The sequence below is a fragment of the Vigna angularis genome, chromosome 1 (genome assembly GCF_016808095.1).
Source record: "Vigna angularis cultivar LongXiaoDou No.4 chromosome 1, ASM1680809v1, whole genome shotgun sequence".
In the NCBI taxonomy this organism is placed as follows: domain Eukaryota; kingdom Viridiplantae; phylum Streptophyta; class Magnoliopsida; order Fabales; family Fabaceae; genus Vigna; species Vigna angularis.
Genome location: NC_068970.1, coordinates 60,180,204 through 60,306,373, shown reverse-complemented (window position 1 = coordinate 60,306,373; position 126,170 = coordinate 60,180,204). Strand labels below are relative to the sequence as shown.

Below are 126,170 nucleotides of genomic sequence, written 5' to 3'. Positions count from 1 at the left end.
GCTGAAAATCAGAGAGTGGAAAATAGGTGGCAGCAAGAGGTTGGCTGTTCGCTAATAACGGTAGGAGTAAAATTCTGGGTTTTCAAAAGTTCACGCCACTTCTGCATGCACTCTTCTTCCCCAAAGTTCTGAACTTTCATTTTCTCCTCCTTCTCTCTAAGATTTCTTCATCCTCCCTTTACAAAATCTTACTTTTTTCTTCCTCCGATCATCAAACAAACCACACCTGAGTACTCTCGGCGTCGAGGGCGTTCGTTTGAACCGATCAATTTTTGATTCCGAGCTGGTAAGTTCATCTCTCCCTCAGCCGTGTGTTTTATGTCGCATGCAAACCCAGATTTTTGGTTGCATGAGTTGATCCTCTCATTCTGAGTATTTCTGGTCTTGTGTTTGATTTAGTTTCTTAAGGCGTGACTGTAGAACGCTAAGGTCTCTAATAGAGGCGAACCATATGCTGCATTTGTGAACGTTCGATCACGCTTAGAGGTAAGGGAAGCTTATATAATTTGATTTAGATTTTTGCTTTGTATGGATGCATGTTCGTTGATTTTTGAATGAATATGAAAAATGGTTGTTATTGCATTGTTGACGGTATGAAGAACTGAAATGATATTGTGTTTGATGATTTGGTTGATGATGAAATATGGTATGTCGTTTAAAAGTATCAATGATTAATGAAAGCCATGAAATGGGTAGGGATGTTGTCGAGAGTCAGTATTGATCATTCAATTATACCAACGTTCGTTCTCAGTAGCGTTCGTTCTTAATAAGTGTTTGGTATTAAACCATGTTGTCGAGAGTCAATATTGACCATTCAATTATACAAGCGTTCGTTCTCAGTAGCGTTCGTTCTTAATAAGTGTTTGGTATTAGACCAGCGCTCGTTCGATATAGTGTTTGGTTTTCTTGTGGACTCGGTTGGAACTGGATCCTTTCATTTGGAGAGAGTTCTAGTTGAAGACTAGCGTCTTCGTTTCGTTTTGTAATATTTGTACTTAAGCGTTCAACCAAGGATATTCGTTCCTTGGTATTTGATTATAAACTTCAGTATATCTATATGTATTTGTATATTTCGTTCGTTCTTGAACATTAGTTAAATGATATCTTATATTTATCAAGCCTTTATTCTATAAATTAAGTAGTGCTCGGTCTTACACCAAGCGCTCGTACTAAGTAGTGCTCGGTCTTACACCAAACGCTCGTATTAAGTAGTACTCAGTCTTACACCAAGTACTCGTACTAAGTAGTGTTCGGTCTTAAACCAAACGCTCGACCTTGATTCAATAATATGATTTTTAAAATAAGAGCATTCGGCCAAACTCAATAGCGTTCGGTCTCTACAGTGCTCGGTCTTTGACTAGCACTCGTTCTCCTTGATGTTAAACTCATTAATAAAGCTAAGTATTTATATCGTTCGGTTTCTTCATATAATTACGTCCGTTATTATTATTTGATGTCCTACAGTATCAGTTTCTAATGGTGTTCGGCCTAGAGTGTTAGTACTCGGCCTAGGCTTTACGGTGTTTGGTTTGAACTATCAAGAGTCAGTTCATTAAATTGGCTCACTTGGTAAATAATGTTCGATTCTTTTAGCCTATGAGAACTATTATTGTATTCGGTTCCTTTCACAATAAGTGAGTAACTCTCTCAATTTGATCTGTTTTGAGTTGGAGACATCTCGGTCTCACTCCAAGTTTTCAGTCTCGTTCTGGGTTAAAAACTAACGTTCGGTATTTGGTATCCTACGGGATCTTTATTCAAATTGGTTAAGTTGAAGTTTTAATGATGAAAGATGATGGAATATGATATGGATGAAATGACTTTGATTATGAAAGAGTATTCCGGGGAGGAATATCTCATGAATGGATATTGGAATTGGTAAAGTATGAATGTGGGCACACTAAGCTTGCGGTTCATCCTGATATTCCGTGATTACTCGTTCTCACATAGAGAAGGGTAAGTCATGTGTGGGAATGGCAGGAGGTCCTAGTCCTTATGGTTAATTTGGACAGATAGGACTAACCTCGGGTGGCAGCTGTTGAGGGTATCTCAGTTACTACATCACCCGGGTGCACGAACGTCGTAGCTACACAGAACTCATACAGTCCGGACAATCAGAGTCTAGTATTAGGCTTTGCATGAAAGAATTAATGATTTATCTTGTTTAGTTGATTGTGTGAAATATATGTTGATACTTGAATTAAATTACATAAGCTTACCCTATTTCCTGTCTTGTCATGTATTCCCGTTCGTTTGTCCTTGTCATTGCGATGATCACCCTGTGGGTAGGAGCAGAAGAAGAAGAGTTGCTGGAAGAAGCATTGGAAGAGACGGACGTGAAGGTCGAACCTTAGGACGCTCGGTCAGTTGTTGGCCTACTCTTTTGTAGGAGCATTCGGTCATGCGTTTACTTTATCTTTTGATTTGACCGTTCAGCATAGGAAGGGTTATAAGTTGTTCGTCTATATTTGTAGCCATTTGTGCAGTTTTAACTCCCTGCTATTTTTGTAAGGTCGTTCGGTCATAACCGTACATCTTATCTTTTGTAACAACTGAACTGTAATATTATTATATGTGATCATTCTATTATATGGTTTTACGCTGTATTTTTAGGATGTTACAGTATTATTATAGAATTAATGAAAATAAATAGTGTAATATAAAAATGTGAAAAATAATGGCACTAATAAAAGAAAAACAAAAATAGTACTATTTCTATATATATATATATATATATATATATATATATATAAAAGGTAAAATGAAAAACTTTGTATTCTAGAAGTGCTTACGAAAATGAGTTCTCAAGTTATTTTAAAATATTTACTCCTCGTTCTCATGTATTTTTTTTTTTACAATATAGATATTTTCACAAGTATTTAAATTACAAGAAAATATATAATGAGAATATGAAGTAACCTTTTTTTCATTTCTCTTTAAAACGAGACATGATTATTAAAACAATCATAACGATTGTTTGGAAAATAAAAATTCAGGAATTACCAAACGTGAGAGAATCATTATTCCTACAAATAAGGGTTTGGATTGTTATAAATATTCACATATAATGGCTAAATTCTCAATTTGATTGTGTGAGGTAATGTGAAATTGGCTTTGAAAAAAATATGTTTATTTTAATTTATAAACATATAAACAATATCTTGTTGTTAAATTTAATAAGACTGTTTTTGTTTTTAAAATGTATTTTTAATTAATTTGATAATAAATCAGAAATTATTTGTTATTATGGTACAATATTAGTTAGATATGAATTTGAATTTGTTACATGTTTAAAGATTGAATTCGATTTTTCATTCTTTCTGGAATTGCCCTCATTCATTCAAAGACCGTATCATTTATCTAAATATTTATAAAGTTTATGAGAATTTAAACACAATATTATATTTTTACTATACATTTTCAACTATTTATTACATTAAATAATTTAATAATAATTCTTTAAAATCGTGGAACGCGATGGAGTCATTATTCCTATAATAAAGGCTTGGTTTGTTCTAAATCTTCTTGAGAATATTTGTACTAGTTTTTTCAAAGTTAAAAAGGTACATTAAATCATTATTTAATCCACTAAATAATTTAATTAAAGTAACGGAATATTGTTATAACAGTAAAATGTCTTTTATTTCATGAAATTTAAATTTTCATTATCAATAAAAAAATATTTCTTCCAATTTCCTATTTTCTAGAAAGTAAGTATTTTGGTAGCAAATTTTTCCTAAAAGAAATCAACTGTGTAGAGTAAAAGTAATATTTTTAGTCATTTAATTTTTTTATTCATATATTGTGATGCTTGTATTTTTATAATCGAGAGTTCCCATAATAAAAAAACTATTGCACTAATAGATTTGTTAAAATAAAATATCACCATTTTATATTAAAATATATTTTCAAATAAAATATCACTATTAATTTTAACGTCTTAATGACATTTCAAAATCTATTAATTATTTATTATTAAATGAAAAATTATTCAAATAATAAAATAAAAATATATAAAACATGAGAAACCACGTTCATAATAAAAATTACATTTAAAAAAAATATTTATATTTATTATAAAAATATCTAAATAAATAAATAAACATAAAATATTAAATTAATTATATTATTCTCTGTAAATCAAAATCAACACAATGATTTTATTTCCATAAAAAATCATATTCATTCGTCGTAACAAAATAAAATATTTAATCTTTCCACTGTATCATATTATAATCATTAATCTGTGTGTTTTTTTTAAAAAGAATCAATTAGTTGTATCTCATCCATCTCTATCTCTAAACCAAATTTCAATAATATTTACAAAGAGAAATCAATAATTAAAAATAATCATTTACACTAATATCTTTAATATAAATTAATAGTATGATTTATATAATATATTTTATTAGATATCTATAGATTTTATATTTGATTTCAGAATTAGAAATGCTCCTAAAATGTACATTCACCTTGTACGAAGTAGTTAAAAGGAAACTGGTAATAGAGACAGGTTGAGAGGAATATCCACATAATAATAACATAATATCCCTTTTTTCTGTTCATTTTGTTTTGATGAAATATAATATCCTCTTTTCCTCTCTACCTGCTTAACAAAGAAGGAAAGCGCAACTAAATCAGAAACAGAAATTGATTGATTTGCTTATCAGACAAGTACCCTCTCTCACTCACACTGTGCAGAACCTCTCTTCGTTAATACTCATTCAGTTTCCACAAAACACTGCATAATATCACATTCCTTCCCTTATTTATATATATTATATATAGTCGTGTATATATATATATATATATTGCTGCTTAATTAAAAAACTGTCCTCGCCAATTGCAATTTTTTCAGGTAACTTCTTCTTCTTCTTCGTTATTCTTCTTCCTGTTATCTTTTGCACCATCACAGTGCACACTCTGCTTAGTCCAATTAGCTTCAGGTGATTCTCTTTTGTAACTTTCTTCTCTCCTTTGACCCATCCCCTTCAATTTTATCGCTGGTTTTATTTTTCCAGTTGGTGGTTTACGACTTTTGAATTTCGAGATTTTGACCCTTCCAACCCCACGTAACCGCTACGCAGATCTGAGGCCAAAGATAGCATCTTTCGGTCCTTCAAAATTCAAATGCCCCATTGGGTATTTCTAATTTTCCGAGTTTTTGAGATTCTTAGCGAAAGAGCATGTCCGGGGCAGGCCAAGCCATAGACATGGAGAAGGTGGGGTTTTCGAAAGCGAAAGCCGATCATGGCCGTGGCAAGAAAACGGGCCCGGTTTCGATGGATCACGTGCTTCTTGCCTTGCGTGAGACCAAAGACGAGAGGGATCTTCGAATTCGGAGTCTCTTCGATTTCTTCGATGCTGCCAATGATGGGTACTTGGACTATGCTCACATTGAGTCTGGTTTGTCTGCACTGCAGATTCCCCCTGAGTATAAGTATGCCAAGGAGCTTTTCAAGGTGTGTGATGCTGATAGGGATGGTAGGATTGATTACCATGATTTCAGGCGTTACATGGATGACAAGGAGTTGGAGCTTTATCGCATATTTCAGGCCATTGATGTGGAGCACAATGGCTGCATTCTCCCTGAAGAGCTTTGGGATGCACTTGTCAGGGCTGGTAGGTATTCTTTTACCTCCTTCAAAGTTTAATACCACTCATTTAGCTCATTGTGTATTGTGCCTCATGGATTTTAATTACTGCATGCCAAAAAATTTAAATTGTCTTTCAATTACATGTTAACATAATTGAACATGTTATAATATATGGTAAGGCCGTTGACTTTTGTAATAATTATTTTGAAGGTTATGGCTAAGATGGTTTTTGAATAATTGACATGCCTAAGATGGTTTCTCATTGATTCATGATGCAAAAATCTTTACGTTCACGATGCATGGAAGTTAAATTATTATTTAATTGGAGTTGCAGTTATTTGCTCTGTCCTCTTCACCATTATGTCCTCGTAGTGTTTTTAGTATGTTGTTGGCTGTTCATTTTTTCTGTGAGTGGGCCAAGACATGTTGACATTCGATGTTGTTTCTGAAACTTGAATTGTATCCGGTGGTTGTGATCGGGTGAGCTTATTTGTAGATTCTATAATTCCGACTATAAAGGTTTGGTTTACAAAGGACATATGTGGTTGTAATCATAACAGTTATTTGGGAGAAAAGGTTAAGCCCTACCTCTTGAGAGACTGCAGGGTTTTTACATTTGTTCACCAATGTGCCCAATCCTTGTGATTTTTGAACGTGCTTCTTTTGAAGACGTTCTAGTGTTGTTTATGAATTAAAAAAAGAAAGAAATAACTTTTTGAATAATTCTACTAATATGAATGGTTCTTTAGATTTGTGAAATCTGCTTCAACTTCAATCTTTGAAGGTAAATTCTATTGTGTTTGTTACTTATTTTCTTCGTCACTATTTTCATTTCTTGTATGTGGTGATCTGATCATATATTTGTAATTCTTATAGACTTTTCTAGATGATATTCCTTGGTACCTTTGTGTAAGTTTTTCTGTTGTATTTATTGTAAGCATATTCAGCTTTTATGTTGCAGGGATTGAAATTGATGAGGAGGAGCTTGCTCGCTTTGTGGAGCATGTTGATAAGGATAATAACGGAATTATCACTTTTGAAGAGTGGAGAGATTTTCTTCTACTTTATCCTCATGAAGCAACTATTGAAAATATATATCAGCATTGGGAGAGGGTGTGCCTTGTTGACATTGGGGAACAAGCTGTCATTCCTGAAGGCATCAGCAAACATGTGCACAGGAGCAGATATTTTATTGCTGGGGCAATAGCAGGAGCTGCTTCTCGTACAGCAACTGCTCCTCTTGATCGTTTAAAGGTGGTCTTACAAGTTCAGACTGGAAGAGCTTCTATTATGCCGGCAGTGATGAAGATATGGCAACGAGATGGTTTATTAGGGTTTTTCCGAGGTAATGGATTGAATGTGATCAAGGTAGCTCCAGAGAGTGCCATCAAGTTCTATGCTTATGAAATGCTGAAAAATGTAATTGGAGATGCTCAACAGGGAAAGTCAGATATCGGTACTGCAGGAAGACTTTTTGCAGGTGGTATGGCTGGTGCGGTTGCACAGATTGCTATCTATCCAATGGATCTTGTCAAAACTAGGTTACAGACTTGTGCTTCTGATGGTGGAAGGGTTCCTAAAATTAGTACTCTTACAAAGGATATATGGGTCCATGAGGGACCTCGGGCTTTCTACAGAGGGCTTGTTCCATCTCTTCTGGGTATAATTCCCTATGCAGGGATTGATCTAACTGTATATGACACCTTGAAAGATATATCCAAGAGATATATTCTTCATGACAGTGGTATGATATTACTGCAACCATATTATCTCTTGAACATAATGATTTTATTTTACCAGTTTGTATTTTTTTAATTAAAAATCAACAGTTCTAAAGTATTGAAACTTAAAAAGTTCTATTATTTTTTCTCCTTCACAGAACCTGGTCCTCTAGTACAACTTGGATGTGGGACAATTTCAGGTGCTCTTGGAGCCACTTGTGTCTATCCGCTGCAGGTTATTAGGACAAGGTATAAAGTTGTGTCAGTAGTAATGTTATTTCTCTGCTCTCTTTCGACCAAATGGAAATATGGATTGTGGGGGAGGGAGGTATCAGTTTTGTTCTTTTACTCTAGGTTTCTTATTGATCCTTTCTCTGGGCTCTTTGTTGACATATCTTTTATCATGATTCTTAGGCTGCAGGCACAACCTATCAACAATAACCGTGCTTACAAGGGAATGTTTGATGCATTCCGGAAAACTTTTAGGGATGAAAGCTTTAGAGGTTTCTACAAGGGGCTCATTCCTAATCTCCTCAAAGTTGTGCCAGCTGCAAGCATTACTTATATGGTTTATGAATACATGAAGAAGAATCTAGATGTTGAGTAGAGTGTCATAGTTAAACTGGCTAATTTCAAATATTATAAAGCCTGGAATTGTTGATGGTGACGAAGAACAGAGAGTACTAGTCCTGTAGGTACTATTACAGATAGTCATTCTTCTGAGGATATCTTAAAACACGATTTTGTAGTCAGAAAGTTTTTCCCCTTGCTTATCTGAACTAAAATATTGAGAAACTAGGTTGTACTCTAGACGTACTAAGGTAATAGGTTATATCCACTCAATCTGTACTTTTTCAACTATTTCATATAGTCAAAAGCGAAAGCACATAATTGTGGTTCTCCTCTATTTTCATGTCACTAGAAATTCCATTCACCTGGAAAAGTGACGTATGGATTTTTAAGTGAATAGAATTGATAGTGAATTCTTTTGAGATCTTGTTGAATATACAATGTAACTAACTCTACATGTAAGTGCAAGGAACATGGATTGGAAACGAAATAGGGATTATTATCATACTTGGGTTTTTAGTACAGAGAACAGCTTTAGAGGAAACCTCGGACTCTTGTATTTTGGAATTCCTGGTGAATAAAGTAATAGCTGTCTATTGATCATTTTGCTCTGCTACAGGATAAGAAGATCTCTTTCCTGTTCAGCCATGTGGATTTTCATATGCCTAACTTTTGCACTGTCTTGTTTGTGTGGTGTTTGGGCAGAAACCCGTAGACATATCTAAGAATCTTTTCAGACTGATGAGATCACTTTCTCATACGTGTCGAATAAATGATCACTTTTCTTGTAATATCGAAATACATGAACCACTTTCTAAGGTCATTTTATCTGATATCGACCTTGTCATGGGCATTTAGTTTGTGGAAGCATGCAATGTGCAATTCATAATGCATTCATTTCTGTTTATGACATCACATCAAGTTTTGGTTGTTGGGTTAGGTGTAATATCATGGTGTTAGGATGCACATGAACCATACATTGCATAAAACTTCCCATGTGATATGCACCGTAATCGTTCATAAAACTACCTGTCACTAGCTTGGCACACTCAAGATGTCCTTCTGTATTCTTACTTCTACGCGTAAATTGCATACTTAAAGTTTGCATATTCGAAAAATTGACATGTCATCTCAGCACAAATGTGAAAAACAGTAATTGACAGCAGAAAGTAGATATTGACAATACCAATTATTCTTTCATGATAGCAGCAAACAGTACACTTTATTCATGGCTTCCAATTCCAACAAAACATGGGAAAATGTTACATTTCCTATATGGCTATATCTCAAATCACTCACTGCCTCCCTACCTGACTCCAAGTTTCAAACTGACTATAATAGGTGAAAGAAAAACACAGTAAATGAACTCAACATAAACATTACTTTAAGATGAAACTGCAGTCTGTGTCTGTGTTAACTAGCTGCAAGGTTTTAAATTGCAGTTGTGTCACAATTTCATCAAATGATGCGCTACTGTAGGCAAATATGAACTATGTGATTACAATTGTGATCATGTTGCAGACTATTTTTTAAAATCTTATGAAGCTGAATAACCAGTGTGCAGGTATGTGAATTGAACCTGGAAGAAAGGCTTTGCCTTCCCTAAACCTTCATGAATTGCCTTTTGACACTCTCGCTTTAGAAGGAGAGTAGCATAATACTCAAGAGCCAAACTTCGTTTCCATCTTCCTTTTCACTTTCTTCTTTCTCCATTACTTGGCTTAGACAGCAGTTGAAATGAATCACTTAAAAGGCACAGACACGTGGAAGGATTACTTTCAATTCCAACGTATAAGCAAGGAGTAGAAAATAATGTTCATTCAAGCATTGCCAAGTCATACATAATTATAAATTTCATTGAGAAAGGATATTTGAAACACCTCTTACATGTTTCGCCCAAATTTCCCCCTCAATGAACCCACAGATAAATTTATGACATTGGTTCTTCAATTTGTTTTTTTCTTATTTGCCATCATTTGCATTGTTATTTGCTATCATTGGAGATGCAAGTGACGTTTTTCTAAATTCAAGACTATTTGTGAAGTCCTTCTTTTTTATGTTTTTTTATTTACATTGTTATAATAAATATCTTAAAATTTCAAATATTGATCATAATTTGGCATCTCAAAACAAAATTTAAAAAGAAATAAAATTATAATATAACATAATCACACGGAATTATAGAGCTAAATATTATGAGCTAAATGCCAAAAACATCACAAATGTGGACGTGCCGGAGTGGTTATCGGGCATGACTAGAAATCATGTGGGCTCTGCCCGCGCAGGTTCGAATCCTGCCGTTCACGTCTTTACGTTTTGGATCTTTTTGATTTTCTGCTGTTACTTTTAGTTAAAATAGTTAACAATGGAGTGAATGCTTGATTGATCTGTCTAAGATGGATTGGTGATGTGGATTTTTTGTTTATTATTAGGACAATTTAATAAACGAAAAGAGAGTTTAGACGAAAGCGAGATATGAGGTTTATGCGAGTGATTTTGTTGGAAATGTAATATTGCCTAAGAAGAATTATCAATTTTTTTAATTGGAGCATTTAGCTTGGATTATCGAAGATGTGAAAATGAGTTTTATTGCTTATTATCGAGTTGAGAGTTACTCTCTCCATCATCACACAGGGCTGACCTTCCCATTTCTTTTTTACCCTTCATATATGTCTTAAACGAATGTCAACATCCGTGCACGGATATCGACATCCGTTTAAAGGACAAACGCATGTCCCACATTTTTGTATCAAAGGCTTCACAATGTTTGTCTGCTAGCACAACATCACCACCCCATTTGCATAGCTTTTGCACTACAATGTTTTGATTTTAGACATTTATGATGTTATCATTGACAAATATGCTGATGGATCATCTACAAAGGTGTTCTTTGGCACTGACAATATCATACTAGGTAGGTAGTTCAAATGGGAAGGAAGAAAAACTGAATAATTTGACAGTTGGGTGCACAAAAGAAATGCTAGATGGGATAAACTTCAACGAGGAAACTGGTGGCATATTGAGGCTGGGCTATTTAAGGACTAATTCATTGATAAAGCCAATAGCAAATAAGATAGTGAGGAGGTATAAGATATTTTTGGAATAAAAAAATTAATGGAGAGGTGTAGGGAGTTCTTGGGGTGGTGGAGAGAGCAACACCCTATCGAGTTTCGTGCGCAACTTATGGATTGTTTCATTGTTTGTTGTTTGATAAGGTCCAATATGCATTTAAAGTCTATCAGTTGTGGTCTCCCATTTTAAATTTTGTGTTTGACTATTTTGGAGTATGAGTTGTAATATGTATTGTTTTCGCAGTTATAGGTCCAATAATAATGAGTTGTACTAGTGTCTATCTACGATCTGATTGTTAACAAAAAAAATTGACATATTGTTTCATTATCGGTAAAATATTAAAATATTATTATAAAAAAGGATACCTTCAAATATTTTAAAAATATAATATATACATTTTAAAATGAAATCTAAATAAAATTACAAAATAAATATAAAATAATGTTAATTAAATTAAATTTTATTTTTAATTAAATTTAACCTAATAAAATATAAATTATATTCTAATTTTAATTAAATTTAACCTAAAAAAAAATTAAATCAATTTTAATTTTTTATTTGCAATAGATACTCGTAGGTACGTATGGGTAGTATGATATCTGTATCAAATTTGTTTATATACGAGTATTAAATCATTTATTATTCATTATCTATCGTATTCATTTACTATCCTTAGATTTTATCACAAATACTTGCGACATGACTATTTGACAAGGTAATTCTTATATATTTATATATAGATTTAGATGTTTGAGGATTTTTTTGAAGTGGTGGTCATTCAGGGTGAAAAATTCATAAATAATGGGACAATGAAATATAGTAGAGAAGGATACTTAAGAATATGAGTTATGTTGAAAAGAAGGAATTGTGGTATTTTATAAGAAGAGGTTTTGTGTTGGAAAAAAGAGTGTAGTTGTTGAGTGACAATGGTGTAATTCACACTGTAAATATTGTTAAGGGAAAGGGTCAAGGTGCAATTGTTTGTGACTGATAAAGTTATTTTCTACTTAAGTTTTGTAAATAAAATCAACTCTTTCGTAATTTTATCTTGTTTAATTTTTAAATTTATCTTATTTTTATATTGTTTTATGTTTTAGTTATTTTGTGCTTATTTTGAGTTGTAAATTTTATTTTAAATGTGTGAAATAAATAAATAAAAGATAATTATAGTAAAAAAAAGCAAGATAAAGCTGAAGAAAGTAGAGCAAAAGATAAATTTTAAGACAAATATCCGCAACTATTCTTTCGTAACAGCAGCAAACAGTTCAACACCTATTCTTTCATGATAACAGCAAACAGTTCACTTTATTCATGGCTTCCAATAAAGCACGGGAAAATATTACATTTCCTACATGGCTATATCTCAAATTACTCACTACCTCCCTACCTGAATCCACCATTAAAAGTTTCAAACGGACTATAATAGGTGAAAGAAAAACACAGTAAATGAGCTCAACATAAGCATTACTTCAAGATGAAACTGCAGTCTGTGTCTGTGTTAACTAGCTGCAAGGTTTTAAATCGCAGCTGCGTCACAATTTCATCAAATGATGTTTAGGCAAATATGAACGATGTGATCATGTTGCAGACTGTTTTTTAAAACCTTACGAAGCTGAATAACCAGTGTGCAGGTATGTGAATTGAACCTGGAAGAAAGGCTTTGCCTTCCCTAAGCCTTCATGAATTGCCTTTTGACACTCTCGCTTTAGAAGGAGAGTAGCATAATACTCAATAACCAAACTTCTTTTTCATCTTCCTCTTCACTTTCTTCTTTCTCCATTACCAGCAGTTGGAATGAATCACATTCTTGCAAACATTCAAGCATATATAAACACTTCAAAGGCACAGACACGTGGAAGCATTACTTTCAATTCCAACTTATAAGCAAGGAACAGAGAAAACCGACAAAAAAAACACATAAGCATAGGCATTAAAAAAAAGAATCAAATCACATTTCCATCCATAAAAAAATATTCTATTAAGCATATTATTGTTCTTCTGCTTTAAACAAATTCTCTCACAAATTCCGTTGAGGCTGCCCATTTCAAAGAGATTAACGATGAAAAAGAGGGTTGAAAAAGAGGTAAGAAAAAAAGTGAAAAAATGGTTATAATAATAAAAGGTGGTAGGTTAAAGTGGTGATAGAGACAAAAGAGGCAAGTGTAAAGAGAGAATAGGGTTGTGGATGAGCACTTGCATTTAAGAAATGTAGCAGAGTGGGTTGGCACCATTGAATAGGGGCGCGTGCATGAGAAGATAAGTGCTAATAAAATAGCCATTAATGGTTCAGTGGGCTTACCAAATTCGGCCATGAGTGTACTATAACTAAAGAAAAACCAATACTCTACTTTTTCTTATTCTTCTTTCTCATTATATAACCTCAATTTAGGCTATGCCATCTTTCCGTACCAAGAGGAATACCGATTATTCAAACCCCTCCTTATAAAATAAATCACCTTATTAGGTCCAGGTAGCTATGAAGAACCTATCCAATTCTTATTTATTTTTTAACTTTATTTTACTGGATTTCTGAATTTTAAATGTAATTTAATTAATTAAATTTAGGCCGAATATAGATTAGAGATGTTTTACCTTTTACAAAATTAATTTGATTTGATTCAAGTTTTTTTTTTCATATTGAAAGAGTCAAACCACATTTCAAAGACATCTACTCAAAACAATTTTTTATTAGTTTCTTTTAGCATTATCTGAATAATCTTGAGTCATCCCATTAAAATAAGTTCTGTTCATCATATAATTAATCCACTGTTTATTTTTTGAAAATTATATTAAAATTGTAGATACTCATATTGTCAGAAGATAAAAGATGGGAAAAGGTTTATAAATACAATTAATTAAAAGATGGAAAAGAAAGTAATTAGAATCATCCATACTCTCCATTAGTAACCTATGGAGTAGGAAGCTCATGCAGAGAATTATAATTTTACAACATTATACAATATAATTTATTTAATATAATATTATAAATTATTTCTTGGTAAGCATAATATCAAAGTGGACGTGCCGGAGTGGTTATCGGGCATGACTAGAAATCATGTGGGCTCTGCCCGCGCAGGTTCGAATCCTGCCGTTCACGATTTTAGGTTTTTTTAGTTAACTCCAACATTCAAATTACTTGTATTGTGTGTTTTGGTTCTTTCTATTTTGCTTGCTCCACTGTGGGCAACATATGAATCTCCAATGCGTCAAAACACTCTGCAACTACTAAGTCAATGCAAATCCATTTCCCAACTGTGCCAAATCCACGGCCACATCGTCACCACCGGTGTGTTACCTCCCCACACACCCCCCATCTTCAACAACATCCTCTTCACCCTCACCACCCTACTCTCCGCCCCCAACACCGCCACAACCCAGTATTCCAACTCCATAATAACCTACTATGCACTCTCCCTCTTCCATTCCCTCCCAAACCCCACCACATTCTCCTTCAACACCCTCATCAGAATCCATACCCTCCTCCTCTCCCCTCTCCCTGCCCTCCGCCTCTTCTCCACCCTCCGCCGCCTCTCCCTTCCCCCTGACTTTCACACCTTCCCTTTTGTCCTCAAAGCCTGCTCTCAACTCTCTTCCATCTCCCTCGCCCAATCCCTTCACTCTCAACTCCTCAAGTTCGGCCTTTTACCCCATTTGTACGCCTTCAACTCTCTCATACGTGTTTACTCCATCCTCGATAGAGTCAACGATGCCTACAAGCTCTTCTACGAATGTCCCCACAGAGACGTTGTCTCCAACAACGCCTTGATTAACGGACTCGTAAAAACCCGCCAGATTTCCCGCGCGCGGCAACTGTTCGACGAAATGCCCGTGCGAGATGAAGTATCCTGGGGGACCATGATCGCGGGGTATACTCACTCGAAACTTTGGAACCAAGCCATTGAACTCTTTACTGACATGATGGCTTTGGAGGTTAAGCCGGATAATATAGCGCTGGTGTCGGTTCTCTCCGCTTGTGCTCGGTTGGGGGAGTTGAAACAAGGTAGCATCGTTCATGATTACATTAAACGTAATAGGATACGAGTTGATTCGTATTTGGCAACGGGGTTGGTCGACTTGTATGCGAAATGTGGGTGTGTTGAGACTGCGAGGGATGTGTTTGAGTCTTGCGAGGAGAAGGAAGTGTTCACGTGGAATGCCATGCTTGTTGGGTTTGCGATTCACGGAGAAGGATCGATGGTGTTGGAGTATTTTTCTAGAATGGTTGCGGAGGGAGTGAAGCCTGATGGGGTGAGCTTGTTGGGGGTGTTGGTGGGGTGTAGCCATGGGGGTCTAGTTCGTGAAGCGCGAAAGGTTTTTCAGGAGATGGAAACTGTGTATGGGGTTGCTCGGGAGGAGAAGCATTATGGATGCATGGCTGATATGTTTGCCAGGGCTGGGTTGATTGAGGAAGCGGTGGAGATGATAAGAGGGATGCCAAGTGGGGGTGATGTGTTTGCGTGGGGAGGGTTGCTTGGAGGGTGTAGGATTCATGGGAATGTTGAGGTTGCAATGAAAGCAGCGAAGCAAGTAATGGAGATTAAGCCTGAAGATGGTGGGGTGTATTCTGTTTTGGCTAATATTTATGCTAACAGAGGACAATGGGATGATTTAGTCAAGGTAAGGAGATCATTGAGTGCCAACAAAAGGGCCAAGAAGATTACTGGTCGTAGTTTGATCAGACTGAATGACGATACCTAGGCTAAGATTCGGATGATAGATTATGGGGGGAGGGATGTGTATAGATTATTTGCATGTTACGTTAGGATCTTTATTATTGTTTTTGTTTGTAACTAAATATTATTCTTTGTTTTTTGGTGTCCTCCAGCCAGCTCAAGAGCTTTGTGAGGCCTTCAAAGACCTTCTTTTGGTTCGTGGCTATGCATCACAGGAAATACGTCGCCTATTACATTTTTGAGTAAAGTCGTTCTTTTTGTTCTTGAAATAAGAGCGAGAAAATCCCAACTAAAGAACTTTCAAGAATACATAATGAAGCACTATCAACATCAGTCGTATTTAAATCTCTGCCCTAAAACAATATCATTTCGTGACTTTGCAATCAATATCAGTCGTATTTTGAATAAAAAACAAACACAAAATCCATTCTTGTGCGGTCCATATATAAAAATTACAAAAAGGTTGAGTTGAAAAAGTGTCCTAAGCACAGGAAGGTTCAGGCAAAGAATTTACATGACTATATTAGATTTATTTTGAAATTTATTTCCATGATTCTTCACCATACATTTTGTGTCACATTATAAATTCATTAAACTTCTTTTTCTGAAATGAAATCTATACTTATCCTGAAGGAATTCAGAAATCCAATGCAATATCTTATTACATTATGTTTTAGGCAGTGAGAAGTATGATTCGAGTCCTTACTATAAACTATAAAAAAAGCGTGACGCTTCCGGAGCCTTCTAAGGTTGACGTGTCAAAAGCATAAAGTGACATGTGTCCTGTGCATTCCACATCATGCAACGTGGCTCCAGAACTTTCTTTCTCTGCCTAGACTCACTTCGTCAATCATATCCACCAAACTATATATAAGCGCGCCACTAGAATCAGCGACGACAGCATACAAATAACGAACACAAACTGATCTCAGTTTTCGCAGCTGCAAGAAACAACGACAACAAGTGAATCGGAATCATGGTAGGATTTTGTTGTTTCTTCAAGTAATTATATATGTGTACGATGCATTTATGTTAATATGTAGCAGTGTTATTGACAATGAAGTTGTGATGTGGTGCAGAGGGGAAATTGGTTAGCGGTGTTGAAAAGCGGCGTCGGAGGTAAGGCAGCGTACGCAACCGCAACAGCACCGAAGATGAAAGCGTACGCAGCTTCGGCTGATTACGGGCGTCTCAACCAGCAAAAGAGGAACTCAACGAAAAAGGACTTTGTGGCGGTGTACGTGGCGATTGGGATGATGACGACGGCGATGGGGCTGGGTCTCCACACTGCGTGGCAGCAACTGAGGAATTCCCCAACGGTGCGCGTGAAGAAGCAGAGAAGAGAGACTCTCCCCGAAGTGGTGGATCCCGACCACGTGGCGGAGGAGGCTGACAAGTTCATCAAGCACTCCTTCTTCCGGAAAGTTGCGCACGTGCAAGACCGCAGCTACCCCGACCACCACCACATCGCTAACCCCGTTAGCAAAGATGCCTATGCCCACACACCCCGTCTCGAAACTCTGAAATCCGTCGGCGTTGATCCTTCCCACGTCTGAGTATTCTAAATCTAACAAACCTTCACTTCCATTGTAAATACAGCTCAACCACCTCTCTGTAACTCTATGTAGTGGCTTTTGCTACTTTGCTTCTTCAACTTAAAGAGACCAAGCTTCAATAACTATTTATTTATACAACAGCACGACTAAAATTAATAGAATGATATGAACAAGATAAAAACAAAAGCGATTTCACTCCTTTCGTCGTGATAGTATTTTTATTTTTCATATATTACTTATTTTAAATGTAATAAAATTTAAATACTTTTTAGTTAAATTACATTCATGCATTTCAAAATGTAAAAATCTCTAATTTATATAAAAAAATAATTGATTTAAGTACTTGTCAAGAGTTAGATAACGAAACTTATTCCTATTATGTATGTATGAAAATATATCCAAACTTTTGTTGTGTTTTAATTATACATAATAATCTTTAAAAGGAATTAAAATTTCCATACGATAATATTTATATTTTCTTACACATTTTTATGTTTATATTTTAATATTAAATTTTGTATGTTTTCATTTTTTTGTCAATGTTCTTTTTTAGGTATTGTCTGAATTACTTTCTAATTTTTATCACAATTAATTTAAGTGTCGAAGAGTTGAATTCTTTCTAATTTTGACGAACAGTTAACTTGAGTACAAAATGTCTAAAAGTATATCCACATTTTTTGTCTTCTAATTATACACAATAAATTTAAAATTTTGGGAAATATAAAAGGAATTAAAATTTCTACTCTATATTTATATTTTCTTACACATTTTTTTTGTTTATATTTAACGATTAAATTAAAAATTAGAGTTAGTTATTTTTTTAAACTTTAGTCCAATTTACGTGAATTTAATTTTTCTGATTTAATTAAGTATATTTTGAATTTTTATATTGCATTTTGATTAATGTTTATATTGAGTTTGAATATAGAAATGAATAATATTTGTTTTTTTAATTAAATATTAAATGTTTTAAATGATAATATTGAGTTTGATAATGAATTAAATTAGATATTAAATATAAGACCATAATTGATATTATGTATTAACTTCTATTTCAATGTCCATCTCATATTTATCCGTCCTCATATGTACTCTTATTTAGTTCTCATATTTATTATATTTATTGCTATTTAATGAACGTTATTACATATTTTATTTAAGTAAGCAAGTTGATAAACTACATTTTAATGACTTAGATATATATTTACATATTCCTATTCCTTTCGCTTAAGTCATCATTCCTCCGGACAAACACAACTCCAAATGTCATTTTTCTTTTAATACAAATTTTCACATTTCCATTCAGAATAATTAATTTATAAAGTAAGATAACTAAACTTTATTTATAGTATCATAAATAAAACTTTCAAAAATGTAAGAATTATATTACACGGTTTCCTAGTGGACCAGTTGTGATGAAATAAGAACACGTGTCAATGTGCTATTGGGTAATGTCACGTGGCCAGTAAAACCATTGGTTGAAACAGCACAGGCAAAGTGTGAGAGAGATCTATATATACGGCAATAGACTTCTAAGAGCACTGAGATTTAAACACTTTCTAGAGATCGAAAATTTCTCTTCGGTGTCAGGGTTAGGGTTTGACAGTTATAGTGGAACATGGGAGAACGGAAGCGAGTCCCTCTCGGGATCTTTGCGGTGCTCCTTTTGATTTCTGCCTCTTCTTTTCAGCTTCTCCTCGCTTCTGACGATGCAGATGATGCGGTAATTCTTCTTCTTCATCTCCTTTTCATTTCTTTCAAATCTTGTTTTCTGTTGATGATTGGATCTCCATTTTCACCAGATTCTCACTAATCAACTGTCACTTGTTCATTTGTTTTAGATCTTCTACGAGTCATTCGACGAGGATTTTGAAGACCGGTGGATCACTTCTCAGAAAGACGAATACAGTGGTAATTAACACAAACTCGGTTCATTGTATGTGATTTCAAATTATTCAATTGCTTCTCTGGTGATGGTTGTCGAATGTACCCTGTTTTGTAAAGTTGTTCTTTCCCATATTTGTTTAATGTTGTTAGTTTCAATTTCTTATAACTCTACTCACTCGCGATAAAAATGTATGTGACTCACGACGAACCTTCAATCTAAAGCTTATTTACTGCTGTTAGCTTCAGTCGAATATTTGGTTTATGTGTTAGCTTCAATGTCACACAAATATGTCCGAGATCTAAATTTATTGACATGATTGGACGAAATTCGATGACTATCTTTCTACACTTTTGATTATAGACCAGCAAAAACAAAGTCTGTAAAACATAGTGGCAGGAGGGGTCTGCTAAAGGAGTGCTAAATCTGTAGTGGTTAAGGTGTTAAATTCTTTCAATTATTAGTAACGAATTTTTTCATTTTTGTATAATATGTATTTTTTATTCTATTGAACATATATTCACTGTAAGCAGTGTACCTTAAGAGGTACTAGTGGTGTTAATCGCTTATTTTAGTGATTGACTATGTATGTTAGATAATAGTTTATTTTTTTAACATATTAAAATCTCCTTTTATCTCACAACATAATTTACTCTACAGAAAGTGTACCAGTGTATATATAGTTATTAAAAATTAGTTTTTATATTAAATTTTCTCTTTGTTTATTTTTGCCATCTTTCTCTTTAACCAAACACAATACGTTAATCTATTCTCAGCTATTTCCCTTCTTTCTTACCTGCCCACTTTCTCTCCCTCTAAATCTTATTATCCCTTTACCAAACAAGGTATAATTTAAGGGTCATTAATGTGTGTATGTATTTATAAGGGAGTCAATGTATCAAGTGAAAGGGACATTTATTTGTGAGAGTATGAGGAACATTGATCATAGAACCACAAAATGCTTATATTATGCGCTACTTATATCCACTTTACCTTTGATAAAGGTGACCTGATCTTTGTGTTCTAATGGTTATAATTTGTTCTGAGATAAGATTTAATGATCAAAATTGTGTGCAATGATAAAAATTATAATTGCTAGAGTATTCGATGTAAAACGTATCGTTAGACATATTGTATCTCTTTTTCAGTATATTTAATACCACAATTATTTTAAATATCGTATTGCTTATTTTAAAGTTTAGTTGTTAGCTGTAGTCTTATTTATTTATGTCAAATTAAAGTTTGTGCATATTAGTAATGTAGTTTGTAACATCTGCAGAAGATTACATATTTTAATGTTTACTTGTGTAGTGAAAACATGGAGGTTTGAGTCATACACCTATGAATGTTATCCCACTCCACTTGTAACTTTACTTCATTGATGTTATATTGCTAAATCTAATATACTTACTATCTGATATATGGTCTGGGTTCTAGGTGTCTGGAAACATGCCAAGAGTGAGGGACACGATGATTATGGTCTTCTTGTCAGTGAGAAAGCGAGGAAATACGCCATAGTGAAGGAACTTGAAGAGGCAGTGGGTCTCAAGGACGGAACTGTTGTTCTCCAGTTTGAAACTCGGCTTCAGAATGGCCTTGAATGCGGTGGAGCTTATCTAAAATATCTGCGACCACAGGATGCTGGATGGAAATCTAAGGAATTTGACAACGAATCTCCGTATTCTATCATGTTTGGTCCTGATAAGTGTGGGGCCACAAACAAAGTACACTTCATTTTCAAACACAAGAATCCCAAGAGTGGGGAGTATGTTGAGCACCATCTTAAGCATCCCCCTTCTGTCCCTTCTGATAAATTGTCTCATGTTTACACGGCTATTTTGACGGCTGACAATGAGGTGCAAGTTTTGATAGATGGGGAACAGAAGAAGAAGGCAAACTTCTTAAGTGCTGATGATTTTGAACCTCCTCTTATCCCTTCCAAGACAATCCCAGATCCTGAAGATAAGAAGCCGGAGGACTGGGATGAGAGAGAGAAAATTCCAGACCCAAGTGCGGTAAAGCCAGAGGACTGGGATGAGGATGCACCCTTGGAAATTGTTGATGAAGAAGCTGAAAAACCTGAAGGATGGTTAGACGATGAACCTGAGGAGATAGATGATCCAGAGGCAACAAAACCGGAAGATTGGGACGATGAGGAGGATGGTGAATGGGAAGCCCCAAAGATTGAGAACCCAAAATGCGAAGCCGGCCCAGGCTGTGGTGAGTGGAAGAGGCCAATGAAGAGGAATCCTGCTTATAAGGGAAAATGGCATGCCCCACTTATTGAAAATCCTGCTTATAAGGGTATATGGAAGCCTAGGGATATTCCAAACCCTGCTTACTTTGAACTAAAAAAACCTGATTTTGAGCCAATCGCTGCTATTGGTATTGAGATTTGGACAATGCAAGATGGCATTTTGTTTGACAACATCTTGATAGCTAAAGATGATAAAATTGCTGAGTCGTATCGGGAGACTACTTGGAAACCCAAGTTTTCAGTTGAAAAGGAAAAACAGAAAGCAGAGGAAGCTGCAGCTGCAGCTGCAGCTGGATCGAGTGGTCTTGCTGGATTCCAGGTAACGTCGTTTTTCATTTTTAGTTTACTCTAGTTTTCATCTTTTTTTTATTTTACTTTCAATCATTATGTCCTCATATGCAAATATTACGTTTTGTCCTTGCAGAAGAATGTATTTGACCTCTTATATAAGATCGCAGACATTCCCTTCCTGAGTGCCTATAAGCCTAAAATCCATGTAAGTAACATACATATATTTGTCTTCTTTCTGAATAGCTTCTTCTTGGAAAATGACTTAAATTCTATCTTTTATCTACAGGATCTCATCGAGAAAGGTGAAGAGCAACCCAATCTCACTGTTGGCATTCTTGTAGCCATTTTGGTTGTCTTCGTGTCAATTTTCTTCAGGATCATATTTGGTGGGAAGAAGCAGCCCGTAAGTAGTTAAACAGTGCTCATTTTTATTCTTCTGTGTTCATTTTTGCTGAGAATTTTTTTGATACTGGCTATAACTTTCGGACCCTGTGCAGACAAAGGTGGAGAAGACAAATGTAGACTCCTCAGCCACGAACCAAAGTGGTGAGAACGGCGAGAACGAGGAAAACAAAGAGAAGGAAGAATCATCTTCTGCCCCTCCACGTCGGAGGTCGACAAGGAGAGAGAATTAAAATATGATTGAATAGTTTGTGTCACATGGTTACCTTTGGAGATCGAGTAGTTTTATTTGAAGTTAATTGGAGAGATGTACAATTATTTTATTTTTCTTTATATTTTTAGTGATGTAGCAAAGAAATTAATCTCTGTTATAAATTTTGAATTTTCCCTCACTTCCATAATTCTATTTTTTTTCTTTATTAGCATAATACACGTATTTTTCTTATAACGAAAACAAGAAATTTAATATGTTATTATTATTTTATTATTATTATGAAGAAGAAACATAATTATCCAAATTTAAAAAATTAAAATTGTAATATAAACGTATTATAGGTAGTTTATTTTTTCATTAATTATTACGATTATGTAGTAAAAATGTTTTTATTCTGTCCTCATAATTCCTCGTTATATAGGTATGTTCTTATTATTAACAAAAATTATATCTTCTTATATTAATGTATTAATACGAAAGTTAACTCCTATTTATTTTACTATATTTATGTTTTTATTAATTAAAATATATATAGCTTTATAGTTTTATTATTTTTATGAATAATTAATTAAAAATAATATATATATATATATATATATATATATATATATATATATATATAATTTTATAAAAATAGTATAAAAAAATTATACGTGTTATAAAAATAATTTATTCTTATTTTGAAATAAAAAGAAGTTATTTAATAATTTATTTTTGAATAAAAATAAATTATTTTTTGTTTATTATAATGAAATTATTTAATTAAAAGAAATTATTAGAAAGGGTATTAGATAAAATATAATAATTTTTAATAATTATAAAAATTAATAAAAATATTTGTTTTAATTATTTTATTAATTTTTTAACACTCCAATATAAATTTTATAAATAATATTGTTATAACATATTATATATATATATATATATATTTATGTGTGTGTGTGTTTCATTATCATTTAAAAAATTAAGTACACATGTATCTAAAGAGGTTGATTACATATATTAAAATACTAACAAAATTAAAAATTGAATTAATAAATATTATGATAAAAAAGATAAACAATAAAAGAAATATATAATAAACAAGATGCTTGGTTGGGTTGGGAGATCCAATCATCTCTCTTGTGTTTGTATGAGTCATGTCTACAAGAAGATTTCTTGTTATATCATTCAAGAAACTTGTGTTATATATTTGTTTTTTCAGAGTTCAACTGTAAATGTAAAAATGCTGTAATATTTTGAGTCAGTGAAAAAGTCAATCTGAGTAATTAAAAGTGAACTAGTATAAAAATTCGTGTGTATTAATTTAATTTTGTGCATTTCATTGTTATAAGTTAATATCATCAAGAAAACCAATTTGCTTGATCTTTTACAGAAATTTTGACATGTTTGTATAATCAATTGATAAAATGGTGTATATGCTATTATTTGTAATTGGTCTTGATTGGTTAAATTGATCAAATTGAAATTTAATTGTTAAGTAATTTTAACTACACTAATTTTCTCATCTTCTTCGATCTCCTAATTTTCTCCTCTCCTTCTATTTAATAATTACAGAAAAAATCATTCTACAATCAAAACCAACATAACATTAATCAAAACCATCGTAATAAAATTGAATACTAATAATACAATTCATTACATACTTTCCCCTTCCTGCATCTCCAGAACAATCTTCCATTGTTTTTGCAGTGTTTGCTTTCAAAAGCATTACTTTGTCTCCACATCCACATAATTTACCTCTTAAACCCCAATCTGATGGTGATGCACTTCTAGTCTTCGCTTTAGAATTTCCACGAACAAATCTAGAGCTGTCGCATTTGGATTTCAACACCAAATTCTTGCAAATGGTTTATGAAAAATTCCAAAATCAAAGTCCATAAAAACATTAAATTTCTCATATCAAACACACTTACCATATTTTCAGTACCAACCACTTAACACCACCAATGTCAGAAACACAAAATACAACACCACCCACTATATAGAAAAACCTTTGCATATGTTTCTAACTAACAATGACCAAACTTCAATACTTTCAAGAAAACAATTAAAAATCCAAGTCATTTTGTTTTCTTTTTAAATAATCACACCTGCCAAAAAAAAATTGACCACGTCATCTCTCTGCCAAATAAAAAATAAACTTAACTTAACACTATTTAAAGGGATGTTTTCCAATCATTAAAATATAAAGATCATGGACGAATCTCAATTTTACATATAAATACAAGGATTAAAGTAAACTTAATTTTTATTATTATTATAATTAGAAAAGTAAATTTAAATAATTTGTACAATTTTATTGTAGGTAATTTTTAATATTTTTAGATAATTTTTCTATTATAAATAGTTGTTTTACTTTAAAAGAATAATTAAATTTTAGAGAGAAAAAACGTTAAATCAAAAAAATAGTTATATTTAAAAAAATAAAATAACAAACTGTTAAATTTAAAAAAAAAAATCACTTAAAACATAAAATTGGTAAAAATATATTTTAATTTTAAAAAATAAAATTAAAACAAAATATGTACTCTCTACATAATATAGATAGTATAGATAATGAAACTAAAATTAGATTTTTTCTTCTTCTCATTTACCCTTTAATAACAATCTCTTAAGAATAAAATTGATAGTTTTCTAACAATTTTATTTTTTACTATATTTTTTTTTGTTCTAATTGCTTAAATATTATCATTTAATATTCATATATTTATTAAAAACTTACAAAATAATTTGTTAAAATAAAAACTAAATATAAAATTATAAAAATTTCTTCACAAAACATTACACAAAATATATATATATATATATATATATATATATATATATATATATGTGTGTGTGTTTGTGTATATTCAAATTTGAATACTAGGTCACCACTAGTTATGATTAATATAATTTTTTTTATTTCTAAATCAAAATATTATAACATATAAAAATATTTACTTTTAAATACTAACAACTTTTTATTTTAGTGTAATAATTAAAAAAAAATATACCCACCAATTACACTTAAAAATAAAAAAATATATTAATTTATATATAATTATTTTATTTGACAATAAAAAATTACAATGATTTACACAATAATATTCATCATCAATTAACATACTTTAGTCTAAAAATTAGTTATATACAAAAAGCATTTAGAAAACAGTCTATGCAAACATTATTTATAATATTTATAAATAAAAATATATCCAAACGTTTATTGTTTTCTATTTTTTCTTATTACTTTTTATTTTATTTTTTATTCTTATGAAAAATGTAACCACAAAAACATGCAGGAATTTAGAATACAAATTAAAAAATTTAATTAAATATTAATTGTTGTGGTACGTTTATTACATGGTTTCCTTGTAAAACGATGAATCATGGTGTGACGAAAGAACACAACGTGTCAATATACTATTGGGTAGTGTCACGTGGCCCATGACACCATTGGTTGAAACAGCACAAGGGGAGTGTGAGAGAGATCTATATATAATGCCATAGACTTAACACAGCACTGACATTTAACCACTTTCTAGAGATCCCTAAGTTCTCTTCTGTTTCAGGTTAGGGTTTCACAGTCACAGTGAAACATGGGAGAACGGAAGCGAATTCCTCTCGCGATCTTTGCTGTGCTCTTCTTGGTTTCTGCCTCTTCTTTTCCGCTTCTCCGCGCTTCGGACGACGCAGATGATGCTGTAATTTGTCATATTCTCCTTTCCATTTCTTTCAATTATTGTGCTCTGAATGTTTGATAATTGGATCTTTGTTTTCATCATATTCTAATTAATCAATTATCACTTATTTGTGTGTTTTAGATCTTCTACGAGTCATTCGATGAGGATTTTGAAGACCGTTGGATCGTGTCTCAGAAAGATGAATACAGTGGTAATTAACACAAACTCAGTTTATTCTTTGTGATTTCATATTGTTTCTCCAGTGATGATTGGAAAATTTATACTGTTTTGTAAATTTGTTTTTTTTATCCAATCTTTGGTTAAGGCTGTTAGTTTCATCTTTTTTTATCAAGCTACTCACTCACAGATGCGAATGTCACTCAAGACAATATTTCAATTCAATGTTGGATTATTATTGTAAGGTTCAATCCAATGCTTGTCTAATGCTGTTAGTTTCAATCTCAGGCAAATATGTCCAAATCTAAATGTATTGACGTGATTGAACGAAATTCAAGGCTATCTTTTCTATATACCTATGATTATAGTCTAGCAAATCAAATTCTGTAAAACATAGTAGTACAAGGGGTCTGCTAATGAGGGCCCAAATATGCCCTGATTATGGTGTTGAATTATTTCAGTTATTATTATTATTTCAAAAATGTTGTGTATTTTAACTCCCTTTGATTGAATTGCGGTATTAAGCACCTCTTGTATAAGATATGTTTTTTCTCATTTTGTACATTTCCTTTATTCCATTAAACAGTGTCATCATACAGTATACCCTTGAAGTACTAGTTGTCATTTGCATGGAAATAATGATGTTTTGCTTGTAACATTAATATGGTAGAAGGCGACTGATGTTTAGCTAGTTAACATAATGGAATATCCTTTTATTTCGCAGCACAATTTACCGTTCTCAATCGTATCGACTGATGTTAGCTAATTAACATAATGGAATATCCTTTTATTTCGCAGCACAATTTACCGTTCTCAATCGTATATATATGTATGTATATATATAAATTATTATTAAAATTTTCTCTTTTTCATTTTCACTCTATTTTTCTCTAACCGAATACGTATTCTCACACGTATATGCATATATGTACAAGGGATGCAATGTATATAGTGAGAGGGATATTTGATTGGAGAGTGTGAGAAAGATTGATCATACAACCGTAATTCTTAATCTTAAAAGCTACTTATAGCCACATGACCATTAACCATGGTGCAATGGTCTAATTCTTATCATTTGTGGTAAGATTTAACGATCGATATTATGTGCAATGTTAAGGAATGTAATTGGTAGAATATTTGATATAAAAGGCATCATTAAATATATTGATTTGCTTTTCAATATATTTAATACTATATTTTATTTTAAATCTTCTCTTGCTTATCTGCGTTAAAGTCTATTACATCTACAGTAGATTTGATATTTTAGATTTTAATTTTTTGCTAGTGTAGTGTTGACTTGAACGATCATATCTTGCAAAATCTGATGTAATATCTGTTATATGGTCTGGGTTCTAGGTGTCTGGAAACATGCCAAGAGTGAGGGACATGAGGATTATGGTCTTCTTGTCAGTGAGAAAGCAAGGAAATACGCCATAGTGAAGGAACTTGAAGAGGCAGTGGGTCTCAAGGACGGAACTGTTGTTCTCCAGTTTGAAACTCGGCTTCAGAATGGCCTTGAATGCGGTGGAGCTTATCTAAAATATCTGCGACCACAGGATGCTGGATGGAAATCTAAGGAATTTGACAACGAATCTCCGTATTCTATCATGTTTGGTCCTGATAAGTGTGGGGCCACAAACAAAGTACACTTCATTTTCAAACACAAGAATCCCAAGAGTGGGGAGTATGTTGAGCACCACCTTAAGCATCCCCCTTCTGTCCCTTCTGATAAATTGTCTCATGTTTACACGGCTATTTTGACGGCTGACAATGAGGTGCAAGTTTTGATAGATGGGGAACAGAAGAAGAAGGCAAACTTCTTAAGTGCTGATGATTTTGAACCTCCTCTTATCCCTTCCAAGACAATCCCAGATCCTGAAGATAAGAAGCCGGAGGACTGGGATGAGAGAGAGAAAATTCCAGACCCAAGTGCGGTAAAGCCAGAGGACTGGGATGAGGATGCACCCTTGGAAATTGTTGATGAAGAAGCTGAAAAACCTGAAGGATGGTTAGACGATGAACCTGAGGAGATAGATGATCCAGAGGCAACAAAACCGGAAGATTGGGACGATGAGGAGGATGGTGAATGGGAAGCCCCAAAGATTGAGAACCCAAAATGCGAAGCCGGCCCAGGCTGTGGTGAGTGGAAGAGGCCAATGAAGAGGAATCCTGCTTATAAGGGAAAATGGCATGCCCCACTTATTGAAAATCCTGCTTATAAGGGTATATGGAAGCCTAGGGATATTCCAAACCCTGCTTACTTTGAACTAAAAAAACCTGATTTTGAGCCAATCGCTGCTATTGGTATTGAGATTTGGACAATGCAAGATGGCATTTTGTTTGACAACATCTTGATAGCTAAAGATGATAAAATTGCTGAGTCGTATCGGGAGACTACTTGGAAACCCAAGTTTTCAGTTGAAAAAGAAAAACAGAAGGCAGAGGAAGCTGCAGCTGGATCGAGTGGTCTTGCAGGATTCCAGGTAACGTCGTTTTTCATTTTTAGTTTACTCTAGTTTTCATCTTTTTTTTATTTGACTTTCAATCATTATGTCCTCATATGCAAAACATTACATTTTGTCCTTGCAGAAGAAGGTGTTTGACCTCTTATATAAGATCGCAGACATTCCTTTCCTGAGTGCCTATAAGCCTAAAATCCTTGTAAGTAACATACAAATATTTGTCTTCTTTCCGAATAGCGTGTTCTTGGAAAATGACTTAAATTCTATCTATCTTTTTTCTACAGGATCTCATCGAGAAAGGTGAAGAGCAACCCAATCTCACTGTTGGCATTCTGGTAGCCATTTTGGTTGTCTTCGTGTCAATTTTCTTCAGGATTATATTTGGTGGGAAGAAGAAGCCCGTAAGTTGTTAATTAACTTTTATCTTTTTATGTTATATTATCTAGTTTGTTTGGCACTGACTATATGTTGGTCTCTGCACTGTGTTCTGTTTGGGCCATGTGTTCTGTTGTGCAGACAAGGGTGGAGAAGACAAACTTAGAACCCGCGGAAAGTGCTTCTAACCAAAAAAGTGGTGAGAATGAAGAAAACAAAGAGAAGGAGGAATCGTCTGCTCCTCCACGTCGTAGGTCAACAAGGAGAGAGAATTGAAATATGATTGAATCGCTTGACAGGGGCGGCCATTGAAGAACACTACCGCACTTAAATTTTGAGCTTAGTTGAGCATTAGGCACGAAGGAGTGTAGATCATTTTTGTGTTGTCTTGGAGACTTCAAAGTAGTATTTTGTATGTTTTTGTATCATGGGTTGGTCCCTTTGTGTTGTGTTGGTCACCTCTTTTTAAGCTAATTCAGGATGCTGGAACCATTACAATTATTTTCTATTTTTGTTTTTAAGCCAGAAGCCCTTTTGGAATTTTTAGAAATTATATAATTTTTTGGACAAAATATTTTTTGAAACTTCTTTTTTTTTTTCCATAAAATGTGAATGTTTTTAATTTCAACTGCACTAAGTCCTCGTAGTAATGATTAACAATCTAAACTTCCCTCAGGAAAGATACGGAAAATCCTCTCTTGAAGACCTTGATGTTGGTCGTGTCGTTATAATATTTTTAACATGTCAATAATAACAAACCTATTTAGGATCAATTTAATCATGGTTCCACGAGCTGCTGTCTACCTCTTCGTGAAAAATTTAGATCATTTCCAGGTAGTTTTTGGGAAAGGTATGGCCTAAAGAAGTAAGAAATGTCGAAATGCATAAAAATCTTAAATTAAATGAAGAATCGAGTTTAAGTCCAATGAAGCTTAAGAACATAAAACTCATTAATACTTTGTAGTAATTTTTTAAAGTTGAAATGCATAATAATGTCAACTTTTGTTTATTAATTCCTTTGCAAATTAACTTGCAATCTGGTGCTGTATAGATTATTTGTGCACTACCATGTGTTTGCATTTATGAGAGTAATTTATGGAAAGTAGTCGTTCACTTAATTTAATAGTTATTATGGGATGGCACGAACTTAATCATGAGATGTAACAATTTAGGTTGTGGTAAGATATCTAAAACATCAACTCCAACCAGATTTTATTTGAGGTGGTCCTTTGCAATGAAAACGTCGGAGGATTAGGTGTAAAAGTTTGTGTTGGTACCTTTGGCACACTATTGAGAGGTAAGTTGGTTCTTATATCTTAAATTATATTTATTATACCGTACATGTTGATTCATAGGAGAGAATTCACTATATATCCAACCCTAAGAGATAGTGTTGGTTATTTGAAAATATGAAAAACTAGAAAGAGTGGAACTCTTAAATATGAACTCTACAATCCAATTTTATTGAGCAATAGTGTAGGTTTTGTACAACAAATAACTGAGAAAATATTGGAATAACAACTAGCATACTAGTGCTTAGAAAATAGCATATAAATCCTATCCACCAACATGATTTTTATTTTTCCAAAAAATAGCATATATCTTATTTTTAGTTTGTTAATCTCCGACAGTCACTGAATGTATGATATCTGGTCTAATGATAGTTAAATACATCAAACATCCTATTAAGCTTATAAACAACATTTCATCAACCGTTTTAGCTCTATCTTCTGTACAAAACTTTTCTTTTTGGTTCATTAGAGTTGCAACTAACTTGCACTCTTCCATGTTGAACTTCATAAGAAGTTCCTTTGCATACTTTTCTTCGCACACATATTTCATTTTGCTTTTGTTGCACTTGCATACCAAGAAAGAATGTCATCTTTCCAAGGTCTCATTTCAAAGACATTTTCCATTTCTTCTTTAATATTGTGAATCATCTCCTTACAACTTCCTGTAACAAATAAGCTATCAACATATAGAGATATTACTTACAAGTATATCTTCATCCACCTTTTTAATGTATGAAGTAGACTCACTTAGACTTTTCACAAAGTCTAGGCTCATAAAATGTGCATCAATTCTACTGTACCAAGACTTGGTGCTTGTTTTAAACCATATAATGCCTTTTTTAGTTGATAAACCTTGTCTTCTTGTCCTTGATGAGCAAATCCTTCTAGCTGTTCTACAAAAATTTCTTCCTCCAAAGATCCATTCGAAAGAGTTGATTTGACATCTAATTGATGTATAACCCAACCTTTTTTTGCCGCTAGTGCTAGCAATAACCTTATTGTGTCTAGTCTTGCAATTGCGACAAATGTTTCATAGAAATCTACCCCAAAACATATGGACATATCCCTTGACAACAAATATTGCCTTTTACTAGTTCACAGAACCATCAAGATTATACTTGGTTCTATAAACCCACATTACTCCAATGACTTTTGATTAGGTCTGTCCACCAACTCCCACATTTGATTATTTTTTCAATCATTCTAAGCTCCTCTTTCATAGCATTTACCCACCTTTTGTCAGTTGCCTCTTCATATCGAGCAGGTTCCATGACAGTAACATTACACCTTTGATAGATGTCTAAAAGTAATCACATTCCTCTGACAGATTCAAACTCCAAGAATTTTACATCCCTGCCAACATTTTTGTTGTTGTGTGGGAGATAGATCCTAGAGGCCTTTAAAGTTAAGCTATGCCTACAAAAATTCCAGTTTTTGCTTTCTTGTCCAATTTGTCTCTCTTAATATGAGAAATACAATAGAAACACAAGCAACCAAATGTCCTTAAATTAAAGAGCTCAGGTTTGTAACCATGCCATGCTTCAAAAGGCATTCTTTGTTGTCAAGCTTTCGACGGGTAGCCTATTGAGTAAAAATGTTGTTGTATTTACTGCTTATGTCCACAATTCTTTTGGCAACTCTTTGTCATGAAGTAAGCACCTAACCATCTCTATAATCGTTCGATGTTTCATGCCATTGTCAAATCTAGTCACCTGCAATTTGCACTGGTTTTGATTTTCCACCCAAGTTTAAACTTCAAAACAATTTCATCAACTTCAGATTTAAGCTTCATAAAATAAGTTCAGCAGATTCTTGTCTTGTCATCAATGAAAAGAATATAGTACTTAGTGTCATTCAACGATGGTGTGCTCATAGGACCTCCAACATCTGTGTGTATCAATTGTAGCTTTTGTATAGGCCTCCAAGTCTTATTTTTGTGGAAATGGGAGTCTTGTTTGCTTTATATACTGACAAACAATGCATGTAGGGAGTGATTCTTCTATACTGGGCAAGCCTTTTTCACCACCATATTATTCTTCTTCGTGAATATTAGAACACTATCATGAAAATGGCCCAATATTTTATGCCAAAGTATTGTACTGTTGACATCTTTTTGCTTTGTAGCTTGTTCTTCGCTCATGAAGTCCAAGGCAAAGTTTTTTCCTTTCATTCTAACTTCAAACACTTATCTGCCTTCTGAATCTTTAATCATGCAATTTTTGTCCTCAAATAACACCTTATAACCTTTTTCAAGCAACTGAGGAACGCTCAGGTTTTGGTTAATTTCAAGAACATATAAAACATATCAAATAAATTTCAGATTTGTTTGACCTTCAATTGCCATTGTTCATTTCCCTTTTACTGCAATATATGCTCCATTACCAACTCTGAATTTAGAAAGTAAAGTTTTGTGAAGTTCTTTGAATAGTTTTATATCATAACTCATGTGGTTTGTGCAACCTATGTAGAACAAATAATAGAAAGAAAATGCTGACACAACAACTAATAGACTAGTGCCTGAAAAATAGCATATAAATGCAGAAAACATGACTTTTATTTTCCTTGAAAATAGCATAAAATCTGATTTTTAGTTTGTTAATTTCCAATAGTCATCAATCAACAAATAGTAATGATTTTTTATTACTAGAACTGAAACCTACTTGTATTTTCACATTATAGAAGCCACTTCTTTTAGCTCCATGGATGAACTTAACATGCAAACTCCTCATTTCAGTCATGCAGAAAGGATAGGAATCGAACGACACCAAAAAATTGGATAAAAAAATGTACAAGCCTCAATTTGCTTCTATCTATTATGTTCATGATTTCATTCGAATCAAAGGCATCTGACCTGTTACCAATAAGGAGTATTGGTAAATCTTGAAGAAATTTGTTTTGATGATGCTGCAGGAAGTTTTAGTTGAAGAAGATATTAGAATTAGTTAAAAGCAATTTGTAGAAATTAAATGTAGTAGGAAATTCTTGTAAACTTTGTAAACTTGCATTTTTAACTGCAATAATCTATTATGGAATGACAATAATCGATTATCACAGAGTCATACAGGAATAATCGATTATTACATCATATAATCGATTATTACATTTTGAAAACCCTGTAACGGACTTTAATAATCGATTATCACTTTTGATAATCGATTATCTGTGACAGTTATAATTCATCTTTGCGAATTCAGAATAGTGAGCTATATAAGGTTCTTCCAAAACTATAAGAAGAACACTGAGCTTTTTGAGAATACAGTTTGTCTGAGGAAGTTCTAAAAAGCTAGTTCAAGTGCTTTGCCTGGTCTCGTGAATAGGAGAAGCTCGCGTTTCGTGTGTCGATAGTCGGAGTGGTTCTCTTCGAGTTGGCAAGGTGGTCATCTTCCGGTTCGTTCGTCGAAGGAAGGTTTTATCTCTCTTTTTTTTTTTATTCACTCTTATTGTAATTGGTGAAACTGATTTTAGTGAAAACGTTAATCACTTTTTATAGTGATTAACAACTGGACGTAGATTCTTTTGAATCGAACCAGGATAAAAATCCAGTGTATCAATTTTTCTACTCCCTACTCTTTTTATTGTTTTATGCACATCAACTGTTTGATAAATTTTCTCTAAGAAAATTGTTTTTCTAAAACGGACCATCGAAACTTGATTTGTGACCGTAACACGCTTTCAAAATATTTTATTCCGCTGCGCGACTCTATAACGGTACCGATTGTTCCAACAATTGGTATCAGAGCTTGCTTTGATAGTTTTTCAAATTTTTCGAAAATGGGCGGTCATAACCAAGTTTATGCTGAGGGTGCTTCTATTGATAGACCTCCTTTGTTTACGGGGGAAAATTATGCGTTTTGGAAAATAAGAATGCAAATATTTTTGGAGTCTATTGACAGGGGTATTTGGGAAGTTGTTATGAATGGACCAATTGTTCCCACTATTTTTGTAAATGATATGCAGGTAGAAAAACCATTTTTACAGTGGACTATGGATGAAAATAGAATGGCACAATATGATGTTAGGGCTAGGAACATAATTTTATCTGCACTAACCCTTGATGATTTTTTCAAAGTTTCTGTTTATGAAAGTGCTCAGGAAATGTGGGAATTTTTAAGAGTCACTCATGATAAAGTCATAGATGTTGTTAAGTTGACGTTGTCTGATTCAAGCTCCTCAAGCTCAAACAATTCAAATGAACAAGAAAATCTATGCTTAATGGCCAGAAATGAATCATCTAAAAGCCAACTCTTGAAGAAAAAGAAGGACAATCAAGGCTCCTCATCAAGCTTTAAATGTTATGGATGTGGTGAAAGAGGCCATATAAAAGTCGTTTGTCCAATTATCAAGAAATTTCACAAAAAGAAGAAGGTTCACATTGCTTGGGTTGATAATGACTCAAGTAGTTCAAGTGATTCTGTTGAAGAAACAAACTTATGTTTGACAGCTAATGTTGATGACACTGCAAGCCAAGTAAGTTGTTCTAATTCTGAATCTAGTGAATTTGATGTACAAAAGGATTTTCTTGAATTGCTTGATGAATCTGAAAAATTGAATGCTGCTCATAAAAATTTGAAAAAGGAATTTAAAGAATTGCGAATTAAATATGAGAAGGCATTAGATGAGGAAGTAAGTTTGAGAAATAAAATTTGCAACTTGGAAATGAAAGAGTCTTCAAATGTTGAACATCCTGTTGAATGTCTTTCATGTAAGAGTCATATGCTTGATATTGATATTCTTGAAAATCTTCTTGAAGTTGCAACTGGAAATAATAATGTTGAAATGCCTATAACTGTTAAAAAGGTTTATAAAAACAAAAGTGTTTTTAAAAGTAAGAACCAAATTAAAAGAACCCGTAGGGTATGGGTTGAAAAAGGAACTATGTCTTATAGAAACCCAAATGTTGTCACATGCTTTTATTGTATGAAAAAGGGGCACACTTCTAACAAATGTAGAATTAAACATTTTGATGTTCCAAATGGAAAATATGCTTGGATTCCTGTTATAAAGTAAATTGTCTCTAACCTCAAAGGACCCAAATAAGATTATGGGGACCAAAACTCTATTGTTTTGTTTTGCAGGTTAATTTTTCAAAAGGAAAAGAAGACCCTTTGGTATCCTGGTATTTTTTAAAGAGCTTTGAAATAATTTATGAATGTTCGATGTGTCTTAAGTTGAAAATTTGGCCCAAATTTGTGTTTTTCGAAAATTAACGTAAATAATCGATTACCAAGGGTAATAATCGATTATCTCGTCCTCAAAATTTGGATTTTGGCAATTTGGCTCGCAAATAATCGATTATTTAAAGTAATAATCGATTATCTTAAGTCACAGCGTAAAAAAAAAAAAATTTAAAAAAAAAAAAAACTTTTTTGAGTCTGTTTTTAAAAGGGGATTATTACATTCAAGGGAAGATATATGAGTTTGTTAGATATCTTGTTTTTATCTCTATTATGGATTAATTAATATTGTTTGTACTTCTTAATTAGAGTTGAATTTTTGTTTTTCTTATATTCCATGAGGAATTCTGTTCTTTCATGTTATGAAATTTCAATTTTATTTCTGTTTTGAAATGCATCAATTCTTTTGTTGAGGGGGAGAAAAATTTGAGGGGGAGAAAAATTTGAGGGGGAGAAAAATTTGAGGGGGAGTTTTTCCACTTTTTTACTTTTTGCTTATGATCAAAAAGGGGGAGAAAACTTCTAATTTTAGTAGTGCAATTATTACTAACATGTTTGTAAGTATGGAATCTGTGCAGGAAATTAGAAATGCTTTTAACAAATTGAATTTTTGATCATCATCAAAAAGGGGGAGATTGTTACCAATAAGGAGTATTGGTAAATCTTGAAGAAATTTGTTTTGATGATGCTGCAAGAAGTTTTAGTTGAAGAAGATATTAGAATTAGTTAAAAGCAATTTGTAGAAATTAAATGTAGTAGGAAATTCTTGTAAACTTTGTAAACTTGCATTTTTAACTGCAATAATCTATTATGGAATGACAATAATCGATTATCACAGAGTCATACAGGAATAATCGATTATCACATCATATAATCGATTATTACATTTTGAAAACCCTGTAACGGACTTTAATAATCGATTATCACTTTTGATAATCGATTATCTGTGACAGTTATAATTCATCTTTGCGAATTCAGAATAGTGAGCTATATAAGGTTCTTCCAAAACTATAAGAAGAACACTGAGCTTTTTGAGAATACAGTTTGTCTGAGGAAGTTCTAAAAAGCTAGTTCAAGTGCTTTGCCTGGTCTCGTGAATAGGAGAAGCTCGCGTTTCGTGTGTCGATAGTCGGAGCGGTTCTCTTCGAGTTGGCAAGGTGGTCATCTTCCGGTTCGTTCGTCGAAGGAAGGTTTTATCTCTCTTTTTTTTTTATTCACTCTTATTGTAATTGGTGAAACTGATTTTAGTGAAAACGTTAATCACTTTTTATAGTGATTAACAACTGGACGTAGATTCTTTTGAATCGAACCAGGATAAAAATCCAGTGTATCAATTTTTCTACTCCCTACTCTTTTTATTGTTTTATGCACATCAACTGTTTGATAAATTTTCTCTAAGAAAATTGTTTTTCTAAAACGGACCATCGAAACTTGATTTGTGACCGTAACACGCTTTCAAAATATTTTATTCCGCTGCGCGACTCTATAACGGTACCGATTGTTCCAACATGACCTTGTCTTCCACACATAGAAACATTCACAATTGTATTCACTAAATATTACCGGTCTTCATAATGATATCTCAAGTTTAGAGATGTTGCTAACATCAACCTCAAGAAAGAGGAGATACATGAATTGGCATAAAGCCTCGCTCTTAGGCTCAACAACATCCCAAAACCATGCTTTTTAACTCTAACAGATTAGCATAATCAACACCCTGAGTTATAATTATGTCATATACTCAACTATCTCATTAATAAGGTGCAATGACCCTTTGTAAATTTCTAACTCGCAGGGTTTGAACCTCTTTTGAGTGGGTTCTCAAGTCGAACACAACTTTTTTTTTTCAGACATCCACTTAACAAAAATAATTGCATACACAACTCTTTAGTTTTTAGGATGTGAAACTGATGATTTATGGATAATTAGAAGCTTCTCATAAATAGCTCAAATATTTAGTTCACTTATTCTACTCAATTTTTAAAATGTAGTCTCAAAAGTCAATTTTCTAACAAACCCCATAAAACGGTATGCTTAGGGTTTAAGTTGTAGAATAATCTCTTTACAAATTTTCGGTCTTTAATTATTTAAAAATTGGTGCTTTGAATAAATTGAGAAACGCTATTTGTTGTTTAACATGTAAGAAAGCGATATATCTACATATATATACACATACATATACATGCAAACTACACATTCATATTTTGACAAATTAATGGAGAAATAGGGTGTGATTTTTGCAGCGTAATCTTTTCTTGGTTCACCGAGTCAACTCTTACGTTGCCTTCATTCCCTACACACGTGAGAATTTTCCACTAGAACAATCAACAATACTAGTATTATTAGCCTGAACCCCCTTTGCCTGCTTAAAGATCATTACTATTTGCCACAGCTTTTTTATAGGCTCAAGATATAAGGACTCGCTAATCAACACTACTACCGATTGCTACTAGATTGGGTGAGAGAAAACAAAAAAAAAACAAAGGAAATTTATGCAAAACATGGCTTACGGCAATTCGGTGGAGGTGTTGAGAAATGTAGCAAAAAATGATTGAGAGGATTATAAATAGCAGGCATAAAGTGAGTCCTTTTCATATTTCCTCTTCAATCTCTTAGACCCTTCAGTTTAAACTGCTGGCGCATTATACTTACTGATATTCTACACCAAACTACCAATTGGAGCATGTCTTATTCAATTCGGAATGATCTAGCATGGTAAAATCGTTCGATGTAATAAGCCTTCTAAGATACCCAACCATGAGTGCTAAAACTTGAACTTATGAGATATCAGCCCAGACAATTTGAAAATACTTTTTTTTTTGGATTTTAAATGATAGGAAACTTTTATGAATAAAGTGTTTAGAAGATCGCATATTAACTAAAGAAATAAAAGCTTTTATGAAAGTTCGAATAAAATATCGTAAACAATTTCAGGAAAACCAAAAAACATAGTTATCCCTTTACATTATCATAAAATCATGATTACCATTGAAGAGTTTGCCCATAAAAACTGTTAATGTCGGAAGAAGACATGATAATGATTATGTGATGAGAATTATTCGGACAACGAACTTGCATGTTTGTAACAAGACAACAAAAGATCTGAACCGCGATTAACTATAAAACAACACCTTTGTGCTGTCCCATCGATATGAAACAACTGCCATATGCATCTTTTATTACAACACTTGTTTAAAAAATTGTCTTCTCAGCCTACCGACAAAATTTAAAACAAGAAAAAGAAAACAAAACTTACTAAGGATTACACATGGCATTCTTCTCCTCTAGCTTGAAATAAAATGTTCATGTCTATAAGTTGCTCATTTTCTCTGAAGGTGTCTATAACTCTATAACTTACCTTCCCTTTTAAAAGTACACACTCACTTCCGGCCACCAGCCTTCCTAGCAGGAGGAGCAGTGTCCTCATCATCCGACTGGATATCTCCATACTGCCACATCCCACGCCGATTGGTCCGAGCTTCTCCCTGGAATATCTCCAGATTATCAAAGGCCTGCTGTTTTTCTTTTCTGTCCCACCTGTTCCTTTTTTCTAGCCTACCAAGTCCTTCCTGCAAAATTTCAGATACTTTTGATTATTAGGTATCACTGAATATATGCATTTCAAAACAATTCAAGTAAAGAAGTAGTGCCTGTAGCATGGCAGCATTAACACTGATCTCAGAATCCACAGCAACTAGAGTTACGGCAAGCACTGTTCCGGTACCCTGCCCTTTGGCTTTTCCTCCCGATGTATCTCTCTCCTCGACCTTAGCCCTGAACTCTTTGCCACTGTTTAAAGTGAGTTCACTCAAATATTCAGCTGCTTCTTGGCCAAAATCCTCTTCCAAGTTTGGAACCTTCACATATGCAAGGCTGCACAGTTGTGCAAGACCAGGGGCAGCGGACACAGATGGATCAAGAGGCCGTAGCTGAGAGTAAGGTACCACTTCTTGATTTCCATAATCAATATAAAATACTTCAAACGTGTCATTTGGAGATTCAACAGGTCCTCGAGGTCCATTGACTATCTACACAATCCATAACATTTCACAGATTAAGTTTGAGTGAATACACTACGTGATACTAGTGTTCTAACCATTTTGCATCTAATCAAACCCTATCCATGATACTGAAAATTGTAAAACGTGATGACAAATGTGCACAAAGCGCTGACCATTTAGAAATATCTGACTAAATAAAGTCACCTCAGATCCATCCGGTAAAAAAAATTGTCTCAAGGATTGTTGTTCAAGATGAAATATTGCTTAATGAGATGAAACCGCTCAATAGAAATACCATGGGTTTAAAAATAAGATGAAATATTGATGAATGGAGGAAAGAGGTTTCCATAACTTAGAAAACGAGATGTTTCTCATCAATTTTTTCATCACAGAATGACAATTTCTCCTAGATAGTATAGTACGGAACAAAAATTAAGAACTAACCATTGCCCGATACCAAGATTTGTCAGCACCAAAAAGACAAAGGACTATGTCTCCTTTCTTAGGATTGAAAGCTCCAATCAGAGGAGCTTCTTGAAGGTTCAGAAAAGAAAGCTGTTGCTGAATGGATGCTATCTTTTGATCCCCAACAGGATGGACGTAGAATTTACCCCCACCCAAGACTTCTGTTACCGTCACCTAAGAACAGATAAAATGGAGCAAATCATTCAGCATTTTTCAATACAAAAAGAAAGGCTGTTTATTACACAAGAGTATACTACAAACCTTGAGCACTTCTTGCTGTTTGTTCTCAACAGGTGCACCATTAGATACTTCCTCCCCTTCGACATAATTCTCCCAAATCTGCATTACAAATCACTTTAGAACAGTAAAAAGGAAAATTACAGATATAACACAAGCACGGGACCTCCTTCTTACTTTCAGCTTTTGGCTCCTGGCAGATTGTTCAGCTCGCTCCAGAAGATTAAGATCAGGAATCCTATCACTGCCAAAGGAAGTTTGAAGCTTTGCAAAACCAGCTTCAAGTAGTGTAATCGCCATATTGGTCCTTGACTCCCATAATGAACCCAAGAAAGTGCCAGTTCTATCAACGGTCTCAACCTCAATCTGAAAATTATGAAAATTACATTTAATTTAGAAAAATAAAAAGTAAATGGAGAATTTTATGTTTGTAAAAGAAGACCTAATTACCTCAACGTCTCTCTGCATTATTTTCCGCCTCATAAGAGCGATGGCTTCATCAGAATATGGCTCATTGCGACCGGGACATCTGACACCAGAAAATGCAAATGCAATACTGCATGTTTCTTTTGGAATTAACAATTTAAAGCGATGACCACTGAGGACATATTCCACAACTGCAGGAATTTTTCTACTGCGGTGAAGAAAGGGCAAGAAATCTTTGGCTTTCTTCGCTGATGCCTAAAATAAATCAAAATGGGAGGAAAGTTTAAGTATACTTCAGACTAAAAGAAAAATTTGGTGCAATAATATATTTCTCACTGTGGTCAAGTCAGTTATATGCATGACTGGAGAATCCTTGGCAGAATGGATCCCTTTCCTTCCAGAAATAGCACGTGATTCAGCAGTAAGAAGGGCATCATAATAATTTGATCTTTCTTCAAAGTCACGATGTCTGATGACAGTTCCAAAACCTCGGCCAACAATCAACTCAGCAACATTCACCCCATTCTGCTGACTTCCAGCAGGTGTGGCAGATGAAGGGACATCATCACCATCAGCCTTACCAGCGCTGGGTAGGAATACTGATCCAAAATCCATTGCTCTGCCTTCAGGAACTCCTGGTGGAACAGAAGTTCCATCAGCTGGAACAACCTTTCTAGAATACTCCATTTGAACATTTACCTGAAAATCAGGATAAATGATTAATTATAAGTGTAGTCACCAATGATATAGACCCTAATAGAATATATTATATTTTCATACTTGACGACCAATGAGGCGTGTTCTCAAGAACTCCTTTGCCTCACGAGCATATGGAGCTGGTTTTTCATCTCTACGAGGATTTCCCATTTTTGGGCACCTAATACTTGAAAGGTTGACTCGCCGCTCTGCTAGTGGACTGCCATATGGAATTGAATCATCGGCAACAATGATACAATCTCCACTAACAACCTCAACCACCTAGAAAAAAAAAATTCAAAATTAAAGACTTAAATGAATGAGGATTGAATATTGAGATAAATTAATACAACAACAATAGTCTTGTACAACAATGTGAGGTCAATTAATTATATGGATCACATTTCATTGGGCTAGGCTAAAAACAAAATTCTGAGGGACACCATGAGATCCCTTTTAATTTGGGTTAAATCAATAATTATAGAAATACTACCTTTCCTGTAAAATTCTGGTCATGTATCGCTTTTGAATTTGTTGCTGGTGGTACATAATTTGTCCACATTCTTAACCTGTTTTTCTTTGCCTGAAGTTCAGCAGTCTTCAGCTTCCTCTTTGCTTCTTCTTCCATCATATTGGCACTCCATTCAACATATTTGGCAAAACCCTGTATGATTGTGAAATTCAAATGATAAGAGATTTTCAGAATACTGTTAAGTGATATATCATCAGATCAAGAGACAAGAAGAATCATTCAAATCTCCCTACACAACTATAATGCATATCCTTTCGGCAAATTATCAAAGCTACAGCTAGGAAACAATTCCAACTAAAATATCAGGAATAGAGATTGTACAAGTGCTATTGAATTATAGCTTTAACAAGCATAAAATAGCTAAAATTCACAACTACTAAAACATGTATACTCTTCTAAATCGTAGTTTCTTGTACAAGAACAAATTAGTCAATCTTTGGAGACAATATTCTACTCATAGAAATAGCCATGATGCTTTCTTATACCAGCCACTCAGTACTATGAACCCAAAAGTGTGCATGCATAGCAAGCACAATGTTTCCATGTAAAACTCTTGGTTGTTGTCAATCACAGATAGATCTTAATGATGAACACCTACACAAATTAAGTATTCAAGTGGCTACAAGTTTGTTGCTAACTCACATAAGCGAATGCAGTCATGCAAAAGTGGAAAATTATAGCGGCAGAAAATATTAGAAGTCCAACAATAAAATTAAACAAGCTAAACCACTTTGTACAAGTGAAGAACTCACATTTTCCACAAGCTCCAACGCCAAATCTTTTGCTGAGTCACCATCAGGATAATAGACTGATCCAATCAAATTGCTGAACTTATCAACGCCTTCCAGGACAATTCGCACCTACATGCCCACTTGGAATTTACAAAACATTCAAAAATGAAACAAGCAATATAAATTACAAAATCAGATTACCCACATCTCGATTCAATACTCTCGTCTCAGTGAAGAATTTAGCTTCAGGTGCAAAGGGATCAGCAGAAGTTTCAGCAGATGATGCTGAGGCTGCAAGTCTTTGGGCAGATGTGAGTGGGGCTCGAGGTTCCCCAGGAACGTCTCCATTAGTCTCATCAGCTGGCACCTCTGGTTCAATAACACTTTCGGAGACAGCTCTCCTTCCCATTTGTGGAGCCTAACTTAAAGAAAAATCAATTATTCGTATGCTTAGAAAAGGGTAAGAGAAAAGAACTATGATATATGTACCTGAATTCCAGCAACAAAAACTTGGACAAACTGAAAATCTGGGAGCAAATAGACACGCAGGGTACTTCCATCGCGAACCTGCTCAACAGTTCCTTCCATGGGCCTGCCCTTGTTAGCAGCTAATAAAGCCATAGCATCTAAGTTGCTAGAGTCACCAAGTGCTGATGGTGGTAAATTTCTGATGGATGCCTCAGCAGCACCAGGAACCTGCAATCCGCCACAAAATCATATATGGTTCACTCAGGATAGATTTATATAGCATGTCCAAAATGTCAGAATGGGAAAGTAATTATACTTTTCCATTTTTTGTCACATTACAAAATCATCATGTTTGATGGTTTTGAATGGAACTACATGAACTTTATTTATAAAATATTGGACGAAACTGAGATAAACATAACCACATTCTATAATTAAAACTTATTTTATAAGGTGACAAAAAATTATCATAACATGTGCAGGTAAAGAAACACTTTACATCAGAAAAGATGCCAGACGGAATCCACAATGGTTTCAAGTTTGTGAAGAAGCCAAAAATGCAACAGGCAATGCACACCTTATTTATTACAAGTAAGGGACGCCCTGATTGCTAATGAGAGTAAGCATCGGGGTTTGCATGTAATTTTTGAAATAGCATAACAGGCACCGCAAATAGCAAACACCTTGTTTGCTACCTTCAGAACTTTTGAAATAGCCTGTTATGCTATCTAACAGTCCAACACTAAAAAGTCAGACACAAACCTTACTCCAACGACCAAAGCCTTCTTGTTTAGCTTGTTCTTCCAATCTTAACAATTCAGCTAGGTAAGGACTTGCTTCTCCCTTCTGTTGCCCCTGCTCTCTTACCTGCACGAACAAAACCCCGATAACACAGTTCAGCTATGCAAAAATAATCTAAACATGGTACATCCGGACAAAAAAACAGAAAGCGTTCAACCTTTGCCCATCCTGCAGAAACAACGAGCACTGCAACATTCTTATCCCCTATAAAAACTGTGCCAAAGTCACGGCTTATCGCTGGCACAGTGTAATCAACTCTGAAGGCCACTTCCTGTTCCAATCATATAACATATGTCAGAGACTTAAAATGCTTCATCTTAAGAAAAAAAAAAACGACAGCCATAGACCAAAGTAACAAAAATGAAAACTTCATTTAACCTACCTTCCCTATGCAGAGCTTCCGTAGAAACTCTCTACTTTCCCAAGCAAACGGCTCATCCACACCACCTCTACGCGCCTAGCAATTTTTTAAAACAAATATCTTTAATCAGTTGGCTGTAAGCACCTCATCAGTTGCACAGAAGAAAAAAAGCATTTTCAATTTCGAAACTAGAACACAGAAAACACAATAACCTCAACATTGATACAACAAAATTTGGAAGAAAAAAATTGTAATTCAAAATTGGAACAAGATATCCATGAATCTAGTAAAATTACAAGTCTTGGAGCCATTAGAGATGACAGCGTGATGGACTTTTCAGGCAAAGGACCAGGCTTGCCGGATGGCATGGCCATGATGACCACGCAATCCCCGGACGGAACCGCCTTCACCTTTCCTCGGTACCATCCCGTCGCTCCAGCCGCTGTAGACGCCATTTATGATCTGCCATATCCACACACAAAGATTCAAATTCATAGTGAAACTTTTCCTTTGCATCCATGACACATTAACAGATCCAGAAGTAAAAAATCGGCATGCATTAACAGATACATGAAAATCAGAAGATATAAATGCATTGGCAGCAATTAAAATTGAGATCCGAAAACAGACGAAGAGAAAATGCAATCCAGCACATAGAGCAAATAATTGAATAGAGAAAATCGAGATCTAAGAGAAGTGACGATCGACAGAGAGATGAAAACCTGTTTGAGAAACGGAGGATTTGGACGGCGGATCAGAAGACAGAGAGAAAAATGTAGAGAGAGATGGTTGTGTTGTGTTTATTATATAGAAGAATAGATATATCGATGGCATGTTGGACAACACTTCAATTCTACAATTCAGAGACAACTGAGTCATCACTGTGTGACCCCTTTTTTTAACAAAATTACACAAACTGCCACACTCAAATCCAAAACCAAATCTTCATACTTCTCTCTCCTCCTTAATCACCTTCTTAATTATGCTTTTCTTTTTCTCTTTCCTCCATTTTAATTTTAAATAAATCATGTATATATATATATATATATATATATTAAAAGAAAATACTTAAATACACTCAATTTTATTAGCTTTTTTTCTAAAAATGTTTTATTTTCATTTTGTAACAAAAAACTTGAAAGTTATTAACCAAAACCAATTGTATTATTTAAGTTAAGATATTTTAGAAAAAAAAATATTATTAAATGAAATAAAAATAGTTACAATGTATTTATGTTTAAAAGTAAGTTCTTTTTTTTGTACAAATAAATCAAATTAAAAGTTTCAGTAAATAAAATAACTATATTTTTTTGTCTACCATTGTTTGATTCATAGAACATAAGTGACTTAATATATTAGTAAATGAACTTTTTAATTTTGTACAATAAATTTGGAAAAATAATTTATTACTGCATAATAAATCAATTATAACGTAATAAAGTTTGACTACATTAAAATCAAATTATAACAATTGAATTACTTCAATTCTAAATAAAATGAATTTTTAATTAAGTTTTTATAAATTTTGATACTCCTAATTAAGTCTTTATTAAATATTTTTTATACATTGAATTTTTTTCTTTTAATTTTTAATTGAATTTCTACAGTTTTAATTTATTTATCTTTTGGATTATAATTGTTATTTTTTTTGTATCATCATATATATATATATATATATATATATATATATATATATATATATATATATATATATATATATCAGTTTATATATGTTAAAAAGATATAAAGTTGTGTAGTTAATATAAAGGATATTATGGTTGATGTAAAATAACAAATCACTTTTAAAATTTTTATTCTAAACAAATTGAATAGATAAAAATCATTAGAAGAATGGTTAGTCATTATTTAATACGTTTCCAATAAAAAATAATAAAGCACATGAAACAATAATAAAATAATAAGATAAAATAATAATTACATCATTTTCTTCCTGAAACAACTAAAATAAGTCAGTTAAAATATATAAAAAAGTTATAATACTTAATAAAAAAATAGAAACTCATTAAAAAAATATCTAAATTTATAAAAAGATTTTAAACTTAATTCATTTTTAAAAGAATTGAAAAACTATCCCTAATTGTCGGGTAAGAATGAGACTTGCGTCATTCTAAACTTTTAGAAGTTTACATTAAATGTTTATTTAATAACATAAATACTTTTATTTTTAGCATTAAATGTTTATTTATTATTTACACTAAACGCTTTGACCTTTTTATTAATTAATATTTTCTGATTTAATATGGAAAATAGTAAAATAATTTATTAATGTTTCTTATCTAACATTTATTTTTGCAAATATGATGCCTAGATATCGTTAGTTGACGTTTTTTTTAAATATCTAAAAATATAAATTTTTAAAACGTACTTCAATTTTGAGGAATGGTATAAATTTCTATTCATTATCTCATTAAAGTTTGAAGGGTGAAAGACTAGTTTTCAATTTCTCATTATTATAAACTCTACATTAAATTTTCGGAGAAAGAAAATGGTGGTTTTCAATTTTCAAAAGATGTAAAATGTCCTCCCAAAATATATTCTGCTTATGTGACTATACCTCATGATCAGCATATATTTAAAAAAAAATCTAAAAATATTTAATTGCTATACAAATTTCATAAACCTGTTTTATTGTTTTATATTTGATTAGTGTTATCTCATTAAATTTTTATTTGTATGTTTAAAATTTGAAACTCAATCTTTTATTTACAAAGATGCTTGCTATTTTCAGATTTACTTTTTCTGACGTGACTATGTTAACATGTTTTCATTTAATATATATATATATATTATTGTTGTCAATTTTAAAAAATCTATTTCATTCTTTTTTAGAAAGGGTGAGCAATCTTATTAGTTTTCACATTCAATTTTAAGGTAAGTTAAAATTTTAGTTGTGTTTCTATCTATAGATAATTCATCATTAAATAAATACAGTAACTGTTTATATTTCTAATAAAAGATTGAAACTCATCGTTGTCATCTTCTTACATGCTTCACATGTTTTCTTTTAATTGTTTTGTTTATGACATTAGAGATTGTTGATTAACATGTCAGAGAAAAGTCAAAGAGGAAGGTGGACAACATTTTTTGCAAACAACATCATAAAGTCTATCTTTCTCAATTAATTTTAATGTTTGTTTCAATGACTTATAATATGTTTTTATTTCAACATATTTATATTCGTTCCAAACTCTTTACAATGATTATGCGTTTGCATAAAAAAAACTCAATTTAACTGATTTATCAGGTAAATTATAAATGTTCGTAAATACCCTAACATCTTTCAAGTTAATTTGTCAATTTCAGGTGAACATTATGTTTTATAATTTATTGTTTCCTAAATAAGTATATTTTTTTCATAAATAAATTGTATCATTTTTTATATGATGCATATACTTCTCATGAATCTAAATTAATAAATTTTCTGTGTCAATTGAATTCATGTAAAAATTATTTAACCAACAAACGTTATTCAATCGATTTCTTATCCATATCTTGATTAACAAAAGTTACAAAAACGACATTAATAAATATTATATATATATATATATATATATTGAATATGTCATATGTAAATTTAATAAATTATTTAATAAACTTTTAATTTATTATATTTGCTAAGAAAGTGCTTGAGTTTCAGCTCCATGGTGCCAAGCTAATGTTTATCATAATATCTTACTTCTTCTTCATGATTTGTATTTTTTTTAAGAAAAATTGTATAGTTGGTTTATATTATATGTCCTCGCATATATTTATCTGAAGATCCTTAATTTTGAACTCAAATTTAAAATTTTCTATCAAAGAACATTTATGTGACAAACAAATTTGGAGTAAAAGATTTAAGTTTCAAATATTTTATATTTATCTGATCTTTAATTTTGAACTCAAATTTAAAATTTTCTATCGAGGAACATTGATGTAACAAACAAATTTGGAGTAAAAGATTTAAGTTTCAAATATTTTTAAGTAAAATAAAAAGAAAATATAATTTCTCCTATGTATTCAAATAAGTAATGTTGTCAAATGAAATCAATATTATGTATTCAAATAAGTAATGTTGTCAAATGGAATCAGTATTATGATTGATACATTAACCAAATATAATAAAGATTATTCTTAAAATTCAAAACTTAATAAAGTCTTTTTTTCTAAGTTGTTTAATATGAAATTTTTTAAATACATGCCATCATAATAAATCACATAATAGAGGAAGTTCTTTTAAGAAAAATCTCTTATGATTTCTATTTTCTTTTTCAACAACTCACTCAAATCTATTTCTTTTAGAAAAATCTCTTATATGATTTATATATTTTTTTCAAGGCTTAATACCTCTTTTGCTCCCTCAAAAATGGGAAAATGTTCAAGTGCGTCCTACTTTTTTAAAAAGTTAAATGTGGTCCTTGGTCACGGTGTTAATTTTTTAACAGTCCAACTGCCAGCGTGAACTGAACTATGCAACGTGTCTGTTAAGGGTGAATACGTGACTGTCTGAGGGTATAAATACAGATAACGTGGTTGTCTGACTCCACTATCAACCACCGCAACCCTGGCGGCTCCACCGCGCAACCACCAACAGCCACCACAACCCTAAACGAACAAAAACACCCTCCAACGTGAAACCCAGAAAACTCAAAACGTGAAAACAGAACCACCCCAAATAAAAAATGAAAACTCCATCATCGCTAAACTCAAAAACAGAACATGATTAGAAATCCCAATTTCAATTATTTTGAAATTCCAATTACATCAGAGAATCTTAATTTCCCACCCTAAAACACAAGAATCAGAATCCCCAAAATTTCCAATTTCAAAACCCAAATATGCCAAATCGGAAGATTAACTCCGCTGCCGCGTCGGTCTTCCTCAGCACGCGTCACCACCATCTTCACCTATCATCATCGTTCGCACCCAGACCTGCGTGCGAAAAAAATAGGAAACCCCTAAACTCAAACGAAAACAAGAGAAGGAGAAGGAAGCTTAAACCCCTAGAAATTGATCTTTTTGGTTAGTTCCCAAATCGGATGAGGAAGGGCTTAAGCATGCTTACTTTGCTGCCGCCACTTTCAAAGGGTCTTCAAAATTAAAAGAACACCCCTGGGAAGAAGCCATTCCTATCTCGCCCTAAACACTTTCCTCACCTCAGAGACCAAGTGACAGGAATCGAAACCCTAACCCCTCAGATTTTTTAACCACTGCCACGTTATCTGACACGTTGCACAGTTCAGTTCAAGTTGTCAGCTGGACCGTTAAAAAATTAACGCCGTGACCAAAAAAGATTTAATTGCACACTTTTTTCACAAGTTGGGACCACATTTAACTTTTTAAAAAACGTAGGACGCACTTGAACATTCCCTCCCTTTCGAGGACCAAAAGAGGTATTAAGCCTTTTTTCAATAACTCACTCAAATTTTACTTTCTCTTTGAACAGAGCCTACTTTTAAATTCACTATGAAAAGCTATACAAAACATATTGTCAAAGTCAAGAAGAGAATAAGTTTTCTTCTCCTCGATTTATAGAAGTCTAGTCTTTATTTTCTCTTTTTCTCGTGACCTTTTTATGAGTTGCTTGTGAAGTTCTTTTACTACCACGATCTCATTGTGTGTTAGTGAGTCTAACCATGATTTCATATTATCAATCAGGCTTGTCGATGACATCTTAATTGATAACTATGTCATTGTATTAATGCACGACCTTCCTTTTCATTCTTCAGATCACAAAAATAAATAAACATCAATCCCATCTCCACTTGTAGTTGCTCTAATGGCTTGCCTTGTCCAAACCATTATTGGTAACAATCATCGTTTATGTCATCTTCATTGTAGGTCATATAGCAATCGTGGCATCACGTTTATTCTTTTTTCTTCTTCTTCTCTTTCCCTTACTTTACGTTTTCATTAATGTGTGAAGAATGATTAAGGATTGACAAATATTATTGGAAGTGAAAAATAATGAATTTTGAAAATGATTAAAGGCCTAGTTGATAATGAAAATAAAAAAAGTGATATTAATCATTAAAAAAGAAAAATAATATAAATATGTTTGTGAAATAATGTACAAAACCAAAGGGATAACCTAGAGAATTAAAATTAGGGTTTCTAACAGCTTTCTTAAAATTTAAGTGGAATGTGAGTGAGCTCATCATAACTATTAGAAACTAATAATTCATTAGTTAAATGAATTAAACCTATTCTAATTCATAATTTAACAAAATCATCATTTTTTAACCGAATTTGACTCGAACTTATAATTAGGGTTGGGCAAAATAAACTAATCCATACTTAACTATAGTTAACTGTACTATATAATACTAAAAAATACTAATCCATTTTTACTAAAAACTTAAATATACTGTTTTATAGTTTAATTTTTAAAACTGAACTGTTTACAATTTTAGTTCAGTTAACTGTAGGAGAACTAGAACTGTATCCCTCTCTCTTTTCCAATTATTTCTGAAACTGTGACTTTGCCTGCTTTTCTATCCCTCTCTCCTTTCTAGGGGTGGGCAAACTGCACTATTTTCACTGTACTATAAATCTATTACAATTAACTATAAAATAGTTTAAAAAAACTGAACTGAACTAAAAAATAGTTCAAAAAAACTGAACTAAACTATTTTTTAGTTCAGTTAACTACAACACATTTTTCTTCTTTCATAAGATAAGTTTTTCATTTTTTATTATTTAAGAGACACTGGAGAGAGTGGATCACTGACCCAATAGAACATATCCCAGATTTCAGAAATTGTTGAATTTCCTCTTACTTGTTCTTCGGTTCTAATTGTTTGATACTGAGAGAAATTAATCAGAGGCACAACAGAACAAGGGGATGCAGCAACAGAACCTCATTCTTCCTTTGGCTTTCGGTAGGAAGGAAAGCAGAGATTGGATGGTTGAATAAAGAGAGATTATATTAAATCTGTTAGTTGATCATGCAGGGGTGACGACGCAACAAATGCAGTTTATATATGTATGGTTCAGGTACTATAAGGAACAAAAGTTTAAGGTTGGGTGTACTTTGATTAATGCTTTGTTTATATTTCTGTCTAGAAAAATATAAATCAGTTAACCTCACCCAACTGCTAACTGCTATTTGATTGTTTTTCTATCAGTGTGTGTAAAACATATGATGCCCATGCTTAATATGCTATGTTTCAGTTCCTCTCTCACTGGATACAATTATCGCAGAGGTGAAGACTGATACAGGACTGATACAATTAATCTGGTGGCTAATCACCAATGTTAGTCAACTGCATTTTAAATAGGATTTAGCTTGTTCCAACTGAAGAAAAAAAAACATGGTGGGCAACGCCGCATCCAGCCAGGGCAGGGTCCCAATTTCAGAAACTTTGATGGTTTTTAGTCCTCATAGTTTTTAAACTCTTACTATTAGTCCTTAAAATTGGACGGCGTTAACTTTTAGCAGACGTGGCAAACGACGATGTTACGTTTTATGTTGTTTAAGTTTTAAAATGAGATTAAGTATGTTAAGTGTGCATTTGGTTCGTCATCTATTATTTGGGTTCTTCTTCGTCAACGCAGTTCGGGGCAACGAAAACTGAGGAGGTAGATCTGAAGGTTGGAGTTCGTCTTCGAGAAGGTAAGTTGATATGTTTTGTTATTCCTCATGTACATCACCTCCCCATCACCTCCATCGCTATTATTACTCACTGGCAAAACACCTGCACCCATTGAAATTGGCTCCACGACCTTCAGGATTTCCCAGTCTTTCGCTCCACATTCTCTTCTGGTGGCAAAGCCACACTTTTTGCCGTTGCAGTAGGTCCTCCACACGGACTCCTGAAGCAACCTCAAACTCTTCTTCTCTGACTCTTTGTCCTTGTCGCATTCCAGCGCGATTCAAACCAGTCTAGAAGCTATTTCCCGAACCAAACCGATTATGGGTGTTGCAAGCTCGTTGAGGAAAGCGGGTTGGGAACTTGGGTCCTTCTGGAAGGCGAAGTGGACATGGTCGCGATGGTAGGATTCCACAATCTTATTCATTATGATAGTTGCACAGTTGGTCATTGTTGCAGTAAAAAGATTATTGAAGCTTGGGTTCATATCAGAGTATTCAAACAAGTGTTTGCCATGGGCCCTGTTGAATGGAATACCTCCTTCCAGAATTGCATCTTTCAGTTGGTACCTGGAATCACGACCACAAAACATTTTGCTTTACTTTAAATGTTCTATAAATGCATTCTGATTATAGAAGTACGTTTATAGAAAAGTTTATGTTCCAGTTCTAGTTAATGAGTGTAAGAAAAGAAAAATTGACCAGCTGCGAAGCGAGGCCTTGTCATGAGCCAGTGTCATGAAAGGGCCTAAAGAGCCAGGTGTTTTGCCAGTGAGTAATAATAGCGATGGAGGTGATGGGGAGGTGATGTACATGAGGGCTAACAAAACGTATTAACTTACCTTCTCGAAGACGAACTCCAACCTTCAGATCTACCTCCTCAGTTTTCTTTGCCCCGAACTGTGTTGACGAAGAAGAACCCAAATAATAGATGACGAACCAAATGCACACTTAACATACTTAATTTCATTTTAAAACTTAAACAACATAAAACGTAACATCGCCGTTTGCCACGTCTGCTAAAAGTTAACGCCGTCCAATTTTAAGGGCTAATAGTAAGAGTTTCAAAACTATGAGGACTAAAAACCATCAAAGTTTCGAATAGGGACTAAAACCAAAATCGTGTGATACTTAAGGGACGAAAAACATATTTAACCCTAAAAGTAATTAATTCAATTTGTTTTAAAAAATAAGAATATATCATATTTATCTTCACTATTAATGTTTTCTTAAATTTTTTTCTTATTATCTATTAATTAAAATCACATATCCATATTATTTAATAAGAATAAAATAAGATCACCACTTTATTCTAAACTATATCAGGAAGAAGTATTTTATTTATTATTTAATATTTTCTTTTTCTAATACTCCTTGGAAGCTTTAGAATTGTACAAAATCAAAACATTAATCTTCTCCGTCTTTAATGACGTATTAAAAAAATTATCTCTAATTTGTTTTTAAAATTAATTGCTCTATGTACTTCAGTAAAAGTAATAAATTTATTGGGAAAGTGATATTAAATTTGTTTCAGAATGATGTATTTATTAATAGGGTCACTTCTGCATCTCCTCACTATTTTCTTTTATTCCAAAAAATATTCTATATTTTCTTTTATTCCAAAAATACCATATTCATATGGCTTAAGATTTAAACTTGTGATATATTGCAAAATATAAAATTCAGAGGAAACTTCAATATTAGTGTTTCTACTACTTCCATTTTATAAACTTAAAAGTTAGATGCAAATACAAAATAATAATATTAATAATAAATAATATATTATTATTATTATATACTAACTTTATAATGACGAAAGAATTAAATAAATTTCAAATCTTTAACAAATAACTTTCATTTTATTTAATAATATTTTTATATTATTTATCTAATAAATTAAATATTTTATTCAAGTTGTTTGAGTCATGTCGATAAGTTAAAACATAATATAATGTTAAAAATTATAGATATTAAATGTAAAGAGAAATATATATATAAAAAATTTTCTAGAAATTTAGAACAAAATTTTATCATTTATTAAGTAATTTGAAGAAGAAGAAAAATATTGAACAGTGAAAATAAGATTGAATCAAACTTATTTAAGGAAAAGTGTAAATAAAATTTTGTAATATATCACAAGTTTAAATCTGAGTCATGTGAATACTCCATTAATGTGAAGAAAAAAAAATTGTTGAATATAGTAGGAAGGTGTAGGGTATTTTTGGGATAAAAAAAATAGTAGAGAAATGTAGAGTATTTTTGAAATAAAAGAAAATAGTGGAAAGATGATTGAGGTGGTGGAGGGAGCAACACCCTCGTTACTATGTCTAAAACTTTAAACTTTAAATTGTACTGTGTGAGATGAATAGATTATGTTAAGAAAAGGAATCAATAATTTCTTAAGACTATATAATATTACTTTTAGGATCAAATATATTTTTATCAATAAGATATTTCAAAATAAATTTAGATCCTAATATTTACACAGACTAAATTAGAAGCCCACTACACATGTAAACACTATATCATACGTTAAAACATTGAAACAATTAGATAATTAAGAATATTAAATATACAAATAAAGATAAGAAAATAATTTAAAATGATCAGAAGAAAATGTACGAAGTGTATCTTTAAAGGAAATAAAAGAAAATGTTTTATGTTCCTGATTGAGAAATAGTGAGAGTCTCACCTTGAAATTGTATATTTTAAAATATAAGATTTAAGAATTAATAGGAAGAAAAATAGTTTCTTCTTATAACTCCGTTATGTTTTTTCAAGTCTCCGTGGAAGTGATACATACAGGTTAATTACAGTGATGAAGCCGTTTAACAAGTAGATAAAGGAGCCATGCCCAAAACCCTCGGAGGGTAGGTACTACCAGAAACTAGGTCAGGTATCTTATCATTTGGCCCGAGATCATTGATAGGTGGCCGCTGTTTATGGTGATCGGTGACAGCTTGGTAAGCCATTGCCAACGCCAGAGCCTGAAAAAAAAGAGTGGGTAAAAAGCTTGGTATAGAATTACAAATTGAGTACAAAGTCATAAAGTTGTAGTAGTGTAAAAAATGTAGATGATACTGAACACATTGCAGCCTCAAACATACAATGTGGTCTCGGTTAGGGGGAGCATAAATGCCAGTGGTGATTGTAGTTCTTCTTCTACTTCCACCTGGGGGTGGATGAGAGATATTTTTAAATCCTGTTGGCACTACTATGACTGGTAAACCAACAAGATTTCCAATACAAACTCTCTCCCACTCAGTTGCATTGCCAATGAATGCATCAACAGTGAAGGACTCTCTTATTTCCTTTATTAGCCTTCCCCGTGCTCTTTGTGCCTGTATACAATTAATTGCATCATGTCTCAAAAAATAGAATTATTGGTTTAAATGAAATTCTTCATATAAAAGATGTTTGATTTTGATTTAACTATTATAAGTGAACCAAATAAATGGTTGACCTGCATATAGTCCACTGCTGGAATTATGCGACTTCGGCGTAGTTCCGTGGGCCACTGGTCTTGGGCTTCATAAACATTATCATCACCTGATCGTTGCCACTCATCAAAGTGGGCTAGCATGTCAACGTCCATTGTGAAATTTAAGATACCTTGAACAGAATCAACTGTGTAATTCAGTTTGAAAGGGACCATCTTGACACCTTTTGATGCAAGAACATGAACAACCTGAGTTTCATAGCAGAAGAAGTTTGTCTCATGAATAATGTCTTATCCTAACAACATTGAAGAAGTGCACATGTCTTCATGGAAATTGGCATTATGTAAGGTCAAAGCTTGAACCACTTGTCCCAGTGAAATTACTTGAATGACTAACCTCCATATCCGCATCATCGAGATATCCAACGGTCAATTTAGAAATGTCAACCAGGAATGGATCATCAAGGGAGCTATCTTTTGACGAGGGATCATCGATATCTCTTCCCCGAACAATATCGAGAATAATAGCACAATCAGTAGCAGATCTACAGAAAGGGCCGAGCTTATCCTAGAGGAATGGTTACATGTAAGGTTAACATTCACATCATCCTATAAAAAACATTGGATAGTTTGGTTTTACCAAGCTTTCTGAAATGCTCATTACACCACTTCGACCAATAGTTCCAAAAGTTGGGCGCAATGCTGTCACCCCACATCGAGCTGCTGGATAAGTAATAGATCCAGCTGTTTCTGTACCAAACGCGAACGGAACCATACCTGTAATGCAATAAGCAAAATCCCTAATCCATAGCTGAATAAAATAGATAAATCTAAAATTAAGAGTATTATCTTCTTTGGTTTACAATAAGTGATAAAATAAACCAAACAACGGAAAAACCTATAAACACAGATTAGAAAATAAAACAAATAAGTCGAAAAAGTGCAGGCATTCATAGAAAAACTACCAGCTGAGGTGCTTGCTGCAGGTCCAGCAGATGACCCAGTAGAAAATTCCTCAATATTCCATGGATTCCTAGTTCTGCCACCAAACCAGATGTCATCATATGCCAATGATCCAGAAACGAGCTTTGCAACTAGAACAGCCCCGGCAGACTTCAATCTGTACGGAACAATATCATCAACTATACACATAATTGCAGCCATAAATATAACTTCTGGTTGTAGATTTACGTTTGTCAAAGATAATACCTTTTATAGACCCAAGCTTCGGTGTTAATAATTTGATTTTTGAATGATTTTGATCCCCAGGTCGTTTTGTATTTGGGCACTGATATTATGTCCTTCAATCCATAAGGAATCCCATGAAGAGGCCCTTCAATGAAGATCGATATTCAATTTAAAATTCTGTCTCAACTTATAAAGGTCATCCGAAACTTAGTACGTGTCAACTTCCCATCCTAAAATACAGCTCTGTGACTCTGTTAAACGATTGAGGTCTATTACAAGGTACGGAATAGGCATACCTAAACTCTAGCTAATCACGTAATCGTTCATAAAACTGTGGTTTATACTCTAAAGTTTTTTTTGCTCATACACCTTGTTCAGGATATGTAGGAATTTTATATTTATGATGCTGGGATGGATAGGTTCAAGAATAATGAATTAATCCACATTGGTCCTTCTAAAAGTAGAAGCATTAAAAACAAATATTTTTTTTAACGAGCAGATGCTTGGAGAAAAATGTAACTACCCAGATAGACTCCCTGGCTGAGCAACTTATCTGCTTCTTTGGCTTGCTCCTGTGCTAACTCTTCGGTACAAGTGACTACAGCTTCAAGCGTAGGATTATACCTGGTGTTAATTCCAGAATCCACACGACATAGTTAATCAGGAAAGTATGTACTCAAGTCACCAAAACAAGAATACAACACACAACACAAAGCATGTTAAAACAACTGCTACCAAATTAGCATTCCAAAATTAGTACTACTTTTTCAATCTCCGCAAGAATATTTGTGTAAGCTGCTGAGAAGTAATTTGCTTTGTTTTGATGAGTTCACCTAACTCGAGAACCTGGTTTGATACAAGGGAGAAAAAGTCATTCATGAAATAGAAACACGTGCTAAAATGTTTATGTAAAATATATAATCAAAGTCAAATTAGTGGTCCGTCAGGTATGATGGAACACTTACACTCATAAAGGCAATATCATCTTCAGATTCAGGTCTCTGTACTCCAGAGATGGAAGGATAATTGAAACCTTTGTTTTCATAATGAACTGGGTCATAGTTCCAATCAGCATTGAAAACTAAAGGAGAAGGATAATGCAGCCCGCCATTCTCATAAGCTACAAGTTTTCTATTGGCTTTTATGATTGGAATATTGAATTCCTTTGCACCCTCAGCAATCTTCCCAATCTAAGGGAAACAGAATTAGTTACCTCACAAGCATCACAGTACCAACAAACTAACAAGTCAAGGAAAATACCTGTTTATCGTCAAAGAAGTTGGCGTCAAGTAATCCAAAGAAACATCCTAAGCTGGAAATATTACATTTCATCTCTGATAATTGACATTGATTTTTACTTCCCTGGTTGGTTGCAAAACAAAATAAAGCGACATAAATGAAAATAACAAATTATAAAGAAATACTCACAAGCCACAACTTTGGGTACCAAACCAACTTTACATTTAATCACATTAAACTTTTGTAAGAGCGTGATGGTTGTTGACTTAGTTACAGGAAAAATGCCAAAAACACATTCAGTACAACCCTCCTTTCTCTATCATGAGATGAAGTCCACTCGGCCATTCCATGTTTAGTGGGTTCTGAGATAACTTCTCCCAAAAGCTGTAAAATCTGTGCTAAAATGTAGCATCAGATTTGAGAGCGTGTAGATAAAATTTCGTACTAGTTAAATATTTGCCAGTTTTGGTAAGAATTTTGGCGCCGATTAATTTGTGTTTAGATAATTATTTCCATACCTAGAACTAAAAAAAAGAAATAAAATTCTCCCGTAAACTAAAATCATTTACAAACCAATTTGGATAAGTTTTCTCATTTTAATTTTCAGATAAAATAATTTTAACACTGGAGAAGAATTCATTTCATTTTTTCTCTTATACCTTGTAACAATTGTTTCGAAACTTATCGAAATAGCCTAACTATACGTATTCACACACACAGGTCATAAGCTATCAGATACTAACCTGCATTTTCTGGCAGAATATTTTCCATATTCTGTTAACCGTTCTCACCTGTTTTACATTATGTCAGAGAGAGCAGCGTATTTGTTTTCGTATAATTCAAAAGAAAAAAAAATCAGAGAAACTATATATCTTCAGTTTTCGCTATCCTACTGTACATACAGTAATCGAAAAAATGCAGTGGATTCGTTGACCGCATAAATGCTGGTAAATCATAGGAGTATATAAAAACGCTAGATCGAAAGTAACTGTGATACAAAAGTGAGGAGGAACGTACCATTGGTGTTAGGTTTGGTTTTGAACAAAAGGAGGATTGAGAAGAGTGAACGAAAGGCAGAAGCAGAAGAAATACAACAGTTGTTGAGAAGTGGAAGGTGAGAGTGCCACCGCTACCACGTGTGCCATCTGTAACTGCTTCTCGGTGACACTTGTTCTTCCGCATGCCGTTCTTTCTCCTCTCTGTTCCTCCCGATCACTTTATCTGCAAATAGAGTTGACCATGGTAGCTTCAATCTTCAACCCTTTTTTCACTATCTTGGTGTTTCTCTAACCAAGATATTTTTTAATGTGTTAAACTTGTGTAACTCTACTGTTATTATTTTTTATAGCTTATTTTTCATATATTTTTAAAAATATTTATAATTAATTTAATCATCCAACACTATCTTTACTTATTTGAATTAATATAATATCCTTATTCCTTCGTCCATTCAGACACATAAAATATAAAACTCTGATGTGATCATGAAAAGAAGAAAACAAAATTAACTATAAAAAAAACATAAATTTATATTTTATACTGATTTACACAAAATTGCTTCTTCTTTTTTTATGTATGACTCACAAAAAAGAGACTAAACCATTAATCCAACATCTTCATCTATTATTCTTCAGACGAACCACTGTGGTATCCGATTAAAAAGAGATTAATTTAATGTTAAATAAATTAAAATACAATATAGTTATAATTATTTCAAAATTTAAAAATATATATTTGAGATAAAGAGATAAAAAATTACATTTATTTTAATATTAATATTTGAATATTGAATTGAATTTGACATCAAAACTTCTGCCTGTGTTCTTCAAAAGGTATAAAAAGAGACTTGAGTTAAAAAGTAATGTTATTTAAATTCTTACCTATACATTTAACATTCACCTTGATCTTACGTCCCAGGACATTTATCAATATAACCTAATTGTAAAACAAATGACCAATCTACTAAGAATGTTAAAGAAAATGGTCTTCTAGAGATAAAAAAAATTATTTTTTAAAAATAAATAAGAATTCTTTTTAAACATATTTATAGCTTTTTATCCTTCATTTAACTTAATTATTTGTCTTAGAAAAATTGTATCTTACTGTTTTTATTATTTATTTTATTACACTTGTATATGTTTTTATGTTTAATATTGAAAAAAAATGAAATAAGCTTCAGTTTGTAATTATAAAATTTAGAATACCATTGAGATTAGATTTTTAACTTAATGTGATATTTAATTATGAAATAAGCTTCAATTTGTAATTATGAAATAAGTTTAAAAAAGTTTTCCATTTTATGTTCTTAGTAATATTATAAATAGATAGATAGATAGAAAAAGATGTCATCTTAGTTGTATAATATGGAAGTCCGTTCTGAATCTAAGAGTCTATTTTAAATTACACAATTCAAACTTTTATAAAAAAATATTTTCAAATTGTCATAATACAGTTTTGTGTTCTAAATTACTATTCTCAATTGTGTAATCCAATACACATTCTTAAAAGATTTTTAAATCATATAATCTATAAAGAATGTTAAACCGAAAGATAAATTGAAAATTTAATATTTATAAAAGCGCAGAAGAAAAACACGAGAAATAATGTAAAAGGAAATTCCAAAGCATGATTACCACAATTTTAGGTTCTTTTACTTCGCCGAGCTTTGCATATGTTATGCTAAATTTCAAAGCATTACGCAAATATTTTTCATTCCAATGGCTGAATATATATATATATATATTTAAGATGTTATTGTTCGTCACTTTGAAGATCCTTTCTAAGACTTTATCCAAATCGAATCTAACTGTTTATGATTTTCTCTTTCTCATTTTGTGTGAAATTAAACCTATAAAGAAAACGAACAACTAATGATCTTATCTACAATATTTTTGGAAACGTAAAAGATAATTTTCAAAGTTGCAGCCTTTGAAACGTAACAGTTTTTCTAATCATTAATAAAGTTGGTACATATCAATACAGAATGATGTTAAATTGATTATATTATAAAAACGAAAACGTAGATATCACCCATGAAAAATTCTCCTCTTATTTTTTTTATTCACTCGTAGTTGGTTGAGACTAGTTTAGAAATGCCTTAGCAATAGATTTATGAGTTGGTCTAAAAATAAGATTAGGTTTGATACGTTGAACAATTATGTTTTTTTTTTATAATTCATATACATTTTAGTAAGGGTTGAATAAAGTGTTAGATATGACATAAACAATTTTTTTAATTAAACTTCAAAAGCTTGTTCAAATAAATGTGGATTAGAAATGCTAAAAGAAATAATTGTGGTCTAAAATGTTTCCAAGGTATTCCAGGTATAAATATATAAGCATAGGAAATGAACAAACAAAAACCCAATTGTTTATTATTCGATGAACTAGTAAAATATTTCTAATCTTTACAAACTGTAAAGAATTTTACTATTAAAATGGATTACAGATAAATTTTTAAGGTATTTTTATAATAAATGTTATTTATGTCACTTCTTAAACTTAAGTTCTTTATGAATTTAAGATTTCAAGTTTTTTTACTAAGTTATTCTTAACTTTCATAAATAAACAATTGATAAAAGTGTTCTCAATATTAAGAAAGTCCATTTATAATATAGCTTTGGGTATGAAATAAGAACAATTAGTATTAACACTTAACTATATAAACATATATATGAACAAGTCATGCAATAGTTTAGTTGAAGTTCAATATTTTAGAATGCTTATTATTGTTGACTTAGTACTTCCTCGTATTTATAAGTGATTAAGGAACATATCACCATTTAGATTAATTAATATGTTTGAAATATGATCATTCTTTTGAGATTAAGTCAATTATTTAAGAGATAATGAGAGTATATATATATATATATATATATATATATATATATATATATATATATATATATATATATATATATATATATATATATATATATATATATATATATATATATATATATATATATATATATATATATATATATATATATATATATATATTACTTTTGATGTTGTTGGGAAAAAAATGAGTGCTTCTATCCCATACATTCACCTTTTCATTTCTCATTGTTTCTTTATGTTTCTCATTAAAGGTATACCTTGATACATGACATGGTTAGTGCCCACATGAAATTATTTGTAAGATTAATGGAGATCACAACCAGTGAAGGCTTTTGCAGATAGTGGTTGGCTGGGACTAAAATAATAAAACATGTGGTTGCTTTTCTGTTCAAAACTACTCATTCATTTTGTCATTTTCTGAAGAAATGCATAAAAGTCAATTTTCTGTGAAAAAAAATAGCCAATCTCCTCCACAACAACATTTGGACACTTCTATTGGCATGCTTTAGGCCTGCCCTTTGAGTCAAAACTCATATTAGTATTCTTCTAGCAGAATAAACATGTCATAAACCAGATATAAATAACTCAAACCTATACCTAACCCTTTATAGTTCTCCTTCAAGATCCAATATTTTCTCCTTTTCTCTACACCCTTTTAGCCAATTCTCAGAAATAAACCAAAACAAGAAACATATAAAGCTTATAAGCATTAACTTGATGGAAGGTCTTCTACCTCTGGTTTTCAGAGCAATCAAGAAACGCAAGACTCGCAGTCAATACCAGTGTCTGTCTTCTGGGGCTGCTCTAAGCCACAACATGAACGTGTCCGACCATTATTACATGCAAGAACCTTCAACTTCAACGCAAAAAGTGGTTCATGATCATGCAGAAAACGTTGGTTATAGGCGATATGATTCTTGTAGGGAATTTTCTAACGAGTTTTCTTCCCAACAAAGAGCCTTTGCTGCTGCTGTCTCACCCGATTCGAAGCAACTCGTCAGGTTTAGAAGTCTGAGAATGTTTCAATGTCTTGCTGGTTAGTTTATGAGGTGAACCCTTTGTATGGCTGTGAAATCCAAATCGTGTGTGTAATTAATTGCAATTGTAAAGACATTCGTGTGACAATAATCCGACAAAAATCTGTGTATTGTAGGTTACATGTGCTGATTAGGTATTAATAATGAAAAGATCTCATGTTGTTTTGGGTGTTAATGATTAGGTTTCAAACGAATGTGTCTAGCTTTTTTTATTAGGAATTCTCAAATTTATAATCATGAGATCATTTTCAAACTACTTTCTTGGTTTCCCTGAAAGATCATGGCGTTGCAAGATTTTAGAAACAAGATAAGCAAGATACAAGATAATGTTTAAATGTCATATTTTTATCATAAAAGAATCACTTTTAGATCTTTCTATATCATTATAAGATGGTGTTAGTTGGTAAATCAAACTTATTTCAATTTCCCATGAATTATATTTTGTAACTAAAAGTCGCATATTGCGTTGAACTGGGTGCTTTTTTATTTCCGGAAATACTTTTGTTGAGATTAGACAACGAAACTGCTCCACTTTGATTCCGAAAAATCTGCATATAGTAATAATTAACTTTTAATTATAAAACCACTGTTGTTATGGCACAAAAAACATAGTGAATAAGAAAATCGATTTTTTTTATATGCAGGTATCAGATGCTTGTATATATACGTTTATAAATTGTGCAAGACTTTATCAAGTTGCACATATTCATCATGAAGGCTGAAAGAAAGCACAACTAACCAATTCTACAAATTTTTAGATGAATATACAACTAGTGACTTTTTCTTACTAAGAAGAAGCTTAGGATTTGTGGACCAGTTCTCTTTTTAGGCGAAAAACTGTTTCTTAACAAAAATAAGGATAATGACATATATCAGTAAGTTAATTATCTTTTAATTGTTTATTGAAATAAATTATTGAGCCCTTGTTATATTTCTTATAAAACTATAGCTAATTTACAAAAGTGGTGTAAGTTTTATTTAAATTTATCAAATGCATAAATTTTAAAATTTTTACGGAAATTGGTAATCGTGCTTGACAGCACCATTTCAATTTGAAGCATCTTGCTTTCGGTCAAATTCTCCACGGTGAAATTGTAGTTGTGCCACAAGCATATGTTATTTTTTTTTTTCTAGTTAGTAAATTTGTTTAATAGTAGGAAGGTTGATTCAATGTGATCCTTTAAATTTTAACTTTTATCTTCAATTAAACCTTTATTAAAAATATTCAATGTAGTTCATTTAATTAAATTAGCATTAATATTATTTGGAAGGTTATTATGTGTGATTGTTTTAATATTTTTTTCACTTATTTCTATTATGTTAATATTAATTATTACGATTCATATTCTTATTTTTATTTATAGTGATAATTATATGATAAGAATATTTGAGAGTTTTTGTTTACATAACTTTTTTTAATTTTTTAATATTGGGATTAGTTACTAGTTTAAATTTGATATAAATTTATTTTTTTGGAAGAAATAATTGGAATGTGTTCCTATTTATTAATAGGTTTTTGATAATACTTCTCAAAAATCATTTGTAAACTAATAATGTGAGATTTTGGTTAGAGTAGTTTGAAATCTCAGCCTTTGTTTCAAATTATAAATAATTTGATTTTTAAAATTGAAATGAATATATATTTTTATTTTATTTGTTTTCTTGCTATTTTATGGGACAGTTGTAAAATCTGTCCAATTTTCTCTTTGTGTATGACTATCTATAAGGGTCTTACTCAAATTTATGACTTATACATGTTGCTACTATAGAAGTGACTGGAATTTTTCTTATAGCTCGTTTTTTTTTCTCTCTTTGTAATGCTATCCAAAATAACAAAATAATATCATTAGATCTATGATTATGGTTTTTCCTCCCATTAAATTTTGTCTCCAAATTAGTATGAATCCTAATATGCATTTTTCTCCAATTTTACGAGGAACTCTAGTTATGAAATTTAGGGTTCTTAATTTTACCTAACCTTATGAATGAATTATGTTTTCCGCTGGATATGGATCAAGTGAAACTGCACCTTAGGAATTAATTGGATCAAGGCACCAATTGAGATTTTTTTTTTCGGTTTATGTGAATCGAAATTTTGAATGCCATGTAATTAATAGACAATGTTTTAATATGCTGAAGACATATAATGATAAGTCTTAAATTCATAAAGTCTCACATATTTATAAAAGTAGTAAGAATATATATATATATATATATTGTTTATATTGTTTCCTCTTTTATAGAGTTTTGAGAATTACTTTTTTATTAGAAAAATTTAATTATTCATTTATTATTGATATTTTTGTTTTGGTACATAATCTCAAAGACATGCATCAAATACACGGGAAAACATTTATTCAATACCTATTAAAGGACAATTTATTCTTCACATAAGATTTTTCACAATAATTCAACTCTCTTTTCGGGTCCTTTGCAGTGGATATAGAACTTGTTTTTTTTAATAGTAGCTTCAAGAGACCTTGTTTTTTCCACTTTCAGATACTATTCTCTTTGTTTAAAAAATATGACTGATGTTTTCAAATGATTAAATATTGCTCATATTAAAATTAAAATAAAATTTTACATTTAATTATCATTAAAACTTTTATTCAAAATAAAATAATTAAATTTAATATATTGTAATTTTCATAAAATTGTGAAAATTCTTATTATGAGGGCGACCTTTAGAGTTTAAATCTAAACATCTAGAGGCTGGGTTTCGGTTGCCTTTGGCGCCAAACCAGAGAGAGATTTTAGAAGAGGCGAAATGGTTCAGTTGTGTTTCGTTCTGGATCTGCGGAGCTTGGCACCTCCATTGCTGAGAGACATAAAGCAGGTACAGCCATGGCTCTAGAACCTGCACAATAAACCTCGTCTTTGCTATTATCTCAACTTCTATGCTTTTAACCTTTGCTTTGTTATCTGAACTGTGCAATAGCACCATTCCGAACAGATCTACGATTTCTGAATTTTCGTGTCTCAATTTTCAGTCGCTGCTTCAACTCGCTAATTTTTACGCCATTTCGAGTTCGTCCAAGTCGCACGTGCGTAAATCGGCCACGCTCGGCGATAAGATCGGTTTGTGCTACGTCTTCAAGAATCGTTTATCTTCTTCTGATGAGGTATTGCTTCTGAAATGGTCATATTTGTCTTCAATTCCTGAGTTGGTTTATAATTTCGAATGCACGAGCAATGGATGCGCTATGATCCCTGCGAGTGAGTTTAAAAGAGTGAACTGAATCTGCTGGTGTTGTAGTTGATGATCGCGTACAATCCCGTAGGAAACTTCATCCTACGTGATTTCCACCATGCTGTTAACAACTTGCCATACGATGCTTTTCAGCCTGATATTGATAACATTTCAGGTACTCTCTCTCCCTCTCTGAACCCACATTTTTCTCACTCTGTTGCAGAACATGCATTGACTGCATCGATGATTAATTATCAGATTCAATGATTTCAAATGTTTTGAGTGATCGAGTGTTGTATTCCTGGCAAGGCAAAGATATAGAGAGAAAAGTAATTGTCATAACTTCGACCTTGCCTGAAGATGTGGACTCTGTAGTGCAGAAGAATCTAATGGTGAGTCAGTGTATTCATGGCATGGATTCTGTGCTATTATGTTTGATAAACTTTTTTTTGGTTCAAAAGATAACTTTTATTTAGTATTTTTTGTTTCGAAGGATGCTGCAGATAAATGTGTATCGGTTGATTTTGCTGTATTTCAGCAGAAGTCAAGCCATCTGACAGATACTCGTGAAAACATCAATAATTTTCGTCGTTGCATTTCTCATCTTGATAATTGCTCTGTTCAGACCTATATCCCAGGTTATGTACCCTCAAACAAAATGTGTCATGGCCATACTTATTCAGTATATAATCCCTTTTGGATATAGAATTTGATCTTTGGCTTTGATGAACACAAAGAAAAGAAAAATCTTTCTTTCAGTGAACGAGTTAACTTAGTAAATTTGAACCTAGGAAGTTTATGGTAAGAGTCTAAAATTGCAGATTTCAGAGTATTCCACGGCCTGGTTAAAAAATGGCTGCAGATTTTGAAAGATGACATGGAGGAGCCGCTGTTAGCTCGCCTCATCTTCAAGGACAATCTTTTTGAATCTGTGAACCATATATTCTGCAACCTGTTTTCACCAGTGTATCCAATAACCAACAACTTCAGGCAGTGTCGGGTAATAGTGCTTACAATCCACAATAACTGACCACTTAACAAATTTTAGCGCATGTGTAATTTTTTTTCCTTTTGAATGAAAAGTAACAAGTTTTTATTTGTTTAGTTTAGAATAGCCAGTAATGACGCCCTAAATAAGTGGCATACACCAAATAGTGACGGCTACTGACTAGTGATATGTTATTCCCTAAAAGAATGACCCAATGGATTGTACATTATGTGAACAACCATGTTAACCCATGTCCTTTTCTAAAGATAACAAATCCTCTGGTTGCTTATAATGAACTTATAATTATAGGCTGTTTGATTTTCTCCATAGTATGTTAATCGTAAAACGGTTTTAGAGTTGTAATCATCATCGATACTATTATATGTCAATTTTGAATGTCACGTGACCTTGAAACGTCTACATTAAGGATGGAACGTAAAGGTTGTATTATTACTCAAACAATTCAGAGAGTTTTGACAATATTCTAATGAATATATTACACTAAAATCAGTTGCATATACTTGTTAAATGCTGAATCTTGGTTGTCATTCATAAATCCAGAGGCAAACTGGGCTCACTATCCTTGTTTGGGAAGATTATTATTATTAATTGTTCACTAGGCATTTTATGGGATTAGTTATAACTTCAAGTGGACCTATATCACGACGCTAAGTAAACCTTATCTGAAACATAAGAAACAACAGTGTAATAATGCAAAATAGTTTTGTTTTCTAAATAATTCTGCCTTTCGGATGGCCTTGACATCACTTAGAATTGAATCTTGTGCTATCTAGTATCTACAGGAGATCTCCTTTCCTTTAACTTTAGTTTTATGTTCCACTAATTTAAAGGAAAGGGATGAGGCATTAATTATTAGAATTGTCCGTGCACAGACATGCAGATGCCACGGTATTCCTTTAGATGCTGAAAAAAATTTCAGCAGACTTTCTTGCTCCGTTGCTGGCTGCAATCTGGAAACATTCGATGTTATTGAAAATTCTGTTCAAGTTGGGGAAAAAACTATTCTGTTTCTTCCTTCATTCTATAATTCCCTGAAGCTCCAGCAAATCACTTCGCCAATCAACATTAATGTAACTGAGAGGATAAATTTGGCATCTGTTGATGAAGGTGTGTATTTGCTTACGGTCTTTCGTATATAACTTCCGCTTAATATTATGCAACAAGGATTGATTTTTTTCCAATTTCAATTAAACTGTCAAAGGCAAACGGAGGTTTTATTGCAATCCGTAAGGAACTTCTTAATGGATTGATTGCACAATCAACTTGATCCATCTAGAATTTGTGGTAATAGCCTACTCAAGAGGAAGGAAACGTCTTCATTATTTCACTTCATCCCTTTTCTTTACTTATTTTCATTTCAAATTTTTAAATTATATTTCCCACCAATTTTATTCATCTTTTATGGAGAATTAGAGTGACTGATTAAATAAATTCTAGTAGATCCATCATATTTTTCTAAACTACGCTAGTGGCTTAAGCAAGTTCTAGTAGACCCTGGATCTTTTTACACCATATAGAAATTTGATTTCTTCATTTAAATTTTATGCAGGTCTTATAATCGGGGCCTCATTTGTTGTGGTATCATACTCTTATCATGTGATTGAAACCACTTCAGATGATACTGATCAGTCTGAAGTGAATGTTCAACGTGTGTATAAAATCCACTCCCACTTTGAAATTCTATTTAAGTGTCACTGTTACTCTTGCATTGCTCTCATTCAATTTATATTGGTCCAATACTTCACAAAGTTTACATTCCATTATGGCTCTAATTTAGCAGTTTTTCGAGGCCTTTCCAGCTTTCTACACTCCATGAACCAAGGTTTGATATGCTCTTCAAATTATGATTTGGAAACAATGGCAGAGGCTCCATGTCATTGCTATTATATTCTGATGCCATCAGATTCAGGACCAATGCTTATGAGGGTGAGAACTAGCTTCCTTTTGCTGCTCATTTATCCCTCTTGTTCTCTGCACATTTACACGCAGTAGCATAATGGTAATTATGCCTGTGCCATTCCTCGTTTCCACTGCAGTAATATGCATTTTGGCTAATATATCCGATGGTGATCCATTACTTTCAATTGTAACAATATCCTTAAAATATGCAGCGTCTAGCAGGGGCAGAAGAAGTCCTAGGAGTTCCTGACAATCGATCTGTTGATTCATCAATCAATAAGGAAATTGCGAACTCTGTTCAAGCCTGTCTGCTAAAGGTTAATTTAAACATTTTCCTAAAATTTCTTCGTGTTTTTTTTTTTTGTGTTTTCCCCTCCAACGTCATATCTGTAGATAATAACAGTACACATCCTCGTGCATGAAATTTTAATCTATATTTGTTCCTCAATCTGCTAGGAGCTCTACATGTGTGAATTTACCTAAGAAAATTTTGGTTTTTCATCATCTAAAGTTTTCCTGTAGTGCGAGGAAGTAGCATGTTACTAACATCTTGTGTTTTGGAAACACTAATTCCCCAACTTTTACTATTTATGTGTTAACAAATATTAGATGTTCAATTTGGAATGAATCATTTAAATATTTACAATAAGCACCTTCTATCTTGGAATGTGGAAACCAAATTTGCTTGCAGATTGATCTAACGGACTATGACCCATTGCTGCATGAAAGAGGCTTTCATCAAAAATTAAATGTGCTTGTCAAAGAAAGCCTTCAATTTGGGTGAGTTTCTACTTCCAGCTGACATGTGAGAATGCATGTACTAAGAACACCCTTTGGACATGAATAACCACTCAAAAAAATAAGTTAACGTTTTTTTTTATTTCTTTCAAAAGAATTAAAAATAACATGAATGGGATGACCAGTCCTTTGGAACATATGCTGCCAAATATAGAGACTGACTTCTTATTTTTGTGGATGGGTTATTTACTAAACGAACCTGAGAATTCTTACATTCACTTTTTTCTGAAGAAAAAGTATGACCTTATGTTTTAATTCCAGGACCTATTTCTTCTGGCTTGTTTTGTTCTAAATGAACAATATTGGCAAACCAATTGATTAGCTGATTTTTCAAAGTTGTCTATACGTTTTCATGTTCATAGTTAATTATGATTTCATTATGCTGTAGGTCAATGTTTTCTAAATTAGAAGGTTCATTTTCGGAACTAAGCTCAAGTCCACAACCTTCGTCTGAGGTGATCGTTAAAGCAGAACCAGCCACAGGTGTCCTGGTGAATGAGGAAGCTTTGACATTGGATATAGCGGATCAAGAAGAGAAGACCATGGCCTGTATTACAGAAGAATGGAAGCAATTGGTTGTAAGTGAAGACCCCAAGTTGTACTCTCCATCTTGTATGTCCAAAGCCAAGTTGGGTCAATCGAGTGCGTGTGTATCACCGCGAGATGGAAATAATAGACAGCTAGACAGAGAAACTTCAAGGATTCTGGAGAGGTTGGAGGTTCCGAGGCCATTAAAAGCAAAGAGCATCTCACCTGGTTCAAATGAAAATTGCACGAAAAATACTAGTGTGCCCATAAAGAAGCCTCTTATACCATTTCAGCCAACTCAAGGTACAGAACAAGTCTTTGTTGGTAGCCAGCTAATAAAACCTAATTTCCAGAGGCTAAAAAGGAAACATAGATGAAAAGAAGGCAACTCCACGTTTCACGTAAACGTATCTTCAGAAAGTCGATAAGGTTAGTCTATTTCTTTCCTCTTTTGAGTTCTGTTGCAAGTGATTTTTTTATGTAACCTGCTTAAGCTAATCATTGAACAGTTTTAAGGGGCAAGAAGTATGCAAATGTCTAAAAATTAATGCTCATTTAAGCTTACTGAACATATTAACAGATCTTTGAATCATTAAGTCTATCACTAAACATATTAATAAAATCACGTCTTTAGAGACTGTTGCACTTACAACAGTTAAACATAAGTGTTAATGAGTTGGAATAACCTTGATAAATTAGTTTGGTGTCCAGTTGATTCCTTCAAACTTTTATTGTTTGGATAGCTAGTCTTAATTCGAAAACTACGGACTTGAAACAGTCTGTCAGAGTGATATTTTCTCTTTTTTTTTTGTTATTTGTATATATTTTACATATATTTTTAGTTTAATTTTTACAATCCTTTTAGAAAAATTAAAAGAACATGTTGGGTTTCTTTAATCGATTGGTTTGATTTAGATTTTACTTTATAAATATCTAAAGTATGCCCAATCAATTTAAATAACAGATTTAGTCAAATACCAACCATGTTCAACCATGGTTAGAAACTAAAAAACTATGTTTCATATATTAAAGCTAGCTCAAATAAAAAAGATATGTCTTAGTCATTAAAGTAATGATATATATTGTTATTTAATTATATTTTTAATCCTTTGGATTTATAATAATATTTTATTCATTCAAAAATTACGATTTTGAACTAAATGATTTTACTCGTTCAAAATAAAGGTTTAGAAACTAGAAGAAATTTCAAATTTTCAAATTTGATGTTTAGAGTTTAAAAATATACTTTTTAATTTGAAACCATTTTTTTAATATTAAAGAGCCCAAAACCATATTCATTTTTTATTCAAAACATAATTAAACTTCAAATTATATATTAAAATTTTATTACAAATAGTTGTTATAAACAGGTCATCCTTACCAGCTTAATTTATTTTTTTCTAAAAGTCCTTATAAGTTTAACGTAAGTACTAAACATTTATCCAATAAACTAATCAAATCTTAAAACACCTATGCTATAGACTTTTTGACAACGGACTTGAATTTATTTCTATACTGATAAAGGAAGCATGATCAATAAAAAAGTGAATTAGTTACATAAATTATAAGAAAAATGATGCAGCCAACTAAAAGTTTTAGTTTCTTATACCAAATTTTAAATCAAACCTGTCAATTTTGTTCTTTCATATTCTTCAATTAATCAGCATTGCACAAAAATACTAGCATTTCAAATAGTTTTTTGCAAAAAGTGCTGAAGGATAGTTATCTTTATATCCTCCATTAGCATAACGCAGATAACGACAGTATTTGTTGCAGAATTCTCCAGACGGAATAACATTATAGAATATTGTTTTGGTATGGCTAGGTAATATATTATTTTATTATAACTGCGTTCACTACGTTTAAAGAATATAAAATTTACTCTTTAAATATTTTTTATTTGTTGAACTCGGGTTTAAATTGTCCACACTGTGTAAACGTTATTTCGAGGAGTAATAACTTCTTTCTCGTGTATTTTTGTTTACCTAATTTATATGGATGAGTTCTTCCTCGTCATACATTAGAAATTCATTTGTATCCAACGAGACAAATTTAAAGAACTATTCTACGTGCAGTTATTCTTTTAAAAGGAAAAAAGAAAGAAACTTAAAAGAGATTATTTTAAGAATTTTAGTTAGATTTTTTCTCCTACAATTATTTTTGAATTTTTATAACTTAAATTTTAATATTTAATAAATATTAGTTAAAAGTAACTTTATATAACAATGTAATTATTTATTGTGAATTTAAAATATAATTTAAGTTTTCGTGTTTATTTATTACTAACTTTAATTATAATAAATATATTTAGTTATTAATTTTTAGAATTGTAATTATATAAAATAAGTATTTATTCTATGTAATGGACAAGTTAAGTAACTAAATAAATATAAACATTATAGTCAAAAAGACAAATTTTAAGAGAATTGTTACTACTACAACTAATAATAATAATAATAATAGAGATGAAAATTATTACTGTAATTATAGATGCTAAAACTAGCAGCACAATCCCACAAGTTTTTTGATAAGTACAAGTTTCTTGATAATTATATTTACGATTAATTATATTTTTAGTCTCACAAAATTAAATTAATTATACTTTTAGACCCCTGAATTTTTAAAAAAAAATCTGTTATTTAAAATTTTAAAAATGAGATTATAAATCTTAAACATTAATTTAAAAGACTAAAAATAATTTTAAACTCTAATATTTACTCTTTAAACCTTAAACAAAAGTTCTTCTTATTTGGGACCAAATAGAATTATTCGAAATTTGATCGATTAGTAAATAATTAAACCTTAAATTTAAAATAAGTTAAATTTAATTAATTCTTCTAGTAATAAATACACGCAACACTTGAATCAAATAGATTTATCTAATTAAAACTAGCTTATATTGATAGAAAACGATAAAGTGGAATGATTCAGAAAGAAATAATATTTAGTTCTAATTAGATTGGCAGAAATGAAACTTGACACGCTATTTCATTTATCAGATATAATTATTTTTCCTCTCCCCACTTCAGGAATATGAGGTGGATTCTCTCTCAATGCAATAATGGAATGAAAAGCAAAAGAGTACAATTAAATTACTTTTTTTCATTATTTAGATTTTCTTAAAATATAATAGAAACAAAAATCATTAGAGGGAGAAAGAAAAAAAAGATAGCGAATCAAATAAAAAATGTAATACAATTTATCATAATTTTAAACCATTCAAATGACGTTTGTTTTCCTTTCATTTCCCTTCATTAATTTTTTATTATTATCCTAAACATAACTTTTTACAGAGAACAGATCAATGAGAAAAATCTCGTAAGAGAAAAAAAAAATCAATTTTCTGGCGGTTGGTAGGAAATCAACTCCCTACTAGCAAGCACAATCCATTTTTGGACACGTAATGTGTTCTTTTTTGCTTTAGCCCCCATTAAAAGAAAATAAGGTATAAAGCAAGAGAAAGAGCTTAACGCATTTGTCAAAAAGCAAATTTATTCTTGGAAATGTCTATCATTAGCAAGAAAACAACTTTTCTTTACACACACAAAAAAGCAAAAATATGCCAACAATCTTATCATCATAATTAAATTAATTTTTTAATTAATATTTTTAGTATAGTAAATTTTTAAACACTTTTTTTTTTCACTTGCAACACTGAAACTTAAAACTGTATTTAAATGAAGTGAATATCGTTTTATTTAGACTAACCAGTTGTTTAATGTAACACGTTCCATTGTAGAAGCATTCTATTAATTAAAGCATTTTATAATTGGTATTAAGCAAAACAATTGCATAATATATGATATACCTATTACAATATTTTTCATAAGTTACATAACACTTCTGTTTTTCTTTTACAAACATAAAAATTATTCTAAAGTAAAGGAAATTTGTAAAACAAATCATTTACACAATTTCTGTAAGAACCCAGAAAATAGCCTGTTAAAAATATATAGATGTATTAAAGTAATAAGACCGATCATTTGTGTTAAAATAAGCCAACCGTGTAAATAGAAATTTAAAACGCTCGGTTCATTATCTAAATATTTTATATCTTTCTAAAAACACTATTCTCTACTCTTCCTCTCCCTTCTCTCTAAAAATTTTCACTGGTGGCTCATCTGTTTAACTATCAGAAGGCACCTAAGTGATCCTAGCGTCAAGGGCTTCATGTTTCACCATTTGGTTTAGCGTTTAGAACTGGTAAGTCTCGTTCTCTAGTTTTAGTGATTTCTGGTTCTGTTGCATGCAAGGAATAATTCTGTTTGCATGTGTTCTACATTCTCATTCTTCCTTTTCTGATTTCATTTTGGTTCTATGGTTGGTCTGCTTTCACCAATCGGTGGTTCATAGGTGTTCTTAGAATTTCCTGGAAGAGTAAGCAAATTCCTGAATGTTGTAGAAGTTGTCCGGTTCGGTTAGAAGTAAGGGAAACTGGTTAATTTAATTGAGATTTTCTATGTATGAAATTTACTGTTTGGGTGGTTGCATGTGTGTAATTTGAATGTTTGATTGAAATTGTGAATGTTAGAACCCGTGAATGGTTTGGAGTTCTCTGCATTAGTGTTCGGTTTGTTCTTGTTTTGAGGAAGTGAGTAGGTGAAAATGAGAGTTTGGGGTTAGGAGTGAATTTTGTCAGTGGGAAGAGTCTGAGCAAGTATAATTGAATCTGTTAGAACCCTTAAGTCTCTATAAAATGTGTAAAAAGTAGGAAAATGGATTTTTGGGTCATTGGGTTGTTGATTATGCAGAATTTGGAGTGAAATCTGGTATGGGACTCTTTGGAATGATGTTAGGAAGATTTAGGTACCCTTGGATAGGTGTAAATTGGTATATAATTCATGTATGGAAGATTAGAAGTTGAGAAAAATGTTTAGTTTGGTAAAGTATAGCGTGTTCATCATTCTTTAGAAGTTCTGTAGAATTATGTAGAAAGTTGAGCACGCGCTGTTGACCGCTCGGCCATGCGTTGATTGGTATATAACAAACAATTCTTTCACTGCACACACAATTATCTAAAACAAATAAATCTAAAACAAATAAATTTATCTCCAAATGATTTGTGTATTAAACTTGTCTTGGAGATTTTATACGTATCATATGGATCCTAATAAATTTTGGCATGTAATATTCAACCATAGTTCACTTTGACACGCCAAAAATATTATCTTTTTAATAAAAAGTGATGTATGTCATCATAAAAGTATCGTAAATAGAAATAAGAAGACACAGGGATAAAAAGAAATTGTGTTTCATAAAATCGTGCTATTATTATTTTTTTAGTTTAATTATGTTGATTTTTTTAGATATTAAATAGATTTTCAGACTGATATTTAAATTGTGTATATAATTTAACATATTTTAATTTATGTATCATTCTGAAATATCAATTAACACATAAAATAATTAATGTTATTAAATTAAAATAATTATATTTAAAATTGAAAAACAAAATATATTAAAATTTAAAACAAGAATAAATTTTAATTTTAAATTCAAATATAAATATTGAAAATTTATTTAACGAAATATTATCAGTTATTATTTATTGCAAATATAAAAATGTGGCAAAGAACACTGAGAATTAACTAAGTCCACTAATACGAGATTACGATGAAAGATGTGTGTATCCACAATCTTTTCAGAATGAATATCTGACACACAAAAGAATTAATGTATATCTATTGAATCTTCCTTTTTCTTGAAATAGTTGTTGAGTGTATCTTGGTGTTGCCTAATCAAAAGTGATTCATTTTGTCTTCGACAACATATACCACCAACTGTTTCTTTCATGTTCTGCAATTCTGGATACAACTCTCAAGTGTCATACAACAAAATATTCTTCCTGCATAACTCAAACAAACTGACATAACCAAAACATAGTTGCACATAAGTTGGCAATTTAGTATAATTCCAACTAAAGTCATTCAAGCTCTGCCTTTTCTTAGAATAAATCACAAAATTAAAATATATAATTCATTTAAACAATCATTTAGCATTTGTGTGTGTATATATATATATATATATATATATATATATATATATATATTCTAGAAACATAGTGAATTAATACAGACTATTCAATACATTTTAGATGAACAAATTATTCCCCCTTCTGTATTATTTTCCAGTTTCTCCCAGGTCCTTCCCCTAGGATTACAAAAGACAGAAAAAATAAAAAAAATAAAAAACCCTTCTTGTGATGATCTTTTCTTAAAAATTAATTACATGAGTATACGACACTGAGACACATCCAAGCAGAAGTCCACACCTTTAGCAGTTGGTAGGTACTACTTTAACCATTTACCCACCTCTTCCCTTCTTCCTTTTACAAAGCCATAACAACTAAAGTATATAAACTTATTTATGGACCACCAACAACATCACACAACATTCATGATTGTGGAATAATCATGCAAAGTGGACAACTTTAAATTATGTCGTTTCACATCCTTCACTTGTTATCGATAGTTCCCCTGTCTTGTCAGAAATTTTCTTTGTGGAAATCGTACTTGGTGGATGTGTTGTGAGAGAAATCCAACGCCAGCTGACGAAGCTCATGGGTGAGAGCTGATGGCCCACAGTAAAACACCCCTGCATCACACAAATAAAATCATCTCCTCTCATCCAAATTATGTCTTCGATTCACAGAACACGTTTTTTATCCGAATCATGGTAGTGCCTACCACGCGACTCTTTTGAAAAAAAACACAGCAGCAGGAATTATTGCAGTGTTTGAAACAGTGAATCTTTGTCCGATTATCTAAATCTAAAGCTAAAGCACGAGTTACCTACCAACACGAGCATGTGGATGATTAAGGGCTATGCGTTTGTAAACTGTGCGCCAATTGGGTTTGGCAAAGTGAGACATGACGCGAGTTCCAGAGACAATGTCAAGGCCATTCTTTGCATGGTTGATGGACTGCAACATCGCAATGAGAGCAGAGCGAGCATCACCTTCTTCGTAGACGCTGGTGCAGTAGCTGTGGAGCTCTATGACCTTCCTTCGATCTTCTTCCGCTACCTCGTTCATCACCCCTTTGAACCAGTCGAAGGAACCCTGCTCTCTCGTCACCCAGTAGAAGTATGCTCTCCTTGTCTTGAACTCATCGTCGCCATTCTTCGCCACCGCTCCCTCCTCCACTTCCTCCTCCTCTATCCCCTTCAACCTCTTCACCATGTCCTTCAGAATGCTTATCATTGGGGTAGCCCCTATTCCTAGCCCCACCAGCAGAACCACCTCGTACTCCCTGTAGTCCTGTGCCGGAGCCCCGTATGGTCCATCCACCAGAACTTTCGGGAAATTTCTGCAACCATAAAACCTCATCGTCTTATGTCTCTTTCTCATACAGACTGGTTTTCGTCAGATGAAAGAAAAAATTGAATAAAAAGACTTCATTTATTTTCGGGGGTCAGAGTTACGTAATTTTCAGTATCTTGTCAATATGCTTGAACCGACAACTTAACTTGCATGCAGAAATTTTCAACAGACGTCCTTATAACAATAATGTTTTTTTTTTTAGCAGACAACCTGTTTTTTCCTCACAACATAAATTGACAAGTGGATTTTATTATAAATATACACACTTGTCATATGTATCATTGTTTCACTGCCATCCTATTTGACAGTGAAAGATAGAGTGAGCAGTGTAACGATGACAGAAAATTTAATACAAGACAAGAAGTATCATGTGTATCTGTAATATATTTTATTGTTCTTCTTAGAATGTCAAAAAATTAATGTAGTAATTGTATATTATATATGAGTATAATACATATATGCTACTTTTATTTTTTAGTATGCAAATATTTTACAGACATCTCAAAATTTCGTTATCTCTTTTTAAAATGTTCACCTAACGCTTACAGAAACAGTGAGCATGTGCTGGTAAGGTGTGCTGAAACTCTCGGTAGCTGTCATTGACCATTAAACGAAAATGGACAAACAAACATGCCCCGAATGATGATGCTCATGTTTTGTTAAATAATTTCGATCCAACTTGTTTTGTGCTCTCCAGCAGCCACCAATTATTGGATTTGTACTTTTCTCTAATGAAATAAAAATTTGGTGATATTTTGAGTGTTAACTTAGGTTCTACCTTTAGTTAAAAAGTAGTTCCAGTGAGATTTAAACTCCTATACTGAACAAATTTTACTGACATAAAACTCATCGGGAAGTTTTTGAACAGATTAGTAAATATTTAAATTCAAGTTCTGAAATTTCATTCTAGAGCATTATTTTTAGCAAACATTAAGTTAACTGTGTTTGAATTTGATTTAGAAAAGGTCTTACATTGAACTGCTATCTCCTTTCAAGCATTCTGCTCTTAGAAGTCCACTCTGCCCATTGAGGGGTTGTTGGCATGCCTGCAAGAAACCAAAATAACATAGATTGTTTAATTATGAGAAACCCACTTAGAAAAAAATATTGTTAATTTACCTGTGAGAATTTGGTTTTCAGACTTCGGGTCCAATCACCAAGTATTTTTATGTGAACGCTAAGGTAATCATCATCAGGGGCTGAAGTTATGGAAAATGGATGCCTATGGATGCATAAACAATGAACATACATTGATTAGATTTTGTGGAATGAAGATTACATGCAAAACTTTTCATTTAGAAGATGGTTCTTAAAATGCAAACCATTCAAATGGAGACACGGCAGCACAATTGACAAACATGTATTGTCCACTTTTGTAGGTAAATCCCTGTGGCTTTGACATTTGAAGTGCTAACACGTTTCCAGGATAAAGAGTCACCTTCAAAGTTCACAACATGCACACTTTTTAACCTTAGCCAAAAGTAATCATCACAGAGCAAGGTGTTTCTTCATGCAGTAAATAATCAAATTCCTATTTTTTGACACATACCTTCAATATTTTGACAGACTTGATGCTTGATCTGAGTGCTCTAATCAGTCTTTCTAATGCATAAATGGTAATGGGAACCGCTAGATACATCCATGTCTGCAAAACACATAATGTTAAGTGCATGTGAATCCATTATCTTTCAACTCGAAACAAGTGTGTAAAAACACTTGAGGGTTAAGTGAAGGTGCTAACCGTTTTCTTGTACCATTTATGGGTCAAGTAAAGTTTGATTCCATGCACAACCAACAGGGCATAGACAAAAACGAAGAGATGATGAGAATACCAAAAGGCATTGAAACCTGTGAGTTTGTTGAAGGGTTTGGGTAGTTTTGTTCTGCCTCTCCTGAATGCAGGATTGGCCAATGTAAAAGCTATTGCCATTAGCACAATCATTATAATCCCTGTTACTCCTTCCCATGATTTGACAAAATACCAATAATCTGATGGTCTGTCTCCGAAAAAGGGTTCCATCAGCTTGTACTTCTCATCACTTGCATGAAGAAGGCGAGGAAAATCACAAGTAAGATGATAGATGGCATGTACACCAACACCAATGGCTATTGCCACAGCTATTACCTGAAAAAACACTATCATTTATACTACTAATTTTTATACCTTATTTTCCTGTTCTTGAAGGAGCTAGCAGAAGTGAGAATTACCTTGTGGAAGTTGATGTTGTCGTCAAAAGGAACTACAGCACCCAGTTTGGTCTTATTCCTTAGCCAGGTGATGGTGTTTCGGCAAACAGGTAACAAGATGAGAGCCATGTTCAATTTAAGTGTCTCTGCTGCACCTTTTGCCATGCATACACAATGGCCCATTACCTCATAGACAGCTCTTCTCCGATACTGCACAAATTTATAGGCAAATAGGCCTAACATCACACCAATCCACAGGGCAAGTACCCAAGATCTTCGCCAATTGTCCAGCACAAAGTACTTGGCATCCCTGTACCACCTCAATATTACACTGTCCACGTATGTAGGCTTAAGCTTTTGGCTTAGCATTTGACTCAGATTCTTGCTTTCTCCTCTTGTAGTTTCCTCTGGTCCATGCAACAGAAGTGTTTCCAAGTTGTCTATCTGTTTTTTCCCCAACAAAATATGGCCAAAAAAGTTAAACAATTGGGCTGAGTGGAGAATTCTATAACATTGAATGGAGTTTTTCCATTCTAGAGATTGCAGGCTAGGCTATTTCAGTTACCATGATGTATCCTGAGTCATCAGGGTCCAGTTCTTCCATGATCAAAGCTGCATATTCCTCTGCTTGCTTCTGAATGTTTGACAGTTTGTTGGCAGTGGCGCTAAGGCAGATAATCTGAGACCAGAATTGACCATATATGATCAAAAAGACTCTTGATCAGATAGGAGGGGAAATTCAGATTACTAGAATTTTCTGATAAAACACTTCACACAACTCTTGTATGTTGACTAAACTTGAAAAGTAATGATTTTGTACTTTACCTCTTTAATTTCTTCCTCGGTGATTCTTCCATCCGCATCTTTATCAACCCTGCGTTGAAATCCAAGTCAACATCAGTGAAGGGTGATATATACTTGCAGGGAATCCAGACAAATGCATCGTGTTTATATCAACCAAAACAATCAATTACATGTCAAAGAATGTTTTGAGCCTAGTATCAAAGCTCTGGTCAGAAATATTGTCCCAGAACTCCCTCAACTGGATCTTGTTAATGGAACCCCCTTGAATACCTCTCTGCCTAGCAAGAGTATCAAAAAGCTTCTCCGCATAAGCCTCGGATTCCTTGTTCAATCCTACAATCAAACCCAACGACACTGTCAAAAACTACATTCATGTCATTTGCAGTAAAATAATGAGGTTAGCTACCTAAGCATTGTGCAAAGAGAGCACGAGGAAGATAGCCATCAGAGTTAGCAGTGAGCTTCTCAAACCGCTTCTCCACCTCAACCCACCCTGCACCCCCATCGGCCATGCTGATAAACTTGAGCCCTGTGAGAGCATGAGCCACTGCAGACTTTGTTCTTTCAAAGTGTTTTGGTGCTGGTTTTGAGAAAGAAGCCAAACGCTTCAGCTGCTTCATGCGGATAGCAGCACTCTGAACCACAGAGGCCCCAAAGGATTTTTTCTTCTCAAGCCTCTTCCCTGTCAAACCCAACTTCTCACCGTCTTCCTCTTCCACCCCATCAACACCTCCAAAATCTTTAACACTGTGTAAGGCCACAGAATCACCATGAATGTCCATGGTGACCTCAACATAGCGTCCTTCACCATCAGCCTGAGATTTTCTGCCACTGTCAAGGTCAACATCAGTGCCAGCTTTTGACTCTGAAGCCCCTAAGTTGTTGGTGTTTGTGTCATACCTTTCAGCATCAGTTAGCTCTATGTCTGATTCACGATTCTGAAGATCTGCAGAAGCTCCTCCCATTTTCTTTTCTTTTTTTCTGATGAACACACACACACACACACTTTCAGGTCTCTTTTTTCACACTCATTTGTTTCTCTTTCCCTGCTAGCTGCCACTCCTGGCTTTGCCAGCTATATGTACGTATCTTAACATCTCGCTATGGACAACAATGACAGCCATATTATCATAGAAAAAGCTGTTCAAAGTGACTTTATTTTCTACTCTATATATTATAATGGATGTCTTTGTTTATTTAAAGCATTTAGCTTATCTTAATTTCCTTGCACTTCTTTATAATAAACCATCTAATATATAGACTCTGTAGGTGTTTCAATCAATGTCAATAACATCACAAAGATAACAAGTTTCCAACGTAGTTTCATTATGTTTGACTCAACTCAATGTAAAATGTGTCATTCTCTTCGTATTTAAGTTTCAGTGCCATGTTTTACCACTTCCTATGATTATTATTTTGTAGATTTTACCATTCCAGTGTTTCTTTCTCATTTTCTCATCAAATTTTAATGTACTGTAAAATTAAAAATACCATTATTTCTACACTTCCAACTCTGGAAAACAAAGATAAATCATTGAAGTATATGCAGCTCATTTATTTGTGTTGCAAATTCTAAGAACAATGATACCCTTTTTTCAGATATTCTAACAAAGATTCTATTAATGGATTAATGATTTGATATAATCTTTCAAAAAATTTGGAAGGTCACATGCTCATTAAATTGGATTGGAATGAAACAAAATTCAATTCTCATTCATTTTGTTTGATGACAATGATCAAATGATAAAACTTTAATGTGACATACAGGTAACATGGGAACAACTTTAATATGGACATAAAATTAAAGTGTATAAGACTCACGATTATTATTCTTTAAAATGAAGTTATATTTTGTTTTCTACTTTCAAAATTCTTGCTCTTTTTTAATTTATTTTTCAATTACATTAAATATAAAGTAAAATACATTACAAAATATTATTCTCACACAGTGCTATAACCAAGATATCCAATTAGTTAATTTAATTTCACAATTAATTACTTCAGTGAGATATCCTAAAAGGTTTAATATAATCTCACAATTAATTCAGTGTGCAACTTAAGATAAATCCTACTAAAATCAGAGTATCCATCCACTATTTTGCTCATAAACTTTTTATTATTATTTTCTTCAATAAAATAATACATATAGTTTGACCTTTAAGAAATTTGAAATCATTGTGTGATACAAAATTTGCATAGTTAATAGTATATTAATTAATTAAATATTTTAACATAGTAGTTAGTTGGCACCACATTGAAGAAAATCTTAGAAGATAAGCAAAGAGCGTAATAAAAGGCAAAAATCATGTATGTGACAGTGGCATTGCTTTTTTCACCATTTTCATCCCAAACAAACCCAACCAAACCATTACTTATAAAATTCAATTTATCAGTGTTTGATTGGACCCACACCACCACTGCAACCCTAAACACATTCTATTCAATTCAATCTTAAAATCTTGCACATGCATTTACTCATCTGTCACTCTCACACATTGTTTTTAGTAGCTTCTGTAATCATATTTTATTAGCATTTGTGTTTCTTTATAATTGGAATAGAAAATTAATGTGTATGTTTTTAATGTAATCAATATTATGCTTTTAATTTGTATACATAGATGCTGCCATAAGTTTCATACTAGATTTTTAAAATAGTTATTATTATAAAAGTAAGATAATCTTATTATAGATAATAAACTATAATAAAAATTAATTATTAGCAAAGATGTAAGAGTATAATTTTAGACATTGATTATTGGAAATATCTTCTTATGATTGTTTGTCTTTTTCCATTTGCTCATGTGGGCATGTTATGTAGTATTCTAGGTCACGTTGGGGTGATTTTTTCTGTGAACATAAAAGTTTGTAGAAAAAACAATTATCTATAAACTAAAATTAGTTTATATCTCAAATAAAAATAAAATTGAAATAAATTATATGAGAAAATTTGGATAAATTAAAGGGAAATGGGTATCACTAACTCAATTGACATGATGATGAGAAGTTGGCCTTGGTCACTCATAATAATTTTTTTTTATTATATTGGGAAAATCAATCATTTCAATAACGTGATTTTTGAATGGAATCTTTATAAGATTAGTCAACACAACACAACCACTCAATAATGCATTGTTTGGTACGAAATGAAATAGTGGAAATATAATGCTTTTTTTTTACTACGAAACCAAAAACTTAACCATTCATGTTCATCATGTCATATTATATTAATTTTTTCTTATCTGTAAAAATAGTTGGCAGACATTATCACAAGCAAAATCCTATTTTATGACCCTTTTTTATTGCTGAATAAAATTTTATTTTGAGGACTGTTGATGAATAAAATTATTTTACATTTTTAATTTCATTTTATAGAACACTGTGACAATTTGTTTGAAAGCCATACAGTTTTAAATAAAAATAAATAAATAGAAAATAATATTTTTTTCACGTAAATAAATTAATATATAAAGTTATATATATATATATATATATATATTAATTTTAATATATTTTACGTATCTACCTTCAAAATGATTGTTTTAAAAAAGTGAATTTAAGTACACTCAAAAGTTGAGACATAATATCTAAAGTTGATACATAACTGTACTTACACACGATAAATACACCTAAGAAAAAACTTAGATATGAACAGAATACATAAGGAGAAAATATTAATAATTTATATAAGGAAGATAGTAACATTTTATATAGCATAAGTTAAACAACTTTGTCCATTTGATTATGTACCATAATTATATTATAAGACATCACGTATAAATCGCTAAATAATCGGTATATATACTTATTTATGTATTTTGGTGGATCTTTGTTGTAAGTAAAGAAGCTTTGGTTTCCTAAACTTCTTTTTACATATATAAACTAATGTATAAATAAAAATATTTTTAATTTCAGTATATTTTATTTATTTATTATCTTCAAAATTTATGAATATTTATTTTGATACTTTTAATTTTTTTGTAAAGATCTGGTATTGTTCGTAAACATTTTAATTTAAATCATATTTTATTTCACATAATTTAAAATTTATATCATATATTTCAAATTTTATGTATAGTTATTTAGATCATCAATTACATAATAACTGAAAAACTTATATCAAATTTATCATTCAATAAAAATAAATACTAAATTCATCAATCATCCAAGTATAATAATATTTAAATATAAAATAACTTAGTGAAATGCAAACAATTTCAGCATTGATAAACATTTAAAAACACATTATTTAAACTCGAAAAAATATTGTCTTTACTCGACTCAATCTTCTCATTTAATAAATTAAACACATATCTAAATTAGTTTAACTCTCATTTTTTCTTAATTAATCATATATGTTTGCCAAGTGAATTTTTAATTGCTCAACAAATAAAACACTTAAATTTATATTGAATTAGTTTTACTCATTGGAGAAATTGCGACTATACAACTAACAATACAATTATCCAATAACTAAACATCTTTCATACTTTGCATAAAACAATATATTAGAATTGTGGGGTTGTTTGAGTGGGTGTGAGTTCATGAGAAGTGTGGGTATAGTATTTTTACATTAGAATGAGAAGAAAGTGTGGATGAGTGTGAGTGTTTGATCCTAGAAATGGAAATGGAAGAGGATGGAGTTTGGCTTTAATGGTTAAGTTTGGGTACATTGAGAGATGAAGTTAGTAAATAGAGGATGATGTGTATTTTTGTAGGGGTTGTTGAGTGAAAATGAGTTGGAAAATGGAAGAAGAAGACGGTGTTAAGAAGAAGTGGTATGTGTGTGTGAAATGTGAAAACAAAAAGAGAGTGAGAAAGGGGTTGAAGGTTTACGTAAATTTGAAAGGAAGAAGGAGAAAGAATAATGGGTTGGATCTTTGTCTATCTTATTACCTTGCATGGGTTCTTTTACGTGAGTAGGGATTGTTTGATTTTATTTTATTTTGATTAATGGTACCATGACACGTTTTTACATTTATTTGACACATATTACAAGGGTAAAATAGTTATAAAAGTATAAACTTTTGTACTTTTTCAAAAAAGAATAAAGTAAAAAGTAATAAATGATAGTTTCAAATGAGTGTAAAAAACTTTTGTGTGTCAAAGTACCATTTTTCTTTTCTTTTAGTTAGTGTTGCTTTGGTCTTTTGAAAGCATTGTTAAGTGTGATGGTGAAAGAAAAGTGAGAGGGTGGCTACGGGAATGTGTTTTCACATAAGGAAAGGAGTGTGGTGGTTCTTTGTAAGCTTTCTTTTATTTCAATGAGTGGACCACATAGGGCCCACCTAAGGTTTTAAGGGTTTGAGTTTGGTTTGGAGATTAAGGTTGATGCATCTATTAAATGTAGTTGACTATTTCTTATTTTGATTGACTTAGGTAGATATGCCGAAAAAGAAAAGAAGGTGTGTGGGGGTGTGATGAGTTACGAGAAAAAGAGATAAATGAGTGGATGTGTGTTAGTATTTGCTATTAGAAATAGAAGAGAGTGGAGTTGGGACTTCGGGTTGTGATGTGGGTTTAATGTTTTAATGAAAATGAGAAAGAGAATAAGACGGAGTTGGTGGAAAAGAGGAAGACCATGGGTAGTGAATTAACGTGAATGTTGGTGTTTGCTTGTAAAAATAAGAGAGTGGAGAGGGATTTTGGTTTGCATGCGGTTTAAGTTGTGGTATATGAATGTGGAGTTGAAGTTAGAAAAAGAGAAACCAAATGGCTTTTGCATGGTAAGGTGAGTTTGCAAGGGAGTGTTGAACCATGGAGGAAGAGAGTTTGGGGTGGTGTTTTGTGGTTGTACCCATTGGTGAGTGAAAGAAGAAGAAGGATGCATTACTTCTACCTTGCATAGGCATGTGTGTGTGACTTTTGGGTGAGAAAGCTAGTGAGGAAAAAGTAGAGGGAGAGTTTATGTAAGAGAGGAGGCTACCGATTCCATGTTTTCCATTGTTGCTGGAGGTTGGGCAACCAGTTCCATGTTTTCCATTGTTGCACGAGGTTGTGCTTTCAATGCCATGTTTTTCACTGTTGCATGAAGTTATGCTATCGACTTCATGTTTTTCACTGTTACACGAGGTTGTGTTACCGGCTTCATGTTTTTATTGCTGCTGGAGGTACCGATTTCATGTTTTCTACTATTGCACAAAGTTGTGCTACCAGTTACATGTTGTACGAGGTTGTGCTACTTCTTCTATGTTTTCTATTGCTGCACGAGGTTATGCTATTGGTTCAATATTTTTCCACTTTTGCATGAGGTTGTGCTATGGGCTCCACTATTACAGAACGAGGTTGTGCTACCAACTACATGTTTTCAACTTCTGCAGGATGAGGTTGTGCAATAAGTTTATTTATTAATCTTCTCGTTCTGCCTTCTGTCATTCTCTCGTGATGTAATAACATATAAATTATAAATTCACTTATCGGTACAAGAAGAGTTTCAATTATTATGTTAACCCATGCTCCTTTTAGTATAGTCTCAACAAGAGTCTCTGATATAAATTCAAAAGTTAACAATGTAAATCCAGTATGTAGTTTTTAAATAACTTTGTCTTACGTGGTTATCAAGATGAGGTTGTGCTACTCATTCTATGTTTTCCATTATTGCACAAGGTTGTCTTACCGATTCCATTTTTTCCACTAGTGCACGAGGTTGTGCTTCTTGTTTCATGTTTTCTACTATTATACAATGTTGTGCTACCGATTCCATGTTTTCTACTACTGTAGGAGGTTGTGCAACAAGTTCCATGTTTTTCACGGTTGCACGAGATTGTGCTTTTGATGCCATTTTTTTCACTACTGCACGAGGTTAGGCTACTATCTTCATGTTTTTCACTATTGCACGAGGTTGTGATATTGACTTCATGTTTTTCACTCTTGTTGGAGGATGTGTTACCGATTCCATGTTTTTGTACTTTTGCACGAGGTTGTTCTGTGGGTTCCGCTGTTGTAGGACGAGGTTGTGCTATAAACTCCATGTTTTCAACTTCTACAAGACGAGGTTGTGCTATAAGTTTAGTTATTAATCTTCTCATTCCGCCTTCTATCATTGTCTCATGATATAGTAACTTATAAATTATAAATTCATTAATCTTCTATTATAGTAACTCATGCTCCTTTTAGTATAATCTTAACAAGAGTATTTGATATAAATCCAAAAGTTAACAATGTAAATCTAGTTACGTAATTTTTAAATAATTATTGTCTCTCGTTGTTATCGGGACCAAGTTTGCTACTTGTTTCATGTTTTTCACTGTTGCATGAGGTTGTGCTACCGGTTCCATGTTTTTCATTGTTGCACGAGGTTGTGCTAATTGTTCCATGTTTTCTACTGTTACACGAGGTTGTGTTACCTGTCGCAAACGGAATCGCAACTGGACGACAAACTAGAAAAAAGACGGGTTTGAAAAAAGAGATTTTGGAGGTGTTTTCTTCTCTATTTTTCAGGTACTGAACGGTATGGAGGGGAGAAGATTATGATGGAATAGAACTTTTTTGTTTTCACTAGTGGAGGAAAATGTAGGTTGGGAGAATGGTTTATTTTTTATGTGCATGATGGAGGAATGGTTTTCTAAGGAGATGGATCTGTTGAGTGAGTAGAGGAAGTGAGGATAGTGCGAGAGGTGAAGGATCGTTGGTATTTTTTATTCAAATCTCTTTTTTTAGTATATGACACAGTGGGATACTTGAAGAACTTACATGTTTCTACCTCCTCTAGGCTCTCTTTTTTTTTTTTCACAAGTCAAAGCCAGAGGGTTCTACTACTCCATTCTACAATTCGACCACTCTATTGCACTTCATTGCCTTTTAATGTTTGCATTTCCTCTTAGGGGGAACCGATCAAAGATGACTGAGCAAAATATTTGCTCCCAAAGATGGGTGAGAGAAAAAGATTTCAGACCAAAAAGTATTGATAGTGTTGGAAACTGAAATGGATGTCTCATTGATCACGTTGCTTTGTTTTTTTTATAAGTTTTCGTTTTCTTCTGTTTTTCTTCTTTTTTTAAAGACTAATGTATAAAATAAAATAATATAAAATGAAATAAAATAATATATATAGTATAATAAAAATATAATTAAAATAATAAAAAGAGATAAAATAAAAATGACATAAAATGACATAAAATAAGATAAAATAAAAAAAAGACCTATATTATTTAGTCACCCGAACGAAATTGGGTGTTAACACTACCGATTATATGTTTTGCACTTCTACAGGAGGTTGTGCAACTAGTTCCATGTTTTTCACTGTTGCATGAGGTTGTGCTTCCAATGTCATGTTTTTCATTGCTGCACGAGGTTATGCTATCGGCTTCGTGTTTTTCACTACTGCACGATGTTGTGCTACGTGGTTCATGTTTTTCACTACTGCTACTAGAGGTTATGCTACCGGTTTCATGCTTTCTACTATTGCAGGAGGTTGTGTTGTTAGTTCCATGTTCTTCACTAGTACGAGGTTGTTCCACTGCTTCTATGTTTTCTACTACTGCACGAGGTTATGTTATCGGTTCCATGTTTTTCAACTTTTGCACGAGATTGTGCTATGGGCTCCACTGTTGGAGGACGAGGTTGTGCTACCAACTCCATGTTTTTAACTTCTGTAGGACGAGATTGTGCTATAAGTTTAGTTATTATTCTTCTTGTTTTGCCTTCTGTCATTGTCTTATGATGTATTAACTTATAAATTATAAATTCACTTATTGGTACAAGAAGAGTTCCGATTATTATGGTAACCCATGCTCCTTTTAGTATAGTCTCAACAAGAGTCTCTGATATAAATTCAAAAGTTAACAATGTAAATCCAGTTACATAGTTTTTAAATAACTCTTGTCTTACGTGTTTATTAATACGAGGTTGTGCTACTGATTTCATGTTTTCCATTGTTGCACGAGGTTGTGCTACTGATTCATGTTTTTCACTATTGTACGAGGTTGTGTTACCGCTTCTATATTTTTTACTGCTGCACGAAGTTATGCTACCTGTTCCATGTTTTTCCACTTTTGTACAAGGTTGTGTTGTGGGCTCCATTGTTGGAGGACGAGATTGTGCTACCAACTCTATCTTTTCAGCTTTTGCAAGACGAGGTTGTGCTATTTGTTTAGTTATTAATATTCTCGTTCTGCCTTCTTTCATTGTGTCATGATGTAGTAACTTATAAATTATAAATTCATTTATCGATACAAGAAGAATTTCCATTATTATGTTAACCCATGCTCCTTTTACTATAGTCTCAACAAGAGGCTCTGATATAAATCCAAAAGTTAACAATGTAAATCAAGTTACGTAGTTTTTAAATAACTCATCTTACGTGGTTATCAGGATGGAGTTGTGCTATTGGTTTCATGTTTTCACTGTTGCACGAGGTTGTGCTACCAGCTCCATGTTTTCCGCTAGTGCAAGAGGTTGTGCTACCAGTTCCATGTTTTCCACTGTTGCACAAGGTTGTGCTACTTGTTCCATGTTTTAAATTATTGCACGAGGTTGTGCTACTGGTTCCATGTTTTCCACTAGTGCACGGGGTTATGCTACTGGTTCCATGTTTTTCACTGCAAAACTAGGTTGTGCTATCAGTCCCATGTTTTCTATCGCTGCACCAGGTTGTGCTAATGGTTCCATGTTTTTCAGTGCTGCACGAGGTTGTGCTATTGGTCTCATATATATTATAGGGTTAAATATGTTTTTACTTACGCGAAATTGAGTTTCATTTCCAAACTTTGATATATTTTGATTTTCAAACTTAAAAAATAAATGAATATAATAATTTTAATCTAACAATATTAAATTATATTTATGTAATAAATGTCGTTTTAGGTTGACATTTAGGTTAAAAAATGTGAAATTATATAAGATTTTTTTTAGCGTAGTTAAGTTATGAAAATTATATTATTTATTTTAAAGTTTTCAAAATTAAATTATTTGAAAGTTTTATAAAAAAAAATTAGTTTCACGTTAAAGTTTAAAATATAGAAAACATATTTAATTTGTATAATTGTATTATTTATTTTTAAAATTTGAAAATCAAATTATTTGAAAGTTTTATAAAAACAAATTAGTTTCATGTTAAAGTTTAAAAAATAAAATATATATTTAATTCGTATAAAAATGTCAGTAAGTTGACGGGACAAATTCACCAGATAATTCAATTTGTTATTTTTCTCATTTAATTCATCAACTTGATACTAGATGTAACAAACCATGACAATTTGAAACGTGGTATATCTTATTAGCTGTTTTAAAAGAAAATAATTAACTTTATAAGACTTATTTATAAGTAAAAGACATTAATTCAATGTCAACAATACGTACATCCATCTTATTATCTTAACCTCAATACCTTAAACTAAAAATTGAAGTCTTTTAACTCGATTAGTAATATCTTAAATTAGCATGATCAAGTCACTTACTAAAAGATAAAGGTTTTTAATATGCTGGATCCTCCTGTTATACTTGAGCATAAAAAGTATTAGTTGATCAATTCATTCTTCTATATTAATATTACAATTCAGTCAAGCTCATTATCTGTAATTGAATAAAGAAAAACAAGTAATTATTTTAGAGAAAAAAAAAATAACAATCCATATCTAATAATAAAAATATATTATTTAAATTTCTAATCGTATTTTCGTAAGTATGAATTAAGTTTGCGAGATTTATCATTAGTGAGGTATGAATATTGAACAAAAAAAGAAACCCGATACACTAATACAAAATCATAAGCTCCTCGTTTGTGGATTTTGTTTTTTTATGCCATTCAACCTTTTTATTTTCACTCCATATAAAACTTACAATTATTATTTAACTTTTAACATCAATGACGTTTTATTTTATTTTTTAAAACATAATTCACGATTTTCTAGCTTATATCTGCATGTGAGGATAGAAATTCTATTAACATCTTGAATTTTTTTATAGGGACTAAATATTTATCTTACGTAAGTTTTTTTTTTAAGAAAAATAAGACATTTTAGTAGCAAGAAGAATAAATTAGTTGAGAATTTATCTAAGAATACGCAACTTAAACGTTCGCGAAAAAGGTTTTTTCTTTCTTTCAATATCTAGTTTAAGTGCTGATTTAATAACATTTTGTTATAAGATAACCCTTAAGTTGTTTGAAAAATGTCCAAGAAAATATTGTTCTTGTTGTTAATAATAAGTTTAAACCGTTCAATTTAGACAACTTAATAGACAAGATTTACAGGTTTCATTTTCTTTAATTGGATGGTTATATCCTAAATTATTTTCTATTTAATCCTTTAACAATACCTTCAAAATTAATACAAAATAACAAATATAAAGTGAAAAATAAAAACGAAATTTAAGCCCAAAACAGCAATTATTCAAAAATTAATTGAAATAAAAATAACTAAATTGAAGAAAAAAATATGGAATGAAAATGATTAATTAGTAAAGATTATGTGAAAATCCTGTATTTGGTAATTCACTTAGAAAACTACATTTTAAATCCATATCTTCATCACCTTGAATACAAATATTTTAGGGGACGATCACTATTATAAAATATACTTTTTATAGCGTTTGTTTATACCTCTTCAATTTCATCAGGTGTAGAAAATAATACGGTTGTAAAATGGTAAATAAAAAAAACTTTTTTACATCAATTACTCTAAAAATAGATATAAAAAATAACATAGTGACAATTACGTAATAAATAATAAATAATTCTATACCGGTTACATTCAGAATCATTGTAGAAAATAATTTTTATACCTATTTTACTTAAAACCGGTGTGAAATATTAAACGTTCTACCTACTCCTATTCCTATTCCCATTCCCGCTTCACTCTGTGCGAATCTTCTTTTCTTCTCTTAGTTCTCTACATTTCTTCATCTTTGCTTCACATCTTCTCCTATTTCTCTCTGGCACGCGCGCGATTCTCCTCCACAAGCTCCTTTGCATTGAGGGCAAAGTTCAAAACCGCCAATGCCGCGACTCTTCCCGATCGACTGCTCGTTAAAACTCTCGTGTTCTTGGACCGCGACTCCTCTATAAGGTTAGATCCTCTCTTTTGCTATGTTTGGGCGATTAGGGTTCCGCGCAACACAAGAATGAAATTTAATGTGTGCATATGCTCTGTTTTGTTATATCTAGCAATATACCTACTCCAAAGTACCTTAGTTTATTTGCTTTAGGAGCTGGGAGCATTATCAGTTTATGTATTTTGTTTCCTTATCGTCAATCTTACTTCTGACTAAGATCTGGGCACTGTAGGAAGCTTTCCTTATTTTTTGAACTTGAAGAATATGAAAATATGACCTGCATTTTCACTTCTTAAAGATCTTTTCAGATTGTGTAAAATGGAATTGTATACACAATTTCACTTAAGGGTCAGAAGACAGGATTTTATGCATACCAGCGTGAGAATCGGAAGTTTATATCAACAATTTCAGATGGTCTAAAGGTTCTTGATCTTTGCTGCTATAGTGGTGGTTTTGCTCTAAATGTCGTGGGTGGAGGTGCTTTAAATGTCACAGGTGGTTATATATTTTTAGTTCTCATTTTTTTTCTAACAATTATCACTACTTACAATTGACATTATAATGTTGTTGATACTTTGCTGTTTTACTGTCTCATGATTGAAATTTGGAAATGAAGGATGCATACACCTTACCATCCTTGAGCTAGTGATGTTAAGTATTCCTGACTCGAATCCAAACTTGAAACTAAACTTATAACATTTATTGCTAAATTTTAATAGTTAAACCTATTAATAGTTAATCATTAATCAAGCCAGAGTCTTCCTCTATTGTGGACCATTGATCTGAACGACTTTGAGTCATCCAATTGCCTGCATATCATATGTATATTGGTTGTGACTCATCCTGTTTGTTAGAGAAGAAGATTAAGAATAGGATGAAAACTTAAGAGTAGGAATGACCGACTCTGTATAGTTTGTCTCCATACTAGATATATAGGCCCACCCGAGTGGGTTATAATAACCTAAGAACTATTCTGTATCACTGCTGATAGTTTTTTTATTTTTAATGTTTTAAAGTAGGTGAATTTCTTTTCCCTGGCTTGAAATACTATAAGTCTTCAGAAGTAGATTTGTCATTCATCAGTAACAATTGAGAATTTTCTTTTTATATTATAGTAATCTTTTAAAAAGGTCTTTTTTCAATCTTTTTAAAGAGCTTTTATTTACTTTTCTCTTCCAAATGTGTAACTTTTGCTATTGCTGCTTCATCCTTTATAATTAATGTGATATGTTGGAGCAAGTAAAGATTTGCTCAAGAACAGGACTTATGGTGCCTACTGAAAATGATGCAGAAAAGTTGGAGTCGAAACATAATTCTGTCAAGCAATATCTTGTTAAGTGGAAGGGACTCTCATATTTGCACTGCACATGGTAAATTCAATGATTATTTTGTTATTTCATAACTTTATATTCCTTTCTTTGAATCTTGCAGTCTTGTTCTCTATTATTGTATCAGTGCAATTATTATTTTGAATACATGTTCATTAATTTTTCTTTCAAAATTGCATGTTGATTTTTTATTTGATCTTAATTTATTTACTTTTGCAGCCTTTTTATTTGATCTTAATTTATTTAATCGAAAGGTATAAGCAGCGTTCTCTGCCCATTATTTTCAAGGTTTTACTTTAATCTTATTATAGATGATACTACTTTCAACCTGACGCTTCAAATGTGTAACTTTTGAAACATGTTTCAGTTTTATAAATTTAAGAGTCAAAATTTAAAATAATTTAAATATTTTTTCTTTTTTTTTCATTTTTTAAAATATTTTTTAAGAACAAAACTGTGATTAAAAACATATTTCTATACATACTTCTGTGGAACTAAGCCTTCTACACAACATAATATTATTTGAAATATTTTATATATCATTTGTGCATTATTTTCTAATTGACGTAAAAGTATTCTTCTCCGGTACCAAAAGAAAAAATAGTTTTAATTGTGTACCATAATGACGGTTGGATATCTAATCTTGAATATTTGAATAACATGACAACATTATATTTTAGAACTTTGGTTAGTTTCTGTCAATTGTTGTCGCAAAACCCTTCTCTGAATAGAGGTCTTTTCTTTCCATCTATTTATTGTGTTTCTAACTTTTCTGGCAAAATTAAAAGATGAAAACAAATTTGTCTGATGTATCTGAGCCAGGGGATGTTACTGAAGATTTCCAGTCTGATTTCTCTCCAATGCTTCGTTATGTGATAGTTGTGTAGTGGATTTGATGAAAAGGCAAATGAAGCGTGCTCCACAGTTGCTTTCCAGGCATTGCTTTGTCATTTGGTGGAATGATCTTTGTCCTGTCTACTGCACTGCTGGTATGTCAGGTTAGAAATGCAAGCTACAATCTTTGTCCTGTAGTGGATGTTCTGTAGGAGGTTTAGCTACCATTATACATTGTGATGAATTTCGGGAATTGTTTCCTAGAACCACAAGAGTAAAATGCCTAAGTATAGGTAATATTCATGTTTGCAAATACAATAGCAAGTAATTACTTTCTTGAGTCAATAACATCAATTTTTCAATTTGGTGTTAGAGCCACCTACAGCAAAACAAGATTCAAATGATCAAATCTCAAACAGTTTTTTCAATGAAAGCTCAAATTCTGGTGTCCAAGTGCTGTTGTGTCTTTTTCCTTTGTTTTTTTTTCATTTTCTTTCTCTTTCTTGGGTGATATTTTTGTATGGCAATTATTAGTTAACTTGATGCGTATTCTGATGCATTGATATCTCTTCCAAAGCAAAGCAGCTTAGTTCATAGTGCATGTTTCTGGAAGTAGTATTCTTTTAGAGCCTAATGTGCCTTTGACAAGTGATTTCTATTATATGATACTTAAAACATTGATATGACCTCTGTTACTATTGTATTGTTCTCAAAAGAATGTTATAAAAGATGTTGAAAAGGTCCACAGAGAAAGCTAGTAAGAGAGAAAGCTAGTAAGAGAGAAAGCTAGTAAGAGAGAAAGCTAGTAAACATCAAAGTTAAATTCTTGATTGATTTTGATTCACCTTATGAATGAGTAGGTTTATCAGTGTGTTATTGGGGCTGAAGGGGTTCTTTTTATAGGATTTCACTTGGACTCCCAGTGAAATTCAATCTCAGTGTGGAAGTTAATAAGCTTTGTTATGCCTAGTGTCAAGAGTTTTGTTCTTTGTTATGAAATTATATGACTTTATATTTGCGAGTCATAAGTCAAAGAAAACATTTCATTGGCAAAGAAAATATTTAATGTTTTACTTGACTCAAACTATTCAATGCGTAGATATTTGATGACACATCTCTAATGGAGCAACATGTCATAAACGATGTTCGGAGGCAGTGGGCTGCATTTTTTAACCATTTGTAAATGATTAAATATTTCAATATTACATTTTGAGTTTAGAAACTATTTTATATGTAACGATGTTAAGTAACTATGCTATGTAAATATATATTTAGAAATTTTGTTAGGTAAGTATTATATTTTGATGTGTTAATAGAAATGATATTGATTATTTTGTTTAATATTGATTATTTAGACTCTGTTATGTAATTGAATTTTAGGCACGTCTAGATATGGATAATAGCACAAACAAATCAAACATTTTTAAAAAAAAGTCATTTTTTACACCAGTTAAAACCAAAACAGGTATAAAAAAAAGTCATTATATAAAAAGTCATTTTTTATACCTATTCTATGACTAGCAAGTGTAAAAGTGATATCATTTTATACTTGTTTTCAGAATATTAGGTATAAATAACATACTTTTATACCTAACGTGTAACAGGTGTAAAAAAGTGAAAATATTCTATACCCTTCTTCTATACCAACAAAATAATAGGTATAAAAAGTCTATTTTCACAGGTATAAAACGTGTATTTTATACTAGTGGATATTTTTTATTTTATGAAATGATAATTTTTAGTAGATATATAGAGCCATGCCATATTATTTATTTATAAAATAATTGTTAATTTTAACTTTAAATTTAATTTAACAATCAAGAAAATAACCTAACAAATTAGTTTTGATAAAGTATAGTGACACTGGTGAGATAATATTAATTTATGAAGATGAAGAGAAGTATATAATTGTGAATTAAAATAATTAGAGTTTGATGATGTATTGTATATATGTGTTGGGGACAGATATAGCTAAGTGCGAAGACTTTAAGATAGCCAAAGTTAAGGTGCATGATGTTTTGTGGGGTTAATCACTCACCAAATCCACTTAGCAAAAATGTTTTAATGCTCCATGTTATGTTAGTGGTGTTTTCCACCTTTTTAAAAGAATTTAAACTATTCCTTTTATTTAAAACGTATGAAAGTTTATACGCACTCAACAAAACATAACAAGTATCGAAACATGCATCTTAGTATTTATATACATAATTAATTATAAATATATTATTAGACGGATGAAAAGAAATAAAACAAGTTAATAGTATTTATATACATCTTTGAACACGAAATTCTTTTAAGGGTTTAAAAATAAAAAATTAACACGAACTTTTGAAAATATATATTTAAAATTTGAATGAGGTTTCTTCTTTGATGCTAAGAAACGAGCCCAATATTTAAAGATGATTTACATAAAAGTCAACAAGTTTTCATGATTAGAAAACAATATAATTATACAGTGAATATATATATATATATATATATATATATATATATATATATATATATATATATATTATTTTACTTCTAAAAAATTTTCAAAAATATTGTCACGGTTAAAAGAATTCTGATATGTTAACAATTATTCTTAAAAAATTATTTAACAATAGACAATGTATTTATATTATTGATCTATATATTTGAAATTAACCGATCATAAGTTACCACGTGCTTATAAAAAACAGTTATTAAATTTTCTTTTTCCCTGTTAAAAGTGTCGGGAGGGCCGGCTGATGCATAATTTTTTCTCTTTTTAAAGTTTGCTTGTGATTGCAACACTAATAACGAGACAATAATGATAAACAATTGGGAGTTGCTCCCTCCACCCCCACGCATCTCTTCCTCCACCTCCCCTTTACTTTTTTGCCCCTTCCTCTACCTTTCCTTTACTATTTTGCCCCTCAGTAACATTTTATTTTAAAAATTATTGTTTTTTAATTTTATTCATTTATAACATATTTCAGTGATAACCTACGTAGTTCCTTGTATGAGTAAAATATTTTTCTGTAAAGCTTGGTGATCGTGAAAAGAATTATCAAGCAATCTTCCTCTTGTTCTCGGTACAGTACGTGGTGCAGTGCGTTTATGGTGTAGTGTTCTTATTGTGGTTCCTCTCCAGGTACGTAGTCATAATCCTTCCTATAATCCCAACCCTAAACGTTTCCCATACTTCCAATAATCTTTTTAATATCCAAGCCTGTAATCTTTGCATCAGGAGTAAAATAAAACCGAAACGTAAAAGGGAAACTGTTTCTGGACGGATGACATCCTTCAACGGATGTTGACATCCGTTGAAGGATGTCATCCGTCCAGAAACAGTTTCCTTTTAAGTTTCGTTTTTATTTTATTTGTTTATTTTATTTACAGTAAGTTATATTTAAATTTATAATTTTAAATGTTATATATGGTTAGTTTTTAAACGTAATAATTTTGTTAAAATATGAATTTGTTATAGATGATTTTTGTATCTTTAATTCTTTAATAATTTGATAATTATATAAAAAAATTATTTATTACTCTATTTATATCAAATATATAATTTAATTATATTAATATTTTTATATTTGTTTGATTAATTATTAATTATGTTAATAAGGGTCATTATAATTTTGTAGGTGATTATTATTAAAAATGAATGAATATCTTCATATGGATTCTCAGATTGGTTGTAGTTTGAAATCTGATTTGTCTTCATCAATTAGCAAAGTTGTAGAGAGAGATTTAACAAATAGATTTACAACAAATGAAATATTTCATTCACGGGAGCACTTAATTCAATGGGTAAGAGGGATGGCTTTTGATTTAGGATTTGTTGTGGTAATAGTAAGATCTGACATAGCTACTGGTGTACGGGGAAGAAAAACGTATGTCATACTTGGATGTGAAAGAGGGGGAAAATATAGGAAATACAAAGCTGATGCAGTGGCTAGTGTATACGACACTCGTAAATGTGAATGTCCGTTTAGATTAAAGGGTAAACCATGTTCAGATGGGGCCGGATGGGTGTTGAAGGTGATGTGTGGACATCACAACCATGAGTTGGCTGAAACTTTAGTGGGTCACCCTTATGCTGGCAGGTTAAATACGAGTGAGAAGTCATTACTGGTTGATATGACAAAGAGTAAAGTTACACCTGCAAATATTTTATTAACACTCAAACAAAATAATGATCGAAATGTCACAACGATTAAACAAATCTACAACGCAAGGCATGCGTATAAACGATCATTAAGAGGGTCCAGAACTGAACTACAACAACTTATGATGTTGTTGGATCGGGATAAGTACATTCACTGGAGTAGGTGTGCTGATGATTCAAAGGTTGTTACTGACTTGTTTTGGACACATCCTGATGCGGTGAAATTGTTAAACTCATTTAATGTTGTATTTATGATGGATTCCACATATAAAACAAATAGATATAGACTTCCGTTGCTTGAGATTGTGGGTATGACGTCTACAGGGTTAACCTTCTCAGCAGCATTTGCTTTCTTGTCTACTGAAAGGCAGAGTAATTTCACATGGGCTTTGGAAAAGTTGAAAGGTTTATTTTTAACATCTGAGGGTGGTCCTAAAGTTATTGTGACTGACCGAGACTTGGCTTTGATGAATGCCATATCAAGTGTATTCCCTGAGTCATATCAGATGTTATGTCGGTTCCACATCCTTAAAAATGTTAAAGCTAAATGCAAAATGTTAGTTCATTCTACTGAGGTTTGGGAAGTGTTGATGGATGCATGGGAAAATGTGATGGATTGTGCTGATGAAAGCTTGTTTGCTGAGTATGTGAATGGTTTTGAATACGCAAGCAGATCATGGCCTTTGTTCTTTGAATATGTTAATCAGAATTGGATTATTCCGTACAGCACATACTTTGTAAAGTTCTGGACGAACAAAGTAATGCATTTAGGGAACACAACCACAAATAGGTATTTTGTAATGTTATTTTATTTATTTGTTTTGTAGATAAATATTTATTTGTACTTGTTGAAGTTTTTTTTTTGTTTCAGGGCTGAATCTGCTCATTGGAGCCTGAAGAAAGTTCTGGGCAATAGTATGGGTGATTTGTGTTCTTGTTGGGATAGTATTCATAACGTCATTATCTTACAACACAACAAGATTAAGGCGTCATTTGAAAGTAGTTTGTTGCTCAGGAGTGACTATTTTAAAGGCTACATATATAGAGAACTTATTGGGCGTGTGTCTCGATATGCATTGGATCTCATTGCTAAGGAATTGAAAATAGTGCAGCAGATAGGATTGGACTCCTCAAAGTGTGGATGCGTATTGAGACGTACATTTGGTGTCCCATGTGCATGTGAATTAGCACGATATGATCCTAGGATGATCCCTATAGGTGAATTTCATATCATGTGGCGAAGATTGCATTTCTCAAATGTTGAATTAAATGAAACTAAGCCTCAGTTATCCATTAAAGATGAGTTGAAACAAGTAGAAGAACGATTCAATGAGGTTGACATTGGCGGTAAAGTCACCATCAAGCAAAAGTTACTTGAAATTGTTTGTCCTACATTGACATCAATGGTCCCTCCATTACATAAAGTCAAGACAAAGGGTGCACAAAAAAGTAAAGTTAAACGAAGTGAAAGGTCTACTACGCGGGATCCATCATATTTTGAGTATGTGGACGCCTTTCATTCAACCATAGAATCTTCATCTGTGAGAAGTAAATTACAATCAAAGCCAAAAGCAATGAAGAAAAGGAGAGTTCCAATGATAGACCAGTTTCATTCTACTACTCACCCCTTCATTGTGGACGTTGTTGATGTTGTGGCTGATGGTCACTGTGGGTATAGATGCATTGCTGCGTTGTTGGGACTCGGAGAAGATTCATGGCCCGTTGTGAGGAATGAGTTGTACAAAGAACTGAGTGGATGGCGTGATGAATATGCAAGCCTAGTAGGAGGCTATGATAGACTAGAAGAACTGAGGTCCTCTTTGTTGGTGCAGTCACTGTCTACGGTAAGTGTTTCCCGTTTTATGTAGTTTCTTTATTGCACAAAGGGTTTTTTCTAACAACTTTTATTCATAACAGGCTAACACGAGCAAGTGGATGACATTACCAGACATTGGTTATGCAATTGCTAACCGATATAACGTTATCTTAGTGTGTTTGTCATACTCTCAAAATTATACTATCTTTCCACTACGTTCCACACCACCTTCTGATATCACTCAACATCGCTTAATTTGTATAGGACATGTTCATGGATGTCATTTTGTGCAGGTAAGTGCATTTTGTTATGAATTTATTTTAAAATTACTTATCACTCAATTATATTTTGTTATGAATTTATTTTGTTATTTTAAAATTATATTTTGTTGTTATGAATTTATTTTAAAATTACTTATCACTCAATTATATTTTGTTATGAATTTTGTTATGAATTTATTTTGTTATTTTAAAATTGCCTTCATTAGCAATCTGAAGCAGGTCCACTGACACCTGATGTGCAACAGTACCCTCGGTGACATGACGACACGATATCAAGGACTGTAACATTCTCGCCATTCGCCTAAATCTAGGCTGCCTTATAATTATATCAAACAATTAAATAAACAAGGTGATCAAAATTTAATAATATAAGCAATGAAAAATAATATACCAGGGCGCCAGATGGTGAAGGTGGAGACGATCTACGATGGGGTCGTGCCTCCCGTGGAACATCGGGGCGTTGTCTAGGTGCAAGAGTCGGTCGCGCGTCATCTGCAGTAACAATAATATAAGGATGCGAAACCCTTCTGAACCACTGAATGTACCCATCAACACAGTCAGAAGGGGATGCTGCATGTCTGACATTACTCACAACGTGAGCTCTGAAGTGCAACCACATATGATCAATGGCCACTACATCTGCATCTGGAACCGTAGTCGGTGATCGTGGAATGTCTTGCTGAAACCCAAATTGCCTCAGCACACGCTCAGGCAAATGACGCCAAAGGGTGTCACCAATCCGAATCCATCCATAATACATACAGATGTCGAAGAATGGCCGAATGCCTCGATGCCCCTCATATGGATGCCATACAACTCCACTGTATGTCAGCGCATCCAACTGTGACCGAATCTCTGCGAGAGTGGAACTCTGTCTAGGGCTCTGCCACCTCATGGCACGTGGTGTGGTATCATCGTAAGAAGTCACCAACCGCCTCCTCCCCAAGCCAGGGAAATGTTCGTATATCCAACTCTAAAAAAATAATCATTCAATTAAATTACATCCATGTTCGAACATGGAAATAAATACATGAAATAAATGTCAAAGTTATAATTGTACCTGAAATAGAGTCAAATATCCAGCCATCTGCTTCGTGGACGCGAGACTCGCATCCCCGAGCTGCTCGTACAAATAGGCGAGTGCAGCAACACCCCAGGCATATCTGCCACACGCGTGTACGTCTCTAAATAACAATAAGTAAGACACGCATATAGAACTGGCACTCTTATTTGCAAAAATCGTACATCCTACTAGATGCAACAAATATGCTCTAGCAGCATAGTCCCAATGCTGCGACTCACACCTCTGAACATATATCTCTCTAAGCCAGCTGAGTCTGACTTTCGGACCACGTGCGTCCTCCATCTCAGCACCTGTTGTGCCACCATCAACGCCGAGCAGTTGCACAAGGGCTGTACGAGCCTCCTCAAACTCCAACTCCTCCAAATCACACATTTGTCCCATCACGGACAGGTGAAGTAATGTCGAGACGTCATCAAGAGTAATCGACATCTCCCCTATAGGGAGATGGAAACTACTGGTCTCAAAATGCCACCTCTCTATGAATCCGAGGAGTAACCCCTTATCAACGTAATCATAACAAATCCCTGTAAGAGGCATCAAACTGGAATTCAACACAATGTCTTGAATTCCCTCGTGGCATGGTCCTAACTTATTTACTTTTTTTCCGTGGGAGATCAACTTCAGTGTGTCCCCTCGATCCTACACATCAATATTTAATAAATTTTCTATTAAAAAAATAATAAAATAAATTTTCTATTAAAAAAATAATAAAATAAATTTTATTTTTGCACTCACCCGGCCTTGGGAAATAGCATAAGCTACATGCTGAACATAGTGCGTCAGCAATGAATGATCGTGTGGACCTCCAGGAAATCCAGCGACATCCTCTTGTATGTCATGAACATCTGCATGCTCCTCTCCATGAGTCTCATACGCCTCATATGTTTGTTCCTCAACGGCTCGCTCCTCAGCTATGGGGTCATGCTGGATAGGAGCTGCCCGACTTCTACGAGCAGAAACGGTAGGTCTTCTCCGAGCTTCGCCCTGCGACGAACTCTCTCCTCGAGAACTCTCACCTCGAGAATTAAAAGATGTACCACGTGTTCTTGCCATTTCTAACAATGATTTGTTTATTTAATTTCAAAAATTAAAATAAATTATTGTTTCAAATATCATTAATAAACTATAAAAAATGCAATTCAAAATAAATTAAACTAATAATAATTAATTTATTAACTTACAACAAAAATTAAATAAAAGAAACAATTAGCTAATTAATTAAAATAATATATTTAAATACATTTCCATTTAATTATTATTAAATTAATTATTATTACAAATACAAATTTACTATAAATAAAATAAATACAAATACAAATTTACTAATATTAAATAAATTAAATTGATAATATTTATTTTAAGAAATAAAAATAATTTAAATATATAAAAATTTTCGTATCTAATTCTTAATCAATTTATTTACAAACTACAAATAAAAAAATTTATAAAATACAAATAATAATCTAAGTCAAAAAAAAAATTTAAAAACATTTAACAATAAATATATCAAATATATAAATATATATTTCAGTTATAATAATTTAAAAACAATTAAAAAAGTAAAAAAAATTCAGCAGAGCCGAAACGGATGTGGGATATCCGATTGGCCTTCAACGGATATCCCACATCCGTCGACGGAAGTCGGACATCCGTCGAAGGCAAACGGATGTCCCACATCCGTTTCAGCCTTTCCTGCACAGTAACATCGTCGACAAGCACGGGGTGAAAGACCAACCTGGGACGCAGATCTGCTCGTTTCCTCCGCACACGCTGTTTCCTCCGCACCAGTGTTGCTCCACACCCAACGATCTTCTACAAAAACGATAAACAAAGAATAAATGGAGAAACAAATGGAGAAGTTGGAGACGGAAGTGAGAAGAGCTTACGGAAGTGAGGGAGAGTTACGAAAGTGGGAAGTGAAAAGTGAGAGATGAAAATGAAAGGTTGGTAGGTTTAGGAAAAAGTAAATTTAAATTAATTAAAATATTAAAATAAAAAAAGTAAAAAAATTTAACTTTAGGACATAATTGGAATTATATAAAATTGGGTTAGGACATAGTTGGAATTATATAAAATTGGAGAGGTGGAGGGAGAAGCATGTGGGGGTGGAGGGAGCAACACCCTAAACAATTTTAGAAAACTTACTGTTGAAAATATTTTGCTAACATTTGTTTTAATATTTTTCACTAATATAAAATTTAATTTTAGCCTTTGAATTTGTAAGACAATATAAAAGTAGTATATAAATTTAGAAAAATATTTATTTAGTAAAATATTACCCTAGCCCAAACCTAATACCGTCATTTCATAAAATTGAGTGTTTTGGAGGGAAAATAATGGGAGCGAAAACTCGTTGTTTTTCTTCATTTTTACAGTAAGTTAAATTCCCACACTCTCCAATTTCAAAATTTTCGTCTCATTCTCCTCTTCCATTTCTTCAATGGAATCTTCCACCATGATCAACCTCAATTCCAATCACAAGAGACCCTTCGCGCGCGATTTTTCTTCATCTTCTTCTTTCGACAATAACCCCAAAACTATCTCACTCTTTGTAAGAAACTTCGATGTCGCTCTCCTTTCATCCACCCAAAACTGCGCCGTTTCGCCCTGCGACTTCATGTGCCTCCGCGCGGACCGCCCGTACTCGATCGGGCGCAGTCCCCGCGACTGCAGCTTCGTTTTCCGCGATCGGCGAGTGAGCAAGCGCCACTGCCAACTCCTCTTTGATTATTCCCTCCGCAAACTCTACATCCTCAACGGCGTTCTTTTGACCGACGACTGCACCGCCGCGTGGCGCCTTGTCCACGAATTCAGAATAAGGGCGAGGACGTCGTCTCACGAAAACAACGATTGCTTCGTGCTTCGTAAAGCTTCCAACGGGCTTTTCGTGAACGGCGTTGAGTTGGAGAAGGGAACGGCGGTGGAATTATCGGTTGGAGATAGGGTTTCGCTGGTTTGTGGGAGCCAGAACGGTTCGTGTGGGGTTGGGAACGGAGTTGGGTTTGTTGTTGAGAGAATTGATTTCGATGGGTGTGATAGTGAAATTGATGAGTTGAAAACATTCTCGGAGCACTCGCAGAGTGGGAAGAGGAGTAAGAGGGTTTTTGCACTGAAGGCTAATGTTTCAAGGTATGAGGGAGTTGTTGGGAGAGGAAGGTTTCTTCTCGATAGGTGCAGAGATATATTGCTTAGTAGTGATCCTGTGTTGTGTGTTGTGCGTGATGGATCTGTGTGTGCCCCTTGCAATGCTGAAGTGCAGTCAAGTTTGGGATTATTTGGTAAAAGTAAAAGGATGGATTTGGATGCAAAAGTTGGAGTTGATGTTGCTGATAAGGTTCCTAATACAAAGGTGGTGTTAGATTCCGCAGGGAAGGAGAATCTTGATCATTCTTCTATTGGGGGTGACTGTCTGGGAAAGCTTGGCAGTGGCAACGACAATGTTTATCCCCAGCCTGGCAAGAATTTTTACCTGAACCGCCTTGAATTTATGAACCATGGCTCCTCGGCGTGTCATCGGTCGATATCTCTTCCTGAACTTATTCATCCTTTGGAAAACATTTCGAGGATATTTATAGCAACGTTTACAAGTGACATAAAATGGTGTGATTACCTAAAATTTTTCAATGTACTGTTTTCCTTTCCTATTGCTCCCTTTTCAAACCATTTTTGTCTCTTGCTTGTGTTTCCTCTTGTGGTCTCTTTACTTGTGATTATGTGTTTTCGATTGGCTGGAAATGTATCCTAACTGAAGTGTCTTGTTAGGTTCTTGGCATATTGCAAGATTCCTTTTTACCTTCCAGTTACGATTGCATGCCAGAATACCGAGAGATGTTGGAGTTCAAAACCCGAGGACAGAGTATCTGTGCCTTACCAGGATTATCCTAACCTTGTTGTAGTGTAAGTTTGTCTTTTTGTTTTCTTTGAATTTTTTTTTTCAAGGGTGGGGGAGATATGTGGCTTAAATTACGCCCTTGCGATTCACCACTTTATTTCTCCTTTTTGTGAACGTCTTTCTTGGTGGATATTAGGTATCCCCAATTCCCTGAAACCATAGCATTTGGTAATGACCGCAAGAGACAAGGGATTGCTTGCCATCACCCAAAGTTGATTGTTTTACAAAGAAAAGATAGCATTCGAATTGTTATCACATCTGCTAATTTGGTGGAAAAGCAGGTATTCTAATAACCAAACTTTTAGTTATTGACATTGATACGTGATTTTACCTGATAAATTGAAGAGAAAATATATTTTCCGTGTTCATTTGTTTACATTGTTTATTTGTACATCACATACCTGATAGCTTATTGCCTTCATAAGATGAAATGTTTCTAGCTTAGTAGGAGTATTAAGGTCTTACAGTATCTATATTAACAAACACTAAGAATAAAATATCATAATTTATGTAGTATTTGAATTATTATTACATATTCTAATTTGGTGGAAAACTCAGTAATACTTATATACTCAGTGACTCACTGATCGGAACTAAGCAAAACTAGAATCAGAAACCAATGGAAGGTACACTATACAGTGACACTACAAGTATGCAGTGCTTAACAAAACCCCACAGTCTCCATCTCGCAATTCTTCTCCAAGATAGAAGCCTTCCTAACCTTTTCTCCTCAAAATTCTTTTCTCTCTTTCAAATCCCTCCCTTGCTTCCGATTTCTCTCTCCAATCATGCCAGAATCCCCCTCCAATCGAGAGGAGTGCCAGGAGCATACTCTCTATCACATCTCCTTATCGGTTAAAAATTATTGAAAACTACAAAAATAGGATTGAAATTCAATAAGATGTGAAACTCTAAAAAGTTGTGATTTCTAATGAATTTCATTAAATAAGATTATATCCACAAAAATTGTGATTTGCAATATATTTCAGCCAATAGTAGAGTGTTCCAAATACCATGTCAAAGTGTGGCGTGGACGTTTATCCTCCAACCAAGGTTTCTGCCTTAAGTTTTGTTATTACATCCATCGTGCTTTCCCTTGACCAAATCCTTCCTTGTCCCATTAGTTGTTTTTCCTTCATAGATAAAGGTTCCTGATAACCCTTGTTATCTCAACCTCTTTTGTCTCTCTTCCTCATAGACACTGGCCACCTGTTGTATATTGTCTTTTTTTCATCCAAATTGATTGAAAGTGGGGCATGTAAATCCTTTGTTTAGTATCAGAATAGAATGTTTTATTGGATTTGGTTGTGATATCAAAACTATATTGATGCTCAAAACTAAAAAATTTGTAGAACATATGGGGGGACATATCCAGTCAGATGAGAGGAGTAGGTTTTGGCCATACAACCATATATGGATGGTGAAAATTGTTTAACTAGTATTAGTCTTAACAATCAATTTCAATATTATATGGTTGAAATATACTCCTCTCGCTCACACCTCTCTCCTGATGCCATATTAATTGGAGAGTTTTTTCTCCAGAGGAAAATATATATTAGTTGTTGGATCTTACCATGAATGGTCAAAGATTAAAAGATGAATTATGTGAATCTCTTAAAAAGTCACATAGCTTTTATGAAATTTTTAATTTTAACAATTCATGCATGATTCTACATTCCAACTTATCTATTCGTATTCTCATATAAAAAATATTTTCTCACTAGATACATTCTCTCTCTCTCTCTCTCTTTACATACATACATACATATATGCATGTATGTATATGTATATAGTAAACCAATGACTACATTTCATCTTGTATTTGCTGTCCTTTATATTTCATTATTCATCGACATAGAAATAGTGTTCTTTTTTGGATTATTTTATATACTATAAAAACAGTGCAAAATTTGTTTGGAGCAATAAAGTGAAATAATGAAATAAGCAAAACATAAGAAGGCAGAAAAAACTTTTATTTCCCACCTCAATCAAATAAGTTAATTTACATTATACTTATATACAAACATTGGATGACTCAATTATTCTTGTAAAATGTTTGGATGTAAGACATCAACTACTGCAATTGCCATAGTTTCCCTAGTATAAACTTTGAAGCCTATAATTGCAACATCTGTATCATCATGTAAAATTATGTGTATTAGCATTTTCATAGGTATCTTTACTCATGCTGATTATAGGTTTACAACTATTCCTTGTTTGTATGTCATTATTCACCAACTTGGCAAAACTATTGATTAGTTTTTCAATTTTTCATGGTTGTGTAGTGGAACAGTGTGACTAACACTATATGGTGGCAAGATTTCCCTCATGCTACTTCTGTTGATTTTTCATCGCTTTTCCCAAAAATTGGCAATGCTGAAATCCATCAGTCAAAATGTGATTTTGCTGCTCAGTTGGCTGGGTTTATGTCATCTCTTGTTATTGATGTACCCAGTCAGGCTCACTGGATTACACAACTGACAAAATATGACTTTGGAGGTGCTACAGGACATCTTGTTGCTTCAGTACCTGGAATTCACTTTTATAGAACTTCTGTTTTGTCAGAATCTTTTCAGGCCTCTCCTGTTGCAAGTACTCAAGTATGTCATCAAAGATATTGCTTCTTTCAGCACTGATTGACTGTCCTTGCCACTGCCTCTATATTTATTTTTTGATATAAATTTTTGTTCTTTTAAATTTTAATATTTGCGAACTATATCCACCTCGCTTGGGGTTGTAATATTATACCCTTAAACCCCGACTTTGGTTAAGGTGATGCTAGTAGGATATCTTAGTTTAATATTGAATTCCAGCACTAATATTTGACTGCAATTTATACTCTGAAAGATGCTAATTTCTGTTCATTTTTAATATCTGTTTTGAAGTTTCTTGGTTCAGTTGTGGCATCTGTGGTTGGTTTGAGCCATTTTTTCCGCACTGTAGCGGACTCAAACAGTGCTACACTAAAATCACTGGCTTCATTCCTGGGAAAGTCTTGTAAGAATGCTTATGGGAAGTTGGAGATTGTTTTAAGAAGAAAGCCCATTGCGTCTGTTGATGAAAATGCTGTTATTGTTCTTGTTCCCAATCCTGATCGATCTTTTGAGGGAGGTAAAAGCTACGTCACTTGTGAATTCCTTTTGCATTATATTTACATTCAATTCTCCATTCATCTCATTATTTTCAAATTAATTTTTTATTCTGTTTTTCTTAAATGGGTTTTGAACTTTCGTTATATTGTGATTGTTGTTTTGGACATGCCCGTATAGCGGGTGGATAGGTTTTCTGTTGTTTTGGATAAACATTTTCAGGCTACTCAAAATGGTGATAATATCGATTGTTTTTGTTCCTTTTTTGTAGACTGCGTTCAACTTGGTTTTCTGCCTAGAGATGTTGCAAAATGGGTTTCTCCTCTTTGGGATGCCGGATTCTTCACGTTTTCTGGATATGTTTGTGCAAAAGAGGCACTTGCTGCTGCCATGGGAGAAAACTCTAAGAAAGTTCAATTAATACTAAATGTCTCAGAGGTGTGTTGGATGTGTCTTCGAGAGGATGACTTGTTAGTTGCCTTTATTTATGTTACATGATTTTTGAGGCTTTGTAACTTTGCAGGGGCATCATTTTAAAGATATGTCAAAGATGATGCAATCCGAACATATTGTGTCCTTTTGCTCACTCATTGCTTCGATTGAAAGATGTTATGGCCTTTGGAGACTACAAGAGGTTAGTGGTGCCAGACCAGGAAGATCTTTTGCATTGATTGTGTTAAGATGTTCCACATCCACCATGAAATTGGCCAAAAGGCCTCATAAAAGACTTGTACAATCTCCCCCCTTGAGCTAATTTCTTAATGAAGTTAGGCTTAACTCATTTCTAACATGGTATGGGAGCCTATCTAGTCTCTATGGTAGGCAACATGTAAATTTAACTATTCAGATGTCTAGTTTTGGTTGTTAAGGGTATGTTTTAAGATGTCTCATTGGCAAGGCATATGGCGGAAATATTTCTTGTAAGGTTTGTTATTTCTAATCTCTAATAGATCTGTTGAAATTAAGGTTAAGTTTGATTTCTTTTTCTAGTTTTGCTATCTTGAAGTATGGTTACGAGTTTCTCTTTCTTTGTCACTGAAGCATTCTTGATTTTGCATGTAAATGACAATGTTTATGCTATAAATTATTTTGAAAGATCCAGTTACGAATAATTATTATTACTTTTTCTACCAGGTTCTAAATCGATACAAATGGCCCGAATCATTAAAGTCTGAAATTATTTGCAGTAAGTTTTTTTTTTTTTTAATATTATTGAGTACAATGCCAACCCTACTACATTACAGGTCAGAATCAATAAGATGACCTCGTTATTTTTTCATTCTTCTGGACAATATTGTTTGACACCTTTTCTGTCCATTAGGTGCATCTTCTATTGGTTCATCTGTCAATTCAAAATTTCTTGCTGCTTTCTCGTCTGCTGTTGGGAAAAAATCATTGCAACATTTTGACTCTGAAGAGTCTGATCCCGAAGTAATCCGAAGGCCTTTGCTCTTTCATTAGATTCCCTTGAAAAAACTTACATCTTTTCTAAACGAGGCATGATTTGTTTAAATTGTTTTTTTTTTAATTCAATAGTTTAATGATGCTTTGACAGTGGGGCTGCTGGAGTGCTAGTGAAGAACTGAAGAATCCTTCTGTTAGAATTCTATTCCCCACTATTGAAAGAGTGAAGAATGCTTATAATGGGATTTTGCCTTCAAGATATATACTTTGCTTCACAGAGGTGATATGATTTTCTTTATGCTAGATTCCTTGGGTAACCTTTATTTTCATAGTTGTTTTGTTCCCTTAGTAGTTTGTGATCAATATTTTGTTGAAAGTCATACTTCATTAAAGTCTGAATACAATAATAATGTATTATATTTGTATTTTTAAATAAGAACATGTGAACGGATATTAACTATTGGTTGTTTTGGAAAACTGCCTTAACTGCCATCACTCTTAGCGTGCTGTAGTTGCGGGGTATCTTTGGAGGAGCCTTGATTCTAGCCTTAACGGTGGTGAATTAGTTCTACATTGGTTAGAGAGATGTGAATTAAACAAAACTTAGGCAGTTTTTTCCTTACAAACTGATTTTGAGGCCTGAATGATATATCCAAACTGAAATTCTAAGAAATTGTTTAGGTGTTACCACCAGTACCCTCATTAGAAAAAAGGTTTCCAGATAAATATACTTTTTTGAGGCAATTTCAATTATCAAGGAGACAACGACATATTTGAGTTCTCTCGTTAGATTTTATGTGACAAGATCTCGTGGAGAGACAGGCACGAACTCATTCATACAAAGATTGCATGGGACAATTTGTTGGTCCCTATTTAGGATAAGTTAATCTCGCTTAACATGTGTAAAACACATTTTCAAAGGGTTATTTTAAAGGAATATATTGGGTCAGCGAATGTGCTCCCCTTCCCCTAACCATTTTCAAATGGTTAGTATTGAAACTTTTTCATCACAAATGTGAATACCATTTAGTTCGTGACTGTTTTATGGTATTATCCTTTTTTTAGAAATTCTTTTCAATGTTATCTTCGGAAGGGGTAAAGTTTTGACTTGGTTTGAATATGTAAATTGTAATTATATGTGAACAATGCATAACCGATTCTCTACTTTTGAACAGAAAACTTGGCAAAGGTTGAAGACTTTAGATATACTTCATGATGCTATCCCCCATCCGCATGAACGAATAGGGCATCCAATGCATGTCAAGGTAAATAACTTCATATTGATTTATATTGATGTATCATGTATGTATTCTTGTTATGGAAAATATTCTCAACTTTAGTTGCTGTACTGCATTTATTCTTCTTATGCTGTACGGATGAAGAGTTATGTTGATGAAGGAAAAGTTGAGTTTGAGGGATTCGGGTGCCTCTTCCTCTTTGTGTCCTGTCATTCCCCATCTTTAGTGGCTTGCTTTCGATGCATTTTTACTCTATTTGTGTGAACAAGATTTCCAAGGCCCCTTGTATGAACTGTACTCATTCATATGGTTGTAACCGAGTTCCTACATTAATCCATGTCTCAGATACTAAATACATATAGGATTTGACTTGGGTGATTAGCTTCTCGATTACTAAACCAATCTCTGTTTTTCCTTCCCACGTAACAAATGTATGTTTGAAGTGATTTCATTGGAATTGGTTTGCGCAGGTGGTGCGTAGATGCTTCTGGTCTGGGAGGGGTGCACCTTCCGTTGGTTGGGTATACTGTGGGTCCCATAATTTTAGTGCTGCTGCCTGGGGGCGACAGATTTCAAATCCATTTAGGATAAAAGCTGATGGACCTAAAAAGAAGGACCCTTCTGTGAATTGTGGGCTTCACATTTGCAATTATGAACTTGGGATTATATTTACTTTTCCTCCTACAGAAAATAATGGTCGTCCTAAAGTTAAAAGCACAGAATTAGATGATATAATTCTGCCGTTTGTTGTGCCTGCTCCTAAATATGGATCTAGTGATCGGCCTGCTACAAAGCAGGCTATGAAGGAGGTTATGGTTGAACTTGCTGAGCGAGAGAACGAGAAACGTACAGAAGAAGAAATGATGGAAGAGCTTGATGATGAAGAGGAATTTGTCGAGCTTCCAGAAGAACTGGAAGCAACCAATTATGTTGAACAGGAAAAGGAAGAGGAGAAGGAATATGCTGATATACTCTGGAGTCAGGTCGATTCACATAGTAGTTGAACTTCTGCAAGGAGCTACATCAGGAGCAAGAAGCAGTGATTATGGAACTGTCAATAAGAGCATTTTATACAAGATCTTTTAAGGTAAAAAATTGATTATAAAAAAACATGTGGACTATTTTTGACTTGTAGTTCTGACTTTGGGTCGTAAAATGCAGGCGAACTTGGATATTAATGGTAGCAGATATTCAACTTGCAAAGAGCGAAGCCGTTGAACTTTCTTGAGAAAGTGATTAGGAAAACTCATCCTAGGTTGATTAAGTTTGGAGTAGAAAGTGGTATTTAGGATCCCTTACACCACTTTATAGCCTCAGGTCCCTTTCTTAGGTGGTGGATCCAACTTAATGCGGGTTTCTTAATTAAAGATGGAAGATAGATTGATGGAGCAACTATATCATTTCTTATAGTTCCAAGGATTCAAGTAAAGGATTTGAAAGTGGTGGCCAATCTTCACGCAATAACTTCACCAATGAAATAATCCCAAGAAAATTGAAGACATGGCCCCCAGTCATAATTAGATAAAAATTGAAGGCATGGCAGCAGAGAAATTCAGCTGCAGAGCATCCAAATTCACTGTAACCATTCTTTTCCCCGTTTGATACTCTATGTAACCATTCTTTGGCAGTATTTATTCCCTATTTTTTATTTGTTAACTAGATAGGAATATATGCTCCAATCACGAGGGAATAAACATGTATATGATTACTACTGTTATTTGGTAGGTGTAAGCGTAATTAATTTCTCATTCTTTTGACAATTTTCCAATTATATTGAAGACACTGATATTTACAATTCAGTTTTGCTGCCCATGTAAAAAACACTTTTACATTAATTTATTTCATATTAAATTAAATTATAGTAAAAGTCTCTATATATAGATGTATGATGCGATGATTAGATGTGTCATATGGTCAAAACTTGTATTTGGTTGTCAGATTTGAGATTATGTATGGGACATGTTTCGTGACAAAAAAAATGGTCACAACTTCTCTTTTCATTAATTACACTTTATATTTTTTATTTTCACCTTAAGTTCATGGTTTTGACGCATACATTGGAAAATCAATTAATAGTTTGAATTTTATAAGATTATTATGTAACTTTCTAATATATATATATATATATATATGTTATTCATTTATTTCCAAAATTATATAGAGTATTAACTAAAGGTAGTTCTGAAAAAAAAGTTAATATAACATTAGATTTTTGTAAAATGATAGCTAATTAAAAATATTATTACGATATTATATAATTGATATTTGAAATGTATTATACTTAGTCCATAAATAAATAGTTGGATGGTTAGGTATAACATTAGTTTAATATAATTAGAGAATTTTTATATATAATTATATGAAAATAGGAAAATGGCTAACTATATTTTAAGGCATTGATAGTTAAAAGCAATTTTTTAGGATTCAAAAAATAGTTCAAACTCTTTAGAGATTAATGTACAAATAAACATGTTTTAAGACATTAAACAAAGTCAACATTAGCATATATTGTTTAAATGTGGGATTGGATGATCTACATTTATATTAGACTAGTCTACAATATAGGCTATTCAAACTTTAATTAAGGTTAAATGCTTATGGTTACGTATTGTTTGTAATTTTCTATGTTGTTTTTAAGCATTGATGAAATAATATATTGTCAAAATAAAAATAAGATAACTGGATCAATAATTATTAAAAGGCACGCTTTGAAGATAAAGACATTTTTTCTAAAATATGTCAATATATTTCGCTATACTCTCTGCATTATCCTTATTTTTAGCGTTTTTTAGTTAAGAGCTTAAATTTTATACTTGTTTATCTTTGACTTTGCACGTCTTAATATCTTTTCACTAATCCTGTGAGTGTATATAAAGTGTAAAGAGATTAAAAAAAATACTTAGAGAAACAAGTAAAAATAGTGTTTGAATATTTGACTAGAAATACCTATAAAGATTACTTATTGTACAAATTGATCTTTATAAAATAGAGGTTTTAAAAAACTATACCTATACATCAGCTCTTATTTTGTTTCTCTCTCTCTCTTTTTTTTTTTCTAAATGAAGAAATTTTCTATCTTTCAAAATATATTTTTAAAGAAAGAAGTCTATTAATGTTTAATGTTTTTAACAAGTACACTTCATTCAATTTCTTGTGTCTTTATGGCTAACAAGTACAGTATTTTATGATATTTTGATAAGTTCTTATATAACTTTAACTTTTTAATTCCTTGATCAATACCTTAAAACACCAGTTAACACAATTCTAAAAATACAAACCGTTAATTAATTAAAATTATCATAAACAAGGTTTTTAAAATAACAATCATTAAATTAATAATATTGTCGCACTCTATGACTAGAAAACAGCATAGAAATTTTGTTCAAGTGTAATAACTAAATCAACTGTTTTTAAGGTTACATGTACTGCTGAATAAAATGCAATCTGATTTAACAGGTAATAGATTCCTTAGATGTGTGTAACAGATGATTGGGTGGATCTGACAGCGTTAAAATTTATGACGCACGTAAAAACATCCGAAAAATAAAATTTGATGAAAATTTAAAGTCCAAAAACACAACAACATATGAGAGAAGATTGCAAGTCAACTTTGATCTGTTCTTCTTCCAACAACCTGCGATCCTTCTGATCTGAGTCCGAGGTACCAACTTCTTTCTCCTCTCCAACCTTCTCTTTCTCACTTAACCCATCTTCCTTTTCACTTTTCCTCTTCTTCTTCTTCTACACGAGTTACCTGATACTGATATATCCTGTATAGTAACCAATTTAAGCAGAAAAGAATCATCTTTCATTCATGGACACGTCAGTTCCATACTGAGAACAGAAAGGCACAACTAACTTTCCCATACCCGACAAACTGAATGTAACTACGAATAGGCCATTTATGCAGTTAATTAGACAAAGTTCAAATTTTCCTACTCATTTACTGCTATTCTTAAGAAAAACCTCTCCTTTTTGTTTCTATAATAAAAAAGCTCTCGATTCAGGTTTGTATATTACTTTTTTAATGCTTTTATTTATCACAATGGAAGAAGATATTAAAACAGTAGGAGTAAAGAGTAAAATAAAATGTTTTAATTATAAGTACTGCAAAGAAAACTTAAATCATCAGACAAAATTAGTTTTGTAACTTTTATAATAATCATCTTAAAATTATAGACTAATGCATACTCGGAAATTCTATTTTTGTCGACGAAACATTATTTTAATATGGTTAGAATTGAGGCCAATTGTTAACCCCTTTAATGGGGGCATTACCCAATTAAGAATTGCTTACAGTGTATATCAGTATTGCTTTATCTTATGTCACGACTCATTTTTCTTTTGAGAAACACGTTATGTAATGAGCTTGCATAGAGAATCTCTCAAGATAACTTCACTTGAAAGTAACCAACATGGTGCATGGTGTGTCACTCTAACTAATCATTCTGACTCAGTGAATTAAACTGCTATAACTAATCTCTGTTCGTGTGTGGTATTTTATATATTATAACACTAGAAAAATTAATCAAGCTTAAAACAAATGAAAAGGTTTGTTGGGAATCGTGTGTTTTATACTATTAACATTGCTACATAAAATAATAGAATGTTTAATTTTGATTCACTGTTAGTATAAGCTTTTTATGCCAACCCTGTTGGTTTTTCGGTGGTTCTTTGTTATGAATTCTATGTTTTTGTGGACGATTGAGGAGGGACAACAATTGTGTTCCAGAAAATGAGTTCAAAAAGAGGTGGGAGATCTTCCACTGTGGCAACCAATGATGGTTCTTCTTCCAAAGGAAAAAATGCATCGGAGTCTCTTCAAAAAATTGAGCAATTGACTCATGATGTTAACCTTCAGTCAGGAGAAGATGATGGTGAATGGGTGGTATATTCAAGGAAATCCAGGAATAGAGCAAAAAGTAGTGCTGGAAAACCATGGGGTCCTCCGGTTACATGGTATGATGGAGGAGTTGGAAGGGCTTCTGGTTATGCAACTGGAAATCCTTGGGAGTCCCAAAATGCTAACTTCAGGAGAACTGCAGAAGGAAATTCAAGGACCCAGTTAAATGCAAGTAAATCTGAAAGCAGCAATGTGATTTCTAGCCCATTAATTCGACCTCCCTTGGAGCATGGGTGGAATTGGCAATCTAGAACTGGTTCCAGGCAGCACCGGGGTGATGATAGCATGGTAAAGGATGAGATTACAGAAGAATCCCCAGTGAAGAATGATGGTGTTGATGAAGAGGGAGAGGAGGGCTTTGATGCAGTGGAAGATACTGATGACGATCTAATGAGTGATGACTATGATTCTGATACTAGTCAAAAGAGCCATGAGACTCGTAAGAAGAGCAAATGGTTTAAGGTTATCTTTGAGAATTTTGATAACCTACCAATTGATAAGATTAACGAACCAGAAAGACAGTGGCACTGTCCGGCTTGTCGAGGCGGTCCTGGTGCCATTGATTGGTACAGAGGGCTTCAGCCTCTGATTACTCATGCCAAAACAAAAGGGTCAAAAAGGGTGAAGATCCACAGGGAGTTTGCTGAGCTTTTGGATGAGGAATTGCTCAGAAGAGGTACTGCAGTAATTCCAGCAGGGGAAGTGTTTGGTAAGTGGAAAGGCTTGAAAGATGAGGAGAAAGATCATGAAATCGTTTGGCCTCCAATGGTTGTCATTCAAAACACAAGGCTCGAACAGGATGAAAATGACAAGGTATCAAGTGTTTTTTCTTATTATCATCAAATGATGAATACAGTATTCTTTTTATGTTAACGTCTTTTGATAATTAGTCACTTTTCCTTAAGTGGTTCTGGGTTTTGTGTTGCATCTTTATTTTGTTCTTGATATGCAGTGGCTAGTTATGGGAAACCAAGAGCTTCTTAATTATTTTAGCACATATGATGCTGTGAAAGCTCGACACTCTTATGGCCCCCATGGTCATCGAGGGTTGAGTGTTTTGATATTTGAAGCCTCAGCTATAGGTTATCTTGAGGCTGAGCGTCTTCACAAACACTTTGCAGAACAAGGAACTGACAGAGATGCTTGGTTTAGCCACCACCGTAGATTATTCCTCCCTGGTGGCCGGAGACAGCTCTATGGCTACATGGCAATAAAAGAAGACCTAGACATTTTCAACAGACACTGCCAAGGTGTCTTTTTCAGTTCTTTTCCTTCATCTTTTTCTGGTTTTTGATGTCTTCTATGGAGACAGCATGTTGACTTTTATTTGGGGTCTCCTTTTATCCAAAATTGTGTTCAGGTAAATCTAGGATGAAATATGACATGAGATCATACCAGGAGATGGTCGTAAACCAACTTCGGCAAATGAGTGAGGACAACCAGCTACTTGTTTATTTGAATGACAGGGATGTCAGAAAACAAAAACAAACAAAAGCTCTTGAAGAATCCTTGGATATAGTGACTGAGAAGCTGCGAAGGACAATGGAGGAAAATCGCATAGTGAGGTTGAGAACTAAAATGCAAGACGAAGAGAACAAGGAAGAGGTAATAATACTATTGCTAACTGTTGGCACTGACAAACTCTTTGATGGTTCATTTAGATTGATGTCAAAATTGCATTTTGCTGTTTTCTTTTCTAGCTTATGAAATGTTTCTTCTTTTCTTCTTGGTATCTTCTGACGGTTGGATACTTTTTGTGAATGAAAGATGTACATGCAAGAACAATTTTTCAAGGAGCAGATCAGAATCATTCACGATTCAAGGGCTGCAAAGGAAGAAGAGTTTGAGAGGATGCAGCAGGAGAAACGTGAGAAGCTGAAGCCATTAAGTTGTAGCCCTTTGGATGATAGGGTTGATGAATATCTAAAATTTGTTGAGTTTCAAGATAAATAAATGGAAAATTTTGTTGCTGAAGAGGAGAAACTGCAAAAAGCTCATAAATAGAGTGTTGCTGCAATCATAAGGAGGCATTGGGAGGAAAAGGTGCAGTTGGAGGAAAGTTTTAATGAGGGACTATCTAAGCTCATGGAAAAGTATTCATTTTCTCACCAAGAAACCAAGTTCAATGGTATCTGATGATAGGTGTTGCACATTGCAGAAAAAAAAAAGATAAATACAGAAAAGTTAACAAAAGATAAATGGTTACAGAGATTGTTCTGAGTTGAAGAAGGAAGAGCCATAAATAAGAAACTTAGTTCTTGAAGATAAGGATATGCCTGGAGACAGAGAGCTCTCTAAATACAAATGACATGCATATTCTCTGTTCTTTGTTTCTGATTTTCAATGTCTTATTTAAATTTTCTCTAACACAGAACACACTCAGGTCAAAATGGTATATATTTATTATATATAATCTTTAATATTTTTTCTGTACAAATTAATTTGAAAATTTAAAAGATAGAGGAAAGAATCAGATTAAAGAAATGAGAAGGATTGCAAAATGAAAGATTAATTCATAAATTTAAGAAAAGAAATACAATGATGCTCTAAAATTCATATTTAAGTTTCAACGATTAATCAATTCAATTATTTAATTAAATTGAGTAAACATTGTGTAATCAGATAAATATGAATTAAACCAAAATATTTTTAATTTAATTTATATCTAAATATTAAATCAAAATTTAATTTAGTTTTTAAAATGAGAAATAAAAATTACACAGAGTTATTTTAAAAATGTATAATTTATTGTAACTAGAATAAGAAAATAATATATACAAAAGGTTATGACAAAAAATACACAAATGTCAAATTAACAAAGAAATAACAAAATTAAAACAATTATGTATATTGATCCCAATCTATTATAATTAAAAAAAAAAACAGAAAATGGAATATGCTAAAAATATTTTATATGTACAATAAAATATGAATATATGTGATTGTGCACTATCATCTAGCACTAATGATTATAACTTTTTCATGTGATTGATTTTATGTATAACACCAAATTTAGATGAAGTGGACTTAGGTTATCGATGGCTTTTAGGATGGAAATAAAATGTCTTACATTATACATAAATGAGTTAGGTATTATATAAATAAGAAAAATCCAAAAATTTAAGAACATCAAGCTCTCATATTGTTGATTCAGGACCTATTAATGAACATCTTCTAAAGATTATATTCAACAATGTAATAAATATTGCCTTTCTTTTTCATCAGTGAATATTTATGTTTGTTGTTGTGTTTTTCCCTGGAGAAGCAAGTTCCTCGTGTAAGAACATTCACAAGACCCTTTTAACCATCTTATAAAAATTAAAAAACTTAGATACAGTTATTAAATTTATAACCAATTTGCATAATTTTTAGGGTTATATTAATACATTTTTACTTAAGGATATTTTGGTAAAAATATTGAACACCGAAACAATATAATGTGATGGCATTTTCAAATTACAGCAAGAAATTGCATTTATTCTTTCATAATTTTATTTTAACGTAGTTGTGGTTTGGTAGGTTTTAACCATTTTAAGATGAATATGGCAGATAACATGACAAAATAAATGGTTGTAGACAGATTATGGTTATCGGTTTGTATACGACAGCTATCTTAAAAAAGGTAAAAATATTCAAGTTGTCTCTCTTAAGAATCATTGTTTTTTGTATGAATTTGAGTTAAGATAATCCATTTTTGGCAGTAACTAGAAGGAAAGTGATAGGGTAGATTGCCCTTTACAACAAGTAGTTGATGTGGCAAAGCTAATGGTATGACTACTTTTCTGAGGTCAGAGATTCTCTGTCTCAACTGGTTTCCAACCTTTGTACCAGAAATCTTTAACTACACTCTCTTCCAATTCCTCTCTCTTTCACACTTTTTATTCTTCCTCTTCCTTTTCCTTTCTTTCTCATCTCATTTTCTTCTCTGCACATTAAGATACAACAACGCACCACCATCAAACCACCTTAGGTAGGCTACAACATGTTTTCGTTATTTGCACTTTCCTAGTTTCTTGATTATGGATTTCTTCAAGTTTGACATTTGTTGTTTCATCATATGGTTTTGATTCATGAAAGCTTTGTTATTTGTTATAACTTTTAGGAGTTTCGATTGGTGTGATTCTTTACATTGTGGTGGGAAATTATATTGCATAGATAACAATGCTCATTGTTTCCCTTCAATACCACAAAATAGAAACAAAGTTACTTACTATTATTGTCCATTGTTGGTTTGTGTTAGTTTCTATTTCATTCATCAGAATCTAATATCGAAGTCGTGTCAGAAAACTTACACAGTATCAGGAAATTTGATGCTTGAGACAGTGTTCTCTAATCAAAATAAGAATTTAGTGTAGAGAACAACAAGTTGAGCTTTGTATTCATTCATTTTTTAGTGCATGCTCAAACTAAAGTGAATAGGACCGTGAAGTTTTATGGAATGCCTTTTTTCAAGCTGGATCCATATAGAAAACATCAAAAGAACATTATTGTGAGTTAAAAAAAATGTTAAGTTAGTCTGTGCTCTCTGGCTAAATTTGTGAGTTATCAATTTCAGTCAATAAATGAGAGGAAAGAAAAACAAAACAGGGAAGTCCAATTCTAAGACCTTAATAGTCAATGAGTAACAGGTAAACCAGGTAATTGACAGTTAGGCATAAAGTGTTTTGAGCTGCAAAATCTGATCCACATGCTATTATAAGAAAAACACAATTCACGATGCTTTTGAGGGTTGATTCAATAAATGCCAACCCTCCACCTAGAACATTATTGAGGGACATTTGTATGTTGTGGAGTTTCACATACATGTCCCGTGTTTATGGACACAGCTCCTAAGAAATCTTCTTTAACTCGTTAACCTTATCCCATTCCCAGAATTATTTGATATGACATGCTTTCGACAGAACAGAAAACATTTGGTTTTTTCATTCTCAAAGGCCATGTGGGTCACCATTGAATCATCAATAATTTAAGTCTGCATATTTTCACAGCCCTCAGCTACAACATGTCCATCCCTGGATCTCAAATCATATCATATTTTCTCAAAAAATAGAACTCTTTTCTCAAGTAGTTTTCATTCTTACTTTGGTTCAGGAAATAACTACCGATCACACCGTCCCATATGAACGGTAATTGCCAGTTTCATGTGTTATGCCATGAATAATTTTGTATCTGATTTCCACCTTCTGTTGAATGCAAGTTTCCTTAAACTTTATGGTATGATATAAGAGGCATATATGTGATTAATCAGACATCATCATTACTATGACTTCTGAGAAAATTATTTTTAGAAGGGAACAAACTTACCACACATAACAACGCAGTGACTGAATGAGGGTGAAAAGTGCATACATGAATCTTTCTTAATTTAATCATTAGTCATGGATATTGCAGGTGATAATATGCTAAGTGATTGTAATTCTCATTGTCAAAATGTAGTGATGAGAATGGAGAAGCCAACGGTCCATGGTGCAGCATCAGATTGCAAGCCACTAACCACCTTTGTTCAGACAAACTCAGATGCATTCAGGGAAGTGGTACAACGTTTGACAGGTCCCCCAGAAGCAAGTGCAGCAAAAGTAGGAGACTCTGCAAAGGTTTCGACCATGAAAAGGACAACCTCAAAACTCCATGAAAGAAGGAAATCCATGAAGCCAAAACTGGAGATTGTGAAACCCGTTTTGCATTTGAAAACAGGTGCATGTTCTTCACCCTCCAAGTCAAGAAGTTCTAGCTTTCCTCCAAGTCCTGGATCAGGAAGTTCAAGCCTTCTTCAAAGCCCCACCACCCCTTCAACCTTGTTGTCCCATTTGACCATTATGGAAAGTGAAAAGAAAGAAGAGTCAACGATGCCTGAATTGAACACAGAAGAAGAAGAGAAAGCCATCAAAGAAAGGAGATTTTATCTGCATCCATCACCACGTGCAAAACCAGGTTACAGTGACCCAGAATTGCTTATTTTGTTTCCTCTGGCCTCTGCTAAAGCAAGTGAGAAAATAGAATTTTGACCATTTTCACATGCTACTCTGCTATGTTCACCATCAATATCAGATACAAATATTTAATTCATATGATTTTTAATCAAAGTTATGCTTTTAATTGATATGATTTATATTTTTTAAACAACATTTTTCAGCACAAGTTCATATGCTTTTAGACTTGTGGCCAGTTCGTTTAAATGAAGCATATTAAGTTGGGGCTGTTAAACTTCCTATACTACATAATTTTTTGGATGAAATATAATTTATTTTGAAATAGACTTTCTAAGATATAAAAAAGTATATTTTAAAAAAGTTATTTCAAGACAGGTAATAAAAAAAATTGATATAAAAAGAAACATATTAAAATTAGATAACATGAAAGTTTCTCAACTATGTATTGGATTCAATCCATCCATTTAGTTTGTGGATTATAAGATTAGATTAAAAAGATTACACGTCCATCTTAGATTATTTATTTTTTCAAATATATAACTTTATATTCGATACCTTTTTCTAGTTTTTATAATTCTCGTGACCTCTTTACAATTACCAACATCATTATTCTAGACTAATAGACACACGTGCTTACCCATACTAATGTATATGACTATATATAAAGAGATAGACTTTTTTTATGTCTTTTCTGTTTTTTTTTTTTAATTTTATCTCTAAATTATTATTTTTTAAATTTAAATAGTTATTTATAATAAAAAAATTATTTTTCAGTTTTATTATTTTACTAACTATTTTTTTGAATTCAAATAATTACTCATTATAAAATAATTATTTTATCATTTTACTAACTATTTTTTAAAACTTAAATAATTACTTATAATAAAAAAATTATTCATATAATATTTTTATTTCAATAACTAAATATTATGTTATTTATAAATATATTTATAATATATTATTTCTTTATTAACAAAATTAATATATTTCCTTTTTCAAAAATATATGTATCTATATAAATAAATATTACACTTTGCTTAGAATAAATATAAATTTATATGAAAATTAACTTAATTAAATTACACTATTATTATCAATTAACATAATATTATAAATATTTAATAGAAAATGTGAACATATAGGTTCTGCGTCTACGTTAGTCTATAATTATGTATTTATAATTATATACATATTTTATTTTTTCAACTTTATCCATTTAATTACCATTTTTAAAATTTCAATAATTTATAAATATCTAAAAATACATATACAAAGATGTTATCGTCTGTGTGTTAGTAAAGTAAGGTTATTTTGAGAAAGAGAGAAAAAAAAATACATACAACAGTTACTGAGAAGTGTTGAGAATTTGCTTACATAAAAAAGCAACTACAAATGAATTTTCCTTTTTTAGTATGGATTCTAGACTAGAAAAAGAGGTTAACCTAATTTAAAAAACTATAACAAATTCGTTTAAACTTTTGAAATCATAAATATTTTATTCACTCCACTCCATCATAGATATGCTCTTCAAATGTTCTAATACCTCATTTTCATTCTTCTATATAATATGAGTTTACTAAAAATTGTTTGAGTTAGTGGAAATTTTCTTTATCATTATTTATTCCCTTTTCAAACACTTAAGCACTACTGGAATCTGCATGCAGCATATGTTTTCTTTGCATATTCTAAACATTCATCACCCGATTCACTTGAACCACATAATTCTTTGGTTTTTCCTTTTATGGTTTATTATATTATATTATATTCGTTTAAGAAAAAGGTTTATGTACTCGAAGTTGACCGGAAAACATAACATTAATAAAATTTAAATTTAGTCATATAAAAATTCACATCACTCTATATTTAAAATTTTAAAACAATGGTTCTTTATTTTTATATAATATTTTATTTATTTGTTTTTAATAAAGAAAGTGAGTATATTTAATATCTTATTTGATGTATGAGAGATTCTACCGTTAACTTAGGATAAAAACTAAATTTACATGTTACTTATTGCTTGAATAGTGAGCATATATCCTTATAATATCTTGAGTATTTTCTCTCGAGATTTGTCCACTAGTAATAATTGTGGAACCAAAATGACATCAGTGTTATATAGAACCGACAACTTATACTTGATTGATTCTTATTATTAGAATCTTTTTCTTTCAATAGGATGATTGACACTTCTCAGTAGTAATAATAATTGTGGTTAAATTTATAGATTTAAGACAAGTATGCATTTTTCTCAGAGTTTTGAAGCAGTGAAGTAATATAGTGATACATATTAATGAAATTTCATTATCTTAATTGGAATTCCTATACGTTTCAAATACATTTGTATATTTGAAATGAGCATAAACAAACAAAACAAAGTATCATTGAAAATAATTATTAGGAGGACTTCATTCATCAACAGCAATCTTTATATATATGATGACCATCTATTTCTAGAGCTCCATTTCTCTCCCTCTATCTTTCTATCAATGCCTTTTCCTTTTATTTATAAAATAGAGGATGCAATAATATGGATAGTTCTTTGTGTAAAAGAAATCTAATTTGTTAAATGTTTTGAACGAATTTCTAATTCTTTTAATAATTTTCTACATATCTAATTTGAGTAAATTGATGGTTCTGAATTAATTTGATTTAAAAATTCTCCTTAACTTCTTGGTCTTCAATGTTATATCATATTCTAAATCTTTTTAGATATATTTTCAAATATCTCTTTGGTTTTAGATTCTTGTACTTTCAAAGTATTGCAAGAATTTTCAATCTTTATATAGGATTCGAAATGTTTACTTAGGTCAAAGAGCTTGAATCTTTTATATCTCTTCTTATGGGCTTCATGGACTCATAAGGTTTCAAGAAATGATCAAGTATCACTGTGTTGATATTTCTAGCTATAACTATGGTTGTTGTCTTTAGTTTTCCCACTCTTAATAATTTGTTCAAGATCTTCACGTTGTGTTGGACTTTGGAGTAATGTACTCTAAAGTTCTAATGTTTATTGATGATAGTTTGGAATCTACCATACATTTTTGTCTATAATTTTATTATTATTCATCTTGTTCATCTCATATTGTCTTTGAAAATTATGATTGTGTAGATGCAAATCATTTGTTCCTTCATAAATAATGTGTGATTATTATACTATCATGATTGGTGAGAACGCTCAAATATCCATTTGGATGCTTAGAGATCGTGTAATGAGAATTATACTAACATGATGCATACGACTTTTAAACTTATCCTTTACATGGAAATCAACTTAAGGTTGGCGAGTTGTGTATTATCATAATTTTAAAAAATATATAAGTATTTAATAAGAAATTTGGAATCACATAATATATCATCATATCACAATGAACTACATGAAATAAAAACTTTTTGATGAGTGGAGTAGGTTTTAAAGTTTTAAACCTCTTAAAATTTGTCTACGACCAATTTACAATAATAAATAAATTAAATATATTTCCTATAATATCAGATATATTAAAAAATATACAGTTAATATTTTTGTTAGTATTTCGTATCTTAACATATTTAAAGAGGTATAGTTGTTGCCCAAAGAGTAACCATAATACCTATAAATAAGAAAGAAGGAAATCCTAAATCATGGAGACTTTCTAGTTTTAGGTTACCTAAACTTTGAATAAAAATAATTAGTATACTTAAAAGTAGACATTTGAATATTATTTAATAATTTATATAAAGGTGATACAAATGCATACATAATTTGAGAGCTGACTAATTAATCCCAACAAAGTAATTATTTGGTTCCTAATTATGAAAATAAATTAAACTAATGCCATGTAGTATATGATATGCACTTCAAGTTTGAAACATCATTTGTCAAGTAATTAAGATGGTAATTCATGTTACAAAAAGGTATCTATTTTTCGTCTCTACATTTTGTCAAGATATCTTTTTTTTTAGTTGGTGTTTTCAAGAGAACAAGTATGGATATTTAAATTTCTCTAATTTTTGTTTATGTTTGGGAGGAAAATAGGAAAAATGGGTGCCCTACGTGCCACGGCATTTGGGTCACTTTCATGTAATTCTATCAAT

General features: G+C 32.5%; 14 protein-coding genes and 2 non-coding genes across 26 annotated transcripts; 12 read left to right on the top strand and 4 right to left on the bottom strand.

The window, feature by feature from the left end:
- Positions 1–4,632: 4,632 nt before the first annotated feature.
- Positions 4,633–8,074, top strand: LOC108323851 (calcium-dependent mitochondrial ATP-magnesium/phosphate carrier protein 2). 3 transcript variants are annotated; one of them, XM_017556635.2, is made up of 5 exons: positions 4,633–4,858; positions 5,022–5,622; positions 6,559–7,341; positions 7,477–7,567; positions 7,733–8,074. In XM_017556635.2, exons 2-5 carry the CDS (start codon positions 5,187–5,189, stop codon positions 7,923–7,925), a joined length of 1,503 nt encoding a protein of 500 aa, XP_017412124.1. In that variant the 5' UTR covers positions 4,633–4,858; positions 5,022–5,186; the 3' UTR covers positions 7,926–8,074. The 3 variants fall into 3 exon arrangements, with proteins under 3 accessions (XP_017412124.1, XP_017412126.1, XP_017412127.1); XM_017556637.2 differs by having other exon boundaries at positions 4,634–4,858; positions 5,088–5,622; XM_017556638.2 differs by lacking the exon at positions 4,633–4,858 and adding an exon at positions 4,932–4,946 and having other exon boundaries at positions 5,088–5,622.
- Positions 8,075–10,112: 2,038 nt separating this feature from the next.
- On the top strand, positions 10,113–10,194 carry TRNAS-AGA (transfer RNA serine (anticodon AGA)). The gene has a single exon. It is a non-coding gene; the product is annotated as a tRNA-Ser (tRNA).
- A 3,781-nt stretch (positions 10,195–13,975) lies between these two features.
- TRNAS-AGA (transfer RNA serine (anticodon AGA)) lies at positions 13,976–14,057 on the top strand. The gene has a single exon. It is a non-coding gene; the product is annotated as a tRNA-Ser (tRNA).
- On the top strand, positions 14,039–15,924 carry LOC108337502 (pentatricopeptide repeat-containing protein At5g61800). Its single transcript, XM_017574045.2, has 2 exons — positions 14,039–15,577; positions 15,786–15,924. Exons 1-2 carry the CDS (start codon positions 14,162–14,164, stop codon positions 15,873–15,875), a joined length of 1,506 nt encoding a protein of 501 aa, XP_017429534.1. The 5' UTR covers positions 14,039–14,161; the 3' UTR covers positions 15,876–15,924.
- Positions 15,925–16,325: 401 nt separating this feature from the next.
- Positions 16,326–17,311, top strand: LOC108338341 (uncharacterized). Its single transcript, XM_017575153.2, has 2 exons — positions 16,326–16,612; positions 16,713–17,311. Exons 1-2 carry the CDS (start codon positions 16,610–16,612, stop codon positions 17,187–17,189), a joined length of 480 nt encoding a protein of 159 aa, XP_017430642.1. The 5' UTR covers positions 16,326–16,609; the 3' UTR covers positions 17,190–17,311.
- A 1,409-nt stretch (positions 17,312–18,720) lies between these two features.
- Positions 18,721–22,416, top strand: LOC108343017 (calnexin homolog). Its single transcript, XM_017581027.2, has 6 exons — positions 18,721–18,912; positions 19,031–19,100; positions 20,512–21,650; positions 21,756–21,827; positions 21,909–22,025; positions 22,120–22,416. The coding sequence occupies exons 1-6, from the start codon at positions 18,808–18,810 to the stop codon at positions 22,255–22,257; spliced, it is 1,641 nt and encodes a 546-aa protein (XP_017436516.1). The 5' UTR covers positions 18,721–18,807; the 3' UTR covers positions 22,258–22,416.
- Positions 22,417–25,740: 3,324 nt separating this feature from the next.
- Positions 25,741–29,421, top strand: LOC108343022 (calnexin homolog). The gene is made up of 6 exons (XM_017581041.2): positions 25,741–25,927; positions 26,048–26,117; positions 27,440–28,566; positions 28,673–28,744; positions 28,830–28,946; positions 29,062–29,421. Exons 1-6 carry the CDS (start codon positions 25,823–25,825, stop codon positions 29,194–29,196), a joined length of 1,626 nt encoding a protein of 541 aa, XP_017436530.1. The 5' UTR covers positions 25,741–25,822; the 3' UTR covers positions 29,197–29,421.
- Positions 29,422–38,499: 9,078 nt separating this feature from the next.
- Positions 38,500–44,927, bottom strand: LOC108346386 (ribonuclease TUDOR 1). The gene is made up of 17 exons (XM_017585470.2): positions 44,827–44,927; positions 44,401–44,566; positions 44,126–44,200; positions 43,901–44,014; positions 43,705–43,809; positions 42,964–43,170; positions 42,680–42,892; positions 42,496–42,603; positions 41,705–41,875; positions 41,296–41,493; positions 40,852–41,214; positions 40,540–40,770; positions 40,267–40,455; positions 40,114–40,191; positions 39,832–40,026; positions 39,037–39,414; positions 38,500–38,955 (listed from the first exon to the last, which is right to left on the bottom strand). The coding sequence occupies exons 2-17, from the start codon at positions 44,557–44,559 to the stop codon at positions 38,767–38,769; spliced, it is 2,973 nt and encodes a 990-aa protein (XP_017440959.1). The 5' UTR covers positions 44,560–44,566; positions 44,827–44,927; the 3' UTR covers positions 38,500–38,766.
- A 9,437-nt stretch (positions 44,928–54,364) lies between these two features.
- On the bottom strand, positions 54,365–58,844 carry LOC108332536 (uncharacterized). 3 transcript variants are annotated; one of them, XM_052871411.1, is made up of 13 exons: positions 58,579–58,844; positions 58,305–58,352; positions 57,583–57,684; positions 57,288–57,512; positions 57,086–57,168; positions 56,846–56,946; positions 56,344–56,467; positions 56,100–56,254; positions 55,775–55,911; positions 55,532–55,702; positions 55,159–55,383; positions 54,782–55,036; positions 54,365–54,682 (listed from the first exon to the last, which is right to left on the bottom strand). In XM_052871411.1, the coding sequence occupies exons 1-13, from the start codon at positions 58,741–58,743 to the stop codon at positions 54,524–54,526; spliced, it is 1,950 nt and encodes a 649-aa protein (XP_052727371.1). In that variant the 5' UTR covers positions 58,744–58,844; the 3' UTR covers positions 54,365–54,523. The 3 variants fall into 3 exon arrangements, with proteins under 3 accessions (XP_052727371.1, XP_017423336.1, XP_052727372.1); XM_017567847.2 differs by having other exon boundaries at positions 54,803–55,036; positions 58,579–58,841; XM_052871412.1 differs by lacking the exon at positions 58,305–58,352 and having other exon boundaries at positions 58,579–58,843.
- A 3,139-nt stretch (positions 58,845–61,983) lies between these two features.
- Positions 61,984–62,616, top strand: LOC108341568 (uncharacterized). Its single transcript, XM_017579239.2, has one exon. The coding sequence runs from the start codon at positions 62,122–62,124 to the stop codon at positions 62,443–62,445; it is 324 nt and encodes a 107-aa protein (XP_017434728.1). The 5' UTR covers positions 61,984–62,121; the 3' UTR covers positions 62,446–62,616.
- Positions 62,617–65,163: 2,547 nt separating this feature from the next.
- LOC108337723 (uncharacterized) lies at positions 65,164–70,620 on the top strand. Of its 2 annotated transcripts, XM_017574310.2 has the most exons (12): positions 65,164–65,277; positions 65,432–65,563; positions 65,698–65,806; positions 65,890–66,023; positions 66,125–66,269; positions 66,453–66,631; positions 67,513–67,747; positions 68,190–68,288; positions 68,421–68,566; positions 68,752–68,856; positions 69,231–69,319; positions 69,726–70,620. In XM_017574310.2, the coding sequence occupies exons 1-12, from the start codon at positions 65,209–65,211 to the stop codon at positions 70,240–70,242; spliced, it is 1,959 nt and encodes a 652-aa protein (XP_017429799.1). In that variant the 5' UTR covers positions 65,164–65,208; the 3' UTR covers positions 70,243–70,620. The 2 variants fall into 2 exon arrangements, with proteins under 2 accessions (XP_017429799.1, XP_052729200.1); XM_052873240.1 differs by having other exon boundaries at positions 68,190–68,566.
- A 5,340-nt stretch (positions 70,621–75,960) lies between these two features.
- On the bottom strand, positions 75,961–81,353 carry LOC108347515 (respiratory burst oxidase homolog protein C). 2 transcript variants are annotated; one of them, XM_052867572.1, is made up of 13 exons: positions 81,078–81,353; positions 80,584–81,008; positions 80,348–80,510; positions 80,199–80,247; positions 79,939–80,052; positions 79,395–79,817; positions 78,928–79,311; positions 78,736–78,831; positions 78,509–78,624; positions 78,306–78,408; positions 78,159–78,232; positions 76,661–77,172; positions 75,961–76,459 (listed from the first exon to the last, which is right to left on the bottom strand). In XM_052867572.1, the coding sequence occupies exons 1-13, from the start codon at positions 81,140–81,142 to the stop codon at positions 76,350–76,352; spliced, it is 2,634 nt and encodes an 877-aa protein (XP_052723532.1). In that variant the 5' UTR covers positions 81,143–81,353; the 3' UTR covers positions 75,961–76,349. The 2 variants fall into 2 exon arrangements, with proteins under 2 accessions (XP_052723532.1, XP_017442293.1); XM_017586804.2 differs by having other exon boundaries at positions 80,584–81,353.
- Positions 81,354–94,312: 12,959 nt separating this feature from the next.
- LOC108325398 (protein MAINTENANCE OF MERISTEMS-like) lies at positions 94,313–102,696 on the bottom strand. The gene is made up of 4 exons (XM_052872925.1): positions 102,379–102,696; positions 101,620–102,282; positions 100,951–101,532; positions 94,313–94,587 (listed from the first exon to the last, which is right to left on the bottom strand). Exons 1-4 carry the CDS (start codon positions 102,694–102,696, stop codon positions 94,555–94,557), a joined length of 1,596 nt encoding a protein of 531 aa, XP_052728885.1. The 3' UTR covers positions 94,313–94,554.
- Positions 102,697–103,962: 1,266 nt separating this feature from the next.
- On the top strand, positions 103,963–113,065 carry LOC108333747 (uncharacterized). 2 transcript variants are annotated; one of them, XM_052871499.1, is made up of 13 exons: positions 103,963–105,159; positions 105,406–105,540; positions 105,672–105,816; positions 107,821–108,135; positions 108,421–108,646; positions 108,896–109,062; positions 109,148–109,258; positions 109,759–109,810; positions 109,946–110,055; positions 110,180–110,308; positions 111,204–111,293; positions 111,737–112,353; positions 112,428–113,065. In XM_052871499.1, exons 1-12 carry the CDS (start codon positions 104,084–104,086, stop codon positions 112,268–112,270), a joined length of 3,090 nt encoding a protein of 1,029 aa, XP_052727459.1. In that variant the 5' UTR covers positions 103,963–104,083; the 3' UTR covers positions 112,271–112,353; positions 112,428–113,065. The 2 variants fall into 2 exon arrangements, with proteins under 2 accessions (XP_052727459.1, XP_017424744.2); XM_017569255.2 differs by having other exon boundaries at positions 103,964–105,243.
- A 1,810-nt stretch (positions 113,066–114,875) lies between these two features.
- On the top strand, positions 114,876–118,556 carry LOC108337073 (protein SUPPRESSOR OF GENE SILENCING 3). Its single transcript, XM_017573519.2, has 4 exons — positions 114,876–116,982; positions 117,122–117,419; positions 117,530–117,774; positions 117,937–118,556. The coding sequence occupies exons 1-4, from the start codon at positions 116,002–116,004 to the stop codon at positions 118,120–118,122; spliced, it is 1,710 nt and encodes a 569-aa protein (XP_017429008.1). The 5' UTR covers positions 114,876–116,001; the 3' UTR covers positions 118,123–118,556.
- Positions 118,557–120,057: 1,501 nt separating this feature from the next.
- On the top strand, positions 120,058–122,243 carry LOC108345738 (VQ motif-containing protein 31). Of its 4 annotated transcripts, none has more exons than XM_017584485.2 (2): positions 120,058–120,139; positions 121,606–122,242. In XM_017584485.2, the coding sequence occupies exon 2, from the start codon at positions 121,608–121,610 to the stop codon at positions 122,172–122,174; it is 567 nt and encodes a 188-aa protein (XP_017439974.1). In that variant the 5' UTR covers positions 120,058–120,139; positions 121,606–121,607; the 3' UTR covers positions 122,175–122,242. The 4 variants fall into 4 exon arrangements, with proteins under 4 accessions (XP_017439974.1, XP_017439965.1, XP_017439956.1 ...); XM_017584476.2 differs by having other exon boundaries at positions 121,561–122,242; XM_017584467.2 differs by lacking the exon at positions 120,058–120,139 and adding an exon at positions 121,058–121,295 and having other exon boundaries at positions 121,561–122,243.
- The last annotated feature ends 3,927 nt before the right edge of the window (positions 122,244–126,170 follow it).

Excerpts from the sequence above, each read along its gene's own strand:
- LOC108323851 (XM_017556635.2), top strand. The coding sequence starts at position 5,187 with ATGTCCGGGGCAGGCCAAGCCATAGACATGGAGAAGGTGGGGTTTTCG. Across the intron at positions 5,623-6,558 it reads GGATGCACTTGTCAGGGCTG|GGATTGAAATTGATGAGGAG; the intron begins GTAGGTATTCTT and ends TTTATGTTGCAG. Across the intron at positions 7,342-7,476 it reads ATATATTCTTCATGACAGTG|AACCTGGTCCTCTAGTACAA; the intron begins GTATGATATTAC and ends TCTCCTTCACAG.
- LOC108337502 (XM_017574045.2), top strand. The coding sequence starts at position 14,162 with ATGCGTCAAAACACTCTGCAACTACTAAGTCAATGCAAATCCATTTCC. Across the intron at positions 15,578-15,785 it reads AATGGGATGATTTAGTCAAG|CCAGCTCAAGAGCTTTGTGA; the intron begins GTAAGGAGATCA and ends GGTGTCCTCCAG.
- LOC108343017 (XM_017581027.2), top strand. The coding sequence starts at position 18,808 with ATGGGAGAACGGAAGCGAGTCCCTCTCGGGATCTTTGCGGTGCTCCTT. Across the intron at positions 19,101-20,511 it reads TCAGAAAGACGAATACAGTG|GTGTCTGGAAACATGCCAAG; the intron begins GTAATTAACACA and ends TCTGGGTTCTAG. Across the intron at positions 21,828-21,908 it reads CCTATAAGCCTAAAATCCAT|GATCTCATCGAGAAAGGTGA; the intron begins GTAAGTAACATA and ends TTTTATCTACAG.
- LOC108343022 (XM_017581041.2), top strand. The coding sequence starts at position 25,823 with ATGGGAGAACGGAAGCGAATTCCTCTCGCGATCTTTGCTGTGCTCTTC. Across the intron at positions 28,745-28,829 it reads CCTATAAGCCTAAAATCCTT|GATCTCATCGAGAAAGGTGA; the intron begins GTAAGTAACATA and ends TTTTTTCTACAG. Across the intron at positions 28,947-29,061 it reads TTGGTGGGAAGAAGAAGCCC|ACAAGGGTGGAGAAGACAAA; the intron begins GTAAGTTGTTAA and ends TCTGTTGTGCAG.
- LOC108346386 (XM_017585470.2), bottom strand. The coding sequence starts at position 44,559 with ATGGCGTCTACAGCGGCTGGAGCGACGGGATGGTACCGAGGAAAGGTG. Across the intron at positions 41,876-42,495 it reads CGTTGGAGCTTGTGGAAAAT|GGTTTTGCCAAATATGTTGA; the intron begins GTGAGTTCTTCA and ends ACAATCATACAG. Across the intron at positions 41,215-41,295 it reads CACGCCTCATTGGTCGTCAA|GTAAATGTTCAAATGGAGTA; the intron begins GTATGAAAATAT and ends CCTGATTTTCAG.
- LOC108332536 (XM_052871411.1), bottom strand. The coding sequence starts at position 58,743 with ATGCGGAAGAACAAGTGTCACCGAGAAGCAGTTACAGATGGCACACGT. Across the intron at positions 57,685-58,304 it reads TATTCTGCCAGAAAATGCAG|GGAAGTAAAAATCAATGTCA; the intron begins GTTAGTATCTGA and ends GCAACCAACCAG. Across the intron at positions 56,255-56,343 it reads GAAGCTTGGGTCTATAAAAG|ATTGAAGTCTGCCGGGGCTG; the intron begins GTATTATCTTTG and ends TGTTCCGTACAG.
- LOC108341568 (XM_017579239.2), top strand. The coding sequence starts at position 62,122 with ATGGAAGGTCTTCTACCTCTGGTTTTCAGAGCAATCAAGAAACGCAAG.
- LOC108337723 (XM_052873240.1), top strand. The coding sequence starts at position 65,209 with ATGGTTCAGTTGTGTTTCGTTCTGGATCTGCGGAGCTTGGCACCTCCA. Across the intron at positions 65,807-65,889 it reads TGATATTGATAACATTTCAG|ATTCAATGATTTCAAATGTT; the intron begins GTACTCTCTCTC and ends ATTAATTATCAG. Across the intron at positions 66,024-66,124 it reads TAGTGCAGAAGAATCTAATG|GATGCTGCAGATAAATGTGT; the intron begins GTGAGTCAGTGT and ends TTTGTTTCGAAG.
- LOC108347515 (XM_017586804.2), bottom strand. The coding sequence starts at position 81,142 with ATGGGAGGAGCTTCTGCAGATCTTCAGAATCGTGAATCAGACATAGAG. Across the intron at positions 78,832-78,927 it reads ATAAATGGTACAAGAAAACG|ACATGGATGTATCTAGCGGT; the intron begins GTTAGCACCTTC and ends TGTGTTTTGCAG. Across the intron at positions 76,460-76,660 it reads TCATCCACATGCTCGTGTTG|GGGTGTTTTACTGTGGGCCA; the intron begins GTAGGTAACTCG and ends TGTGTGATGCAG.
- LOC108325398 (XM_052872925.1), bottom strand. The coding sequence starts at position 102,696 with ATGGCAAGAACACGTGGTACATCTTTTAATTCTCGAGGTGAGAGTTCT. Across the intron at positions 102,283-102,378 it reads ATGCTATTTCCCAAGGCCGG|GATCGAGGGGACACACTGAA; the intron begins GTGAGTGCAAAA and ends ATTGATGTGTAG. Across the intron at positions 94,588-100,950 it reads CTTCACCATCTGGCGCCCTG|GAAACAATTCCCGAAATTCA; the intron begins GTATATTATTTT and ends TTGTGGTTCTAG.
- LOC108333747 (XM_017569255.2), top strand. The coding sequence starts at position 104,084 with ATGGAATCTTCCACCATGATCAACCTCAATTCCAATCACAAGAGACCC. Across the intron at positions 105,541-105,671 it reads TATCCTAACCTTGTTGTAGT|GTATCCCCAATTCCCTGAAA; the intron begins GTAAGTTTGTCT and ends GGTGGATATTAG. Across the intron at positions 109,063-109,147 it reads TAATACTAAATGTCTCAGAG|GGGCATCATTTTAAAGATAT; the intron begins GTGTGTTGGATG and ends GTAACTTTGCAG.
- LOC108337073 (XM_017573519.2), top strand. The coding sequence starts at position 116,002 with ATGAGTTCAAAAAGAGGTGGGAGATCTTCCACTGTGGCAACCAATGAT. Across the intron at positions 116,983-117,121 it reads AACAGGATGAAAATGACAAG|TGGCTAGTTATGGGAAACCA; the intron begins GTATCAAGTGTT and ends CTTGATATGCAG. Across the intron at positions 117,775-117,936 it reads ACGAAGAGAACAAGGAAGAG|ATGTACATGCAAGAACAATT; the intron begins GTAATAATACTA and ends TGTGAATGAAAG.